Raw genomic sequence first — 144,179 nt, 5'->3', positions numbered from 1 at the left:
TTTGTGCAATTCTCGTAGGTCAATAATTAGTCGGTACACTGGCAGTACACTAGGGTCAGATCGTTTAAGGATAGGAATGACAGGCGAGTTACATACATTCGAGTCTGTCTCTACCACTACTCCTTGTGCAATAAGTTCGTCAACTAATTTCAATAAGGCTGTTTCGGCGTCAGGTGGTAACTTGTATTGTCTAATACGTGGAAGTACTACTCCTGCTTTGAGTGTGACATGGTGTGGCGTTATGTCCATGTAACCTACGTCAGTCGGTCCTTGTGCCCATAGGGTCTGTGGCACATTCTTGAGTCTGTGGTCAAAATCAGTCAGTACATAATGTCCTTTAAAATCACGTAAGAACAGGCGTACTCCTTCTGGAGAGCAGCAGATAACTGCTCCTAGGTCTTTTAATGTCTTCATACCAAGTAAGTTTTCTGGACATGACTTAGTAAGTAGCAAGTCAGTGGTACGTGACAGTGGACCAACCCCTAGAGAAACTGGTTTAGATACTTCATCAACAATAGGTTTTCCTGAAAATCCCAGGGATACATTCTGTGAGCCCGAGAGAGGTGCCCCTGGAACCTCGTCATGGCTGATGGTAGTTCTGCTCGCCCCTGTGTCAATCAGAAATTTTCGGTCTTGTCCTAATACACGACTATGTACATAAGGACCCTCTTGATCTACAGGTACCTCAATAAGGGGCAAGCCAACTTCCCTCTCGAGGCTGTTTCATGAGAACTGTTGATACTCAGGATAGTCTGACTGTGTGTACTGATACATTTGTGGTGTGGCATTAACAGGCGGTGGTGGAGGAAAATTCGCTACTGTTTGTTGCGTGTTCTGTTGCGTGCTATTCTGTCTAGGAGTGTACTGTCGTTCTTTTGTCTTGCCTTTAGCTATATTGTGTTTCAGAATAGTGCAGTCCTTTACAAAGTGACCTGGTTGTTTGCAGTAATTACAGTTCCCTTTGACAGGTGTCGTGTTATGTTTGTTTGAATTCGCCGGTACCGTTTGGGCAACCAGCACTTTCATTTTTGTCTCTTTCATGCGTCTCTTTTCATGATCCTGCTCTTCTCTAATCCTGTTCTGGCGATACTGTAACATCTGTAACATTTGTGAAGGGCTGTTTGCTTGCCAAGTACTCTCAACTTTCAGTACTCTATTCTTGATCTGGGGCAAGGAATTCTCAACTAATTTGCTCACAAAAAGATGTGGAAATGACTCGCTCCCAGGCTTAAGGCCACTATTAATAGTAAAACATTTCTGAAATCTAGAATAGAAATCACTTGTGTCCTCTTCCTGTTTCTGTCTTCCTTTTTAGTGATCAATAATCTCGGCAAAACTTGTATCAGGAATTCAGGTAGTTCTCTAGCTCTTTCCCCAAGACCAACTCCAGGGAGCCTGCCTTTTTCTTCTGTTTCCAATGCATCCCAACTTAACTTTTTCTCGCCTACTTCCCAGTCTTTTTCCTTAAGCTTTTCATAAATCCCTGCAGGTAACAGTACTTTTAATAACTTCAGAATGTCAGCGTACGTATAATCTCCTATGCGGAGGATGTCTTTTAATTCTCGGTGAAACCCCCCTGGGTCTTTATCATGACAAGGCAACATCTTTTTCATTTCCAGAATCTCTAATTTCGTTAAGGGGGTGTAAACATAAACCCGTTGTAACTCATTGGCCGCATTCTTGATGGGATGAACCTCTCGCAGGGGGTTCTGTCTGTCTATGTGTATGTTATGTCTACCGTGGTGTGAGACTGGAGGCATGCATGTAGTCAGAGAATCTATGTACTTATGTCGTTGATCCAGAATAACATTAATTAATTCGGTACCTAAACCTGTCCATCTGTCTAGTAAAATGCCGTCTAGTAATTTATGCAAGTGACCAGGATCAGAATATTGACTCTCATACAACGTTATCAAGTGTTGGACCATGTAAATACCAGCCAAATGCTGTTCGTTCGGTGGAAGGCTTAAGAAAGTCTGAGCCACTATATCACTGCTGTATATATTGGAATTGGACACCCACTGGGTGGCTGAACGGGCCAACTCTATTTCGTGTTGTGTGGGAGGTCGCTCGCTCCCTATCCATTGTTTCAGTGCTTTTTCAGTAGCCTGGAATAGAGCTTCAAGGGAATACCTTTCTTTTATAGCTGGCCCTTGTTTACGGTAATCAAGGCACTTGGGTCTGTCAAACTGTCGCGCTTTTCCTACATAATTAATCTTGCCTTTCGGATCCTGACGATCCTCTACCTCTTCCGCTGATGACTCGCCCTTCTCGTCAGACTTTTTTCTGTGTCTTTCTATTGTTTCCTTTCGTATTTTCTTGTACATGGCATCTATCTGTCCCTGTTTATCATGTCTACCGGCATCTATGTGCTCGCTCCATTCTATCAAACCTTGTTTTACATCTCCGTCTCCTTCGTCTTGTTCCCTGATCAGGCAGTTAATAATAAAACGTAGGATATGGTTCTTAACCCCTACCTTTCTTTGTGCCATGGCTTGTGCTATACTATCTGGTCCCTCCCCCGTTCTAATGAAACGGTACATTTTATCTAGGTGTTCTTTCATGTCTGGTAATGTCTCTAGATATGCAACGGCTTGTCTTAGCCTACGTGAAATCACGACCATTGAACCTTTTCCTGATTGATGATTGATTGATGATTGATAGACTGTGCGTGTTCCTGGCTGAGAGAGATTGAATCCTTGGAAACAAGTCCCGGCTGATTGAGACGCCGCCCGCCGGCTTAATATTGCCTTCCGCTATCAGACGTTCTACTCTGATAAAGCTACTTACCAAGCCTTTTGAAAACAATACAGTCAGCTTGTGAGTCTTTCCCCCCCGAGCTTGTACCGCGCGGCGGACAGCATATCGTCAAGAATCATACTTGGCCAACCACAGAAACCACTATTCCTTTGCGAATTACCGACACCACGGCATACTCCTTGCCACGTGCAGAACCATTGTTCCCAGTCCCCGTCCTGAAGAGAACCTCTAATAGCCCGGTTCGAAACGCGACGACACTTCCACCCTGTGGTTACTCCAAAGGGTGCATCTAGGAAAAGAAATTGTCCACCATTTGGGATCCTAGGTGTGCAACCCAATACAAATATTGAACCACAGCTCTGTCAGGCAGGCAGGCGTCCCATTCCATCTGCTTCCGCCTGTCCCTTGGTTTCACATTTACAAGGACTGGCTTTGCCCTAGCTTTTCGCACGAACTTTTTCATTGTATATAACATGCAATTGATTTGTGAATATTGAATTATTTCACTGTTTTTGGTGTGTCAGTTTTCATTTGTTCTTATTCGTTGTGCTTTATTCATTTTGTAAATATTGTATATTTGTATTTTTGTATATGTGTAGATATTGTACTCATGAATTCACTGTCGTGACAGTCTTTGGTTTGCCCTTGTGTTCTTGAAATTTTGAAAAAACAGATAAAAAGAAAATAAATTTGTTTTAGTACATAAGACTGTGGCTTCGTAGTACATATTGACTGCGTTGCTGTTACTAATGATATGAATTTTCCCTAACCAGCCATCTTGTTCTGTTTATTTTGTTGTTGAGATCCGGGCTGGGTTAATGTAGGATCCAAAACCTTTTCTGTTCTACAGTTACATCTACAGTAGGCACCCCTCCCACTGCCCCGTGACCTACGTCATCTTTTACTAGCTGCTGCTGAAGTTGCTGGAGCTGATCTGCTGGTGGGGGTGGAGGGAAACCTGCATTAACGTAGTCCGGTGCGGACTCATCTAAATACGAGGAAATGAACGCCTCTGATGCTGTCGGCTTTACTCTACGTTCTCTATATGGTACAGGTGGTGGCGTTCGCGACCTACTGGGTCTCTCTGAGGTGGTCACTCTAGCTAGTTCTTCAGCCAGGACCGGATAAATACCAGTAATGACGGCATTTCTTTCTCTATCAGTCTGTTCTGTTTTGACCCGTTCCCCCTCCTCCCGTAGTTCTTTTTCTTTGGCTTTTTCCCCTGCTTGTCTAGTTTTATCTGCTTTATTCAATTCTTTCTCTGTTCTCCTATGTGACTCTTTGCGCCACAATTCAATGGCATCCTTCTGAGAGGGTCTTGACTTCTTTTTCCATAGCGCCTCCTCTACTCTCATAATGCATTCAGGATCCCATGTTCCCGAAATTGGCCATCTATACTTTTCCTCCAGGTCCTTTGTATAGTCTACCCTTAAATCTAAAAACAAAATGGTGTCTAATCCATGCTTATTATACATATAATGACCAGGTGTGTCTCTAGGCGGGATGTTAACTGACTCTTCTAGTATACCTTTTCTGGTCCCTATCTGACGCAACTTTGAAAACAGTGGCATGTTTGAAACCAATATTCACAAAAATAGACTGAAACAATCAACAATCATTCACACACAAACAAATATTAAACACTAAAACAGTTACAACCTAAACTGATACAGAGAGCTAAACATGTATTTGAAAAACTTTATGCACTGAAATACAGTACAGCCATTCCGGTCTCAGAAATGAGACACGTCTTTACCCTGCCCACGTTTACCATGGACCCGTCTTGACCGTGAACATGTGAATGGACACGTCTTGACCGTGCTCATATAAATGAGACACGTCTTTACCGTTTTCACGAATAATGTGAACCCGTCTTTACCGTGCCCACGTTTTACCGTGGACCCGTCTTGAAACTTTATGCATTCCCCATAGTGGTACTCACCGGGAAGCAGAATCTTGAAACTTGAAGGCCTCGGATTTCTACGCATGCGCCTCGGAACAGGTGGACCTCTGGAGACCTCGGACCTTGCTCTCTCACGGGTTGGGCTCTGGTTGAGACGATCCGCGTTCCTCACCGCCCCGTATGGATGCCTGGTCGCAGTCCGTCCTCCTCCTGGGCCTGAGGGAGTAGCGGGAAGTCCCGCTGCGTGTACACTTCGAAGTCCGTCACGGCTGTAGAAGGGGGCAAAGCTGGACCTACAACTCCGGCGCATGGGGAAAGGGATAGTCCCTGTTCGGGCGCCAGATTAATGTGGTAAATAAAATATTACCCTGGCATAATTTCTAGGCATTAACAATTAGCATGTATCAAATGAGAGGCAGAGAGTCCGTGGTGTCCAAGTTAAAAGGGCTTTATTCCAATAACTCGAGTTAAGGGAGAATCTGTTCCATCACCACTGAGGTTCAGGAAGGGTCTTCTAACATTTAATAACAATGAACAACATATATACATTTTACTCCTTGTACATAGGGAGGAGCGCTTCAGGCAGAGCAAGACAGAAAATGAGATAAGAGCATGTAGGCGTGCATGAGGGTGTACACTTTATGAGTCATAGGAAGGTGATAGGTAGGTGTCATAGGTGGGTGGTACACAGAGGAGGTGTTTGCATGACAGGTTGGAACTTTGCCCTACTTGTGCACGCAATTTGGTCATGACGTGCAATTGACGTGCAACTGGGAGGAGAGCTGACTTTCAGTCTAGTAAAGAGATCTTTAGTGTCAAGGCGACCAGCACGTCTGGTACTAACTGATATCTTAAGTCAGGGGATGTATTATCTGAAGCAAAGGTTGCTCATCTCTAAAAAGACAGAAAGGGCATATATTTCTTCGTTCATTACATGGGGCTGTGAGCTTTCTGCAGATGCAAGCACTGTGATTTACTTTAATGGAGACAGAGAGGCTAGGCCCTATCTTCCGCGGACGGGTTCTGTTTACCTTTTTCACCGGGCATGCAGATAACTGTTAAGCAAAATATACTGCCTTGGCAGCCCTTGCTGGGCTTCTCTCGGCTGAGCTAGAAGCATGCGAGGTCAGAGATACGTAACTGCAGCCTTCAGTGTGTCAGGAGTCATGAAAAACCCTTAATTCAGAAAGTGGTTCATTACGATATTTATTTAAAAGTGCACAATGCAAAATACATGGGCCTTCATGTTAGCTTAACTTTTGGGAAACTTGATGACAGGCACCTTAATGCAGGACGTGATTGCAGAGGCCTTGTGATTCAGGCCACTAAGAGAAATATGCATGGGTGCCATGCACATACATGTAACATAGGGTACACGCAGGGGGCATCTTGGTTAGGCAAAATTTCATTTTCCTCACTTTGAGTTTTGTTTTCCCACTGAAGTCCCTCTATCTACATGTACAAACAATTTGAACTTTATAGTACACCGTTCATCGGTCCTACAGAATGCACACAAAATATACCTTTGTTTTTGGTTTGTGCTATGCCACACCGATGATTTTCTAAAACACTACAAAGGCATGCACGAGTCGTTGTAGTTTTATTTCTTGATATGCCAAACATAAGAGACGTGGTATAAATTATTTTATAGTTTTTTTTTCTTTCATCACAGTAGAAACCTCTACTCCGTTTTCCTTCAATTTTGCTTCACATTATCCAAAAGAAGACGTCAACGTTGTCATGGAAACTTTAAAATACGGAAATGTGGCAACCATGACCCTGTTGCAGTTGACATCTGTTATGTTATGTTTAGGTCTCTTTTATAGCGGAAGGCTACCCCGGGGGGTGTCCCGGCGCTTTGGCAAAGAGAACTGTAGCGAAGAACACAACACAGGGGCTCATGGAGGTCTAAAGAGAAAATCATACTGAAAAGAGCCAGGTTTTCAGCTCCTTTCTGAAAGAGAGGAGGCTGTTTGACTTTCTTAAGGAGACAGGTAGCTCATTCCAGCAGCGCGGGACCAAGTGTCTGAAGGAACGCCCTCCGATCCGGGCAAGTTTAACCGCGGGACCCCACGGCTTTGGCCAACAGGGCCGACCGTAGAGTCCTCCTCGGGACATAAAAAGCCAGGCGCTTCCCCATATACTTGGGACCAATCGAATGGAGGGCCTTAAAAGCCAAGGTCAAAACCTTAAAGGTGATTCTTTTAGCAATAGGCAACCAATGCAGTCTCTTTAGTAATTCCGAGGCTTTTGCCCTGCGTGAGAGACCAAAAATGGCTCTTGCAGCCGAGTTCTGCACAATCTGCAAGCGGGCCAACAGATATTTAGGCAGCCCGAGATACAGGGCATTCGCGTAGTCTAGTCGCGAGCCAATTAGAGACTGCGCGATGATTTTTTTGTGTTGCAGAGACAGCAAAGGAAGAAATTTCCGGAGCATTTTCAAAATGCCAAAGCATTTCCCGGACAGACCGATGATTTGGGGTCCGAAAGAGAGGCCGTCATCATATTGCACACCAAGGTTTTTGGCCTTCACAGAGGCTGCATCCGGCGGAAACATGTCCTGGGGCCACCAGGTCTTCCAGCTGGGATCCGGGGGACATCCGAAAAAAAGCAACTCCGACTTGTCGGAGTTGCACTTCAGACTGTGCCACCGAAACCAGTCGAAGACCGCACCCAGGCATTCCCTGATCAGACCACCATCAAAAGCCTCTCCCTTCTTAGATGTAAAAAGGAGCTGGGTGTCATCAGCATAGGATATGATCCGGGCACCAAAGGACTCGGCTACCACCGCCAGAGGGGCCATATAGATATTGAAAAGGGTGGGGCTCAGGATAGACCCCTGAGGGACCCCCACCTCTAGCGGCGACATTTCCACGGAGAACGGTGGTGCCCAGACCACTTGTCGACGGCCGGTCAAGAAGGATTTAAACCAGTTCCACACCGTCCCACGAACGCCGATCTCCCAGAGTCTAGAAAGGAGACCGTCATGGGGGACGGTGTCAAACGCCGCCGACAAGTCCAGCATAACCAAAATGGCCTTCCCCCCCCGGATCAAGCGTCTCTCTGATGGCATCGGTGATCTCGAGCAAAGCTGTCTCCGTGCTATAATTAGCACGGAAGCCCGATTGAGAATCATGTAAGATGTTATTGCTCTCTTTAAAGTTGGAAATAGAGAGCTGTACATGTTTCTCGATCACCTTTGCCAGAGCAGGGAGAAGGGAGATCGGCCTGTAGTTAGCGTGGACAAGAGGATCCAAAGTGGGACTTTTTGAGTAGTGGCAAGATCAGAGCATGTTTCCAGGCCGAAGGAACTTCGCCCGTAATCAGGGAGAGATTGAGCAGCGGATTAAGCAAGCTGTTAATTGCAGGCGCTACTTTTCCTAGACATTTCGCTGGGCAAGGATCCAACGGCGAGCCAGATTGAAGCCGGGAGAGAAGGTCCAGGGAGGAAGTGACGGATAGGGAAGGGAAGTCCGAAAGGACTGTACTCCTCTCATCAGATGGCGAGTGGAGAATGGCCTGTTGACTAGCAGATAAATCGGGGCCGGCGCCAGGAAAGGTGTCCTGAATGGACTTAATTTTATTTATAAAAAAGTCCCCAAGCTGACTGATCCAGACTTCGGAATGAGAGTGGGAGGGCAAACTCGAGGAGGAGGAAATGAACTCCTTTACTATCCTAAAGAGTTCTTTGCTCCTATTTTCCGCCTCGTCGATTCTGCGCTCCAAGTAAACTTTTTTTCCCTCGGAGATATACTTATGATAGCTCCTAATCGCATCCCGATTGACATCTGCGTGACAAACTACAAGGCCAGCAATTTGACAGGCAAGGCTATAAGTAGGACCTCGGGTTACGTGAACTGCGTTTAGCTTAAGCTCATGCTTAACAGTTTGGTGACTTACTTTGGTGTCAATAGAAAATGTAGAAATAGTTGATGCTTATCTAGTTTCGAAATTTTGAGTGTGAAAGTGAATGACAGTCTGGCCTGCGTGGCAGGATCAATCACAAATGAAGCATTTTTCACAGGTCACATTTGGCAACGTGGAAAATAACCACATATAAAGCTCTAGGTTTTATCTGCTATTGTCTTGGAGACGGGTTCACAAAGCCCCAAAAATTAAAAATTCTGAGATTTGTGCCTGTACGATTATTACCATATTTGAAGCAACTCTGGCTGTTATGAAATTTGCAAGGATCCCAGGATATTTCAGCAAGATCTGCAACAGTTGTAGATTGCTTGAACTAGTCGAATGCCTAAAATGTACGCGCACAGATTTTCTGCCAGGTGGGACAATAAGTAGTGTAAATCTACCTCAAATATGCAATTGTACATTTCACTTTTTTGTTTCTTCACATTGAAAATGTTTTTCCCAATGGAAAACCTTATTTCACTACAACTTATTAAAGATGATGGAGAACTTTCCTTATTCCCATTCTTGAAAATCACTTATTGCAGGAGTGCATTTGTGTGCATTTTAGGATGTGAACTGCTTGAATAGGGCGCCCTTTTGCTTCTGGGAGATTACCAACATTTACAGCTAAGCTTACTGTAGAGGTGAATCCCTTCGGTAATGATGATAGAGTAGACAAAAGTATATTTTAAAGGAGGTTTATTGAGACACGATGTAGATGAGACCCCATCCAGTCAGAAAGCCAGCTTAACTGCCACACAAGCAATTCAACCCAGTGCCTGGCAACGCACTCCACATTCTAGAACAAGAGGAATGTAAGCCTCAGACGCATTCAGGATGCCACACTTACCTATAAAAGCACAAAAACTAGGCCATACAGGAACACTGTGAATGCAGATAATGTTCATTTTTTATTTTATTTTTATTATTTTTGTAAAGCAGATCTATAGGAGGCATAAATATTATACATACATATAAAAAGTTATTATCATATCCACAGAATACTGATCATATGCAAATACATAATAATTTTACATAAATAAAGAAATAGTCCTTTATACTTTCAATAAAGTTCACCAGTGGGACATTCAGCAACCATCAACATTCATATCGTCAATTCTAAGGCATAGTTTTTCCAACCAATATATACATTCCTTTTATTATTGCATCTTGTGGATGTATATTTCATTAGTACTACAAACCCCAATGCCTGGTTCATTTCAATAAAGAGCTACAGTGATGGATTTAAATAATTACCCTATGTTGTTATCAATATTTTTAGTAAATTGCCAAGTGGCATTGAATCGTTTTAGCATATGCCTCCTCGAACTTCTTTGTTCGGCACATCTTACTTTACCATTCCAAATATGTTGGAACTCTATCGGTCTCCCAATTTTGCAAAATCAATGATCGAGCAACTAAAGGACATATTGTGATAAATACTTCAACCCCATAACCTAATGCTCTATCTTGCCTCTGTCAAGATAATCCAAACAGTGCCACCCGGCCTCAGGTTCGATCCGTCTATGCACTCTGCTACTTAGGGCTTCAAACACATGTTCCTAGAACCCAGCTATCTTTGGAGCAGATAAAAAAAGTATGCAGCCAGTCTTCTATCCATAGTTGATTACAGTGAAAGCAACAATCATCTATTTCGGGATACATTTTCTGGAGAGCTTTGGGGGTGGCCATCCACCATGCCAGGAAAGAGATTCTCTTCAAATTGGCTGCTCTTAATACCTTATATCCTAATTCTGAGATCGCCTGCCACTCGGCCTCTGAAAAGGAACAGCGTGATCTTTTCTAACCAGATGGCTCTCTCCCTGGCCCCGTAATAACCTGTACCAATTACCTATGCCCCTCATTTTAGTTCTAAATAATGCTTTTATTATTTGTGAGAAGTCGCTATTTAAGTTCCCACAGCATCTTTTTAGAAAATGTGCAATCTGAACGTGCGCAAAATACAGATGCTTGCAGCAATCTCTGCGCCTAGATTGGAGTTGCTGCCAGGTTATAATTCCCCCTGTAACCAGAAAATGTCCCAATTCTTTAAATCCATTTGAAATCCAATGCCTTACATGGCAATGTGGTATGTGAAGGCCCAGTACTTTACATTCAGGCAGCTGCAAGTTCCTGTATCCTGCAGCTTTATCCTGTATACTCTTGACATCTATAAATCGTACCATCCTATCCTGAAGAGCAGCTTCATAATATGTGAAGTAAAGCTAATCCCCCTGACTGACATTTAATTGCAGCACCAGATCACCTACTCGGACCTTAGAGAGAAAAAAATCAGTAAAGGTAGAATGGACATTTTTATCAACGCAACCCGCCCTATTAACGTAAGGGGGAGAAGAGTTCATCTATTCAGTAAATCCTTGATCTTTTTCTTCATTGTTTCATAATTCAATCTATATAATTCTGTGTATTGATTAGTAACTTGTATGCCTAAATAACAAATAGGTGCATGATTCAAAGCCTGCTGCTGAAACTTCCCAGAAGAAAGTTAAGAGGAGTATAAAATAACAGCCGTTCAGTTTTGGAGTGATTGATTTTGTAACCCCCAATTTCCAGGAACTGCTTAAATTCTGTCAGTGCTGCTTCAATATTTTGACCTTCTGGCCATAGATAAAGTACTATGTTGTCTGCAAACAATTAAATCTAAGACATGCAAACAAAAACGGGTTTATAGTGATGCGGTGTGCGATGGCGCCAGCTCGTGTGTACGTGCATGTGCGGCAATTGTCAGATGGAGACGGTGCCACAGGCAGGGGGAAAACCCTGAACCCCAAAGGTAGACACAATGTCTCTGAACAATAGATACAGGTGGCCTGTGCACACATAATTTAAGTGTGTAGAGCGAATGCTGCGTGTCAAAAGTACAGATATACAAATACACAACAATCACAGTAATACAATGTTGCATTTGTAAATTTTTTGATGCAGATCAGATGCCAAGCCAACACGTGTTTCGTCAGGGTATTGGACCCACAACTTCTTCAGGGCTAAAGGATGTACAGTGGCATTGTGTGAAACACTGTTACATACTGCATACAAAACTGTAAATCATGGGCGAACACTGTGACTCAAGTTCAACCATACACCCGAGGTGACATATCCAAGAAAAACATTTGACATCATGGAAAAAAGCAAAAGTAACATCTGTGGATCGTAGAAGGACCCGTGGGGTGTCAATGTGTTCAAATAATGATTAACCAATAAACAGCCAATGCAACGCGAATACATACTAAATTAATAGACTGCCGTATGTAGAACAATAGTCGAAGATTCTTAATACATGACCAATCGTTATAGTAGTATACATAGTGTCCCTGGGTATACGAGCGAATCAAGTGGATCAGCATTAAATATAGTGACAAATGATAGCAAGACAGAAGATAGTCTATGAGCAGAAGGAAAGTAGAAGGAAAGACGAGAAGGTGTATCAAAGCGTGTCTACATGTGCTGAGGAGAAAGGCTCGCTGATCAAAGGGAACAAATATGTTCTTACCTATTGGACAGATGGGCTGAGTGGAGATCTATCTGTAATTACAGAAGCCTATAAAACCCCAGTAAGTGATCAACCCAGCTAAAAATAAAATGTAAATGTCCTAATATAGGGGTGAGTACGTAAGAGTTGGGAGGTTCACCTCTCCGCCAGTTGTACTTCCATCCCGGCTGCAGTGGGTAAATATCTCCAGAGAATGGACATCAATACGAGGGGTGGTAAGTACCACCAACAGGTATACTGAAGACAAAGGTGGGAACCATACGAATCGGAACAGAACAGAAGTGCCGGTGCCATGTAATGCATCCGACTAAGAATAAAATGATATGGTAGTAGGGAAGCGTATGTCTTTAATTGGGGGTTAGGGATCCAATATTAATACAGCCAAGGAGAGTCTAACCATAGATATTGTGATATGGTTACAGGTAATAACGGCAAAAATAGACAGGTGAATCCGGGTCAAGTATATGCGCAGGGAAGTACTGATCCCACATCAACTGGTGAGCTGGCTGCAGGTGCCGTGCTGTAAGGCGGGGTACATCAGCACAGCCCGGTTAAGCAGGGCGCCAGATAGGCACATAACGTCAACCGAACATCAGTGAATTAAGCTGTTGAACCTCACTGGCACCAGACTAATAAGTTAAAAGGGATGGAGACGTCAGTGATACAAAAAACATGTCTAAAAGTGAGTCCGTCTAAAAGACGATGAGTAGAAACGAACTCTGTCACAGAGGTGGATTCTTACCTTAGTATGCGTGCGACATGAGAGCAGCGAGTACGCTGAGAAATTCCTTGACCTGCGATGAAAACCAGAAGTGAGGTTTTCTCGCAGATACGCCTACTTGTAATGAAAATTAAAAGGCTGCACCGATAACTTGCTTTCCGGATGGCAACCCAGAAGTGAGTATACGTACTGCGTACGCATGGCGTGTAAGCAAAATACACGTTAGCCGAAACATAGAGGATGTACATGTTTATAAAGTAGCAACAGACTGATTCCAAAATATGTGAACATACGAAGAATCCACCTCTGTGACAGAGTTTGTTTCTATCCATCGTCTTTTAGACAGACTCGCTTCTAGACATGTTTTTTGTATCACTGATGTCTCCATCCCTTTGAACTTATTAGCCTCTTGTCAGTGATGTTCAACGGCTTAATTCACTGATGTTCGGTTGGGGTTATGTGCCTATCTGGCGCCCTGCTTAACCGGGCTGTGCTGAAGTACCCCGCCTTACAGCACAGTACCTGCAGCCAGCTCACCAGTTGATGTGGGATCAGTACTTCCCTGCGCATATGCTTGACCCAGATCCACCTGTCTATTTTTGCCATTGTTAACTGTAACCTTACCACACAATATCTATGGTTAGACTTTCCTTGGCTGTATTAATATTGGATCCCTAACCTCCATTTAAAGATGCGCGCTTCCCTACTACTATATCATTTTATCCTTATTCGGATGCATTACATGACACCGGCACTTCTGCTCTGTTCTGATTCGTTTCGCTCAGATCTTTGTCCTTAGTGCACCCTTTGGTGGTACTTACCACCCCTCGTATTGATGTCCATCCTCTGGAGATACTTACCCACTGCAGCCGGGATGGAAGTACAACTGGCGGAGAGGTGAGCTTTCCAACTCTTACGTACTCACCCCTATAGTAGGACATTAAAATTTTTTTTTTGCAGGGTTGATCACTTACTGGGGTTTTCTACACTTCTGTAAATACAGATAGATCTCCACTCAGCCCATCTGTCCAATAGGTAAGAACATACTTGTCCCTGTGATCAGTGAGCCTTACTCCTCAGCACATGTAGACATGCTTTGATACCCCTTTACCCCTTTCCTTCTACTTTCCTTCTGCTCATAGACTATCTTCTATCTTGCTATCATTTGTCACTATATTTAATGCTGATCCACTTAATTTGCTCATGTATCCAGGGTCACTATGTACACTACTATAACGATTGGTCATGCATTAAGACTCTTCGACTATTGTTCTACATACGGCGGTCTATTAATTTAGTATGTATTCGCGTTGCACTGACTGTTTATTGGTTAATCATTATTTGAACACATTGATACCTCACAGGTCCTTCAATGATCCACATATGTCATGTTTGCTTTTTTCCATGATGTCAAATGTTTTTCTTGGATATGTCATGTCGGGTGTATGGTTGCACTTGCGTCACAGTGTTCGCCCATGATTTACATTTTTGTATGCAGTATGTAACAGTGTTTGACACAATGCCATTGTACATCCTTTAGCCCTAAGGAAGTTGTGGGTCCAATACCCTGATGAAACACATGTTGGCTGGGCATCTGGTCTGCATTAAACAAAGAACAAACGCAACATTGGATTACTGTGATTGTTGTGTATTTGTATATCTGTTCTTTAGACACGCAGCACTATTCCAGCTAAATTGGAGTTTTAGAACCTTTTGCCTGTGGTTCTTGATATAGACAAGGGAGCCTAGAGGTAAACGGAGGTAGAAAGCCAAACTTCTCTAAGCCAAAAAAAGGAACATCCCAGTTGACCAGGTCAAATGCTTTTTCTGCATCCACCATCATTATAACTGCTGGGGTTTGGTTCACATTTAAAAAATCAAGGACTTGAACTAAAAAGCCTGTAATAGGCGGCATCAACCTGTTGGCCACAAATCTTGTCTGATCCCTGTGGATTATCTTCTGTGCTATTGAGGTCAGTCAATTGGCTCCGATTTTCAATTGCATTTTATAATCTGTATTAGGTAGGTTAATTGCCTGTATGAGGTAACGTCTCTTGGGTTCTTTCCCATCTTAACAAAACTAATGATTGCGGATTCCTTAACATTTGCAGAATCTCCTCATCGTCTTTAATAAAATTGAATAATTCAACTAAGAAGGGAATCAGTTCTTTAGAGAAAGTAGTATAAAATTTGAAAGGAAAGCCGTCGTTGCCACAGGTCTTACCCCTAAACATTGAGGCCAAAACATTTTGAATTTCTAGTGCTGTAATATCTATGATTAATTCTTCTGATTGTATTTTAGTCAGATTCAGGAATTTTATAGACTTGAAATACTTACCTATGGTCTCCTCTGAGGCTGTATTCTTTACTGCATATACATTATTATAATGCTGTAGGAACATTTTAGCTATCTTATCCTTTTCTCAAACTGATGTCCCTGTCTCTGGTTCAATTAGTTCCATAATCATTGCAGTGTCTTGCTTGACCCTAGTTGACCATGCTAAAAATGTTCCCATCATCTGACTTTCCTCATAGACCTGTGTTGGTAAAGCAGTGAGCTCTGTATTTCTCCTAAAGTAAAGAATTTCTTCAGCTCCTGTTTCGCTTTTACTAAGTTTTGTGCACCCTGCCGACTAATCCTATTCTGTAAACAAACATCCACAGAGGTTTGAAACTCTTTTATATGTTTTGCTTGAGAAGTTCTGGACTCTTCGCGCTTGACTATGAGAAGGTAGCTTTTTCAGCAGGACAAACCTCATCCTATATCTGGCTGGACTACAGAGTAGTTGGCCTGAACTTGTGACTTTCCTGCAGTCTAGTACCACCAGATGACTTTGAGTGGCACTTTGTTCTTTTAGGCGTTATACCTACCTAAACTTTAAAATTACATTTCTCTACGTTGTTTTGCTTCCATTCTATTTATTAAAAGTTACTAAATTTTTCTAAATTTTTGGGGGGTTTTCATGGGCTGGGTTTTCACTTTATTACTGTTTGTGTACTACATAAATACTTTACCCAGCACCTGACTGCATTAGTGAAAATCCACCAAAGGGTTAAGCACAGGTAAATATAGTGACCTTTGTGGTTCTCCTGACAAAAAATTATGGATGCTGCTTTAGTATTGTCACCCTTCTTTATCACTAACCCAATTTCATACAATAAGTGAAGAGAAAAATCTAAGTGTAAAGTCTACAGGAACAGGAAAAGTTCTTGAATTGTTGCAAGAGTGAGTATACTTAGAACACAACTTCATCCAAAGCTACAAAATAATGACATCTCATTTCAGTACAGCACCACAAAATAGATCCTATTTCTGCTATTTCTCTAAATGAAAAAGTCCTGCGGCAGGCCATTTAAATATGAAGGATAATCCAGCATTTTTTGTACTTGTAGAAATCTATGTCAATATAGGAAGGTTGATGCCCAGTCATGTCATCTCGAGGCTTGTTTATGATAACTTAAACGCACACAAAGGAATGACATCCCTTAAGGCTTCAACAATATGTGTATTTCTCTTGAAAAGTCCTTCCACCATTCAAGGGTTGCTTGTCTTCAATCTCTTTTCTGCTACAGATGACCACAGAGTGCTTAGATGGGCAGTCAACATTTCTCTTTGTTCAGGTGACATTAGTGGCTATGCCCTCGGCTATATTCTTTGTCCAGGGTCCGTATCATGAAGGGATGCGCTGGCTCAGCACAAAGCCATTCAGAACAACATTTCTAACACCAATCATAACATTATGGCACTACCCTTAAGTGCCTATATTGTGCTTTTAGGTTCAGGTGGTGGTCACAAGCATTCACACTAGCGCTCATGTTTGCTGACACTGACTTTTTTTTCATCATCAAACTTTGACCTAGAGCAGGAGAGAAAAAGGCAGTAAGAGGAGAATGAGAAAGGAAAGGCAGCAAAAAGTGACAAAGGGAAAAAGAAAGGATGTGTTGGAGCCCTTAAAAGTGAAATAAAGAGACAGGAAGTGTGGAATGGACAATGAACGACTGTGTGCGCATGCTTGTGAATGCATTGGGGTGTAAGTCAGTGTGCATGTAGATGGGTGAGTGTATGTATATGAATGTGTGTTTCCTGCTCAAATTACTGGCCGCCACAGAGTCTGAGGGTCTCTGATATGATCAAAATCTGAAGTGATTTAATATTGTCGCCAAGCTACCTTAAGGAAATTTTAACACCGTAGAAGCTTAGGGACTCGGGGCTTCATTCGCTAGGATTCATGGAAAAATTCAGAAATCAGTGCATCTATGATTTGAATATATTTCGATCATTAAAAACACAAGAGTAAACATGGGAATCTACGCCAATGAAAGATTTTTTAAATATGTTATCCTCTCCCATTTTTAATCCTGTGTATTTTTCACAGGCTGGACAATTTGAAGTCAGCAAACAGGAGAATTAAGAGCAAAAGGTCGAGGGAAAATCACGCCAAGGGAGCAAGGTCCAACAGTTTTCATATGTTTTCATTAGTGGCCTAACATGTAAATGATGATTTTTTTATTGTATGTCTGCACCCATGCGTGTTCTATGGTAGTACATTGTAGTGCAAGTTCCATTCTCATTAGGAGCTTTTGGCAAATATAATTGCATTGAATTTAAAGCTAATGTTGTGAGTAGCAGAAATCATTTTTCATACAGGCTCCCAATGACCAAGAATGTAATCGTCCTAGTTGCCCATTAGTAGTGGGAACAAATTATAACCCCTCATTGTGACAGTGACAACATATTTTAAAATCAATCGTAGTACTGTGGCTTAATGCAGTTTAACAATAGTAGACTCAAAATGCCCTATTCACAAACATTTTTTTGTTTCTTACTCTTGTTGTAGTCCTCCCATACCGGGGTAAATTAGGTGTACTGATGGATTATTTGTGGAATTTATTTGTGAGGCAAGAACTACAAGAGTATGTCACATCTGCCTATAGAAGAATCTTTGTAAATCTAGCCCAATAATTTTATATTAGGCATCTTCATTATAAAGAAAAAGTCGTTATCAGAACATCCTGCACTTCAGAGTTGGCAATCAAGTCTGGTAGTGTCATCATAAGTGATGTATTAATTGCATTTGAATTATGTGTGTGGGGAAATAGGCACAATGTAAAATGACTAAACTGTAAATCAATAAGTCATACAGACCAATTAACTTCCCTTTTATTGTCAGTATTTTAGTAACACTGCCAGCCTCTGTCTTTCATTTAATTCTCATACGACTTGCCATTCCCACTTGGGAATTTGATGCATAGATAGGATTTCCGTATTCTCAATTCATCCACTAGCATTCTTTAGTTTAACAAGGCACTTTTTATTAACCTTGTCAAATATTAGAAGAACAGTACCATAATTACAGTTTTTCAAATTATCTTTGTAAAGTAGACTTCTATTCCTGCTAAATTTGATCAGAGATTCAGGCTCTACAATTAGTAATTTGCCATAAACAGTGGTTGGGGCCGACTTGTCACATCCTTTGTGAAATATACTTTTAATTATAGTATTTTTCATCTAGGTTACTGACCCAGCAAGTGTATCTATGTGCTGTTTTCCACTAGGTTTGTCTCCAATATATCCTCTCCATACCCCCCAAACCCGAAGCTCTCCTCTGCCACCCAGAGTCACAGAATTACTTATTACAGTTTACTATCCGAACCCTCTCCTGCTGGCTACACTCTTACTTATAGCATGTTCTTCAATCGGTTGTTACAAATGCATTGTGCTATGCAGAGAGTGCAAACTTTAGTATAAATATTGAAAGGTACAAAACAATTGGACAAGGTATTATTTACACGGAATTCAGATGGGGGAAGATTTAAAAACATCCCAGAATGTGCAGAAGTATGCTGAGATATTCTGTCTTTGCTATAATTACCTAAAGGGGCAAACAATAAACATGTTCCAACAAACAGCTGATTTCTGCTCATCATTGTTCATTTAGAAAAATAGATGGGAAGACAATTTTTTTTAGTTTTTGCTATTTATACTGCATCCTTATATATGCTCCATGTCCTGCCTTTCACCTTGGCTGATGGCTATGGCAGCAGGTGTTACTGCAGCAGAAATCAACCTTGAGGATGTGTCATAATTTCCAAAGCTAATGTCTTTGGAACTAGGAAACCAAGGGTCATATTTGCAAGCCCCTATTGCAACAGGAACGTCACTTTGATCGATGTGCCTGAGACGATAGGGGCATCGCCTTATTCACAAGGAGGTGTTCAGCCACTTAACGTAGTTTAAAGACACCTTGTGAATAAGGCATCCTTTCATGCTATACTTAGCATTAAAGGGGTGGGCAATGGGTGTTGTGGTGGGCGTTCCGCCGCAACACTCATTGATTTTGACACTGGCCCATATTTACAAGGGTGGCAAAAATATTGGATAGCACCAACTTTAAGACCAGGAAAACTTGGTCTTAAACAGGCAAAACAAGGATAAATGTTTTATTTGTCTTCATTTTTCCTGTTTGTATGTGTGCAACACACATTAAAACAGTAAAACACCATGTTTGATTGTTTATATGCAGGAAGGGACACCTTCCTGCACATAAACAATAATTTTAAAATTGATGAGTGTAACTTTAGTGACAAATCGCCATTTATGATTGTTTATGTGAAGGATGGGACACCTTTGCCTAAAAAACAAAAATAAATGTGTCCTTGTTTAATGTAACAGGTGCTTATGTAAAGTCCTTCAATACCATTGGGTCGAGTCCTCGCTATATAAAACTGCAAACAAAAAAAGCACCCATGCCATTTCCTTATTACTGTTGACATCACAGGTCACCTATAAGGCAAATAGAGGAGGGTTTTTATATATGAATTACAGGCTTCCATGTATTAGAATGTTATTATGAACAAACATGTTTCACTGCTTTTGAAGAGTCTCTGTTATTTATTAGTTGTGCCGTAATATAATGCCATATTTACCCTTTTCCATCCCTAGTTCCCCTTTGCGCTTATTTCTTTTTTATACCAGTTTGTATGACTCTTATTGAAATTGGTTGCCTTGTTTGCCAAATATTACGTTGTCAAAGTATTGTCACATAAAATCTTTTTTTATCCTTTCTATATTATTTTTGTTTCAACTTTTATTATTTACTTTTTTAATAAAATATTTTTAACTTTTACCTATGACTAGCAGTAGACAGGCCAGACAGGGATCACAAAGTAGCCCTGGCAAACATTTTCAAACTAGTTCCGCCTCCCTCTTCGCCTCTCTCTCTGTGCTCTCCATCGCCTATATCAGTATGTCTGCTGGAATTAGCTGCTGAGCTGCTGAGGAGTCAGCAGCGGACAAAACCGGCCTCCATGTGTTTCAGAGCACCGGGGAAATGCCCAATGGAATAAATGGCAGTCTGGCCCTAGTCGTAGAGTTGCAAGTTCCCAACCGCATCTCTGCAATAATTGAATTCATTTTTATCAGATATAATAAATATTCTGCTCTTCCCTTGACAACAAGCACTTAGAGACGCTGGCCTTTAAGGAGAGCAGCCTCCTTGCTAACCCCTCGCTTTGCAGCATTTTTTTCTAACTCCGGCTATCTGCAAAGGTTTTGATGGCTTTGCTCACGGAAGAGAGTGTACTTTTTAAAAGCTGTTGTATTTTCTTTGAATGCAGGTGCCTTACTGTGCCTGCTTTCAGCGAAAGGTCATGTTTTTTGCTGTGAATTTATTTAAGACTCTCTCTTAGAGTAAAATCCTCTTTACCTTGCAGACTTTCTGCTTTTAAAAGGAACTGCTGTGGAGAGCGGTGAAAGAGAGCCCAGAGGCATTGAGGTTGACAACAATAGACCCATTGTAAAAGAATTTCAAGATATCATCGATACACAATTGAATGAAATATCTGCTAACCATATTAAAAGGACCTCTTTGCCATTAGATGACATCCTATATCCTAAATAAACAGAGGTAAATCAGCATGTTTTACTTAAAGTATAAGGCTATACTCGGATTTTAATCATGTGATCATATTGCACTATATTGGATTGTGTGATTATGCTGGCCAGCCAGTTTAAACTGTCTAGGTACATCATGTGACTGCTACACACACACCACAGTACACACAATAAACAGCATGCACTTAACAACATATGCAGAGAAACATAGAGTAAGAGTAAGTGTGGCATCACTGCATCTTGGTAACTATTACTATGGTAACTGATGCTATATGCCTCCCTGTGTGTTCTAGAGTGATGCTGCGACAGTTAGAGAGTGTGCTTGCTGTTGTGTAGATGTATTCTGCTTGCTCCCAATAAACCTGCTTATTCTACATACCGTGAAACAGTAAAGGTATCGGATCCTACATCTGACCAACCCGGATCTCAACAATAGGAAAAACAGAACAAGGTGGCTGGACAGGATTATTCGTGAAACAATTCCCCAGACACACAGTCAATATGTACCATGTGACCACTGGATTTAGTTTTCCAAACAAGTTTATTTTTTCTTTTTTACATTTATCAGCAATTTTTTGAAACACAAGCACAAACAAAACCACTGTCAATTCAAAAGGTTCATATATACAGTATCTACAAATGCACACATTTACAAATTTACAACAAAGAATCAAACAAAAGATTGGTTAGACACACCAAAAGACAATCACATATGTATAATAATTCAAATAAATTGCAATTATATACAGTGCAGAGATTAATCCATAAGCAAACAAACGGGAACCAGTCCTAGAGATTGAAAAAACCAAGTGACAGGCGGGGTTGAGATCAAAAACAAGCCTGCCTGTCAACGAAAGCCTGTGGTGTAATGTTAAATAGGGTTGCAAGGCTAGGATACAGAGTGGTGGTATAATTTACATCCTAGCGGCACCCTTTGTTGTAGCCACAGGGTGGTATTGTCGACGCGTTCCGAACCTAAGTATTCAAGGTTCTCTTCAGGACAGGGACTGGGAACAGATTCTGCACGCGGGCACAAAGATTGCCGTGGCGTAGGTATGTCGTGTTCACACCTGCAATAGGCGCAGAGCAGGACTTAAGGCGTGGTGTCAGGCTTCAGAAGCTTGTCCCTGGGAGAGAGTGAGCAACACGGACCTTACTGTGGCTTGATTACTTCATTCAGAAAACGGGCCAACTTTAACTGCCGGCCTGAACTGAGGCCAGTGACCGGCCGCTTCCCTCCCTGTGGTCTGCATAGCCAGACCTACACGCTCAAAAATAATGTGAGCCGCCCTGATACCTGCAAGCTTCTGAAGCCTGACACCACGCCTTAAGTCCTGCTCTGCGCCTATTGCAGGTGTGAACACGACATACCTACGCCACGGCAATCTTTGTGCCCGCGTGCAGAATCTGTTTCCCAGTCCCTGTCCTGAAGAGAACCTTGAATACTTAGGTTCGGAACGCGTCGACAATACCACCCTGTGGCTACAACAAAGGGTGCCGCTAGGATGTAAATCATACCACCACTCTGTATCCTAGCCTTGCAACCCTATTTAACATTACACCACAGGCTTTCGTTGACAGGCAGGCTTGTTTTTGATCTCAACCCCGCCTGTCACTTGGTTTTTTCAATCTCTAGGACTGGTTCCCGTTTGTTTGCTTATGGATTAATCTCTGCACTGTATATAATTGCAATTTATTTGAATTATTATACATATGTGATTGTCTTTTGGTGTGTCTAACCAATCTTTTGTTTGATTCTTTGTTGTAAATTTGTAAATGTGTGCATTTGTAGATACTGTATATATGAACCTTTTGAATTGACAGTGGTTTTGTTTGTGCTTGTGTTTCAAAAAATTGCTGATGAATGTAAAAAAGAAAAAATAAACTTGTTTGGAAAACTAAATCCAGTGGTCACATGGTACAGATTGACTGTGTGTCTGGGGAATTGTTTCACGAATAATCCTGTCCAGCCACCTTGTTCTGTTTTTCCTATTCTACATACCGGCGTGGAGTATCTCTACATTTTGGCGACTTCGGAAGGGATACAGACTCATCAAGGAACTTACAAAACTTTGATTTCTCTCTTACTCGCCCTCAAATTTTTTGGGGTAGATTAATGAGCAATCTATGAAGGAAGCAGAGTGAAAGATTGCTCATCCTTTTACATTTCTACATTTCAGCTCTAACGTGTCATTACGAGCAGCGGAAATTCCTGTTCATTGGAATTTTCAAAGAAAACAAATTTACTTGTGTGTACTTTTGGTAAGCTCTATTGAAGTGCCTGTTTACCTTGCCCTACGCCCACTTCAAAAAGAAAAAAACTCTTCCATAGATGAAGATCTACAAGTAATTACAAAGGAGTGGTGTTTCTACTTGGGAAAGGTAACTTGTTAACCGTTACCCACCAGGAGTGACCGTTAAGCAACTCCTTTTCGGCCGCATTTTTCGAGCCGCGGAGACACTGGACAGCATTCCACCTTCTTTCTTGTCATCCCATTCCAGGAGACGAGCTTCGGTGAATACATTATGGGGGACTTCGGGTTCTGCTTCCTTGGTTACGTATGCTAAAGGAGACAGGAAGGATTCTACACACTTCTATCAACACTGCACTCATCATCACGCTGGGTCACGCAATGTGACCGTACGTGGTGGCCATTGTGAAATCTCGCATCTTAGCAACACTGATCGGAGCACTTTAACAACACCGATCGGAGCAATCTACGTGTTCACCACAACTTATGAGAACTTCATTTTTTGGGCAACAGTGATTAGAACACTCTGTCTACATCAACAACAGTACCAGACACTGGTAACTTTCTTTAAAAATTGACTACTCAACAGTGATATGCACCCCAACTGTATGAGTGCATATTTTATCGGCATACTAATACTATAATCAGTTTAAAACAAGTTTTGATGATATGCACATCTATTAAAGCCTATTCATATAGTATTATATCATTAATACTATATATTTATAGTCACTTTTGCTTAATGCTGAGATTGCATATTATAAAAAGTGATTATTGATTACTGTTTTACTGTATTTAAACATGGCTACTCATGGTTATGGTTTGGTTTCTCCTGTTCCATTTCTTATTCGTCTTGGTGAACCTGTATTGAAGTGGTTAGACTGGAAAGCATATTTTCTTAATTATATTTCAGCTTTAGAAGAGGAGAGTAAGGACGAATTCTCCCCATCTAGGAAAAAGAAAATGCTATTACACAGTTTAGGACCAGAAGGGTCCAGAATTTACAATCAAATGGAAGCAAGATCTGGAGGGAGGTCCAATGCATTTTTGGAGGCTCCTGAAAATCTTGATGCACATTACCAACCCACAGTGTGTGTGGGAATTAGTAGATATTATTTCTTTCAAAGAAAACAACATAAGTCAGAATCTGTTGAAGATTATGTGTCATCTTTGAAAAAATTATCTTTTAATTATGATGTTGGCAATCTCCATGATAGTTTCATTAGAGACCAACTTGTCATTCACCCCAATAATGCTGCTATTCAAGAAAAACTATGGGTATGTGGAGATGCACCTTTGAATGAAATTATAGCTAATGTTAAAAAAGGAAAAATTTCAAAAAGGTGTGCACAAGTTGCACTGAAAAACAATAAAAAAGGTAATGTAGTTAGCAAAGTATCCAGTAATACAAATGAGGGAAAGAAATTTTACAAACACACTTATAAAAAAATCGACAAGAAAAGTATTCACTTTAAAATAAATTATCAGGATGAGAAACAACTAACATGTTACAGATGTGGGTACAAAGACCATAATGTGAATGAAAAATGGTGTACTGCATTAAAATCCAGATGCAGTTTTTGTGGTATTATGGGCCATTTCACAAAAGTTTGCAGAAGGAGAATTAGGAAAGGCAACAAGAAGGTAGTAGGATGCAATGAAGAACATATTCAAGATGGAAATTCCTCTAGTGATCATAGTATACTATGCATAAATGACATAAATGAAGCTGATAAAGTTGTATTGAATGTATGTTCCGCAGGAAAAAAGAAACCAATTTGTGAAGTAAATATAGGAGCCGTAAATTTACAAATAGTACCTGACACAGGCTCACCGTACACTATCATTCAGTATGGGAGAGTAAATTTGCAAAGGTCCTTGAGCAAACATTGAAGCCTCCTAACATCCAACCAGTAACCTTCACTGGTGAAAAGATTCCCATGGTAGGTTATGTGGACGTTCTCTTTGTGTTCAAGGACAGACGCGCTATGTGCAAGTCATATGTTGCAGAAAAAGGACCATCTGTACTAGGATGGATTTATCAGGGAGAACTAGAGATCCTTCTCAATCCCAAAATGAAGGACCAAGTTATACTTTTAGAAGAAACAGACAAAAGTATAGTGAATGACATTGTTAAACAATTACCTAATGTCTTTTCTGGAAAGGTAGGAAAACTGTGTGTTTTTGTACAAAAGATCATGCTCAAGGACAATGCTGTACCAGTCTGTCATAAAGCCAGAAACATACCCATTAGTAAAAGAGAAGGTATCATGGCTGAATTAGACATTTTAGAATAAAAAGGGATAATAGTGCCCATAGAAAGTGCAGAATGGCTCGCTCCCTTAGTCGTAGCGCGCAAATCTGATGGTCGGTTGCACCTATGCATTGATTTGAGAGATCTTAACAAAAACATCGTAATAGATAAATTCCCCTTACCCATCATTGATGAGTTACTAGCATGGACCAATTGAAATAAGTGGTTTTCAACCATTGATTTAACATCTGCATAACATCAAATCCAATTACATGACAGCGGCAGAGGCCTTAAAGCCTTTATAACTCCATTTGAATGTTACCGCTTCGTGCGAATGCATTTCGGCCTTGCTTCTGCTGCTGCTGTGTTCCAAAGGTTAATGCAAACATTATTTAAAGGGTTAAATGGCATAACCTACTTTCAAGACGATATATTAATTATTGGTCACAACAAGAATGAACATGATGAAAGATTAAAAACTGTTCTCCACATCTTTTTTGAAAAAGGATTAAATGCCCAACTAAAGAAGTGCAAATTTAGGATGAAGTCAGTTACATACCTCGGCCGTGAAGTAAGTGATGATTGAATCTCTCCAAGAAAGGGGTTAATTGAAGCAATCAGAAATGCTCCCGCTCCAAAGTCAAAACGATGATATAGATAATTTTTCGCCGTGGCTGAATTCTACTCCAAATTCGTACAGAATTTTGCATCCAAAACTTACAATTTAAGACAATAACTTAAGGTAAAACAAGAATTTCTCTGGAATGAGGAACTTGAAGATGACTTTATAAATATATAAAGTGATCTTATTTCTGCCTTCCCTCTACAAGCTTTAGACACTTTTGCACAAAGCATTATCACCATGGATGCGAGTAGCAAAGGCTTAAGAGCAGTACTATCACAAATCAATGACAGAGGTAAAGAAGTGACTATCAATTCAATTCAATTCAATTAGTCTTTATTAGATATATTCCAATCATAAAAGACACATATAAAATACATTTATATAAAACAAGTGTACGACACTTGGTAAAATACAATTGATATTATTAAAATCCAGTTCTGTTTAAGAAATAATGATAGATAACATTTTTACATTCATTGGGAAACACAATTTTATCCAAAGAGAACTACTTAAAAGCAATATACCCACAATACCCATCAGGGGAAACATCAATCATAATAATGTCCTCTTCATTATTGCAAGTTCGAGCCTAGGTTAGCAACCAAACTACTCCTTCTGAGAGCCCATGTCCAACTCAGGAATGTAGCCATAGTTATAACTACAGGTTCCCTTGTATCTGTCTTTAAATACGCAATGCTGTTTGCCATCATCTTGTGCCAATATTAAGACAGATCGGCTTTAGCCAGTTGTTACAGGGACCCTTGTATGCAGGGCACACAAAAAAAAGCATGGAGTATAGACTCTTCCTGAGAGGTGCAAACAGTGCATTTTGTATCTCCATCTCCCCATTTTGCCATAAAAGTTTTTAGGGGGAGGGTACCCACTCTAAATTGGTGGTACAGTTTCCTGTCACCAGGTCTCGTAATGACATCCCAATAGGCCTCCAAGCTATATTAATATTTATGATCTAAAAATAGGCGTGTCAGGGAAGCACCGTCCACTAGGTGGCCATGGACTTAAGACAGACCATGTCCCTATAAAGAGATTTAAAATCATTTTTTGATGGAAACTGATTCCCTTCTGGGTCCTCCCACAAGTGCCTGAGCCCCATGTCAAATAGTTTACCCTTTATTTTTCTCAGCCAAAGAATTTTTTAGGACATATCAGCTTCTCTGATATGCTTAACTGCTTTGGCATAGGGTACTAACTCAGGGGTTGTCCATAGCCGTCTCCAATACTCTAGGGGTCTAAAGCCCGCTGCCTCCTCGATTGAAGTACATCCCAGATCTAAAAATAGGGGTTTGAGGGGAAATGATTGGGGAAGGCTAGTCAGTGATCTCATAAACCTATTTTGGGCTAGGACTAAGGGGGCTAGATTTTCAAAGCCCCAGAGTTCTGTACCATAGATTATGGAGGCCCTTATCTTCCCATTATATATGGCTAATGCTGGACCTACCAGTTTAGTAAAAGACAACTGGTATTTTTTTAAAAGGGCCCCTGCTAATTGATTGTGCCTAAGGGCTAGTAAATCTATCTGAGGCTTCCAGTTCATCCTCTTACCCATCGTTACACCCAGGTACGTAAAGGTGTCAGTTTGCTCCAAAGGTGGACTATTCATTTCTACTCTACCTTTCACTATTTTATGTTTATGCAGCACCATGAACTTAGTCTTATCAACATTAACCACTAGCTCATGGTCGTTGCAAAATAGAGTGAATCTATCGAGGGCTCATTGCAGACCCGATTGTGTTTTAGATAAAATTAAAGTATTGTCTGCAAACTTTAAAAGTGGGACTCTCGTACCAGCAAGAGTAGGTGCATCAGTTGGATGTATGACATTACAACGCATGCTTTTACCATGCATGCCTCTACAACGCAGTTTTTACAACGCATGCTGTTACAATGCATAGCGCTTAGGGGTGCTGGATAGTGAATAGTTTAATTTACTATTCCAACTCCAGTCCCCGTGGATAGTAGGGAAGGTGTTGGATAGTAAGTTAAATCTATTCCCTATCCTAGAGCGCCCCCCAGCGCTATGCGTTGTAATGACATGCGTTGTAATAGTTGCGTCGTAAAGGCACTGCGTGGTAAAAGTTGCGTTGTAAAGGATGTTTCCCCATCAGTTGAGATAACATTATTGATAAACAGGGAAAAGAGGGTAGGGGCCAGAACACAGCCCTGCCTTACCCCCTTGGTCACAGGACACCGTTCTGTTAACTCACCCTGTTGACCCCACCAAACCTGGGCATAATTAGACTCATGAGGTTTAATAATAATATTCGAAATCGCAGGGGGCATCTCTGCTTCCTTAAGTGAGTCCCACAGGTTGAAGCGGGGCACCAAATCAAATGCCGAAGTGACTATCACTTTTGCTTCTCGATCACTATCTCCAACAGAAGAAAAACATTCAGTGATAGAGAAAGAAATGTTAGCCACCGTATGGTCAATGGAAACAGTTAGGCAGTTTGTGTGGGGCACTTAATTCATTGTCCGTACCAACCATAAACCATTACTTAAAGTATTAAATTCAGAAGGCATATTCAAGGCCACTAAAGGAATAGCAAAAATGAATTTGGAACTCTTGGATTTTACTTACGATATTGAATACCTACCTGGGAAAAGAAATCAGGTAGCGGACTACCTCAGTAGATCTCCCTTACCATATGAAACTTCTGAACAAACTGATTGGGATGACTTCAATGTAGCTGTGGTATATGACACTACTAATGCTATCACTAAGAAAGACAGGAACATTGAATATTCACAAGATGAGGTATTGTGTAAAGCAGCATCCTTCTTCACCCAAGGATGGTCCAGCAAAAACAAAAGTCAAGGAGAATTAAGAGCTATGTGGGAAATACAAAATGAACTATCTATTCACAATTCTGGTTATATTTGCAGAGGAGGGAGAATTGTTGTTCCCACAACATTATGATCCAAAGTATTAGAATTAAATCATGAAGGTCATCTTGGCATCCTGAAGTTAAAAGCCAGGAGCATAATGTCATATTGGTGGCCAGGTATGGACAGAAATATAGAAAAATGTGTTAAACAGTGGTCTATTTGTCAAGATGCTGATAAATCCCAACGGGTACTCAGACCCTTTCTTGGCTTTAGACTCCTTCCTGATCGACCTTGAGAAAGTCTTAGTATTGATTGGTTAGGTCCCATTGATGATGAGGAAGGACAACATAAGCAGATTCTGGTAGTCATTGATGATTACTCAAAGTGGCCAGAGATTGAGATCACTTAAAACTTTGACACAAAACAAGTCATTACATTTTCGGAGAGTGTGTTTTCGCGAGAAGGATTTCCTAAGAACATTCTAAGCAATAATGGTCCACAATTCTCATCTGAAAAATATATAACAGTTTTGGAAAGAAATGGTATTTGTGGAAAGAAAACTCCTGTGTATCATCCAGCAGGAAATGGTATTGTGGAAAGATTCAGCAGAGTTATAAAGGGTAGTGTACAAGCATCATTGAATGCTGGCAAAAATTGGGAAAAGGAACATTTAAGCACACTTTGGTCTTACAGGATCACATCTACAGGTACTGGATATAGTCCTTTCAGAATATTATGGGGCAGAGAACCCTTTACCAAAGACAATGTTACTTGGAAAACCATGAAGACATGTGGAAAATGGTAACCAGCTGTGGTCAGATCTAATTTAAGAAAAATGCATGAAACCTGCAAAACCCATTTTGACAAAACACACAACACACTTGACATTAACCTGAAGAAAGGTGATTGGGTCAAAGAAAAACTCCCTTCTGAAGTAAAAAGAGGACAGAGTAAATACTCCTCACCATTGCAAGTAGTCAAGTCATATTCAAAATCTGCCATGTTGAGTGATGGGAAAATTTGGTGTTACAACAGACTATCTAAGTGTGGTAATTTTAACAACAATAGAAGAGCAGAAAAACCTTCTTCCTCAATTAATTGGATGTGGGATGAAGTCACTGACACTACTGTTGCTAATCAAAAAAGTTCCCATTTTCAGTCTGTCAGAGTGATGATGTACAACCTTCCTGTAGTTCAGGGAAGATGACACATGTTGGTAGAGAGATAAAATTACCGATTAAATACAGAAGCTATGCTATGTAACTATTTCTTTAATTTTTTTTTAAAGGAAGGGGATAGACCTCCACTTACTATCCTATGTATCTTTTGCAAATTGATTTACTTGCATTCTGAATCTTGGTATTTCCATTTTATCATTCTTAATGTTTGATGAATATCTTTAGAAAAGTAATTGCCTATGTAAGTAATTGTTCTAGTTATTTTGGTTTGATTAAAGAGAGATGTGGCATAATTGCATCTTGGTAACTATTGCTATGGTAACTGATGCTGTATGCCTCTCTGTGTGTTCTAGAGTGATGCTTTGACCGTTAGAGAGTATGCTAGCTGTTGAGCAGATGTATTCTGCTTGCTCCCAATAAACTTACTTATTCTACATGCCGGCGTGGAGTATCTTTACAGTAAGGTTCTTTGACTCACCCCTTTTAGCCATTAACTTGTATTTTTCAGCTGCCTTTAGGCATTGGTTCAATGAGTTGTCCATCATGTGTAGTATCCTCCCCTGGCATTATGCGAATGTTTACATTTTTTGCTATGATAGTTTGTGGTGAAGCAGCCCTGTTATTTTGTTTTCTTTATTTTGTGAGTAACATGTTTTATTGTTAATTTCTTTGCAAGCCATTTCTTCAGTAGTGCCTGCTGCTTGTTCTGTTCTCCTGGTTACCAGCGCTATCTAGCGTCTGCTCGCACTCCCAGAGCCTTAAAATACCATTGCCTCTCCCTTTTCTACTGCTTCTACTGTCAGTTGTGGAGATGCTGTCTGGCCTCTTGTAGGAAAGTTGCCCTTTCTGCAGGGTCACTCTGGAATGTTTGCTATTTTGCTGATACCAGTTTTTGCTTGCTATAGAACTGTGTGCACTTTACTCCTGCTAAACAGTGGTAAAGTGCCTGTGCTCCCCCTTTCATCATGATGAAATGTGCATACTTATAATTAGCTTATTTAACTTAGCTATAAGTCCCTAGTATATGGTAAGTATTCTTTGGACTTGTAAGTTAAACATCACTAAAGGGCGGCAGCACCCCTTGTGCCACCTGCTGCTGCGAGTAACAGCGCAAACATGTCTGCAGTTTTTAAACACAAAATTCTATTTGTCAACAAGCCTCCTTTTAAATATTAATAAGCCACCTCTGGGTAGGGCTTATTGCCCACAAGGCAGCAAGTATGGTATTTAAATGTATGACATGCAAAAATGTAATATTACACTTGACTTTAAGGTGAAAAAGTCCTGAAAGATATTCTCACCATAGCAGGCATGGATGTTCCATAGGAAAGCAATAGGACCCAATGTAAACTTTAATAATGTTATTTCTGGCTAAGAAACTGATACAAATTTAATTCTTGGGCTTTTGCTGCAAGCCCAATTCACTGTTCTGGTTTGTAATAAATATTCTGGGGAAGTTACTTTTAGAAAGTTGCCTTTGCATGAACTCTCACTATCACCCAGTTGTTGAATAGCTCTTTTGATGAGGTGTGAACTTACTCCCATAGCTGAGACAAAGGCCTTGGGTGTTCTGGTCCTCTGGCGGGATGACCATCTAGGCCATAACCGAAAACTTGATTAACTTCAAAGAGGTCCACCTTTTCACAGGCAAATGTTAGCTCACACCTCAGTGGGGTCCTTCTTTGTTACCTGAGTCAGGCAGGCACCAATCACAGTGGGAGAGCTGCTGCCCCCCAGAAGTGACTTAGAGTGATCACAGAGTAGGGGTTGCTCATTCACCTGGCCATAACTCTGGAATGGGCACAGAAGCTCTGGACAATATGTTTTACCATCTTAGATTTAGGTATGGTGAGCACTGTGGGAATGCTTGCAGCAGAGCATTGCTAAGGTGGTTGTACTAATTCCCTAAAGCACAGGAAGGTGGGCTTATACCTGATTGGCATATTTAGCTTACCATTATGCCCCTAGTAAACTGGTATGCAATATGTCCAGGGTTGGTAAACTAAATGCTCCTAGTAGGCTTGCAGCACTCATTGTGCCTCCCACTTATTTTAGTCCTTTAAAGCATGTCTCAGGCCAGCCATTGCAGCCTGTAAGCAGTTTTAAACTGACAGTTCGACCTGGAAAAATAAACCTTTTGCCAGGCCTAAACCTTAATTTTAAATACATGTCACCCCTAGCGTAGGACCTAAACAGCCCATTGGGTATTGCAGTGTATTTAAAAAGTTGGTTATGTACTTTGAAGTTTTGCAGGTCCTTGTAGGGAAAAACTCTTTAAATTATTTTTCTCACTACTGCAAGACCTATCTCTCCCCCATTATAACATTGGGTTACCTTATTCCATTTAAAACATGTGAGTATTTAGGACAGTAAAGTTTGGTCTGTAAAGAATTGTAATTTAAAGCACTCTTTAAGGCTAGAGTCAGATTTTAAGTCACAGTTCTGAAAATTCCACTTTTTAAAAGTGGGCATTATCTTCTTCAAATCATTCGGTGCCTGCAGCCTGTTCCAGGGTCACATGACTAGGTGTAGTTGTCAGTTGGCTTTTGAGATTTGTGTATTTCTGCCACACAGCCACACAGTAGAAGAGCATGGTGTTGACAGGATGGGGGCAGAGATTTGCACAGTCCTACTTGCACTTCAAAGTCACTGCTTCAGCTAACACACAAATAGCTTAACAATAGGCTAGTGTGACTCCAGAAATCCTGAGACCAAGCAGATTGGAAATTCAAGACACGTCTGTGTGGGTGGGAGGACTACAGAAGTTTCTTGTACTTCAATGTGGGCACCAGGTATTAAAATCGGACCCTCAGACCTGCTTCTCAGTATACTCCTGGACCTGTGGATACTACAGAAAAAGGACTGTCCTTCTGAATGAGGTCTGCCCTGATGCTGGAGAAGGAACACTCCCTTCATCCATGGCTACCTGGGTGACTCCAAGGACCAGTTAGCTGTCCTCTTACTCTCAGCTACAGAGACACAACAAGCTCCCGAGGCCCCCCTGCAAGTGCCCAGCTGACCTGCTGTACTGGACCTGCCTGAAGCCTGCTGGCCTTTGCTTGTTGGAGTGATTTTATTGACCATTGATGTACCATCAGTTGAGCTCCTCTTAGAAGAAAAGTTGAAATCTGGACGTTTTTGACTCTTCACGACCATGAACGGACCTGTTGGTGCCAAGAGCGTACCATCTGCCAATGCAAATCTCTGGTAAACCCGAACACCAGGCTAAAGTGACTGCTAAGGATTACTGGCAACATGACATCTGCCCTCCGAACTACAGTGACCGCCAACACAAACCTCCAGCAATGACATATCTCCAATTCTACTGTTTGGATTTTTTTCATTTTGGTGTCAAATAATTTATTAAATTGTACTCTATTTTTCTAAATTGGTGTGGGATTTTTCTTGTGTTGTGTTTTCATTTTATTACTATTTGTGTGTTGCATAAATACTTAGCACATTGCCTTTGAGTTAAGCCTGACTGCTTTTGTAACAGTCTACCAGCGGGCTAAGTGTAGGTGAATTTAGCTTCTTTTGTGGTCCACCCTTATAGGGATTGTGTATGTTGCCTATGAAGGGCTTACACCCCTCTTAACCAACAACCCAATTCCAGATACATACTTTGACACCTGATATGACTCCTTCTTTAAATTCTCCTTAATTTCTAATGGGCTATTTTAAATGTTTCCAAATTTAAGTTTACCTCACCTCCTTTTTGCCACAATGGAGATGGACTTGATCAAAACTGATGACCTCAGCAAGGCTGAGCTGCAGAAGTTCTGCAAGGAGAGGGGCTGAATGTGGCAAAGGTGGACCTCCAGATAGCCCTTAGTGCCTCTGAGGAGGTCAAGAAGATACCGTCTACCCCTTATGAACCAGAGAATGACAACCCTGAGGAGCAGGAGGTGGACTTAGAAGCGGATGAGAAGGGGGATCTAGTCCTGTACACTGAGCTGCAACTCACTGACGAGGAGGTCAACTTACCTGCAAGTGAGCACCCCCCTGCCAAACCAAGGAGCAGTGTGTCCTCCCCAGGTCTGTGCCCTGAAGAGCTGATGAACAGGAAAGATAAGAGGGAGTTACAACTTCAGATGATTAAGCTTAAACTAAAGGAGAAGACGTTGGCTCATGAGAGGAGCTGGAGCTGAAAGCAAATCAAGTTTCAGGATCCTGCAGCAGTGGTGGCAGCAGTTCCGTGCCCTGTGGAGAGATGAGGATCCACATACCCCAAGACCTGGTGCTCAGTTATGTGGTTGGGGATGATATAGATACATGGTTTTCAGCATATGAGGTAGCCCTCAAAATACACATGGTTGAGAGGTGAATAGAGGATAAAGCTTGTGGAAACACATGCCCACAGTATGGAGGAACACCCTTTTCATGCTAGAGGTAGGGGATAAAATGAAGTATGCTGCCGGACTAATAAAAAGTCATGAGTTCGCCCTGGTATCATATGCCGACGATACACAAATAATTGTTTCTATAAGTGGATCTCCTAGCTCCACTGCTAGCAGCTTTCAAGACTGCATGAGCCATATTGGGAACTGGAAGTCAGACAATTGTCTAAAATTACGTTCTTCCAAAACAGAGATCCTACTTTTTGGCAACAATCCTAATTTTTGGACCAACTACTGGTGGCCGGCCCAGCTCGGACCATACCCACGCCTGTCTCAAAAGCAAAAAATCTGAGAGTAATCATGGACAATAAACTATCCTTTGAGGCTCAAATCAATTCCAGTACCTCCAACTGCTATTTTATACAAGCAATTCTGAGGAAGGTCCTACCCTCAATCCATTAGAACTTAGGAAAACAAGTATATCAGTCTTGGTATTATCAAGACTGGATTACTGCAATGCCCTTTTCACTAGCGCTACAAAATGTAGCATACAAAAACTGCAGATTGTACAAAATACCGCAGCCAGGGTTCTCCTAGGAATCTCTAAATCTGAGTCTGTAACTTCTGCCCTCCATCGCTGCATTGGCTGACGGTAGCAAAGCGGATTCAATTTAAATCCCTTTGCATTGCTTTTAACCCCTTCAATGCTGATGACGGCCCCCAGCCGTCATGTATCACAGGGCTCGTGTGCTGATGACCGCTGGGGGCCGTCATAAACCCGCCCACTCACGATTCTGCCGCACAGGCGCAGAATCGCTGCCGCGCCCAAGGGGTTAAAGCACTCAATCAAATGGGCCCAACATAATTAGCAAGCTATCTAAAACCATATGTTCCGGCTAGGCCGTTAAGATCAGCAGAACTCAGGAATCTGATTGTCCCCAGGATAATAAGGACTATGTGTGGTGGAAAGAGCTTTGCCTACACCACAGCAAAACTCTGGAACACCCTTCCAACCTCTCTAAAGAGAGAGACAAACTTGTTAAAATTCTGGAAGAGCCTAAAAACATGGCTTCTCAGAGCATAACAGTACTCTTCTAATCTGCATGCCAGCTTTATGTGTTTCAATTTGCGCCTAGACACCACAGGGTATTGCTGCGGTTTATAAATTATTCATTCATTCATGAAGGTTATTTTACTTGCCATGTTGGGGGTGACCCCTGAGAGGTACTGCCTCATGTTCAGGGGCAGTCACAAAACCCAAACCAGTTGGGGGTAGATTTCTTGGATTATCCCATCAAGGCACTGAGTGGTTGGATGAGAGGCAGCAAAGGTCATGATTTTACTTGGCATTAGAACTTGATTTTGAGGGAACACCTTCTGTGCCAACACCTTCCTGATAGTAAGCTCACTGGTCCCAGGAAGCCTACTAAGGAGGTAAACCTCTGTACAAGAGTGTATAAGAAGGTACCTGGAAGTAACCCCAAGAAGGGTGGTTCAGGTCCCCCAGCAGAGTGATGCAGAGGTTAAGAGAGACAAAGACAAGTCCTAAAACGAGATGGAACTACAGGGTTCCCAAGAAACAGAGAGTATGTTTCTGGTTGCCAGTGATCGAGGGTACCCCATTTTCTGCTCCGATGCTTAGATTGTTATGAATTAGGACACAAGTTGGGGGACTCTGTCAGTCTTAAGAATCCACCCACTGCTTGGAAATCTAAATGGTAGCTAATCTGGCCTTAGGGGTAAATAGTTCCCAGAGGAATGTGTTAAAACATACCCAAGGCTCCCTTAATTGGAAGGTAGTCTCAGAGGTTGAGTTGGTGATCCCTGAAGATGGAGATTGTCACTTCTACCAGGGCACAGTAAATGAGGTCTCTGTCAGTATTCTGAGGGATACCGATGCCAGCCAGACCATGGTAATGGGATGACTGGTTTTCCCAGAGCAGTACACCGGTGAGGTATGTAAGGTGAATCAGATCATGAGGCAGGTATTTTTCCACCCCATGGCCCAGGTTTCCATAAAATGGGGAGGGGGCATTGTAATGCGAAGGTTCCATGGGGAATGCTGTTTTGAACCTGTCAGTTGTTTTTCATTATGTGCCAAGCAGCTCCTTTTCATCCAGGTTCAAATAAATACTATTTGAAACGTACTAAGGTCTCCTGCATCCATGAGCCACCACATATTTTTTCGTGACGAGCGCGTGATGATCTGATGACATCGACCCTTTGTGCGAGTGTTGAGATTTCTTGGTAATACGATTATTCATAATTTTGAGGTTCTCTTCAAGTAAGACAGGGCCACAACAATCACAGTAGCACACAGATATTACTAGGGGTGTTTCTATCATCAGTGGTTGTGCTTTTGTGAGGCATTTTGGTTAAACTGGTGTGGCCAGTGTATAGGGAAGTAGGATCTACTTCTATGGTTATCCCCACTTTTTGCTTGATGTGATGCTGTTTTTGACTAGTATGACTGGGATCCTGATAATCAGGACCCCAGTATACCTGCTTTCTCCCTAAATTGGTTTGCTCAGTACTTAGGTACATCCCAGATTGGATTCTGGGGTAACCTTGTCAGACCCTAGAATATGGTACCCATGTATCTAGGGCATAGGTACCCCAGAGTTCTCCCATGGTCTGCAGCATGTATTTTGCCACCAATGAGAAACCACTCAAAAGGGAACTACAGGCCTGTAATTGCCACCTGTGTAAGTTGGTGCTTGAACCACATACTACAGATCTAGGTTTACTATATCTTAAGGTCACAACACTTAAAACCTATAAGTCACCCCTATAGCAGGCCTTTGTAATCCTGAAGGCAGGGTGCTTGTTTCTAAGTGAGAGGGTGCCCCTGCATGAGCAAGACACCCCTGCAGCCTATGGAGTCCATTCTTCCGGATTATCAGTGAAGCAGCCATATACTATTTAGAGGGGCACTGCGTAATTACGCGATGACCATCTCAAATTGGTTGCAACAAATCTTATCCTGTTTGGTATCAAACATGTTGGAATCATACCTCCCACACCGTAAACAGTGTGGAAGGTATGATTCCAAGCACTGGAAGATCCCTCAGTTAGGCTCTCAGTGTTCCTGGTGCCAACCTTCTAGTCCCAGACAGCAGACAATGGTTGCTGTCGACCAGAGACACATTTCTGCCCTCCTGCTGCTGAGCCATGCTCGAGCAGAGGAAGATGGAACAATAGGCATCCGGTCACAGGAATGTGGGATCACCTGCTAGACAGTATTTAGTGTGTCGGACGGGAGGGTGAGATTGCCAGTGCCTGAAAGTCTGCATGAGGGGCACATTTGGTATCTCTGTGCATAGTCCAGTTCAAACCAGTTCTGGGAGCCGAATGCTCCTGCTCTGGCATAAAACTGGACAAAGGACATAGGAGTAACCTCCCTCCTGTACAGACCCTCCCCTGGAAAGCTCTCCTGAATCTGCTCAACCCTTTCCCTAGGGTACATATGAGCTTACCTGGGTGTAGGTCCCTAGATTTGTCGTGGGATAAGATTCAGATCAGACACCCCTGCACTTATACCGTCTGGGCAACCTGGACTTCGTTTGGGTCAGACTTCATCTCCCTTCTAGTCTGCTGCATCGTCTGTGCCTGTGCATCATACAGGAACCTCCAAGGCCTGTGAAGCATCAAAGACACCTGAATTAATCTCCCTTGGAGTGGAGGAGTCACTCCCCTGCATTCGCAGGCACCACAAATAAGTCGACCGGTCTGCAGATCCTGAGCTTCTCCGGCCTCCGTGGGCTCAGCACCACAGGTGGTGGTTATCCACAGCTCCAAGGCTTGCTCTGCCCTGTCACCAAGTTTGAGGCCAGTTGTCCTTGTGGGGGTTGCAATAACCTAATCCTGTGTACCATGTCCAACTTGCATTTGCAATGCCTTTTTTGCTTCTTTGCAAGAATATCTTCAGGCTTCTAGTAGCCCCAACCTTCCAAGTCACCTGGTCACTCCTGAGTGACATAGACACTGTCCCCTATGCTTTCAGGTACTCCTCTTCAAGAATCCATGATTGCATGCCAATGTACACCTTCTCCTCTTCCAGCAGCAGTACTTTCCTGAAGTCCTCCATTGGGTTCAACGGTGGTTTCCAACACCACTTCACATGAATGCACCTGGCTTCCCTGGTGTGGTTAAACATTGGTACTAGGGTATCCATGGGTGGGGTGGCTCTCCAGTCTTCCGTCTTCCATGGGGTTTCTTCAGGGTTTACTGGGAAGGGTCCTTAATCTTTAAAAATCAAACCGAGACCTGCACATAGACTTGAATAAAGCACGCAGTTGTGTTCCTACACTGCACACGCTCTCCGTGGGGTCCCTATCTACTAACCTTAGGTGGTTGTGAAGGTCCCCAGCAATTCTACGTTCTCTCGACATCGTCCTGACTCAAGTCATGGTTCTTAGAACACATTTCTGCCATCCTGCTGCTGAGCCACGCTCGGGCAGGGGAAGGCAGAGCAATAGGTATCCTGTCACAGGGAGGTGTGACCACCTCCCAGACAGGATTTAGCATATTGGGGCTGGGTGGGAGCAATTGCCAGAGACACATAGCCGATCTGCAGGGCACTCTTTGTGCCCTCCATGCATAGTCCAGGTCAAACCAGTTCAGGGAGCCACTGGCTCCCGCTCTGGCGTGAAACTGGACAAAGGACAGAGGAGTATCCTCCCCTTCTCCATTCTCTCCTTTGGAATGTACCCCTGAATCATCCCAACCCTTTCCTTAGGGTATTTAAGGGCTTACCTGTAGGTGGGTCCCTAGATACGTCATGGGACAAGATTTATTTCAGGCACCACTTCTTCTTCAATTGTCTGGCCACTCTGGACTTCACCGGCTTCGCTCTGGGCATCTGGGCATTGTATGCGTGAACAAACGCCTTTTGTGTGGAGACCTGGTTGAATAGCTTACTGGCTGCCTCCTCGGTCCACCACGGGTCCTAATCCCGATTGTGTGGAGGGAGGCAATTTCAGGCAACTGCAGGTTGGAGGTCTAGTTCTACCCCACCCCACCTGATAAAAACACATGCAGAGCGGAGCACGCAGCAGACGCGTGTGAGGTAGCTTTCTGTGGCGCTTATGTTATGCTTTGTGATCACACTGCCCGCACTAGCCGTTGATGCCCGTGTTTTCAGCCATCTGTCCTTAATTCCTACTACTTGCCTTCAATGTAACATTAGTTTCCCCCTGCCATTATTCAGTAAAATTACCGGAGGGTTATCAGAGCGGGCGTGTGCTATGAGTGATAGTACACAGGGAGTAAAAGGGCTTTTTCTTAACGCCTGGTCACTAGTTAAACACAGTATCGAAAGGTGACCGCTCAGCCCTCCACAGGGCTTGGTCGCCCCACTCACTGCTGCCGCTCCTGCCTGCCTTTGCCGCCTCCTGCCTGCAGATTCCGTCGCTCGCTGCCCGCTGCTCCTGGGATTTCCCGCTGCTCCTGGGAATTTCCCGCTGCTTCTTGGAATTTCCCGCCGCTGCCTCCCTGCGGCCCCGCCCCCTGTGATTCCATTCGCCGCCCCGCTCCCGCCACCCAGCTGCTCCTCCCTCCCGGCTCCTTACTTAAGGGGACCACAGAGTGTGACCGCTCAGCCCTCCACAGGGCTTGGTCGCCCCACTCACTGCTGCCGCTCCTGCCTGCCTTTGCCGCCTCCTGCCTGCAGATTCCTTTGCTCGCTGCCCGCTGCTCCTGGGATTTCCCGCTGCTCCTGGGAATTTCCCGCTGCTTCTTGGAATTTCCCGCCGCTGCCTCCCTGCGGCCCGCCCCCCTGTGATTCCATTCGCCGCCCCGCTCCCGCCACCCAGCTGCTCCTCCCTCCCGGCTCCTTACTTATGACGCCCCCAGAGCGACCGCGCAGCGGACGCGCGCAGCGGACGCGCGCAGCGGGAGCGCCGATTGAGCGCCGAAGGTGCGCCAAAGGTAAGCCCGTCTGCGCCCGTCCGCGCCTGGCCCGCGCCCAGCGCCAGGACCCCTGGCCCTCCCCGCCGATGCAAGACGACCCGACTGACCTACGACGCCGCCACTCTCAACGCACTCAATGCCGGCCGGACCCATGCCTGCTGCTGAGCCACCCCGAGACGCACCCACGGACCCTTCACCTGCTGCACCTGCAAGTTCACCTGCCTCCGAACCTGCCCCGCACCCGCCAAGATAAACACCAGCAGCAACCACCTCAAGTGCATCCTGATCAACACCCGCTCCGTCCACAGACACGCCGTGGAACTCTGGAACCTCCTCGACGCAACATCACCGGACGTCGCCTTCCTCACAGAAACCTGGATGAACGCCTCCTCTGCACCCGACATCGCCATCGCCATCCCGGACGGGTACAAGATCATCAGGAGGGACCGCATCAACCAGACCGGAGGTGGCATCGCCATCGTCCACAGGAACACCATCCGCATCACGACCGACGCCAACGACTCCTTCGCCGCAGCCGAACATCTCCAGATTCACACCGACCCTGAGACGACCCTCAGAGGCACCCTCGTCTACAGACCCCCGGGACCACGCACACAATTCAGCGAAGACATCACAGACTTCATCAGCCCGCACGCCCTCCCCTCCACTGACTACATCCTCCTCGGGGACCTCAACTTCCACCTGGAGAACAACAAGGACCGCAACACCACCGCCCTGCTGGAAAACCTCGCCAACCTCGGACTCAAGCAACTGGTCAACACCCCCACCCACTACGCCGGCCACACGCTTGATCCCGTCTTCTCTTCCAGCAAGTACATCACCTTCAGCCACGCCACCGGACTCCACTGGACCGACCACAGCTGCGTCCACTTCAGCTTCAAAAGATCCACGACCCACCACCACCCGCAACAGGTACCTCACAGGAATTGGAGCAAGATCATCGCAGACCAGCTAACCACCTCCCTCAGCCAGAGCCCACCCGCCAACACAACGGACCCCAACGAAGCAGCCCGCAACTTCACACAGTGGCTGACCGCCTGCGCCAACGACCTCGCGCCACTAAAGAACCCTCCCAGCAGACCCAGAAGCAAGAAGGCATCCTGGTTCACCGATGACTTCAAGGACTCCAAGAAGACCTGCCGCACCCTCGAGAAAGCCTGGCTCCTCGACCGGACCACCGACAACATGACCGCCCTCAAACACGCTACCCGCAAGCACCACCAGCTCATCCGCACCACCAAGAAGAAATCCCTGAAGGAACGACTGGACAACAACGCCCACGACAGCAAAAAGCTCTTCACTATCGTCAAGGAGCTCTCCAACCCCAGCACCGGCACCAACGACATCACTCCGTCACAAGACCTCTGCGACTCCCTCGCCTCGTTCTTCCACCGCAAGATCGCCGACATCCACAACAGCTTCGGCGCCCCACCCACGCACCCAACCGTCGAACCAACCCCCCCCACCGCCACCCTTCGCACCTGGACCACGGTGACCACCGAAGACACAGCCCGCACGATGAACACCATCCACTCCGGATCACCGACCGACCCCTGCCCACACCACGTCTTCAACAAGGCTGACTTCACCCTCGCACCCCAACTCCGGAACATCATCAACGCCTCCTTCAACACCGCCACCTTCCCGGAGAGCTGGAAGCACGCCGAGATCAGCGCCCTCCTGAAGAAACCTACAGCGGACCCCACCGATCTCAAAAACTTCCGCCCCATCTCGCTCCTCCCTTTTCCTGCTAAAGTCATCGAGAAGATCGTCAACAGACAGCTGACCGCCTTCCTCGAGACGAACGGATCCCTCGACCCCTCGCAGTCCGTCTTCAGAGCCAACCACAGCACCGAGACCGCCCTCATCGCAGCCACCGACGACATCCGGACCCTGCTCGACAAGGGGGAAACAGTGGCCCTCATCCTCCTGGACCTCTCCGCTGCGTTCGACATGGTCTGCCACCGCACCCTAGTCCAGCGCCTCAGCAACATCGGTATCCAAGAGAAGGCACTGGAGTGGATCATCTCGTTCCTCGCCGGAAGAACACAAAGAGTCCACCTCCCCCCGTTTCGCTCCGAGGCCACCGAAGTGATCTGCGGCGTCCCGCAAGGATCTTCACTCAGCCCCACCCTCTTCAACATCTACATGAAACCTCTTGCAGCCATCGCATGCCAGCACAACCTCAACATCATCTCTTACGCCGACGACACCCAGCTGATCCTCTCCCTCACCAGAGACCCCGACACCGCCAGAACCTGCCTACACGAAGGGATGAAAGACGTCGCCGAGTGGATGAAGGACCGCCGCCTGAAACTGAACTCGGACAAGATGGAAGTCCTCATCCTGGGATCTTCGCCCTCCGCCTGGGACGACTCCTGGTGGCCCCCAGCCCTGGGCACCGCACCCAAGCCAACCGACTACGCACGCAACCTGGGCTTCATCCTGGACCCCTCCCTCTCGATGACCAGACAAGTCAACGCCGTCTCCTCATCGTGCTTCAACACCCTGCGTATGCTTCGCAAGATCTTCCGCTGGATCCCGACCGAGACCAGGAAGACTGTCACCCAGGCACTCGTCACCAGCCGACTGGACTACGGAAACGCCCTCTACGCTGGAACCACAGCCAAGCTACAGAAAAGACTCCAGCGCATCCAGAACGCCTCCGCCCGACTCATCCTGGATGTCCCCCGACGCAGCCACATCTCCAGCCACCTGAGGAACCTGCACTGGCTCCCCGTCGACAAGAGGATCACGTTCCGGCTCCTCACCCACGCACACAAGTCTCTCCACGACCTGGGCCCCAAGTACCTCAACGACCGCCTGACCTTCTACACGCCCGCCAGCTACGGTCCACCAGCCTCGCCCTCGCAGCCGTACCACGCATCCGAAGAGCCACCGCCGGAGGAAGATCCTTCTCTTACCTGGCTGCCGAGACTTGGAACTCCCTCCCCATTCACCTTCGGCTGACCCAGGACCATCTCGCCTTCAGGAAACAACTCAAGACCTGGCTGTTCGAGCAGTAGCATACCCCTCCCGCCAAGCGCCTTGAGACCCTCCCGGGTGAGTAGTGCGCTATACAAATGGCATGATTGATTGATTGATTGATTGAATGTGCCACCCTGATAGAGGGCCTGGGAGTGAAAGTGGCATTTATCACCGAAGCCTGGACGGATGCAGCCTCAGGACCAGACATGATAAAGGCCTCGCCCCCAGGTTTTCTCTGCCATACAGTGAATAGGCAGGTTAAGAAAGGAGGGGGGCTGGCAGTTATATATCACAACTCCATTAATGCCACATTAAAAACGGTTACAAGCGGGGGGTGCGAAGCTTTGGCCTTCGCCCTCTCTCTTTCACATCAGATGAATTTTAGAGGGGTCCTGGTATATAGACCTCCGGGCCCTAGGAAGCCGTTTATCGCTTTAGTCAGTAACCTTATGGAGGAAGGCATAAGTGACAGATTGTTTACCATAATGGGTGATTTTAATTTTCACCTGGAGGCTACTTCAGACTCGGACACCATGGAGCTGTTAGAACTTATGAAGGGGTTGGACCTAATGCAGTTAGTTGCAGGGGGCTACCCATACTGCTGGGCATACGTTGGATGCGATTTTCTCAAACTACGCACATATGTCGGTCTTAGAGGTGCGACCAGTAGCAGACCACGCAGCAATACTATTCATGATCGCCTACCCTGATAGTCAGATGCATGACAAGCTCTTAACAAAGCCTAGATACATGTGGGCGTGGAACAGTATTGAAGGTAAAGACTTGTCAGATCTCCTGTAGCCTAATTTCCCCTCTTTAATCAGTGATGTGGAAGAGGCCACAACTAGATTTAATGCCTGGGTCATTAAGGCTTGTGATAAGCTTGCTCCAAAAAAATCCATATACCCTAGAAGGGCCCACACCTCTGCCCCACGGTATACTCCTAAATTAAAAACCCAGAAAGGCATCTGTAAGCATTATGAGCGGGAGTGGACGAAGGAGTATAAGGTGGAGGACAAAATTAAGTATAAACAAAGCATTCAGGTTTATAAGCAATTATTGTTTACAGCTAAACAAGATTTTTTTGCTGACCAAATCAAACTAGCTGAAAATTCAGCTAAAGAATTATTTAAAATTGTTTGAAAATTGGCAAATCCACAAGCACCACAAGTGGCAGAGAGACAGGAACTATGTAACAAGATCGCAATTTTTTTCCTGGACAAAGTTGAGGAAATCTTCTCCTCTTTTAATATAGCCAATAGCAGCTCTCCACTAAAACCCTGCGTTGACAAGAAGATTGCCCCTCAAACTCAGAACTCTGATAGAATTCCCCGTTAACCAATACTGATACTGTCAAACTTCTGCAAAAAATGAAGTCAGGATCCCCTTACGACCCCTGTCCGATTAAAATAGCCAAACTGGCCCATTTACTTTTGTTGCAGCTCTTACCCCTCTTTTTAATTCAATAATTGAAGGAGGTAGGATCCCTATTAGCTGGAAAACAGCCTCTTTGATTCCTCTCTTAAAAAAACCTAACCTTGATCATAAAGATGTCCATAATTTTAGACCTATTTCCCGCCTCCCCTCTCCCGCTAAAATGCTGGAAAAATGGATTAACAGTCATTTGAGTAGGTACCTTCAAGATGCTGAACTACTTGACTGTACCCAATATGGCTTCCGCGAGGGCCACAGCACTGAAACTGCCCTCCTGAAGTCCACTGATGAGATCAGGAAAACTTTGGATCAGGGGGCAGAGCGGCGATGATTATGGTGGACCTCTCCGCAGCGTTTGACACGGTCCACCATGATATTTTGATGGACCAATTGTCAGCCTGCGGAGTAGAGAAGGCTGCCTCCGACCGTCAGCAAATAGTGGCATAAGGCGATTTTTGCTCCCCTCCTTTACAACTGCCATGTGGGGTACCACAGGGGTCATCGTTAAGTCCTACCCTATTTAATGTCTACGTATCGTCGCTGGCTCCATTGATTAGATCTTTTGGTTTCCATCTTACCTCCAACGCAGACGATAGGCAGATAGTGGTATCACTTCTACCAGGATCAGAAAGGGATATAAGCCACAGGCTACACGACTGTATGGAGGCAGTCGGTTGCTGGATGACCAGTAATTGCCTTAAATTAAATTCAGGCAAGACTGAAGTTACCCTATTTGGGAATGATCTCAACCTGTGGACCCCTGAATGCTGGCCTGACTCTTTGGGGCCCCTCCTAAGCAAGTGAGAAACTTGGGAGTGTACTTAGATGATAAACTGGACATGAAAAGGCAAGTCAACACCATTGTATCATCTACCATGTTTACTCTCAGGACTACTAAGAAAATCCTTCCTTTTCTGCCTAAGGAGAGTCGGCAGACGGTGGTGACGGCATTGATTATGTCACGTCTGGACTATTCCAACAGCTTCTTTCTAAACATGCAAGAGAGTCGGCTTCATAGACTCCAGAGGCTACAGAACACCGCTGCTAGGCTGCTTTCTGGCATACCAAAATTTGCCCCGATTTCTAATGAAATCCGCAGACTTCGTTGGTTGCCAGTAAGGTAACAAGTGCAATTTAAATCTCTATGTCTAGTTTTTAAATCACTTCATAATCAAGGACCACGCTACCTGCAGGAACAATTTCAAAGGTACACCCCTTCTAGACCGCTACGTTCATCGGCTCAAAAACTGGTTAAAGTCCCACCTGTAAAAAGAGTTTGCTGGGGTGGGAAAAGTTTTGTGGTAGGTGCTGCAAAGGTGTGGAACCACCTTCCCTTTTTTCTGAGGAACCGCATCGATTTGCTGTTGTTCAGGAAAATGATTAAGACCTGGCTGTTCTAGTCTCCTCCTCAGTCTCTCCCCTCATCAGGACAGCTGTGGAGCGGCAGCGGATACGCGCAGCGGGCGTGCCAGTGGCGCGCAGCGGGAGTGCCGGTGGCACGCCAAAGGCAAGCCCGTCTGTGCCCGACCGTGCCAGACTGGGCCCTGGGCCCAGAACTCCTGCCTCTTTTCCCTCCGCCCCCCTCCAATACTCTAGGGACAAACTTTTTCAAATCAGGAAAGCTCTAACTCCACTTTGTAAACATTGCATCTCTATGGAGAAAATTCAACAGAAGTGTTCTCACTGCCCATATGAACTGCCTTTAATGGCAAGAACCCATTCGATGGCTGGGAACCAGCTCAACATGGCTCTGCTTAACTGCAGATCCATGCCAAAACACGCCATAGAAATCTCTATTTTACTGCAAGATACAGCAATGATGTGCTATTCCTCATGGAAACTTGGTTAGTACCAAGATCAGATCCAGGTGTTGTCCAAGTGCTTCCCCCTGGCTACTTGATTCAGCGTGTAGATAGAACAGGCAGCAAGGGGGGAGGGATTGCTATTATCTATAAAGATCATTTAGTTTGCCGCCTTCTGGGCAGTCCTCTCTCAGACTGTGAAAACGCCCATTTCTCCATTGAACTCACCCACCTAATCACTTTTGTTGGCATTCTTCTATATCGCCCTCAGGAGCAAAAGGACAATTCTGTAGCTCGTTACTTGAATCTGTTGTAAATTTAGCCAGCACATCATCCAATTGAATCTTTAGGGAAACTTCAACCTCCATTTCGATGAACCTCAGGACACAGCAGCCAACGACCTTGCCCATGACCTTGAAGCCTACCAGATACTTCTAAAGATTCATCAAGCCACCCATACTAAAGGGCACCTCCTTGACCCGATCTTTTCAAGTATAGTAGGGAAGGAGCCTGTTCCCCTCCCCTGGTCGGACCACTTCCTAGTACCTTTTTCATGGTATCCATCCTCCCCATGCCCGTATGTGTTAACATCTCGCACTCAAGCCCGCCAATAGCCCAAATTGATTGTAGAGGAATGGGTTCAGGAATTGCAATCTACCATACCTTTACATCATCCTGACCTCTCAATAGCTAGCGGAGAGTTCCACTCAAGGATCGAGAATTCATTAGACGTAGTACTACCTAGGATACAAAAAGCTGGATCCAATAAATCACCCTGATTTACTCCTGACCTCTGCAAATTAAAACAGCAGTGCAAAAGATTAGAAAGAGTATGGAGGAAAGATTTTGCAATCAAACAAAAATCTGATTATAGGGCATCTATCATCTCCTATAAAGCAGCACTCAAAACAACCCTGGCGGCCTATTATGAAGAAAAAATGTCATTTTATTTATTTATTTATTTTTTGCTATTTTTAAAGCGCGCAATTACCCATACAGGTGTCTCGGCGCTGGTGATCAGAAAACTCCTTACTCGTTGAGGGTAGTTAGACAGAGGAGAAAAGCCATGTCTTAAGGCTCTTTCGGAATTTAATGAGGGTGGGGGCAGTTTTGATATGCAATGGGAGGGTGTTCCATAATTTAGCCGTGGCTGTAGTGAAGCACCTGTCTCCCCAAGTTGCTTTTTTTGTCCGAGGGACAGACAACATACAGGTTGTAGAGGATCGAAGAGTTCTGCTATGCTCCAATGGATGAAGAGCTATTTTTAGGAACTTAGGCCCTGGGTAATTAAGGGTCTTGTAGGCTATACAAAGAGCCTTGAATTTTTATTCGGTTCCTGATTGGGAGCCAGTGGAGCTCCTTGATGCGATGAGATACTGATGTAAATTTGGGGATAGAGAGTAAGATTCTTGCAGCCGCGTTTTGAACGGTCTGGAATTTGTTGAGGACTCCTTCTTGCGCATTAAGAAGCAGAGAGTTACAATAGTCCGTTTTTGAAAACACCAGAGTACTGATAAGTGTTTTGCCGGCTGACTGTGGTAGATATGGCAGAAGTTTCTTGATTTTTTTGAGTGTATAGAATGCAGTGGATACGACGGCATTGGCGTGGTGGTGGAAAGTCAGTTTGTTATCGAAGGTGACTCCCAGGTTGCGAACCTTTGTCACCGGTTGGGGGGGGGATCCCAGCTCCGGTGGCCACCATTGTGGGGACCATGCTGGTTTCAAGCTCCCGAATGTCATCACCTCTGTTTTATCAGAGTTGAGCTTGAGGCAGTTTGATGACATCCAGGAGCTTATTGCCTTCATACCCTCCTGGAAATTGGCTGCAACGCTAGCTCCGTTATTGTACACCGATAGCACTAATTGCGTGTCATCGGCGTATGTAGTCAATGCAATGCCATAGGATTTTATCACCCTCGCCAAGTCCGATACATAGATATTAAAAAGCGTCGGACTTAGCGAGGAGCCTTGTGGAACGCCACAGGGGAGAGAGAAGGTCTGGGAGGTGAAATTACCCATTTTGACAGTCTGTGGCCGATTGGCAAGGAACGAAGCAATCAGATCTTTAGCTGTTCCTCCTATTCCCAGGGCTGCGACACGGTCGATCAAGGTGATATGATCGACCGTGTCAAATGCAGCGGAGAGATCTAGTAGTATCAAGACAGCTGATCCTCCCTTGTCCATGGTTGTTCTGATTTCGTCCGCAGCTTTCAGTAGTGCCGTCTCTGTCCCGTGTCCCTGCCTAAAACCGAACTGTGTGTCGTCTAGCAAGTTGTTGTCATTGATGTATTTTGACAGCTGCAGATTCATGGATTTTTCAAAAATCTTTGCTGGAAATGGGAGACAAGCGATAGGTCTATAGCTTGCTGGAAGAAGAGGGTCTAGCGTGGGTTTTTTCAGCAATGGCTTTATGATCGCTTCTTTCCAGACTGAAGGGTATATTCCCGTTATGAACATGGCATTGCAAATGGTGGATAATGAAGGGGAGATTGCTTCCGGTATGCGGTTAAGAATAGAAGGGGGACAAGGGTCGAGGGGGGAGCCGGATTTGGTACTGGCTACTAGACGTTGAATATGATCTTTATCTACGGGATTGAAAGATAATAATGTTGGTGAAGTGCTGGTATGGGGAGGACTCGCAGATTGTGGGGGGGTAGATCGCGAAAAAGTCTGGAAGATGGAACTAACTTTTTCCTCGAAGAAGCTGGCTAAGGCATCGGTCAGTGATTGAGAGGCTTCTAAGGGCGGCGTTGGGGGGTTGGATAAGGTGTTAACTACCCTGAATAGTTCTCCTGACGAGTTTTTTGCCTGATTAATCTGAGTAATAAAGTAGTGACTTTTCTCAGTAGTTATCGCTCTTTTGTATATAGCGAGTGCATTTTTGTAGTTGGATTTGTCTGCCGGGCTGTAATTGCGACGCCATTGTCTTTCGAGGTTCCTGCAGTATTGTTTCTGCATGCGTAGGGCCTCCGTGAACCATGGGGCTGAAGGAGTTGTTCTGTTTCGGTGTGATGATTTAGGTGGGGCTAGTTTGTTACAGATAAATTAAAGAGTAGGCTGGGCACACCGTTTTTTAACAGTACACAATGATATTCAGTATTTACTATATTTATCACATGCGTGCTGCTTAGGTAGGCACAATGTCCATAATGTGCTTAATCAGTAAACAAAAATACTACAAGCGAAACCGCTTGTCCTAATGCGCACAGTTGCTTTACCTGCTGGGTTGCTGCTGTTAGAATAATCTATCCTACTAAACAGACATTGCTTGACAATACGTTATTCAATCAACATTTGCAAAGCAAAAAATCTTTTCGAAAAAACTTTGCTATTCAATACTTTATACATTAGACGAAAGAATTCACATGTTATACACCAATTGTATACATCATTGGGTTACATTATCACTTTCTCAGTTGTTACATGAAATAAATATACATTTCTTTGTAGTGCCCTATGCATTTCGGGCCCTTGGCCCTTCTTCGGGGGCAAAATCTGCAAAAAATCAAAAACAGTTGCATCGTATTTGATTTTGTTCAATTTCTGTGAGGGATTAACAGTCATATAAGCTAGTACAAACTTTATTCCTAAATGCCATAACTTTTATTCATGCCAGATTGTCAGTCCGAGTGTTGACTGTGACAGAGTGAAAGGTCGGAAAAGATAATACTACGAGAGACTAAACAGAAACCAAGAAGAGTGAAGTGAAAAAGTGAAAAAACGAAAAAACGAATCAAATGAAGTGCCTATACTCAAAACGCCTAGTGGCGGTCAATGGTGCAACCAATGCTTTTAAACCCAGAGGTGAAGAACGATCTCGAGGTGCGGGGTCACTGACCTTGTAATACTGAGTTTCTACATTGGGTTGTTACAAGGAACATTCTTCAATGTCCTGCTCAGATGCTAAAAAAATACAGGGTAGAATGTTTCAGAACATTGCATCTGACCTAATACACAACGCTAGGCGACAAACAATGGAGAGTCCTACCTCGCCGGATTGCTGGAAAATCGTCACGTGGTGATCGATGGATAGAAGATTCAGTCGAGGGAGTTCTTAACTCTAAGAATACAAAACGAACGGGGCTGTTTAGTACTATTAAACGAACCCATGCGGAAGAGCAAACAAGGCTCTTGCGGTTTGTAGAGAGAGAAATTTACCTTACGCGGATTCAAGGTCCGCTGTAACACTTCCCAGGTGAGTTCCGGCTTGCCTCTGGAGTGCGGGATACCGCGCATGCGTATAGTGGACTTAAAAGAATAGTTCTAAAAAACGGACTATGTTGGTGTGTGTCACGGTAGGTTGCGAAATGATGGCGGCCATTATTAAAAGACTGAAGTGCTATGAGTATTGGTGACGAAAAGGCTTCAAGAGTGATGAGAATAGAAAAGGATCAATGTGTGTATAGAGAAATAACTACCCGATATATGGCATTGTTATTCCAGATAAAGAATATTATATTAATGTTGGACATGTTTTTACATAGCACATTCATACAAATATACAAATAATTAGTTAATGAACAGAGTACTGAACTCTAGGATTGCACACAAGCGCCTAGTGGGGCATTATCACAAATAACACCCTAGATCTGCTCTATCATTGATCCCTTTGGGATCCTGTGTATCTAGTCTTTTTATCCAAAATGTTTCTCGTTGGAGTAATTTTTTGGTGATGTCCTTCCCAGGAGTGGATTTGACTACTTCGAGGACCTGGAACTTGAGCTGTGCTATCGTGTGTCTATTTGTGGTCCAATGTGTTGCCAGACTGCTGTTAGGGTTGTTGTTACGAATAGTGCTTTTATGCTCTGATATCCGTGTCTTGATTTTGCGTTCAGTCTTGCCTACGTATAAGAGGCCACATGGGCATTTTATGGCATAGATAAGATGAGTAGAATTACAGTCTGCGTTGTGTTTGGTTTTGAAGGTTTCTCCGGTATGAGGATGTTTGATGTTATCACTCACTATGACGTTGTTACACTGAACACAGTTCTGGCATTTTCTGGTGCCACGGTACACTTCTTGAGTGCTCACTGTCGGTGCTTTCAACATCTCTTTTACGTTTCTGGACCTTTTATAGGCGAAAATCGGTCTGTCTTTAAACAATCCTTGGAAATCATTTTCATTGCTGAGGAGATCCCAGTGTTGAGTGATACTCTTTTTGATTTCTCTTGAACTAGTCGAATATTTAGAAACAAATACTTGACGACTCGTCTCGGTTTTCGTTTTGGATGTAAGCAGTGACACCCGATCTTTTTCTGCTACTTTCAGTTTGGTATTGTCTAAAAGAGCCTGTGGGTATTTCTTCTCCAAATATTTGTCAGAGATAATTACAATGTTGCGTTCAAGTGTGTCAGTTTCTGTGCATATCCTTTTTGCTCTCAACATCTGTGAGTATGGTAAGTTCACAATCAGGTTTTTTGGATGGAAACTATTAAACATTAACGCTGTATTTTTGTCTGTGGCTTTGTGGTATATCTCAGTTCGAATTTCATAGTCTTCCAGTTTCACTAGTACATCCAGAAAAGGAATTTCTTTGGGCTCTATTGTGCTGGTGAACTGAAGGTGTTCATCAAATGTATTTAGTTGGATTATTTTCTGTTCGAGCTTTTCCCTGGTATTCTGCCATATGAGGAAGATGTCGTCTATATATCGACAGTACATAATTACGTTGTCATGCCATTCAGGATCAGTCAATAGGTGCTCTTCCTCGAATTTCGCCATGTAAGTATTGGCGTAGGCCGGTGCTCCCGAAAATCCCATAGATGTCCCTTTGTTCTGTAAAAAGAACTCATTTTTGTATTTAAAATATCCATGGTGGAGACAAAAGTGTAGTAATTCAAGTAGGAATACCTTATCAGCTCTTATTGTTTCTTGTTTTAAAAGGGCCCATTCAACAGCTTCAATTCCCCCTCTGTGGGGAATGGATGTATATAAGGCTTTTACATCAAGAGTGCATAATAAAAGTCCTTCCTTGAACTGGACTGTAGTCAATTTTTGTAGGAAATGTGTTGTATCTTTGGTGTATGAGTACCAGGTTTGTACAAATGGTTGCAAAAAATGGTCGAGGTACTTTCCCAGGGGTTCGAAGATCGTTCCACATCCTGCTGCTATTGGGCGAAAAGGAGGTTTCTGAAGGTCTTTATGGAGCTTGGGTAGCATGTATATGTTAGGTTGTTTAGGGTGCTGTACTGTGAGAAATTGTCTTGTCTTCATGGAAATCCATTTCATGTTCTCTGCCTGGTCTAACAGTTGATTCAGAGTCTTTATCAAATCATCGGTGGGATCTTTATCCAATTTAAGATAGATTTCTGTATCATTTATGTGAGCTTGCACGCTCACTTCATAGAATTGTTGATCCATAACCACAATAGCGCCGCCTTTATCAGCTCTCTCAATATGAATATAAGGATTTTCAGCCAGTTCTTTCAGTGCTTGTTTTTCATGTATAGAAAAGTTTGTGGTTCTCTTTTTCGAGGTGTTAATTTTCTTGATGTCATTCAATACTAACTTCTCAAATGCATCCAGGATCTTATGTGACGTTGGGGCCTCGACCATTTTTTGCAACCATTTGTACAAACCTGGTACTCATACACCAAAGATACAACACATTTCCTACAAAAATTGACTACAGTCCAGTTCAAGGAAGGACTTTTATTATGCACTCTTGATGTAAAAGCCTTATATACATCCATTCCCCACAGAGGGGGAATTGAAGCTGTTGAATGGGCCCTTTTAAAACAAGAAACAATAAGAGCTGATAAGGTATTCCTACTTGAATTACTACACTTTTGTCTCCACCATGGATATTTTAAATACAAAAATGAGTTCTTTTTACAGAACAAAGGGACATCTATGGGATTTTCGGGAGCACCGGCCTACGCCAATACTTACATGGCGAAATTCGAGGAAGAGCACCTATTGACTGATCCTGAATGGCATGACAACGTAATTATGTACTGTCGATATATAGACGACATCTTCCTCATATGGCAGAATACCAGGGAAAAGCTCGAACAGAAAATAATCCAACTAAATACATTTGATGAACACCTTCAGTTCACCAGCACAATAGAGCCCAAAGAAATTCCTTTTCTGGATGTACTAGTGAAACTGGAAGACTATGAAATTCGAACTGAGATATACCACAAAGCCACAGACAAAAATACAGCGTTAATGTTTAATAGTTTCCATCCAAAAAACCTGATTGTGAACTTACCATACTCACAGATGTTGAGAGCAAAAAGGATATGCACAGAAACTGACACACTTGAACGCAACATTGTAATTATCTCTGACAAATATTTGGAGAAGAAATACCCACAGGCTCTTTTAGACAATACCAAACTGAAAGTAGCAGAAAAAGATCGGGTGTCACTGCTTACATCCAAAACGAAAACCGAGACGAGTCGTCAAGTATTTGTTTCTAAATATTCGACTAGTTCAAGAGAAATCAAAAAGAGTATCACTCAACACTGGGATCTCCTCAGCAATGAAAATGATTTCCAAGGGTTGTTTAAAGACAGACCGATTTTCGCCTATAAAAGGTCCAGAAACCTAAAAGAGATGTTGAAAGCACCGACAGTGAGCACTCAAGAAGTGTACCGTGGCACCAGAAAATGCCAGAACTGTGTTCAGTGTAACAACGTCATAGTGAGTGATAACATCAAACATCCTCATACCGGAGAAACCTTCAAAACCAAACACAACGCAGACTGTAATTCTACTCATCTTATCTATGCCATAAAATGCCCATGTGGCCTCTTATACGTAGGCAAGACTGAACGCAAAATCAAGACACGGATATCAGAGCATAAAAGCACTATTCGTAACAACAACCCTAACAGCAGTCTGGCAACACATTGGACCACAAATAGACACACGATAGCACAGCTCAAGTTCCAGGTCCTCGAAGTAGTCAAATCCACTCCTGGGAAGGACATCACCAAAAAATTACTCCAACGAGAAACATTTTGGATAAAAAGACTAGATACACAGGATCCCAAAGGGATCAATGATAGAGCAGATCTAGGGTGTTATTTGTGATAATGCCCCACTAGGCGCTTGTGTGCAATCCTAGAGTTCAGTACTCTGTTCATTAACTAATTATTTGTATATTTGTATGAATGTGCTATGTAAAAACATGTCCAACATTAATATAATATTCTTTATCTGGAATAACAATGCCATATATCGGGTAGTTATTTCTCTATACACACATTGATCCTTTTCTATTCTCATCACTCTTGAAGCCTTTTCGTCACCAATACTCATAGCACTTCAGTCTTTTAATAATGGCCGCCATCATTTCGCAACCTACCGTGACACACACCAACATAGTCCGTTTTTTAGAACTATTCTTTTAAGTCCACTATACGCATGCGCGGTATCCCGCACTCCAGAGGCAAGCCGGAACTCACCTGGGAAGTGTTACAGCGGACCTTGAATCCGCGTAAGGTAAATTTCTCTCTCTACAAACCGCAAGAGCCTTGTTTGCTCTTCCGCATGGGTTCGTTTAATAGTACTAAACAGCCCCGTTCGTTTTGTATTCTTAGAGTTAAGAACTCCCTCGACTGAATCTTCTATCCATCGATCACCACGTGACGATTTTCCAGCAATCCGGCGAGGTAGGACTCTCCATTGTTTGTCGCCTAGCGTTGTGTATTAGGTCAGATGCAATGTTCTGAAACATTCTACCCTGTATTTTTTTAGCATCTGAGCAGGACATTGAAGAATGTTCCTTGTAACAACCCAATGTAGAAACTCAGTATTACAAGGTCAGTGACCCCGCACCTCGAGATCGTTCTTCACCTCTGGGTTTAAAAGCATTGGTTGCACCATTGACCGCCACTAGGCGTTTTGAGTATAGGCACTTCATTTGATTCGTTTTTTCGTTTTTTCACTTTTTCACTTCACTCTTCTTGGTTTCTGTTTAGTCTCTCGTAGTATTATCTTTTCCGACCTTTCACTCTGTCACAGTCAACACTCGGACTGACAATCTGGCATGAATAAAAGTTATGGCATTTAGGAATAAAGTTTGTACTAGCTTATATGACTGTTAATCCCTCACAGAAATTGAACAAAATCAAATACGATGCAACTGTTTTTGATTTTTTGCAGATTTTGCCCCCGAAGAAGGGCCAAGGGCCCGAAATGCATAGGGCACTACAAAGAAATGTATATTTATTTCATGTAACAACTGAGAAAGTGATAATGTAACCCAATGATGTATACAATTGGTGTATAACATGTGAATTCTTTCGTCTAATGTATAAAGTATTGAATAGCAAAGTTTTTTCGAAAAGATTTTTTGCTTTGCAAATGTTGATTGAATAACGTATTGTCAAGCAATGTCTGTTTAGTAGGATAGATTATTCTAACAGCAGCAACCCAGCAGGTAAAGCAACTGTGCGCATTAGGACAAGCGGTTTCGCTTGTAGTATTTTTGCTAGTTTGTTACAGGCCATGTCCAGGTTGGTCAGATAGTTTGAAGAAGCTTTGGTGGGGTCATGCTCAGTGGGGATAAATTTATCCTGTATCATTTCTGCTAATTGTGATATATCAATATTTTTCCAGTCTCTGTATGTTGAGCGAGCTGGTGCGACAGAGTTCGATTTAGTAGCAGTTGTTTGCACTGTGAAGCAAATAGCTGAATGGTCTGTCCAGATCAGAGGGATTATCTGGGTGATGTTTACAAGAGGACTGTTTGTAAATATTCCGTCTAATGTGTGACCAGCCTGGTGAGTCGGAGAATTAATGATTTGTGTTAGGCCAGCAGCTTCAAGGTCTGAGATAAGTTGCGTGGTGTCGTGGTTATTTGCAATCTCAAGGTGAAAATTAAAGTCACCTAGTAGCGTAAAATGAGGGCCATCAACGACTACTTCCATTAAATTACCTATGTTAGATAAAAACTTTGCTCTTGAGCCTGGAGGGCGATAGATCAGCATTCCCTTGAAGGATGATTTTGCTGATAAGCCTAAAGTGAATGTAAGGGATTCATATTCTGAACATATATGTGGTTTAGTCGAGAGTTTGAAGTGGCTTTTATAAATGATGGCGATGCCGCCACCTCTTTTTATTGGTCTGTCAAGTCTGCAAACATTGTAACTGATGGGAGTGGCTTCTGCAAAATCGGGTCCTGAGGCCTCATCGCCCCATGTTTCGGTAATGAACAGTAGGTCAAGTTTATATGCATCGATCAGGTCAGCTATTTCTGTTTTGTGTTTAGGGAGAGATCTAGCGTTTATTAGTGCTGCTTGTATAGAAGGTGTGTTATTTATTGATGGTTTACCGGAACATTTGATGCAAGTTGGACATAACAGTGGGCCTACGATATAATTGGAGTGTATTAAATGAGGGAGTGTATGCGGTTGATCCGCTAAGTGTCTCAGTTGTCGTAAATCGTCGGCGGAATAGGTTAATCTCACCGTGAGTGAAGGAGGCCATGAGTCTGGAATTGCCGGGGGGGTGGCCGTTGGCCCGTCCTCGGCGCGGACGAGCGCAGACGAGCTTGCCTTATGCGCGCCTTCGGCGCGCATTCGTCGCGCCCGCTGCGCTCGTCCGCTGCGCTTCCGGTTACAGCACATTTTTATGTCTAAGAGGCTGTCATAGGGTGTGGGCGTGGTCACGTGATTGGGCGTGTCCGCTGCTGTGAGGCGGCGTTGCCCTAGCAACAGGATTCCGTGTCAGCCCTGGATCGGCTGAACGGTCTGCCACGAGTGCGCTGGATTTGAGGTGGAAATTAGCAGTCTTTTAAAAGCAATACACAGCAAATACAGAGAGTACAATTTTAAAAATGTGAGCGTGCTAACTCCCGGCTTCCGCCTCAGGAGTGGAGTTCTTTGAACGCGCGATCTCAGTCAGCGCGCGCTCAAATAGAGCTAGTGGGCGTGTCACGTGAATGGTCACGTGATTGGGCGTGTCCGCTGCCTTGAGGCGGCGTTGCCCTAGCAACAGGATTCCGTGTCAGCCCTGGATCGGCTGAACGGTCTGCCATGAGTGCGCTGGATTTGAGGTGGAAATTAGCAGTCTTTTAAAAGCAATACACAGCAAATACAGAGAGTACAATTTTAAAAATGTGAGCGTGCTAACTCCCGGCTTCCGCCTCAGGAGTGGAGTTCTTTGAAAGCGCGATCTCAGTCAGCGCGCGCTCAAATAGAGCTAGTGGGCGTGTCACGTGAATGGTCACGTGATTGGGCGTGTCCGCTGCTGTGAGGCGGCGTTGCCCTAGCAACAGGATTCCGTGTCAGCCCTGGATCGGCTGAACGGTCTGCCACGAGTGCGCTGGATTTGAGGTGGAAATTAGCAGTCTTTTAAAAGCAATACACAGCAAATACAGAGAGTACAATTTTAAAAATGTGAGCGTGCTAACTCCCGGCTTCCGCCTCAGGAGAGGAGTTCTTTGAACGCGCGATCTCAGTCAGCGCGCGCTCAAATAGAGCTAGTGGGCGTGTCACGTGAATGGTCACGTGATTGGGCGTGTCCGCTGCTGTGAGGCGGCGTTGCCCTAGCAACAGGATTCCGTGTCAGCCCTGGATCGGCTGAACGGTCTGCCACGAGTGCGCTGGATTTGAGGTGGAAATTAGCAGTCTTTTAAAAGCAATACACAGCAAATACAGAGAGTACAATTTTAAAAATGTGAGCGTGCTAACTCCCGGCTTCCGCCTCAGGAGTGGAGTTCTTTGAACGCGCGATCTCAGTCAGCGCGCGCTCAAATAGAGCTAGTGGGCGTGTCACGTGAATGGTCACGTGATTGGGCGTGTCCGCTGCTGTGAGGCGGCGTTGCCCTAGCAACAGGATTCCGTGTCAGCCCTGGATCGGCTGAACGGTCTGCCACGAGTGCGCTGGATTTGAGGTGGAAATTAGCAGTCTTTTAAAAGCAATACACAGCAAATACAGAGAGTACAATTTTAAAAATGTGAGCGTGCTAACTCCCGGCTTCCGCCTCAGGAGTGGAGTTCTTTGAACGCGCGATCTCAGTCAGCGCGCGCTCAAATAGAGCTAGTGGGCGTGTCACGTGAATGGTCACGTGATTGGGCGTGTCCGCTGCTGTGAGGCGGCGTTGCCCTAGCAACAGGATTCCGTGTCAGCCCTGGATCGGCTGAACGGTCTGCCACGAGTGCGCTGGATTTGAGGTGGAAATTAGCAGTCTTTTAAAAGCAATACACAGCAAATACAGAGAGTACAATTTTAAAAATGTGAGCGTGCTAACTCCCGGCTTCCGCCTCAGGAGAGGAGTTCGTTCATCCTCCTCCAACTCACCTAAAGAAATATTATGGATCGTAAAAAAACTTATGAAAGTCCCAGACCCCCCTTTGGCCCCTGATTCTTCAAGCCACCGTTGTGAGGAGTTAGCAGGTTTCTTCTCCACCAAAATTCAAAATATACTGAATCTTCTTCCACCGGTTAATAATGAGCATCTAGTAGAATTTCAGAATAAGGCCCCCTACATTGAGTCCTTTGCTTCACTCACTGAGGAACTTCTTCCATCTATCCTTAATACGATCAAGAGTGGCTCCCCGCTTGATCCCGCCCCTTTCAGTATTCTGAAATCTGCAATTCCTATCATCATCTCTCCCATTGTTAACCTAGTCAATGCCTCTTTAGCATCAGGTGTAGTCCCCCAGGACTGGAATATTGCTATGGTGAAAGCATTACTAAAAAACCCCACCTAGAACCAGTGGAGTTGGCTAATTATCGTCCCATCTTCATACTTCTTGGTATTAGTAAGGATGCGGATAAATATGTGAACCACCTACTTTCTGCACACCTCGAAACCTTCAAAATGCTCCATTTCTCCCAGACGGCCTTTCCGAGTGATTAAACTGCACTATTTGCAGTGGTGGAAGAGTCTAGAAAGATTCTTGACGCCAAAGGGTCCGTAGCCATCATCCTCCTGGACCTAAGTGCAGCCTTCGATACGGTGAACCATCACACCCTGGTACCCTGGCTCAAAAAACTGGGAGTGACGGGCATGGACCTACCCTGGCTGGAATCATTCCTGGAAGGAAGATACTTCCAGGTGTTTAAAGTCAATACCCATTCACGACCACTGCCACTCCAGTGTGGGGTTCCTCAGGGCTCAATCCTGATTCCCCCCACTCTTTAACGTATATATGTCCCCACTGGCTGAGATAGTGGCACCCTTCGAAATCCAACTGGTCAGCTATACGGATGATACCCAGCTCATCGTGGCACTGAACCAGGCAGAGCAGACTCCCATGAACCTGAGCTCCTGTCTTAAAGAAGTCGCTAGCTCGATGAGTTTATCCCATCTCAATCTCAATGGTGACAAGACGGAGCTCATGGTGTTGGGCAACCAAGTAAATTTCAACCCACATACTCTGTGGCCGTCCTGTATGGGGCCCGCACCAATTCCAAAAAAGGAAATAAAGAGCCTGGGCTTTTGGCTCGACCACAAGCCCACTTTTAGAGCCCAGGCCAGAAAAACTGCTGCCATCTGCTTTGGTCTGCTCCAGTCAACACGCAAAATATTGCCTCTTCTACCTGGTAGTTCTAAAAAGCTCCTAATTCAGGCGCCTATTCTATCGAGGCTGGACTATGGAAATGCCCTTTATTTAGGTGCACCTACCTCAGTCATCCACAAATTACAGGTGATCCAGAACTCAGCAGCAAGACTCCTTACAGGTACAAATAATCAAATAATCATTGCTCAGCTAAGCCAGCCCTAAAAACACTCCACTGGCTCCCGATACAAGAGCTCTTTACATTGCACATAAAAACTTTCAGGGTAAAGAGTCCTCCCATTATCAATAATCTTATCAAACCCTACAAAGCTACCAGGAGTCTCCGGTCTAATGAACTGCATCTGGCCGATGTTCCGAGAATTAGGAAGGCCTGCACAGGAGGCCACCTTTTCTCCTATGCTTCTAGGCTCTGGAACACCCTGCTGCTCCCCATCCATTAGGAAGGCAACCATCTATCATTTCACAGACACTTGAAGGCATGGTTTTTCCCTTAATTTCATCTGCTCCTCACTGGGTGTCTGCAGCGCTGGAATGCCTCCGAGTACCCATGCGCTATATAAAAACATACTCATTCATTCATTCAAGGCTGCAACCGGGAAGACTCCTGCTGCTCCTGATCTCCTTGCCCTGCTCGTCTGCTGCAATGTACATGCCTGAGCACCATACAAGAACATTCCAAGGCCGATGAGCATCCAATCACCTGAAGGAATCTCCCTTGAAGTGAAGGTGTACATCTGCAGGTAGCACAACTAAGCTGACCAGTCTGCTGATCCTGGGCTATCTCGGACTCCGAAAAGCTCAGCAACACAGGAGGTAGCTCTTCACGTCTCTCGAGGCCTGACCTGCCCTCTCACCAAGTTTGAGGTCAGTATCCCTCGTCAGAGCCGTAGGAACCACACCTATGTGCACCCCATCGACTTGCAGTTACAAAGGCTTGTTGGCTTCTTTCCACCAATATCTTCAGGCTGCAACTAGCTTAAACCTCAAGCATCTCCAGTGACCAAGATCTTTATACTCATCGCAGCGCTTGCATCGTGGGCCTGCATCTTTGGTGAGCTGCTCGAGATCCTCCCAAGACTCCAGTGTCTCTAGACTGTGGGTCCTCTTGAGGGTCATCTGTGTATTCTTTGGACTACCCGGATTGCTGAGGGCCTGCCCTGACTCGCCTACTTGTGGTCAGTCACCTGGAGATTGCTGGCACTGGCACTGCACCTTCTACACTACCTATGTTGTTTGCAGTTGCCAAGGCTTGTTGGTGCTCCTGAGGGACACCGACCCCTAAAATTTTGGCATCCAACGTGGGGCAGCTCGTGAATGACTCCTGGTTTTCCACAGCATTGCTGGTCCTCACAGCTGCAGCCCTAAGGTCACTTTCATCTCTCCTACAGCACCCAACATTGGTAGGCATTTGTCTTCCTTGCCCCCTGGTCTCTTCCAAGTAGCATAGACTCTGTCCCCTCTGTTTTCCGGTACTTTACAACTTGAATCCACCATTGGGTTCCACCGTACACTTACTCCTTCTCCAGCAGTGGCATCTTCCTGGAGTCCTCCATTGGGTTTGACGGCGGTTTCTGATTTCACATCACACCTATGCACCTGGTTCCCAGGGGCAGTTATCCTGGTACCTAAGGTATCCACGGGTGAGGTGACTCTCCAAAATTCTGTCTTCCACAGGGTCTGTTCAGGTTTCACTGGGAAGGGTCTTTCTTCTTTAAAATTCCATCCGCGACTTACCCATTGACTTGCGCGGATCCCTCGGTCTTGTTCCCACTCTGCACACAGCCTCTGTGGGGCTCCTGGTTACTTACCTTGGGTGGTTCCTTAGGTCCCTGACACTTCTACGTATTCTGGGTGTAGACTTGACTAGAGTCGTGGTTTGATAACCACAATTTTATTTATTTGTTGTCCTCATTTCACCAAAGGCAGTGCAAATAAATGTACTCAAGCCCCATTTCATCCTGGGCGCCCAGGGCTGATGTTCTTGCATTCACCGGGAGCCGCCCCGGCCAGCCCCTTTTTTACGAGGCATGGTGTAGTCATGGGACTTTACGGGGCCTTAGACTAGCCTAATTTCTCTTCCCCATTCCAGCAAAGGATCCCAAACCGTGCTATTTACATTTTGCGCCCTACCAGATTCTAAACGTGCAATACTCAGTACCGCCCATAGCCAACTTTCATAAAGAGGAGAGCTTGCGTCCTTCCACAATTTGCAGATCTCTCTACGAGCGATTAAAATGAGACTAAGAAATAGAGCCACTTGTGCCCCCCCTTAACAAACCAAGAAGATCCGTGTCCAACCAAACAAAAGTGTAGCTAAATTCAAACTCAATTTAACTTTAAAAATACTCTCCAGAGCCTTCTCCACAGTGATCCAAAAAGGACCCAAAATAGGGCAGTCATAGAAAACATGGATGTCATCTGCTTCAACTAGTCCACATCTAGGACACGAAGGGGACGGGCTTACGAACTTCGCAATCTTTTTTGGCGTATAGTATAGCCTATTGATGGTAAACAAAAAGATTTTTCTACAAAGAGGCTGATCTAACATACTTATACAAAATATGGAGAGATGTTTCGTAAAGAACAGCCGATGCATCTTCGAGCCTAGAGGAGTTCCAGATTAGATACATTGGGGGGGGCCTGTATTTCGTCCTCCTCTAGCATTTTTCTATACCAGATCCCACTTCCCCCTTCCTGGGGCTGTGAGATTGGAGAGCAAACTCGATTTCCCAGTTCCCGCCGATGTTCTCTCTCTCGGCATCATACCAAGAGCAAACTTTGATATATCTAAATCTGGAGAGGGAGTCCCCTATCTTCGATCTCAAAACCTCCTAAGGGAGAACCCCCTCTGATGTTACTAAGTCAGACCATATTGTTATCCCTGCTCTCCTAATGGGAAGACATAACGACATACCTGGAGAGTCCCAAATTGGGGCGAAGTCTGAATAACACTCTATGCCCCATCTCCCCTTAACTCCGGTCCATACTGAGAGTACTTGTTTTAATACCTTTAGGCGTACCTTTTTGTAGAATTTTAGCGCACCAAACTTATACAAAAAAACAGGCCCGCCCCCTTCATGATCCACCATTATGTTCAATAACCGCCCCCAGTTGGAATCATCAGGGCTTGTGAGGAGGCTTTGGATGTTTTTCAGCTGAAAGGAGAAAGCGTACCAAAGGACATCCGGAAGTGCTAGCCCTCCTTTTGACAATTTTCTTTTTAACTTTTTCCAGGATGACCTAGAATTTTTATTTACCTAAATGAAACTACCTATTTACCCCTGAATTTTGCCTAGAATTTTATAAAGAAAGGTCAGAGATATCTTATTGAACAGGTATGTTAACTTGGGCAAAATTACCATTTTGACCAAATTGACACGGCCATATATTGTCAACTGGAAGTTCTGCCATCTCAAAAGAAGGTGATCAATATCTTTGGCCACCTTCTTTATGTTGGTCTGTGCTATACTATTAAGGTCCAGTTTTATTATTATACCCAGATACTTAAAGTGACTGCTTCGAACTCCCTCCCAATTATCAACCCCCCAACACATTATTTCAGTTTTAGAATTATTGATCATGTAACCAGAATATTGGCCAAAATCAGTCATTACCTCTTCCACTCTAGGGAAGACCTCAGCTGGATTACTGGTATAGATCAGCAAATCATCGGCGTATAATGCCAGATTACAACTATAGTTTCCAACTCTAAAGGGTGTGACCCAGTCATCCAGCCGTAACGCCTGTGCCAAAGGCGCGATATAGTGATCGAACAGGAGGGGGGAGATGGAGCTCCCCTGCCTAGTTCCCCTCTTTATATTAAAGCGCGGTGTCAGAAGACCATTTAATAGTATTGCAGCTGAGGCGCCCTCATAACATCTCCTCAATGTTTGGATAAAGGTTGCGCCGAAGCCCATAGTGCTCAGTACATCCCAAAGAAAGCCCCAATTGACACGGTCGAAAACTTTCGCAGCGTCATATGCAGCCACTGCCAAGGGTTCCGACCGTGCCTCCGCTAGGTCTATACTACAAATCAATTGCAGAGTCAGGTCATGAATATATCTTCCAGGCACAAAGCCTTTCTGATCGGAGTTGATGAGTTGTGGAGCCAGCTTAGCCAATCGCCCTGCCAAAACACTAGTAAAGATCTTATAATCTGCGCTTAGCAGGGAGATGGGCCTGAAAGAGTCTGCCTTGAGAGGGTCTTTCCCTGGTTTTAATATAAGTACAATTGTTGACTCCTTCCACGAGTTGGGGGCTCTACCTTCCGGGTTCTGAACGTAATTAAACAATTCACAGAGCCTTGGTACCAACACATCCTGAAACACTTTGTACACCTCCCGGGGAGAGCATCAGGCGCGGCCGCTTTATTGTTCTTTATATTTTTGATGTAAGATCTAATTTCTTCCTCCGTGAAGGAACTACTAAGGATCTCTCCGCCTTCATCTGTTAACCTGGGTAGCGCCTTGCTCTCCAACCACCGTAAGGTATTGATAGAGCATGGCGATGACTCCTCCTCGTCATAAAGTTTAGAAAACAGGGAAAGCAAATGTTTTTCCATATCCTCCTGATGGCATGATATAGTTCCCTGATCGTCAATAATTAGGCCATTTATGTTGTTCCTTACCCAATCTGCTCTAATCTTACTGGCCAAAATTGCCCCAGCTTTTTCTCCATATTCATAATTCTCCATAGCATGTACAGCCCATTGTGCCTTGACTTTTAGGTCTAGCAAGCCACGATATTCCAAGCGGAGATGTTCTCATTCAGCTAAGACCTGTGGCAAGCTATCTGTGCGGGCACTCTGTCTTTTAACTCTAAAGAGGAGATTTTATCTTCCAGGTTTTTAAATTTCATTCCCTCCTCCCTGTTGCTTGAGCTGGTCAGGCTATGGATCTGACCTCGGACATGGGCCTTATAAACATCCCAAACATACTCTGGTGGTGCAGAACTGATATTATCTGAGAAGTAATTATTGGTAGATATACTGACTGTAGTGACTATGTCCTGATTATGCAGTACAGCCCTTTTTAGAGTCCATCTAGATGTTACGTTGCGTCTTGCCTTCCCAATCAAAAGTGTGAACATAATGGGAGCATGGTCTGATATGATGCTAGGGAGTGTTTTTATATCAACCAGAGCCTCTAAACCCAACCTATCCACCAGGACATAGTCTAGTCTTGATGCATGCCCGTGTTTTTTACTGAAATAAGTGAAGCCGGGTACCGCCACCTCTTAATCTTCCAAGCATCAATAAGACCTAGCTCATGCATCATATTGACCAAGGCTCGACGGGAGCGTGGGGCAGCCACATGTTGACTATGATTAGATCGATCCCGTCGAGGATCGAGAAAAACATTGAAATCCCCCACTATAACTACAGGGGATGAAACCTCCACCACATTGGACTGGACTCTGAGAAGACAGGTAGGGTCATCAATATTTGGCCCATAATAGGAAACAATTGTCTGTTCATTTCCACTAAAATCAACCTGCGCCAAAACCCATCTACCTGACTGATCTGTTAAAATTGACTTTATCAACCCCCTGATCCTGGCCTTAATCAAAATTGCAACACCCTTATTTGGCCCCGTCTGTCCAGAACAACAAAATGAACCTATCCATCTAAGTTTCCCAAAGATCTCTTTGCTCTCAGTGTGGCTTAAGTGAGTTTCTTGGAGAAGGATAACTTTGGCCAAAGATTGTTCCAAAAAACTCAATATCAGTCTCCTTCTCCGGGGACACCGAAGCCCGTTCACATTCCAGGAGATAAATGGTATCTTGTTACAAGCCATTCGTGCCCTCCATCTCCCACTCCTTAACCGACCGCCCAAACGCCCATCTACTCTGTAAGAAGCTTTTGTAAATTAAGGTGAGATGAGGACTTATTTTTGTTTCCTTTTTTCCCTTGCTACCCCACCCTTGCACCCCTTCACACCCCCGCCCCCCCGGTGATCCACCCCTGTTAAAGATCAATTTAAAATGGTCAGGCTATTTCAGAAGATGTTTCCTAAGTAAAATTTGCCCGGCGTAAACGCCTCTAATACCATACGAAGTTATCCAATAAAGAGGCAGGCGCTGGAGACAGGAAGACAGGAAACAAGTTTATTCCGACGGATCAGAACACATCAGATCAGACAGCAAGGTATCGTCTCGAGGTGCTCTCTCAACTTCTCTGAGAGCTGGTCTTTTATACACTGGTTTTAGTCATGTGAACGTCCTTTATTACAACAGGGACATTGTAGAGCATGAGAATGACATCCCCGGCACCCCCCCCCCCCATTCCGGCCCGTTCCAACACATGACAACAGTAGAGGCTCTTTCCCCCTCATGTGGTCGGGAGGGGGCTATCATGCAGCTGAGTGTTCTGCCGATCCCTTTGGAATGTGCGCCTGATCGAATCTCGGGGATGGGGAGGTCGTGATCAATAGTGGCCTCTTTCAGGAGAGGCGAGTGCATACAGTAATGGGCAATAAACTGTATCCTCGGGCTAAAGGATGACCAGCGGTGCGTGCTGACGTTTAGGCTCAGAGGAAGGGGTCATCAAAGGAGGGGTATTCACGGAGGGACAGGAGGTGTTGGTCAGGCGCGGGGTGCGATTCTCTGGGACAGAATCATGGGAGGGGAGGGCTCATGACTTGTGCATGAGAGAGCGGGGGCAGTCAGGGTGCATGGGGGACGCTTGCAGGGTCAGGGAAGTGCGCTGATGAGCGGTCGTGAACAGGGAGACCATGGTACCTAAAATGGCTGTCGTGTATGCTCGTACGTGGGTCTGCAAGATGGCGTAGATGATGTTCAATACACGAACTAAAATTTCACAGTCCTCCCTTTAACATGTCTCGCCAGCTTTTCAGTTCGGATCGATTCCCATGAGACCACGCACCTCTACCTCGTATAGGGGACTCATGTGCTCGGGTTTAAAGTTCAAAGTCTTTGGGCACATACAGTTGGAAATGAGTGCACATAAAGGTGGTAAACATTGAATAGCTAAGCAACACCCACACAGTATCATGATCGGTATCAATAAAAAGGTGAGTAATTTCCATCCCCAGTTCTTCAAAGTGTCCCAGAACCAGCCTCCAAGCGACCATCCTTCCTGTTCCTGGTGAACCTCCGAGGACAGTCTGTGGAGGTGTTCGATTGCTTTATAGACTGAAGGTGAGTTATCTGGCACGTAGGTGCAACAGCTGGAGCCGATGATACGGCATGCACCTCCACGGTCGGCCAGGACCACATCTAGAACAAGACGGTTTTGAAGAGCCACCAGGCGGACTGCCTGAAGCTCAGCCGTGTTGTTGGCGAGGACGCCAGCGGTGATGTTAATGGTTGTCTCCAATGCCTGAGTCAGGTGTCGGATTGCGCGGCTATTGGCCATTGGTCCCCACAGAGGAACAAGTCCCTTTGCTGCATCCAGGAACTGTGCTCCGGTGGAGTCGGCTTGTTCAACATCTTCAGCGCGCTTTTGCCGGTGGTGGTTGGCTGGAGCCACATATGTGGGAGGAAGAATGAAGGCGATGTAGCACGTACCCTTCCAGCCTTTTGGGAGCCACGTGTAAGCTTTGGTGCCACAAACAAAGTACATATTCGGGGAAGCAACAAAGGAAGGGGGGTCAGCTGAAACCAATGTTTTGGTGATGCGACAAGAACTGTGACCCACCAGCTGCGTTCCTTGTCCTTCGAGGCATACGAGTCCTGTGACATTGATGACGGACAGGGCCGCAGTCAGGGTGGCAGCCGTTTGTTTCCGTAGGTGGGAGAAGGTGGATCTGGCTGGATTGTGGAGCACTTGCATTTCGACTCTTTCCTTGGCTGGGATGTTCGTAAGGAAGGTTGAACCTGAAATTGCGGGACAAAAGGGCTTTCCGGTTTTGTTCGGCCAGAACCCGTAGTAGAAGTGTGATACTGTCTGACCGGAAGCGGCGTTGTCCTTGTGGCTTTCTTGCATGAGGATCAACCAGGCGAGGCAAGAGCCGTGAACTGAGAAAGGTGAAGGAATAAAGGGGATGGAGTGTCCGGTAGCATGTGGGAGCAACCCACAGATCCAGCAGTTTGTGGCATTTGCAGCAAGGTTGTGCTGGTGCAACAGTTGTACAAAGGAATTGTTCCAGAATTCCCTACGCCTTTCTCGAAGCTGAGGTGAAAGGGTGATCAGGTGGTGCTCTTTCACGGTGGTCGGCTGGACAGTGGTCGGCAACATTTGGTGAGCGGGCGTGCTTTCCTCCAGGATCCAGAAGGAAGTCATGAGGAGGAGGCAGAACAGGGAGATAATGAAGAAAGCCATTGTCTTTGATTTGTGCAAATTGTCAGTTTTTGGATTCCTATAGTGGGTATTTCCTGTTGCTTTCGATGTCTTCTTATCTGGCGCTTCCATCATCTTCTTATCGGGCGCTTCCATCATCTTCATCTTCAAGGTGCTCGGTAGTGGGCAGAACCACAGACTTAGTTTAGCTTCTCTCCAGGTAACCCTTGGTTGCTTTGGGTCACCGTTCTGAGATTTTCAACTTAGTCAGTGGCCTACTTAGCCGAAGCTCCCTCCTTTCGACGTAGGAAATACCCTTCTCGAGATGGCACAGTGGGATCAGAGTGCTTTGCAAGTTCAAGTGCCTCAGTATCAGGATAACAGTTCAGTGATGGTCGGTCTTTGTTCAGGAGCTCTTCTTGGGTGCTGACGTTGTCTGTCGTGGCCAGGTTTGAGGAAATCTTCTTGCAGTGGTGCGCATGTAGCCAATTCTTTTTCCCCTCCACTCGAAGAGCCGTCCGAGTGGTGATCAGTACTTGCCAGGGGGCCGTCCACCGGGGTTCCAGACTCTTCGCTCGTTGAAAGTTCCGGATCAAGATATAGTCACCCGGTTGGATATTGTGACCGGGACCCCTGGAAGTATCGGGAATGGCCTGCTGCACCTGTTGATGAATGACAGACAACATTTTAGTTAACTTGTACAAATAATCTGACAGCAGGACGTCGGGACGTCATGAATGGAGGTTGGTTTGGGGGCAGTCCAGAGGTTCATAGGCCGTCCAAACACAACTTCCTAGGGGGTCAAGTGATGCTTAGTGGGGGTGGAGCGCATCGATAGTAATGCCAGTGGAAGGGCATCTGGCCACTTAAGCCCTGTGGTGGCCACTACTTTTGACAGTTTCAGTTTCAGTGTAGCGTTGTGTCGCTCAACCAGGCCAGCGGATTGGGGGTGGAAGACCGCATGGAACCTTTGTTTGACCCCCAACCCCTTCAGGATAAGTTGGATAACTTCGGCTACGAAGTGGGGGCCATTGTCGCTCCATAAAATTCGACAAAGGCCGTAGCGAGGGAAAAACTCTTTCAGTAGTACTTTGGCAGTAGTCATGGCAGTGTTATCACGGGTCGGATAGGCTTCCACCCATTTGCTGAAGGCACATACAATGACTAATACGTACTTCAAGCCTTGGCACCTCTCTAATTGGATGTAATCCATCTGGAGGACCTCAAAGGGGTGGTCGGGATCCCAAACCCTCCCCGGGGTACTACAGTTCCTTTCCCGGGGTTGTGTTGTAAGCAGATAAGGCACTGTTGGACCAGGCGTTTGGCTGAGTCGGGGATCTTGCCGTTATGCCAGACTTTGGAAATGAGTTCGATCATGGGGGCAGAACCTATGTGAGCAGGGGAATGTGCCATTGTCAGTATGGGGATCAAGTATGCATCAGGCAGCAACCATTTGTTTGTGTCCTTTGTCCGCCAGCAGCCTTCATCGTCCCTTAGACCCACCCGTGCCCACTCAGTCAGTTCGTGTGGTGTGCTTGTCAATTGGATATCCCTGATCGTTTCCCTAACGTCGGTCCATTTTTCTGCTTGCGACCTGGTCACATACATGCGTGTCGTGGCCCTATTCTCAGCTGTGGTTCGGGCAGTGATGTCGGCTAGTGCGTTTCCCTGTCCAACTAAATCTGTCACCTTCTTGTGTGCCTGACATTTGATCACTGCTAATCGTGTGGGGAGAAGGACTGCTTCAATCAGGGCGGAGACTAAATCTCCGTGAAGGATGGGTGTACCATGGGACGTCAGGAATCCCCTTTCCCTCCACAGGAGCCCAAAATGATGAACTACCCCGAAGGCGTACTGGCTGTCCGTGTAAATGTTTGCCGTGGTTCCTTCTGCTATGATACATGCTCGTGTGAGGGCAATTAGTTCTGCTGCCTGTGCGGATCGTTGTGTGATGCAAGCTGTTTCAACTATTGTTCGAGCAGTCGTTACCGCATAGGCAGCAGAAGTGGTGCCGTCTGGGGGTTTGATGCAAGAGCCGTCTACCCATAGTTCTCCGTCAGGATCTGTGAAAGCAATGTCTCGGAGGTCAATTCTACTCCTAGTCTGCTCGTCCGTGAGGGTCACACAGTCGTGTATAGGGGGCACATCGGGGTCATTTTCGGGCAAGGGTAACAGTGTAGCAGGATTCAATGTCGTGCATCTCTTCAGGGTGATGTGGGGCGCAAGTAAAGTCAATTCGTATCCTGTCAGTCGTGCACTAGTCAGGTGTTGAGTCTTTGTCTGGTTCAAAAGCGTGTCAACTGCATGGGGTACTAATACTGTGAGAGAGTTCGAAAGTACAATTCCCTCACTCTGTCGGATAGAGACAGCAGCAGCGGCTACTGCTCGAAGGCAGGCTGGTAGAGCTCTGGCGACTGGATCGAGAGTGGCAGAGAAGTAGGCACAAGGGCGCTGCTTGGCGCCGATGGGCTGAGTTAGAACAGACAATGCGCATCCCTCCCTTTCGTGAGTGTAGAGGGAGAAGGGCTTGGAGTAATCTGGTGTTCCTAGAACGGGTGCCGAGCAAAGGGCATCTCGCAACTCCTTAAAGGATGCTTGGCATTCGGGAGTCCACGGGAGTGGAAACGGAACATCTTTGGCCAACAGGGAAAGTAGGGGTTTTATAATGAGACTGAAATTTGGTAGCCATTGTCGGCAGAAAGAAGTGAGGCCTACTAATGAACGGACTTGCTTCTGTGTTTTTGGGATAGGGGTGTCTAGGATGGTTTGGATTCGGTCGGGTGTAAGTTTTCTCCCTTCTTTGGACAGGAGATGACCTAGGTATGTTACTTGGGACTGACAGAACTGCAGTTTCTTTTTGGAGACTTTGTGGCCATTCTCCTGTGGAAAAGTAAATTTTGTCATGTTCTGTGTCCCTACGCCTCATCCATCATATGTTATGTGTGCATGACCAATATGCATATGTTATTCCCCATGTCTGATTAATGACGCAATTATAGTTGTGTCCACCTCTAGTATGCCAGTTCCAGTCCTCGTGAATACTACGAATATCAGGCCTATGTAAAGCTACGTTGCCACGTTTCTCAGTGTGCACGTTATTCCATTATAAAGTCCCCGTTGCTAGGCCTCAAAAGGGCCTGGACAGCAGATTCAGCTCCAGTCTCCTGAAGCCTCGCTGAGGAGCGATACAGCCCCCACCTGTATCCTCGACCTTTCACTTACTTCCTGCCTCGCAGTGCCCGGTGCAGCTTGGCTCTGCCTCTGAGTCTGCCAAAAGTATGTTATAGTTCCAGTTATCAGTTCAGTCCTCCTTCTCTGCATTCCTAAGCTACTGAACTGCATCAATAGTTTCCGTCATTGTCTAGCCTTCTCGTCTCCACGTTAGAGAAAATACTGTATTTAATGGTCATTTAATATTCTTCATCACGCACTACATGTAGAATAATGCATGGTCCAGTCTCAGAATCGAGTTAGCCTTTCCCCTCCTGACTTCTAGTTTATATCAACATGTTCCCTAAACATCAGATACTAGATAGAGTTTAGGTACATGTCGCTCCGACCCTCCAGACTTTAGTCTCTGCTCCTAGCACAGAGTTCATAGCCCCCAGCTTCTCCTAGTAACACGTCATTGCCAGTTTGCGCGCACCACCAGGTTAGAGGTCCCGGCTCCTTAGGTAGCCCCCCCCAATGTTTCCGCCCCATTCATGACATATTCTGTTACGTCTGCACCACATGTCTATGTATACGCCCAGTTACACCTACTTTTACTCTTATCTTTCGCGACTGCTACGCGTCACGCCTTCTGCTCCACCCACTGCTACGCCTACTGCAATGTAATGCTATGTGTTTGCGTTTTGTATATAAGCTCATGTATTGTTATTAAAAGGTAGCGCGCTCATCCCAGACCCAGCCCCAGCAGCTGCTGGGCCCTGTCATCCTATTCCTATGCAGGTTGTCCTGTTCCTGTCCTTATGCTGTATTAAACCTGCAAAACTCCTACTACCTCGAATCTTGACTCTTATTTATTGAGCTATCTGTTATGATATATGTCTAGTCAAAAATAGGGTATTATTTATTTATTTACCACATAATGGCGCCCGAATAGGGACTTGCCCTTTCCCCACGCGTCGGTGAAGCCACGCCGACCCCCTGACCCTCTGCAGTCGTGACGGAACTCTTCTGCGCAGTGGCAGATATTTCTGCTCAAGTATCCCTCAGGCCCACGGAGGAGACGGAGGAGGCGGTCCAGCATCCAAACGAGACGGTGGAGGAACGCGGCGAGTCCCGACCAGAGCCCAAGCCAAGAGTCCAAGGTCCGAGGTATCCGGAGGCCCACCCGTAACTGAAGTCCGAAGTTCGTCGTCCGTCGTCGTAGCAGTCCAGTCCAGTCCAAGGCCTTCCGTTCTTGCTGCCCGGTGAGTACCATTACTGGGGTAGTATCTAGACAGGGTCAATCTAAATTGACTCTGGTCCGTGGGTAGGTGGTACCCAGGCCCACAAACGAAGTATTCACCTAGGTGGATACGGGTCTTGATGCGTCCCTTTGTGGGACCGGTATGTTCCGTACTGTTTCAGCAGTGCATCCAGTAACTCTAGTCTGTTCCGTTCTCGAGAAAATTCTTGTGTATTCTGTTCTCAGTATTCCAGGTAATATTCTGTCCGAACTGTTATGTTATGATGTTGTTCAATGTATTTCCAATGTCGTGGTATGCCTGAATTGTTTTCCCAATTGTTATTGTTCCTCGTCTATTGTATTGTGTTCCGATTCAAGTTTACAATGTCTCTCTTTTCGAGATTACGTCAGTTAAAAACTAGAAAGGGTTTGTTAGAAGAAGCAGTTCCTGTTCCGCCTAGGGACAGTCCAGGTCACTTCATGTATCAGAAACATGGCATAAGCGCCATATTGTATCTAGATTTATGGGAAGATTATACCAAACAGTTAGAAGAAAAGTATAGATGGCCCGTATCGGGTACATGGGATGCCGAATGCATCATGCGAGTAGAAGAAGCATTATGGAAAAAGAAAGCCAGACAGTCACAGAAAGATGCCATCGAGTTATGGCGCAAAGAAGCTCATAAAAGAACCGAAAAAGAAATCAGAAGGACAGAACTAAGTAGAGAATCCCAAGAACGAGCCCAAGAAAGAGAATTAATCGAGATAGGTGAACGAGTCAAAGCCGAACAGTCAGACAGACAGAGGCATGCCCTCATTAAGGGTATGTATCCTCTTCTTGCTGAGGGCTTGCCAAAAGCGACCCCAGAGGCATCCAGTAATTTCCCGCCACCGTTAGTTCCGACCAAGCTACGTCACAAACCGACCGCAGCTGATATTTTTATTTCGTCCTATCTGGACGACACAGTCCCCGAATATGCAAACCCTGTTCACGCTCCGCCCGTCCCTGTAAATCAGGTAATTCCTGCTCCTCCAGGCACCGGGGTGCCCTTAACAGCCCCCCCGGGTCAGCCCGCCATACAAGTCCAGCCCACGTTACAATTACCGACCCTGCCAGGACGAAAAGCATCAGTTGATGATTCTAGTTTAGGGGCCGCAGGGGGAGGTCTTCCTCAAACCCCGCCGCCATACAAGCGTTTATCAGCACTCGAATTACATGCTCAAGCATCACAGCGTACTCCTAAAAGTAATAAGTCTGTTGCAGAAATCAGGCAAACCCTTGGCGAATGTGTCTATGACCCAGTTCCAGGCGAATTTAATATGGTTTTATATTCCGTACGCATAAGGAGGGTGACCGAGTATCTAGTCACCCTGCCGAATATGAAAGAAGATCTAGACAGAATATATCGTTTCATCCGTACAGGGGATGATCCAGAAAGTATTAGTGATGCCATGTCTCAAAGGAAAGCCGAGATTCAGCGCATGATATTAAAGTTCTTAATTAATTGTCTAATAAGAGAACAAGATTACCCGTCTAAAGATCCAGCCGAAATGAAAATCCTGACAAAGTGGAGTGATAATATAGCCGAAGGAAAGCACAATACCATTAGTGCCATGGAAAGTATGTACAAGAAAATCCGTAGAGAAATAATAAAGATACACGAACAGCGTAAAGCCGCACAAGTAAGCGAGAAAGAAAGTACCTCTGATCCTGAAGAGTAGGACGACGAGAATACTGCCAGAATAGCGTATGTAGGAAAACCTAGATTTCCAGATCGCCATTTACGTCTAGAACCCAAGTCTACTTTCCATCATTCAGCACCAGAACAAGGTTCCCTAGAACAAGTATTCCAAGCTACCGATCACTTTCTGAAATCACGAATCGGTTATAGTGAATTAAGTACTATGCATGAACAAGAACTAGTCCGATCAGCAGTCCGATGGATTACTGATTCTACCACTTTTCCAGACGAAATAGTGGCACAAATGTTTCTGAAATTGCCCCCAGCCGAGCAGCGACTGGTGGGTATGTATATGATTCAGCACCTCATTACTTTGTATGAGGGTCAGCACTCTGATCCAGGTCCGTTACATGATATCCTGAACGAGTTACTCCAGTACAGATGGAGAGGTCTAGGTACCGATTTAATTAGTGTCATTCTAGAACAGCGCCACAAATATAGAACATTCTTGAACCCGCATTTTGTTCATGTCTCACCCCCAGAAAGTAAAACATTCTACATAGACAGACAGAATCCGTTACGAGAAGTCCACCCAGTTAAAGGAACGGGTGGCGAAATGCAGCGAGTGTTTGTATACACTCCAATCACAAAGATGGAACTCCTTGAAATGAAGAAATTAATTCCCTGTCATGACAAAGATCCAGCAGGGTTCCATAGAGAATTAAAAGACATGCTCCGTATGGGAGAATACACTTACCCAGATATCATTAAAATGTTAAAGGTCCTGTTGCCCGCAGGGGTGTATGAAAAGCTAAAGGAAAAAGAATGGGAGGTGGGAGAGAAAAAGATCGATTGGACAGTTCTAGAAACTGAAGACAAGGCACGAGTACCAGGTACCGGTCTTGGAGATAAATGTAAAGAATTACCAGAATTATTAATTCAAGTTTTACCCAGATTATTAACAACGAGAAAAGAAGACTGGGATGCAATCTCAGCCTGTAAACAGAAACAAGATGAAGATATTAGTGATTTTTATTCGAGATTTGAAAAATGTTTCAGTATCAACAGTGGTCTCAAGACAAGTAGTGAGTCATACCCTCACCTTTTCGTTACTAAATTAGTCGAGAATTCAAGTCCACCAATTAAAAACCGAGTTTTGAAAGTCGAAAGCACCTGGCAAGCTAATACTCCGTCCCAGATGCTCCAGATGCTCCAGTATCACCAGAATAGAATCAGGGAAGAGCAAGAACACGAAAGAAAACGTATGAAAGACACGAAAATGAAAGTGCTAGTTGCACAATCTGTTCCCCAAGACAGTCAGAAGAGGGGTCCGAATCAAGCCAGTCATCCTGCAGCTCCCGTTAAAGGGAACTGCAATTATTGTAAACAGCCAGGTCATTTTATAAATGAGTGTGCAGTCCTGAAACATAACATAGCTACTGGTAAAACTAAAGAAAGACCACGTCCGCCTAGACAAGAACAAGTTTCACAGACTTCTCAGTCACAGAATGCACCACAGACAGTTACAGCACCGCAGCCTATCGCTGCAACACAGCATGTTACATCGCAGATGTACCAGTATGCACAGTCTGAGTATCCAGAGTACCAGCCATATTCATGAAACAGCCTAGAGAGGGAGGTAGGCTTGCCTCTCATCGAGATACCTGTAGATCAGGAAGGTCCCTATGTTCACAGTCAAGTATTAGGGAAAGACAGAAAGTTTTTGATTGATACAGGGGCAAGTAGGACCACAATTAGTCATGCCGAAGTTCCAGGGGCTCCGCTCTCAGGCTCAAGAAATGTTTCCCTTGGATTTTCAGGAAAGCCTATCGTTAATGAGATATCAAAGCCAGTTACTCTAGAAGTAGGTCCATTGTCCCGCACTACTGACCTGTTACTTACTAAGTCATGTCCAGAAAATCTATTAGGCATTAAAACACTGAAAGAGTTAGGTGCAGTTATATGTTGTTCCCCAGAGGGAATACGTCTGTTCCTACGTGACTTTAAGGGTCACTATGTATTACGAGATTTTGATTCCAGACTGTCTAATGTTCCGCAGCATTTATGGGCGCAAGGTCCAACTGATGTAGGTTACATGCAAATCACACCCTATCGTGTGACTCTCAAACCAGGTGTAGTGTTACCACGAATCAGGCAGTATAGATTGCCACCCGAGGCTGTAGCAGCCTTATCCAAAATTATTGACGAGCTCATCGCTCAAGGAGTAGTTGTAGAAACTGACTCCAATGTATGTAATTCTCCGATCATTCCAGTCATGAAACGTACTGATCCTAATGCACCCCCAGTATATCGATTAGTGATTGATTTACGAGAGCTTAATAAATGTATTATTCCGCAGTACCCAGTTGTCCCAGACATCTCTTCCCTATTAACAGCCATTGATTCCGAAGCCACGTTCTTTACAGTAATCGACCTCAAGAATGCATTTTTTAGTGTTCCAATTCATCCAGACAGCCAGTTTCTTTTCGGATTTTGTTTAAATGGAAGGAGCTATATGTTTACACGCGCTCCTCAAGGTTTCACAGAAAGCCCTAGTATTTACAGTCAAGCACTTAAGAGACAACTAGACAACATTCACATGCCAACTGACACTGCCCTGCTCCAGTATGTCGATGATCTCCTGATCACAGCCCGTTCTGAACGTGACTGCGAGCGAGCGTCACTCACGGTTTTGTATTTCCTAGCCGAGATGGGGCACAAGGTGTCACCTTCGAAGCTTCAATTCTGTGTCCAGCAAGTGGTATACTTAGGACACTTGCTGTCCAAGAGGGGTAGGCAGTTGACACCAGACCGTATCCAGTTAATAGCGAGTCTTCCCCAGCCCAGAACCCAGAAGGAGGTACGTGCCTTTATCGGCCTTACTTCTTATTGTAGACAATGGATTCCCCAGTATGCATTTCTAGCCAAGCCACTGATACAGTTAACGACACAGGAGGCAGCCGTATCGACTGTTCTCCCTTGGACATCTGAACATACACTTAGTTTCAACGAGTTAAAGAAAGCCCTATGCCAAGCTCCAGTTCTAGCTACACCGAACTACAGTAAGCTTTTTACACTTTTCGTTACTGAACGCGAAGGTACAGCATTATCTGTTCTCACACAAGATCAAGCAGGACAATACAAGCCCTGTGCTTATTTTTCGAGCACACTAGATCCAGTCGCCCAGGCGTTGCCCGCGTGCCTCAAGTCAGTTGCAGCCACAGCACTAGCTATTAGACAAAGTGATTCCATAGTTTTAGGACACTCCTTGACAGTACAAGTCCCACATTCAGTAGAAGTTCTTTTAAACCGAACACAAACTCAGCATTTGACAATTGCACGTTTAACAGGTTATGAATTGACACTGTTCCAGCCACACATAGTAATTAGACGCTGCAACGTCCTGAACCCTGCTACACTGTTACCATCAGTTAGTTCAAATCCTGACCCACATGACTGTGTGGAAGTAGTCAACATTACGACAAAGCCAAGACAAGACCTGACAGACATTCCGTTACCAGATCCTGACCTGACACTTTATGTGGATGGTTCATGTATGAGAACTAGTACAGGAGAACTAGTCGCCGCGTATGCAGTGACTACTGACACCGAAGTTATTGAAACACACCGTATTGACACCCTGTCCGCTCAAGCAGCAGAGCTAGTTGCTCTGACACAAGCCTGCATACACGCCAAGAACCTGAAAGTTAATGTTTACACAGATTCACGTTACGCATTTGGAGTCGTACACGACTTCGGAGTGCTCTGGCAGGAGAGAGGTTTCATGACTTCTCATGGAACCAAGATTCAGCATGGTTTCCTCATTCAAGCTCTGTTAGATGCCATACATTTACCGACATCCATTGCTATCATGAAATGCAAAGCACATACGAAAGTTACTGACATTATTTCTCAAGGTAACGATCTAGCAGATCGCACAGCCAAGCTCACAGCACAGACTCCAGACATTCCAGTTAACCTGACACATACTCCAGATCCGATTACATGTATGACAGTTAAGGACCCTACACAAGATGTCATAGATATCCAGTTACATGCTACTCCCGATGAAATCAAGAAATGGTCCGAACAAGGAGGGGTCCAGACAGATCAAGGATGGTTAACGAAGGGTAGAGCCACATGGTTTCTCCCCGACTCTATGGTTCAAGTCATTATTAATACCGCACATAGTCCAGCACATTTAGGAGAAAAAGCTATGTTAGACAGTATCCAGAACATTTGGTTCAACAAGCATTTACGAGCTGCAGCCAAGCAGAAAGTCCGTACCTGTATGATATGTTGTCAGTTTAATCCAGGTAAAAGTGTCCCGGTGGAACAAGGTGGTTTCCAGCCTCCTGACCACCCTTTTGAAGTCCTCCAGATGGATTATATTCAGATGGAGCGATGTCGAGGTTTCAAGTATGTCCTTGTAGTTGTATGCGCTCTGTCCAGATGGACAGAAGCATATCCAGTCCCAGATTATACAGCCGCGACCACTGCCAAGCAGTTGGTTCGTGAATTCTTCCCTCGATATGGACTCCCTAGAGTCGTATATTCTGATAACGGTCAGCCATTCTCATCTGAACTCATGAAGCACGTTTCCCTGTTATTAGGGTACCAGTGGAAGTTTCATTGTGTACGCCATCCCGAAGCAGCCGGTCTAGTCGAGAGACATAATCAGACTCTGAAAATTCGAATTGCAAAGATATGTAAAGATAAGGGTGTGGACTGGTTAGTAGCCCTGCCAGTTGCTTTATTTTATATGCGCATGGTCGCACATTCCAGATCAGGTCTGTCCCCGTATGAGGTCGTATTCGGCCGCCCCCCTAACATGTGGGGTACTCCTAGACCCCGAAGTATTACTGATGTTTCATGTAATATGCTGACAGATTACCTAGCTTCCTTGATGTCTGCCCTCAACTCATGTCGTTCACAGGTTGCTGCCGTATTTCCAGACAATACCGAGGTGGCACCGCATGAAATCGTTCCAGGTTCCATGGTGATGGTCCGTAACTTTGACAGATCAAGTCCGCTGGAGCCTCGATGGAAAGAGCCCCGTCAGGTCCTCCTCACCACCCGTACAGCCGTGAAGTTGGAAGGCCGAAAAGGATGGATACACCTTTCTCACGTTAAACTTTTTAAAGGACTGAAACCCGTCTTTAAGAACATTTCCCAGGATTTTAAGGACTGCCAAAATATTGCTCTTAAGGACTGTCCCGCAAATGACATTGATACAACCCCTTCCTTGGTAGAGAAAACTCCGCAGCAGGAGTATAAGCAAAAACTACGGTCTAGTAAAATAAGTCAGTCAGTTTGATTGTATAAGTCCTCCCCTAGGTGAAACGGTTAGACTGTTTCTGACATGTATAAAATAGACCCCCATAGTGAGAGAGTTAGCAAGAACTCAATCAAATGTATCGTTTTTCTAAGTTTCATATTATTCATCAGCATTATGATTTCCTGCACCAGTTATGCCTTTTTTCTATATTTCCCAGTTCTTCATGTAAATAAGTCTGCTAATGCTACAGCAGAACACACGTTTAGTGATCTGCCTCCTCACGAATATTCATACCGCCTCGCTATGCGTAACAACTCATTTATCCGCATGTTACATTATTCACACCAGACCAGCAATGCCACTAATTGTTGGGTGTGTGGTCGACTCCCCCCTTTCCAGACACCGAAGGGAGTTCTGCCACTTTTTTCTTATCCATTCTCACATAATGGTTCGTGTGGAGCCTGGTCCATGTTAACGTCATCCTCAACAGATATGTCTTTTCTTAACAGCACATGTTTCCCAGACAAGCAAGGTCTCCCCCACAGAACAGGTTTAGATCTAGAAAATGAAGTGTATAATTTAGGTAATTATTCGTCGAATTTTATGGTCCTGAATGTTCAGTCTGATACTACTCCAGACTTATCCGCTATTTCAGTACTACCAGTCAAAGGCGAATTATGTGTCCGAAATAAGGGTTCCGTACACGTAGGACATAGCGATTGTACTACTGTTGTCCAGTATAGTGACAGTGGGAAATCTATTTTTAAAGCTTCACGTCATTCTTATTTTGTTTGTGGTCAGACCGCATATGTTCGTCTGCCCCTCGATTGGGAGGGAACCTGTTACATTGCCTTCCTACTGCCACCTGTTTTTCTAGCCCCACCTGACTACCATAGGAATTCCTTCCTAGTACATACTAGACACAAGAGAAATCTCCCGATTGTCGATTATACTGAAACTGCTGCAGAGCAATTCATTGATATTGATAAAGGTGTGTTCCCTTATTTAGGTACAGTTGTAAATAGTAAGCTAATTCGTAGATTAACAAAAACCCTTGAAGCTGTAGTAGATGAGACTGCCTCTGCTCTAGGTAACTTAACCGAAGAGCAATCCTTTATGAGAATTGTCGTTTTACAGAATCGTCTCGTCCTTGACGTCATACTGGCCGATAGGGGCGGGGCCTGTAGAGTCATCGGATCTAGTTGCTGCATTTTCATTCCAAATAACGCGCCGTCTGTTTATTCAGCTATAACCAGACTCCATAAAATTGCCCATCTGTTACACCAAAATCCAGGCACCTGGACATGGTCCGGTTGGTTCTGGAATATAATTTCCGCATGGGGATGGAAAGTCCTGTCCTTCCTAGGTATTGCAGTAGCGATCATATTCAGCTGCTGCCTCTGTATACAATGTGGCCCTGCGATTTGCGGCATTTGTGCTACCTCTTGTATTCCTAGTCCCAAGCCCCGTTCTAAATCTCGTTCCAAGATAATTCGAGACGAGCAAATGATACTATATGAAATGATAGATGGTATCATGAATATTGATGTTTCCTGATGGAAACGTAGTGACAAGGAGGGAATGTGGAAAAGTAAATTTTGTCATGTTCTGTGTCCCTACGCCTCATCCATCATATGTTATGTGTGCATGACCAATATGCATATGTTATTCCCCATGTCTGATTAATGACGCAATTATAGTTGTGTCCACCTCTAGTATGCCAGTTCCAGTCCTCGTGAATACTACGAATATCAGGCCTATGTAAAGCTACGTTGCCACGTTTCTCAGTGTGCACGTTATTCCATTATAAAGTCCCCGTTGCTAGGCCTCAAAAGGGCCTGGACAGCAGATTCAGCTCCAGTCTCCTGAAGCCTCGCTGAGGAGCGATACAGCCCCCACCTGTATCCTCGACCTTTCACTTACTTCCTGCCTCGCAGTGCCCGGTGCAGCTTGGCTCTGCCTCTGAGTCTGCCAAAAGTATGTTATAGTTCCAGTTATCAGTTCAGTCCTCCTTCTCTGCATTCCTAAGCTACTGAACTGCATCAATAGTTTCCGTCATTGTCTAGCCTTCTCGTCTCCACGTTAGAGAAAATACTGTATTTAATGGTCATTTAATATTCTTCATCACGCACTACATGTAGAATAATGCATGGTCCAGTCTCAGAATCGAGTTAGCCTTTCCCCTCCTGACTTCTAGTTTATATCAACATGTTCCCTAAACATCAGATACTAGATAGAGTTTAGGTACATGTCGCTCCGACCCTCCAGACTTTAGTCTCTGCTCCTAGCACAGAGTTCATAGCCCCCAGCTTCTCCTAGTAACACGTCATTGCCAGTTTGCGCGCACCACCAGGTTAGAGGTCCCGGCTCCTTAGGTAGCCCCCCCCAATGTTTCCGCCCCATTCATGACATATTCTGTTACGTCTGCACCACATGTCTATGTATACGCCCAGTTACACCTACTTTTACTCTTATCTTTCGCGACTGCTACGCGTCACGCCTTCTGCTCCACCCACTGCTACGCCTACTGCAATGTAATGCTATGTGTTTGCGTTTTGTATATAAGCTCATGTATTGTTATTAAAAGGTAGCGCGCTCATCCCAGACCCAGCCCCAGCAGCTGCTGGGCCCTGTCATCCTATTCCTATGCAGGTTGTCCTGTTCCTGTCCTTATGCTGTATTAAACCTGCAAAACTCCTACTACCTCGAATCTTGACTCTTATTTATTGAGCTATCTGTTATGATATATGTCTAGTCAAAAATAGGGTATTATTTATTTATTTACCACACTCCGCGAGAAAGTGCAAGAGTTGGATGGTGGCTGTGATTGCAAGTGGAGTGGTGTCGGCCGCCAAAAGGATATCATCGACATATTGGATCAACACCACTACATCTGGTAGCTGGATGGCGTCCAGCTGCCTTTTTAGGGCCTGGCTGTAAATGCTGGGACTTTCAGTGTAGCCCTGGGGAGCTCTACAAAATCGGTATGAACGTTTTTTTAAAGTGAAGCCGAAGAGATAACGGCTGTCTGGATGGATGGGGATAGAGAAAAATGCATTCTTGAGATCAATAACGGTGAAGGTGGTGGCAGTGGACGGGATGAGAGTCAGGATGGTGGCGATGTCTGAGACTACGGGGTACTGTGGCACCACCACTTTGTTGACTTCTCGCAGGTCGATGATGAAGCGGTACGCTTTCTCATCCCCCTCACCTTGCTTCTTAACAATAGGTAGGATAGGACTATTGCAGACATTGCTAACCACTTCCTCTACCACTCCTGCATCTACCAAGGACTGAATAATCGCTACCAATGCCTTCTCGCCTTCGGGCGATATTCGGTACTGTGGGAGTTTCGGGAGTATCGCATCTGGTCGAACAGTTATGTGTACAGGATCGATCATCATTCGTCCTACATCCGAGTCGTTTCTGGCCCATAGGTACGGGGGTAGGGTATCGAGCAAGGATAGGTCAGCATGTGTTACGGAGCACATATGCCGTGCGGGGTAGGGTCTGGACATGCTCGGGTTATCGTACAGAATGACTCGGACTCCATCTGGGGAACACCTAATAGAAGCTCGGAAATGTTTCAGTAAGTCAATACCCATAATGGCGTCAGGGGAGTTGGAGGAGAGCAGAAACGTCGTGTCAGTGGGATTGTTTCCTAGGTCAAAGGAAATAGGTACAGACAGGGGGTTAGTGGAGGGCGTCCCATCGAAACCTATCGAGGTAATGTGTGAGCCAGACAAGGGTGCCCTTGGAATCAGTCGTTTTGATAATACACTACGTGTCGCTCCGGTGTCTACCAAAAATGGAGACTTTGTACCCAGGACCTTAGCAGTGACATAAGGACCTTGCTGGTCTACACAGAGCTCGACTGGATCCCTCCCTTGCCCCTGGTAGTCCTATGCAGAGTCGTGATCATTGTAGCCATCGGACTGTTGGCACTGATTCTGTCGGGGGCGGTCAAATGTGTTTGGTCTACCAGATCGGTCATTGGTGGTGTCGTGGGTCTGTCCTCGTCCCTGCCCTCCAGTTTTGGGGCCATTTGCCATGTCCCTCGTCTCTTTATTTTTAATCAGTTCCCGAAGGGCTGGGCATTGAGACTTCCAATGTCCAAATTCTTTACAAAATGCACATTGGTTCTCATCAAGGTCGGTTCGTGGAGCGCCAGGGGCGGGGTTGCGGTCTCTAGGGGTTGAATTCCTAGGGGCATTTGACTGGTAGTTCCCCCTATACCGTTCCCTCCCTGTGGTCACTCCCTGTAGTTGTGCAATCATTACTCGTTCCTTTAGGTCCTTTTTCTTTTTCTCAGTTGCCCTTTCGTTCTCATTCTTTTGGTGTTCGTAATACTGAGCCATCTGAAGGATAGCTGCAGGTTTAGAGCATCCCCAACTACTTTCGCTAGTCTGTAACTTTTGGGAGACCTCTTGCGATAGCCCCTTTACATAGTTCTGCACGAATAGGTGTTGTCCGGTTGCGGTGGTCATGTCTTGGCCACTGTAGTCGGAGAACACTGTTTCAAATCGTGAGAAGTATTCTGATACATCCTCCTGAGGTTTCTGGCGGCAGGCCGTGACTATCGACCAGTCTACCTTCTTTTGTGGGATCAACGTTTTTAGCTTCTGCACTATTTTGTCGGGGAGTTCCAGTATGTCTTTTACAGGTTTCTTTCCGGGCTCTCGCTGCCTATCTAGTTCATCGAGTTTTGTCCAGGTTTGTCCGAACAGATCTGTGTGGTCGGTTCTCCGAATTTGCTTCCACACATCAGCCGGCAGACACAACCCGAAAAACAAATCCATGTCCGCTAGAGTCATTATGGTTGAGCCCAAGGCTGTGCCTAATTCGATATAGAATGCTGTAGGGTTTTTTCTTAAATCGGGCAGGGTTTGTCTAAAAGTTAAAATATCTTGCCGATCCCATGGTTGGTAGACCCAGTTGTACACAACCCTCCCTTTGGCATCTGCATGGTTGATATCATCGTTTGTTCCCTGACCTCTTGGGGGAACCCAATAGGGGGCGGCTTCTCTGATAGGCATCATAGTGTTGGCTGCTCCTAATGAGGGCTCAATCGTCTCATGGACTGTGAGCTTGACTTCTGGTTTCTGTTCCGCGAGGTGGCGGAAGACCTCAAGCGTTTGCATGAAGAGGTCCGTCATATCGCTTTCAGCCCCATCTCCGACATCAACCTTTCTATATAGAGCCGTCAATTTAGCAGGACCTTTAGTCTGGTACCTATCCTCATATGCGTTCAGAGTGTGGTAGCTGAACCGTAAAATAAAATGCCGTCTGTGACTACCGGCATGTGAGTTGTGCATATTCATCGTATATTCTTCACTCTCCTTCCGTTCTACCAGGGTTTTTGCTATCTGGTCGATTCCATCCCGCTCATCTTTGCTCAACCTATTTGGTCTGGCTGTTAACTGTTTGCCAGTCTCAAGTTCATCTGGTGTTGTTACCAATGTGGCTGGTGCGAAGGCCGTAAGAGTCGGGGCACTAGCGCTAGGGTTACCCTCGACTGCACTCTGGACTGGTGAGTGTTGTGCTAGAGGTTGGCAGGGAGCATAAGGAGGAGGCATGTAGATCATTGGAGGACCGAGCAGTAACTCGTCATTTGCCCGTTGTTTAGAGGGCACCTCCGGGTAGAGCGTAGGGGTGGTCCTGACAGGGCATTGACCTGTCAGTCCTGATTCTTGCGTTTGTTTAACTTCCTCCCTTCTTCTTATTTCTTCATCTAGTTCTTTTGCGGCCAGATGGGCTGCTTTTCGTAATTCTTTCACTGTTTTTGCTTCCCCCTTTTCCTGCGATGCTCTGCTTCTTTGCGCCACATGCCGATACTATCGAGCATAGTGGGCGTTGCCTTATTTATTTTTACAGCTGCTTCTAGTGTTTTTATTTTATTTTCATCAAAAGAACCTATCAGTGGCCACTGGTTTTCAGGATCCTTTTTTGTATATTTATGCCATAACTTACTATAAGCTATAGCGACTTGTCCTTGCTTAGTAAACATGTCCTTATTAGGGGTGCCCTCCAGTGGAGCTGGATGGTTCATCTCTAATAAGCGGTCCGGGTTGACCCAACTATGAACCAATGGGGAGAAGATAGGCATGACGGATTACCATGGGGGGGCAAAAGCCTGCACTACCTATCTTTTCACTATTTGCAAAGACTGGACAGAATATTCTATTCTACACTATTTGCAAACAGAGAATACCTCCCGAAAGACCCAATTCCAAACAGTCAATGTTTGGTCAAACAATCAATCAATGAGGAACATAATAGGTACGACGTGTTAAAGGTTTGCGTTACCTACCCTTCACTCTCTGCAAAGGGAGAGAGAATATTCCTATTCTTCCCCGTTTGCAGGCAGAGAAGATCCCTAAGAGAACCAACTTCGAACAATTCAATGCTCGATTCAATCAATCAATCAATGGGGAGAAAAAAAGAATAGGCACGACGTGTTAAAGTTTTGCGTTGCCTACCCTCCACTATCTGCAAAGACTAAACAGAGTATGGCGATTCTGTGTTTGTTTGCAAATAGAGAATTTCTCAGAAGCGGTCAATAAGTAATACTAGTATTTTCAAACAATCAATCAATCAAATTCGCAATTTTGTCGTGTGTCACGACCTTACCCGGACCGCATGGACAGTTTCTCGTCTTCCGCTTCCAGCGCCCGATCGTCCTCTACTCTCTGTTGCTATCGCGGCACTCCTGGTGGTTCCCAGTCAGGACCGTAGATCACTCGGGAGAGGTCTGCTCGGAATCAGTGAAGTTCAGATGATCGGCTGTCAGACGAGGGTCTATTGGACAGGAGCTCTTCCGATCGTTGCAGTCGTTCACTCTGTCGTCGGGACCTCTCCCACTGGATCCACGTGTCGCTGATGGGCCCCACGTTGGGCGCCAATTGTTAAAGATCAATTTAAAATGGTCAGGCTATTTCAGAAGATGTTTCCTTAGTAAAATTTGCCCGGCGTAAACGCCTCTAATACCATACGAAGTTATCCAATAAAGAGGCAGGCGCTGGAGACAGGAAGACAGGAAACAAGTTTATTCCGACGGATCAGAACACATCAGATCAGACAGCAAGGTATCGTCTCGAGGTGCTCTCTCAACTTCTCAGAGAGCTGGTCTTTTATACACTGGTTTTAGACATGTGAATGTCCTTTATTACAACAGGGACATTGTAGAGCATGAGAATGACATCCCCGCCCCCCCCCCATTCCGGCCCGTTCCAACACATGACAACAGTAGAGGCTCTTTCCCCCTCATGTGGTCGGGAGGGGGCTATCATGCAGCTGAGTGTTCTGCCGATCCCTTTGGAATGTGCGCCTGATCGAATCTCGGGGATGGGGAGGTCGTGATCAATAGTGGCCTCTTTCAGGAGAGGCGAGTGCATACAGTAATGGGCAATAAACTGTATCCTCGGGCTAAAGGATGACCAGCGGTCCGTGCTGACGTTTAGGCTCAGAGGAAGGGGTCCTCAAAGGAGGGGTATTCACGGAGGGACAGGAGGTGTTGGTCAGGCGCGGGGTGCGATTCTCTGGGACAGAATCATGGGAGGGGAGGGCTCATGACTTGTGCATGAGAGAGCGGGGGCAGTCAGGGTGCATGGGGGACGCTTGCAGGGTCAGGGAAGTGCGCTGATGAGGGGTCGTGAACAGGGAGACCATGGTACCTAAAATGGCTGTCGTGTATGCTCGTACGTGGGTCTGCAAGATGGCGTAGATGATGTTCAATACACGAACTAAAATTTCGCACCCCTCCTCCCTGGGGAACCCTCCCTTTCTTCTTGAGCATACACTCTTAGACGGGTGTCTCCCCCCCCTCCTCTGTGTATGGTCAAGTGTGATGCATATTTGTACAACGCTAGATTTGCCTTTGAGCAGTGATAGCTACAACCTCACGAGTAAACATATGATCTAACTATGTGAAAGAAACAAAATATTTCAGGAAACCAATCCTGCTTTTCCATTAAACAACTACAAAACCAAACTCTACCGCCCAACTAGTTGGACCGCCTCTCCACCGCCCCCCTTAGTACCTGTCCTAATCTTTTCAATGAGATAATCTGCCTCTTCAATCTGACGTATGTTGTACATGTGGTTGTTCCACGTTATGCGGCGTGATGAAGGAAATTTCATCTGGGCTCGGGCCCCTACCGAATTGAATGTTGCAAGTCTCTTGCCCATCTCCCATTGTTTTGTGGCAGTTATATGGGAGATATCCGAACGGATTGTAAAGGAAAACGAACTGGAAAAGGAGGTTGACTTTATAGAGCCTGTTTTTAAGGCCATTGACAAAATTCTTTCTTTGGTAGAATATGTCAGGAATTTCACCAAAATCTTACTTGGGCGCTCCTTCCCAGGGTTCCGCCTATATGTGTCCCAATGGGCTCTCTGGATATCGGCTAGTAAATCTAACTCGACATCAGAGGAATCCTTCAGGATTGTTGTTTTAAGTAATGCAACCACAAATGCCTTAATGTCGCCTCCTACAACATCCTCGGGGACATTCAAAAATTTTAAATTATTCTTCCTAGAGTGGTTTTCAAGCCTCTCAATGTCATCTTTCATCTCCTGATTCTGCTGCACCAGCTTATCCATAGCAACTTAGAGCTTCCTTAATCTTAGGTAGCTCCACTTCTAGGGTGTCAGTCCTTAGCGAAACCTCCTCAACTTTCCTTGCCAATGCCTCACAAGATGCCTGAATGGCAATCTGATTGGTCTCTGATATTGTAAATCTCTTCCCATGTCCTCCTTTAATCCCAACAGAATGTCCGCCAAGGTACCCGGGGTAGACATTGTCGGTGAAATAGAGCCTGTATGCACGTCCTCATCGGTTAACTGGGGGCATCTTCTTTTTTAGGGCCATTTGCATCATCCTTCAGATCCTCCGGGTCCACCTGGTCCGTATCTTGTATTTCCAAGGCTGAAAAGCTGTTTGAAAGTTCTATCATTGGATGGACCATATCTTGCACTGGAGATGAAGAAGACTGAGGTAGTTGGTCAGACTGGAGGGGTATGGAGATACCACCCGCAGGAGCCATGATCAATGTAGTATTACCAACACCCACCCCTATGCTGGTTATGGTTCTATTTGTGATCCTCTTTTTCGCTCTATCTGTGGTAGATAGGGAAAGAACTTTATAAAAAGTCTTCAGTGAAGGTGTAACTTTTGGTACAACCGATACAGCGCCCTTTGCCTTTTTTCTACCTCTCCCTTTCCCCGAAAGGGTGTCGGTACCACTATAATTTCCCTTTCCTTTTCGAGAGGTAGCTTTGATTTGAATTACTGGTGGGGAAACAGATGGTTTCTGAGGTGCAGGCGCTATGCTCGCCGCACGATTACGTAATGTATAGCGGCTCGGTTTACTCAGATATGCACTAGGGTGTAGGCTAACAGCGTTATTGCCACTTTCCTCCATGCAGGGCTCCTACCCCCACTCCTTACTGCCAATACCCAGTGTAGTATAAAATAAGGCCGGTGTAGAGACCACCCCACTGTCCAAGTATTTCCCGCAATTTGCACGTTCCCTGCTTCCCCCTGCGGGATTATCCTCCCCCAAGCGCTTAGAAATGTTTTGCACACCAGCCGGGGGATCCTTACTACCCCCCCAACAACAGAAATAACTTACAGCTACTGGCGTCTTGCTGGGGATCTTATCGGGGATCTTACCAGGGGTCACCCTTACCACACTGACATCGGGATATGTCAGCAGTATCGTCCGTCCTCCAAGCCCCTGGGACAATCTTCGCGGATCTCGCCGCCACTCCCTGGCTGCTCCAAGCTCCCGGAACCACGCCGGTTTTAACAGCTCGCCGACCATCCGCGTTGCTATCTCGAATTCCAATTACCGAATATCGTGTTGGTTTTGAACCATGTAAAGAAGGAGAAGAGCCAACTTTTCACCGGAAAGAAACAGCGAAAACGAGAGGTAAACCTAGAGGCGATATCGCCACTGCAGCTTCTGCATACCGCTAGCTAGCGGAGTTTGCGCGCCATACACGGGGGGAGGAGCTCCGTCACGGCCGTCAGTTTCCAACCCCCTTGATATCCACTAACTTAGTTAGTATTTGGTTTGGTCTCCCCCCCGGTGACCACTGTGTATTACATGCTACTTCCCTGTTTCAATTAAAAAGTATTGTGTGCATTTCCAGCTAGGAGATACCTGTTTGTGTTAGTGAGTGTTATATAATAAATACATCTTTTTATAAATACACTGTGTGGTTCTTTTTCACTTAATCTATATCAATAAGATTATGTGCTGGTAAAAGCTGCTTTACACTCCTCCTGGATTAGGCCTGAAGGCTGCTCTCCGCAGCTACCACTTAGAGAGCTTTCTAAGGTTGTCTAAGACCACTAAAATCACCATAAGGGGATGTCTGGATTGGTGCAGGGTGCCCACTTACCTAAGTGTATACCACATACCAAGACAGCTCCTCACAGTGCTGAAAAACAGTTTTCAGTAATTGAAAAAGAGCTCTTGGCTTGCTGATGTCATGAAATTTCGAAATTATGTTGGGGTAAACATTTTGTGATTCATATGGATCACAGACAATTTGTTCCCATTTTGAGTGTGAAGAATGTCAGAAGATTTACTAAGCATATTGCACGGCTTTTGAAGAAGCTTTTACAAAATAAATTTGTACCTGATTATATCCCAGGCAGGAAAAATTAACATGCAGATTATCTTTCACACTCATCTGAATTTGTGGAAGAGAATAAAGAATTGGGATGCGAGCAAGATATGGAGGATTGTATAGTGCTATCTGTGGATTTACCGCAATTGGTTGCCTTTAAGAGGCAGGATTGGTGCAAGGCGCTAAAAGAAGATGCTACATTAGGTTTGGTCATGAAGTATGTAGAGACAGGTAGGCCAAAGGAGAGGAATCTTGATCTCAAAACATCTGTCAAAAGTTGCTTTGAAATTATCAGATGAAGATGGCCTGTTATTATGAGAGGACGTGTTTGTTCCCTCTATTACCTTAAAGAATCATATCATAGTTAGAGCTCATGACGGTCATTTGGGTACCACCATGACAAAGAGGCATGTGAGATTGACATTTTGGTGGCATGCTATGGATAGGGAGGTTGATCACATGGTTTAGCAGTGTGTTATATGTAAAAGCTGTGGCACGTCCATGAAAATAAGAACTCCCCCATTGTGTCCAATTGAATTACCCACTGCTCCAGGGGAAAAAGTTGGAATAGATATTGTGAGGCCATTCCATTCTTTGCCCAGCACGTCACGTTTTGCTTTCATAATAATGATAGCAAAGGACCTTAAGTGAAATTTGTAAGTAAAGTGACAACAAAAGTGGTTGTTGAATTATTGGAGGAAGTTTTCTGAAAGAAGGTTTTTCTGCCACATTAGTTTCAGACAACTGTCTTGAGTTTGTCTCTGGTGAATTAGAACTTTTCCTGAAAACAAGCAACATTAAACATCCCAGAAGTTCCTTATAGTCTTGGAGGAGTGTATTCAGTGGGCTATTGCAAACAGATGTGTTATGGTGTTTGCAGTGAAGAGTATGCTTTGATTTTATCGCACTACTCCCCATGTGTCAACTGGGGTTTCACCTTTTGAAGAGCCACAACTTGCTTCTGTCCAGCATGGATAAACAAGTGGGTTAAAGTGAGTCAGGATAAATGGCCAGATGAGAGCATTAGATCTAGAGTGGAAAAAAATACAACAGGAGCAGAAGAATTATTTAGATGCAATAAACAAAATCAAGGTTCTAGAGTTTAAAGTGGGAGAGACGGTTCAGGCGTTTAAGTCAGTACATTTAACAATGGGTAGAACCAAATTTGGTGTTTAATTTAAAGTTGTGGATGTAAAAGGAAAGTGTGTGCAAGCAGATGGCTGGACAGTGACAGAACAGTAGAAGTGTGGTAAAAGTGAGTAATGGAGGAGAGAAACTAGATAGGAATGGGAGTTATTAATTTGGTCCTGACGTGAATTCCTTGAAGCCCAGGTCTGGTGATGAAACACATAACCAGAGATGAGGTGAGTCAAAATGGGACCAGAGGTTGACAGTGAGATGCAGTGGCAGGGTGAGGAAACTACCTCTTCATTTTAAAGAGGAAGCTTTTATAGCTTTTATTGTGAGTGTATTGACTTTCAGTTTTAAGTGTATCAAAATGGTATTGGTGTTTAAATCTTGCTTTGGTGTATATGTATTGTTTTCTTATAGATGTATATATTTTTCTAACAGGTGTATATAGAATTGTTTGGTTATAATCCTGTGTTCCAACTATTATTTATTTTTAATAATATGACTAGCAAATCTTTGGGCTATACTAATTTTTGCAAAAGGGAAAAGCCATGTAGTATCTATGTATGTTATGTTTGGTGCTCATTGAACAGGCTTGTGGAACCTTTGCACTGTCATGCGAAGGTTCCACATGAAATGCAGTTTTGAATCTGTGTCAGTTGGTTTTCCCTTGTATGCCACCAGCGGCTAGTTTTCATCCAGGATCAAACAAAGATTACTTGAAGCTTACCTTTGGTCACCTGCGTCCTTGAGCCACCACATCAACGACTGTCAATAACAACCAGCAAAGCAAGATCTGCACTTCATGGGGCAGCATCGAAAGCTCGCAGTGACAGCCAATGCAAATCTCCAGCAACGACCATCAACGGCACCCGATAAGATCATCTTGCTACAGCGACAACCATATGCAACGTCCAGGCTTCTCTTCACAGTATACTGATGACAATCCACAACGCTCTTCCAGCTCCCTGTGGTTACATTTTTAGCAGGACTGACCATGGCCCTGTATCTGGCCTGCACTCCACCACGGTCAACCGGAATTTTTTACTTTCACCTGGTCTCACATGACAGGAAAACCACGAGTTGCGCTTTGTGCTTTTAGGTGCTACACGTAAATTGAATATTTAAAATTGCAAATCTTTGGTTCCACTGATTAGATTTTTGTCATCTTTCTATCAAATAATTGAATACATTTTACCTGTTTCTGGCATTCCAGCCGTCTACAGCCCGGCTTGCTTGAATCCAATGGCAAGTTCGGGCTGGACTGTTCCCATGATCTTTTGACTGGGTGTGAGTGTTTGATTGATTCAGATGCTCCGTCCATCACCACCCCCTTTTGTACCGCTTTTGGCCACCATAAGTGTGGCAGGGTATACTCAGACGTGAGTCCCTTGCTCACTTTGACACTGGATTCAAGCAAGCCTGGCTGAAGACGGCTGGAATGCCAGAAACCGGTCCTCTGAAGCTTGTTTCCGGTCTAGGGAAGACATGGCTTGGCAGTTCGGGCTGGACTGTTCCCATGAGGCACAGGGTCAGACTGATTTGTATATAGCCATGTCTGAACTGGGGTGGCAGAGTGGGCTAAAGAACGGTGATGGATTAAACCCAGATCTTTTGACTGGGTGTGAGTGTTTGATTGATTCAGATGCTCCGTCCATCACCACCCCCTTTTGTACCGCTTTTGGCCACCATAAGTGTGGCAGGGTATGCTCAGACGTGAGTCCCTTGCTCACTTTGCCACTGGATTCAAGCAAGCCGGGATGAAGACGGCTGGAATGCCAGAAACCGGTCCTCGGAAGCTTGTTTCTGGTCCAGTGAATACATGGCTTGGCAGTTCGGCTGGACTGTTCCCATGAGGCACAGGGTCAGACTGATTTGCATATAGCCATGTCTGAACTGGGGTGGCAGAGTGGGCTAAAGAACGGTCATGGATTAAACCCAGATCTTTTGACTGGGTGTGAGTGTTTGATTGATTCAGATGCTCCGTCCATCACCACCCCCTTTTGTACCGCTTTTGGCCGCCATAAGTGTGGCAGGGTATGCTCAGACATGAGTCCCTTGCTCACTTTGCCACTGAATTCAAGCAAGCCAGGCTGAAGACGGCTGGAATGCCAGAAACCGGTCCTCGGAAGCTTGTTTCCGGTCCAGGGAAGACATGGCTTGGCAGTTCGGGCTGGACTGTTCCCATGAGGCACAGGGTCAGACTGATTTGCATATAGCCATGTCTGAACTGGGGTGGCAGAGTGGGCTAAAGAACGGTGATGGATAAAACCCAGATCTTTTGACTGGGTGTGAGTGTTTGATTGATTCAGATGCTCCGTCCATCACCACCCCCTTTTGTACCGCTTTTGGCCGCCATAAGTGTGGCAGGGTATGCTCAGACATGAGTCCCTTGCTCACTTTGCCACTGAATTCAAGCAAGCCAGGCTGAAGACGGCTGGAATGCCAGAAACCGGTCCTCGGAAGCTTGTTTCCGGTCCAGGGAAGACATGGCTTGGCAGTTCGGGCTGGACTGTTCCCATGAGGCACAGGGTCAGACTGATTTGCATATAGCCATGTCTGAACTGGGGTGGCAGAGTGGGCTAAAGAACGGTGATGGATAAAACCCAGATCTTTTGACTGGGTGTGAGTGTTTGATTGATTCAGATGCTCCGTCCATCACCACCCCCTTTTGTACCGCTTTTGGCCGCCATAAGTGTGGCAGGGTATGCTCAGACGTGTGTCCCTTGCTCACTTTGCCACTGGATTCAAGCAAGCCTGGCTGAAGACGGCTGGAATGCCAGAAACCGGTCCTCTGAAGCTTGTTTCCGGTCTAGGGAAGACATGGCTTGGCAGTTCGGGCTGGACTGTTCCCATGAGGCACAGGGTCAGACTGATTTGTATATAGCCATGTCTGAACTGGGGTGGCAGAGTGGGCTAAAGAACGGTGATGGATTAAACCCAGATCTTTTGACTGGGTGTGAGTGTTTGATTGATTCAGATGCTCCGTCCATCACCACCCCCTTTTGTACCGCTTTTGGCCACCATAAGTGTGGCAGGGTATGCTCAGACGTGAGTCCCTTGCTCACTTTGCCACTGGATTCAAGCAAGCCGGGATGAAGACGGCTGGAATGCCAGAAACCGGTCCTCGGAAGCTTGTTTCTGGTCCAGTGAATACATGGCTTGGCAGTTCGGCTGGACTGTTCCCATGAGGCACAGGGTCAGACTGATTTGCATATAGCCATGTCTGAACTGGGGTGGCAGAGTGGGCTAAAGAACGGTCATGGATTAAACCCAGATCTTTTGACTGGGTGTGAGTGTTTGATTGATTCAGATGCTCCGTCCATCACCACCCCCTTTTGTACCGCTTTTGGCCGCCATAAGTGTGGCAGGGTATGCTCAGACATGAGTCCCTTGCTCACTTTGCCACTGAATTCAAGCAAGCCAGGCTGAAGACGGCTGGAATGCCAGAAACCGGTCCTCGGAAGCTTGTTTCCGGTCCAGGGAAGACATGGCTTGGCAGTTCGGGCTGGACTGTTCCCATGAGGCACAGGGTCAGACTGATTTGCATATAGCCATGTCTGAACTGGGGTGGCAGAGTGGGCTAAAGAACGGTGATGGATAAAACCCAGATCTTTTGACTGGGTGTGAGTGTTTGATTGATTCAGATGCTCCGTCCATCACCACCCCCTTTTGTACCGCTTTTGGCCGCCATAAGTGTGGCAGGGTATGCTCAGACGTGTGTCCCTTGCTCACTTTGCCACTGGATTCAAGCAAGCCGGGATGAAGACGGCTGGAATGCCAGAAACCGGTCCTCGGAAGCTTGTTTCCGGTCCAGTGAATACATGGCTTGGCAGTTCGGCTGGACTGTTCCCATGAGGCACAGGGTCAGACTGATTTGCATATAGCCATGTCTGAACTGGGGTGGCAGAGTGGGCTAAAGAACGGTGATGGATTAAACCCAGATCTTTTGACTGGGTGTGAGTGTTTGATTGATTCAGATGCTCCGTCCATCACCACCCCCTTTTGTACCGCTTTTGGCCGCCATAAGTGTGGCAGGGTATGCTCAGACATGAGTCCCTTGCTCACTTTGCCACTGAATTCAAGCAAGCCAGGCTGAAGACGGCTGGAATGCCAGAAACCGGTCCTCGGAAGCTTGTTTCCGGTCCAGGGAAGACATGGCTTGGCAGTTCGGGCTGGACTGTTCCCATGAGGCACAGGGTCAGACTGATTTGCATATAGCCATGTCTGAACTGGGGTGGCAGAGTGGGCTAAAGAACGGTGATGGATAAAACCCAGATCTTTTGACTGGGTGTGAGTGTTTGATTGATTCAGATGCTCCGTCCATCACCACCCCCTTTTGTACCGTCAGGCATAAATGTGGCACAATTGTACCCTTCTCAGAATACACTTTGGACTTGTGGAAGAAAAGAAGTGGACTGGACATGCTGCCAGTGACCTAAGAAGAGCCTGGAAGACTGGATCAGCTCTCCCTCTTGTACCCAGTAGATAGCAGTGGCTTTTGGGTTTTAAGGGATGCCGCCTGTTCTAGATATAGGACACAACATGTTACAAGAGGCCTTTTTTTCACAACTTCCCAGCTCACTAGTTCGAACAGGATCGGACCTGAATCCTGCTGTTGGCCTCTGTCGGAGTGAGTCTTAAACCCCTAGGTGCTGTCCTGAAAGTCTTTGACCCTTGGCTGGTGTCACGGTATACTCCTCCTAACTTTTCCTGAAACCTGACACTTAAAAACCTTTTGGCTCCAAAAATCTCCAGAGGAACAGAACCAAACTGCCAAACTGATTCGATGAAGGTACATTGCCACTGGCACAAAAAGTTAGGTTTGTCCCATTCAAAGCTTTTCCACTGCAGTGAATACGATTCAGTGGAACCTCATGGAGAAGGAATTCTGCCTTGCTGAGCCTGCTTTGGCTACTGCCTGCAGCCTTGCCCTATTGAAGAATCAGATCTTAAAAAACGTGACTAAGGTCCTCATTTAAAACGTAGTGGGCGCCCCATTCTCCGCCAGGGTGATGGAGTAAATTACTCTGTCGCCCTACTGGTGATGCTGCCTGCCAGATTCGAAATGTCCACTGACCCAGTGAACATTTTGAGCATTGACAGGACCCCGCCGTCATGGCTGTTCCTGTAAATGCATTGGAAGTTTGGCAGATGGCTCCGTCAATATGACAGAGCCCTATGTCAATCTTACTTTTTCTTTTCAAAATGAAATCACATAGCTGGACTTTCATTTTCAAAATAAAAAAAAGAATACCTCTCTCACCATAGGAGTTTACTCCCATGGTGAGAGGGGCATTGTGCACTGTTCCATGCCCCTTAACACCAGGTTTTTCATGGCGTCGATGGTCATTGAAAAATGGCAGTATGCCATGCCATCTAAGTTAGGTTCGCGGACATATAGCGAAACCTGCAATCATGACAGAAATGAATTAATCTCCACTGTCTTAAAACGATGGCCTGCCCTAATTTTAATTGGGTCAGGGCACCACAATGTTGACTGGGAGGGAACTCACTTGCCATTGCGATGGAGTTCCCTCTCTGCCAAGATTTAAATGAGTCCTCAATTCTAAAGGTAGACATCTTCAGAGGGCAAAGGTGGCAAAAGTATCCTTATTTTTCCTCCTTGGAGCCTCCCCTTCGTAGGTCAACAACTTCTCCTTTGCCCTCTTGAGGATTATTAGATTCCATTTCAGAGACTAAAGAGCAATTTAGACCATGGAGAACTGTCTTTACACATTAAGGGTGATGGTTTAAATACTCCCTCACCCTGATGGAGTACCAATCCTTTGAGTCTAGAGATATCCTCCGCTCCAGTGGGCATCTCTGTGTTAAAAGTTTGACAGGTGGCTTTGCCAACATGACGGTACTGTCCATCAAACTGTATACAATCTGTGCTCCATCGTGTTCAGCCTTAACGTGTGTCTAGATACCAGTCAAGTGCTGCAGCAACAAGTGATAGACAGAATGCTGAATGAATCAAACATTCACCAGCAGTCAAGAGATCTGGGTTAAATCCATTGTTCTTGTGCTCACCAAGCCACCTGAGTTTGAACCCAACCATATTCAAATCAGTCTTGACCCTGTTCCTCATGGGAACTGTCCAACCCAAACTGCCAAGCTGGGTCCTTCCTGGACCGGAAACAAGCATCCTAGGACGGGTTTTGGGGTAACATCCCTCATCAGCCAGGCTAGCTCTAATCCAGTGGCACAGTGAGCAAGGGACCCACACTGGGCATACCCATTCCACATAGGGCGAAAAGTGCTGCGGCAACAAGTGATGAACGTAATGCTCAATGAATCAAACATTCATCATCAGTCAAGAGATTTGGGTAAATCCATCATTCTTTTGCTCACTCTGCCACCCCAGTTTGGACCCAGCTATATGCAAATGGGTCTTGACCCTGTTCCTCATGGGAACAGTCTAGCCCGAACTGCCAAGCCAGATCCTCCCTGTACTGAATACAAGCATCCTATGGCTGGTTTCGGTGTAACACCCCTCATCAGCCAGGCTAGTTTGAATACAGTGGCACAGCGAGCAAGAGACCCACGTCTGGGCATACCCATCCCTCTTAGGGCGAAACGTGCTGCGGCTACAAGTGATGGATGGAATGCTGATTACATCAAACATTCACCACCAGTCAGAGATCTGGGTTAAATCCACTGTTCTTTTGCTCAGTAGACCACCCAAGTTGGGACCCAGCCATAGGCAAATTAGTCTTGACCATGTTCCTCATGGGAACAGTTCAGTCTGAACTGCCAAGTCAGGTCCTTCCTGGAACGGAAACAAACATCCTAGGACCGGTTTGGACATTGAGCTGACTAGGCTATAGATTCCTAACATTTACCCCCAGATGCATCAAGCATACATTTTGCGATTCCTTATTTGCGAAAAATAAGGAATCGCAAATAAGGAATCGCAAAATGCAATGCATCAAGAAATTGCAAAAAAAATTGCGATTTCTTAAAATTCCTTAATTGCGACTCGCAAATTGCGACTCGCAATTAAGGAGTAACTCCCCATTCATTCCTATGGGCCTAAAGGCCCATAGGAATTAATAGGAAGGCAATCTCAATTTGCGAATCGCAAATAGCGATTCGGAAATTGAGATTGCGAATTCAAGGGTCCAGGGGTGTCCAAAGGACACCCTGTTGCACCCCTGAAATTGATCTGTGCACATATGTTGCACACACACATGCCCTTAGGGCATGTGTGTGCGCAACATGAAATTTTGAAAAATGCACTTTAGTGCATTTTTCAACGTTTTTGCAAATTACCATGAAGTTGTACTTCATGGTAATTTGCGTGCCCTATCAGCGAAATCGCTATTTTTTAAACTTTAGTGCATTGCATTTAAGGAATCTCAATTTGAGATTCCTTAAATGCAAGTAATCGCAATTTAGCGAATTCTCAATTTGCGATTTTTGCATTTGGGATGATGCATCCCAAATGCAAAAATACCGGTCGCAAAGGGGCAGATTCTGACAATCCGCCCCTTTGCGAGCGGATTTTTGTTTGATGCATCTGGGCCTTACAGCCTGATTCATCAAAGACCCGTTTTGCGAGTCTTTAATAGCGATTCATAAGGAATCGCTATTAAGGACTTGTAAAACGGGATTCATGTAGGAATTGTAAAAAATATTGCGATTCCTACATGTTCCTTATTTGTTATTAGCAAATTGCTAATCGCAAATAAGGAATAACTCCCCATGCATTCCTATGGGCCTACAGGCCCACAGGAATGAATGGGGAGTTATTCCTTATTTGCGATTAGCAATTAGCTAATCAGAAATAAGGATGCGATTTCAAGGGTGCAGGGGTGTCCAAAGGACACCCTGTAGCACCCCTGAAATGTAATCTACATTGGTGTTGCGCACACACATGTCCAAAGGACATGTGTGTGTGTAACATGCAACTTAGAAAAATGCATTTAAATGCATTTTTCTAAGTTTTTGCTATTTACCACGAGGTCTGACCTCTCGGTAAATAGCGGCCCAAAATTGCAATTTCGCAATTTTAAAATGATTCATGAATTGCATTTAAGGAATCTCAAATAGAGATTCCTTAAATGCAAATCTTCGCAAATGTGTGAATTCTCTAATAGCGAATTTTGCATTTGGGATGATGAATCCCAAATGCAAAAATTGCACTCGCAAAAGGCGAGATTCTGAGAATCTTGCCCTTTGCGAGTGCAATTTAGCTTGATGAATCAGGCTGTTAGTGCCCAGTTATTTTACTTCTTAGCTTAGCTACTTTGCCTTACTGGGGAGGACGTATGACGTGCCCTGGTTTTGAAGTGCTCAGTGTCGGTTTTGGAGACGAGAGGTCGACGAGCTGACAGCTGGGCTCAGCAGTGCACTCACACTGTATCGATTTTTGTGTAACCCTTTACCTTGTTTGTCCTTCCTCTTGGCAGGTTCAAAGGACGGTATTTGAGGTAGTACACTGAAGACAGAGGACTGCCTGCTACTGGTTCAGGTGGTGGGTGCAGGATGTGGCAGACCTTTTCAGTGTCACGCTGCATATTCAATTCCTGACTCGACTGAGCACAGCCAGCGGCCTGTGCCTCGATTAGAGGCAGTGAGACAGCAGCTCACAGACAGCTCGTGGACACTGCGAAATCTGTGTGATCATCCATTGGTGGGTGGTAAGACAGAGAGCGCACCCGAATATAGGGGGTCATAGTGGAATAATAGTGGAATGACAGCTCAGAACCTTCCAGGACCATTGGGCATGTAAAACACTACATTTGGCTGTGGATGCCTGTTGTAGCATCACTTACAACTTGTTAACATCCTAATTTCGATTGATAGATAAGCCTATGATGGGTGGCAGAACAGGAAGTATACCTGAAGCCAGGGATACTCGTGTTCGGCCCTAGACTGGTGTTTACTTGATTGAGCACTAACATTCATAAACGTGTTAAACGGCAAGCACAGATATATTTAAGTACATTGTGCAACAAACATGTAAAAATATGATAAAGTGTCTTCGAAATACAAAAACGATTGTTTTGCTAGCCTATGGACATTTTTTACCTTAATACATTAGATTTTATCACTGCACTGAGTGGCATTTATTATAAATGATAGTTGTAATATACAAACTTAAATACACATTTATGTTGTTCATCTTTTCACTGACAACAATGCCATTAGGGAACCAAGAGCAAGTCAGTTGTCATTTACAACCTTTGTGTGGAATAAGTTATAATATATGGGACTACACTATATCAATCAAATCAAACACACATTCTGAACTGATGTATTTAAAGGTGCTTTCATATTAACTTCAATATCTTTATTCGGCAAATTAATCACCATAAAAGAATACATATGCAATATACATTTCCAATTTCTCCAGAAAAATTATTAAAATACAAATAAAAGAAAAAGTGCACCACTGTCACTAGTTTGCTACCAGCGGATACAGCATCAGACCGTAGGTCCCCCCGAATGCAATTTGAGTAAACGGGAGAGGGTCATCCACGCACTACCCAAGAATTTTGCCACCCCGCAAATCATGATGGAGGATGAAGAGTCCGTAGAAAGTACACGTAGTGCCTGGCTATGGCACCTCAACCCCAGTTCCCTGCAAACAGGTTTCAACCAAAATTTCCGCGCCCCTTTGTAAGCTGGGCAGGCGAAAAATAGATGGGCCACCGACTCCTTTGGTGCTACCACAGCCAGGGCATGAACGCAGGGGGGCACCAGAGTTTGACCACCTCGCCGTGAAATCATGCACCGGAAGCGTCCCGTATCGCAGTTTTAGATATAGCGCTCGATCTAAAGGTTTGGTTATCAGGTCGAGGAAGGGCTCCAATTTTCTCACACATTTAAATAACAAAAATTGGTCCGTGAGTGAGCCCCCATCCGTAACCCTCAGCGCATTACTCTGTACCCAGTCCCAATATAGCTTTTTGATCACTTCCTTGGGTGGCGGCAGTTGTGACTCCCATGCATCCCTTAGCCCCAGGTTAAGAGCCAGGTCTTTCAATATATTATAAGGAAGAAAAAGTGAGCAAGGTGAAATAAATCAATTGCCTAGGATGCCACAATTTGTTCAAGATGGGCAGCTGGTATTGTTCCCTGCTATTCTGGCTTCACTTTGTGCAATTCTGCAACAACTGGGAATTGCTTTCCATCTCCCATTTTCCCCCAAAAAGTTAATGCTTGTCTTTAATTCTTGGTGCACGAGGTTAGACTAATTTTAGGCTCAAGGATCCAAGGAAACCTCGAGCAGAGCATCTTTCTCCAGCTCGGCTAGAGCTGTCAGTGGTTCACTCATAGTGCTTAATGTGGGCAGGTGGTTTCCGATACTCAGCACTGGCACTTAATTGGTTTCTGGTGCTCGGCACTGGCACTTAACATCAACACCGCACTTAGCACAGTCGGTCACATGGTGGCGCTTCTCATATAATTTAAAGATTAGGAGAACAACTGTTGTTTATGAATACAATTGACATAAAAAATTGCTAATACCTATCTCCCCAGCCATTCATTTTGCTTTGGGGACCTGGAATAATCTGAACTGTCACGCTTGCAGGTGAGAGAGATGGTTAGTAGTTGTTTTGGCAGCGATGCCAGGGGGATGGGTGGTGCAAGCTGCAGTGGCATCCTGGCCAGGGCCCTGGCACTCATTATTTTACAAGTTAAACCCTGCTCACTCCCCTGTTTAGCATAATGGCTAAGGGACAAAGGCACAGAAGGATATGCTTTGAAGATGATTAAACTATGATCACCACAGTATGGAAATCCTTGTTTTAATGTCCACTACTTTCAAACTATGCTACATGTTAGTGAGGGGACTAAGAGACTGGGGATTCTATCCCCAATCGGTAAAATCAAATAATTTTTGGTTTAAGGTACTGGTTTCTTATCAACTGCATACTGCCAGTGTTTGCTTTGATTACAATTCTTCCTAGCTCTGTTAAACAAGCATTCACAATGCAATGGTCTCGGCATTATTAACCCCTTTCATGCTCATGACGAGCTGAGCTCGTCATGAGTTGCGCCGCTCGCATGCTCATGACGAGCTCAGCTCGTCATGTAACGCGGCTTTTTAAAAAAAGCCGCACAGCGCGAAAAAAGCCGCCGCACGTATGCGGTTAAAGGTAGAGCTATTGGCATTGCTCATGAAATTTTTTTTTTTTTAAATCATAAATAAATGCAATAGTCATTTACATTGTCAATAGGTTAATCGTTAAATAAATGGCATTGTCATTTACAATTAATCACTCGCAAATGCATGACCTATTGCATTTACACCCACACAGAGCCACACACACAAAGCCGCCCACACACACACATAGAGCCACCCACACACACATACAGAGCCACAGACACACACATAGAGTCACACACACACAGAGCCACACACAGAGCCACACACACATAGCCACACACACATTGCCACACACACAGAGCCACACACACAAAGCCACACACAGAGCCCCACACAGAGCCCCACACAGAGCACCACACAGACCCCCCAACACACACACACAGAGCCCCACACACACACACACAGAGCCACACACACACACAGACACAGAGCCACACACACACAGAGCCACACACACAGAGCCACACACACAGAGCCACACAAACACACCCAGAGCCACACACACACACAGGAGGGCAAGCACAGCGAGGGGGCAGGAAAGCAAGCACAGCCAGGGGGCAGGGGAGCAAGCACAGCCAGGGGGCAGGGGAGCAAGCACAGCCAGGGGGCAGGGGAGCAAGCACAGCCAGGGGGCAGGGGAGCAAGCACAGCCAGGGGGCAGGGAAGCAAGCACAGCGAGGGGGCAGGGGAGCAAGCACAGCCACGGGGCAGGGGAGCAAGCACAGCGAGGGGGCAGGGGAGCAAGCACAGCAAGGGGGCAGGGAAGCAAGCACAGCCAGGGGGCAGTGAAGCAAGCCCAGCTAGGGGGCAGGGAAGCAAGCCCAGCCAGGGGGCAGGGAAGCAAGCACAGCCACGGGGCAGGGAAGCAAGCACAGCCAGGGGGCAGGGGAACCAGGGGGCAGGGGAGCAAGCACAGCCAGGAGGCAGGGGAGCAAGCACAGCCAGGGGGCAGGGGAGCAAGCACAGCGAGGGGGCAGGGGAAGCAAGCACAGAGAGGGGGCAGGGGAAGCAAGCACAGCCAGGAGGCAGGGAAGCAAGCACAGACAGGGGGCAGGGAAGCAAGCTCAGCCAGGGGGCAGGGAAGCAAGCACAGCCAGGGGGCAGGGAAGCAAGCACAGCCAGGGGGCAGGGAAGCAAGCACAGCGAGGGGGCAGGGGAACCAGGGGGCAGGGGAGCAAGCACAGCCAGGGGGCAGGGGAGCAAGCACAGCGAGGGGGCAGGGGAAGCAAGCACAGCCAGGGGGAAGGGGAAGGAAGCACAGCCAGGGGGCAGGGGAAGCAAGCACAGCCAGGGGGCAGGGAAGCAAGCACAGCCAGGGGGCAGGGAAGCAAGCACAGTCAGGGGGCAGGGAAGCAAGCACAGCCAGGGGGCAGGGGAGCAAGCACAGCCAGGGGGCAGGAGAAGCAAGCACAGAGAGGGGGAAGGGAAAGCAAGCACAGCCAGGGGAAGCAAGCACAGCCAGGGGGGCAGGGAAGCAAGCACAGCCAGGGAGCAGGGAAGCAAGCACAGCCAGGGAGCAGGGAAGCAAGCACAGCCAGGGGGCAGTGAAGCAAGGACAGCCAGGGGGCAGGGAAGCAAGCACAGCGAGGGGGCAGGGGAACCAGGGGGCAGGGGAGCAAGCACAGCCAGGGGGCAGGGGAGCAAGCACAGCCAGGGGGCAGGGAAGCAAGCACAGCCAGGGGGCAGGGGAGCAAGCACAGCCAGGGGGCAGGGGAGCAAGCACAGCGAGGGGGCAGGGGAGCAAGCACAGCAAGGGGGCAGGGAAGCAAGCACAGCCAGGGGGCAGTGAAGCAAGCCCAGCCAGGGGGCAGGGAAGCAAGCCCAGCCAGGGGGCAGGGAAGCAAGCACAGCCAGGGGGCAGGGAAGCAAGCACAGCCAGGGGGCAGGGGAACCAGGGGGCAGGGGAGCAAGCACAGCCAGGCAGGAGGCAGGGGAGCAAGCACAGCCAGGGGGCAGGGGAGAAAGCACAGCGAGGGGGCAGGGGAAGCAAGCACAGAGAGGGGGCAGGGGAAGCAAGCACAGTCAGGAGGCAGGGAAGCAAACACAGACAGGGGGCAGGGAAGCACGCTCAGCCAGGGGGCAGGGAAGCAAGCACAGCCAGGGGGCAGGGAAGCAAGCACAGCCAGGGGGCAGGGAAGCAAGCACAGCAAAGGGGGCAGTGAAGCAAGGACAGCCAGGGGGCAGGGAAGCAAGCACAGCCAGGGGGCAGGGAAGCAAGCACAGCCAGGGGGCAGGGGAGCAAGCACAGCCAGGGGGCAGGGGAGCAAGCACAGCCAGGGGGCAGGGGAGCAAGCACAGCCAGGGGGCAGGGGAGCAAGCACAGCTGCACTGGTACTGGAGGGGCTCCGTGTCAGTACTGGAGTACAACCTTTGAGGCCTGCACTGGTGCTGGAGGGGCTCCATGTCAGAGCTGGAGTACAACCTCTGAGGCCTGCACTTTTGCAGGAGCCGCTTCGTGTCAGAGCTGGAGTACAACCACTGAGGCCTGTGCTGGTACTGGAGGGGCTCCATGTCAGAGCTGAAGTACAACCTCTGAGCCCTGCACTGGTGCTGGGGGAGGGGCTGGTGTCGTAGCTGTTGTATAACCTCCCTGAATCCCGAGATATAGCCATATGTGGTTAATCTGCAGGTTTCTTTTTGTAGCACCCCTGCTATGCCCACAGTATTTTGCAAGGGGGGCCTGGACTACCACAGATCACTAAAGCCTGCTAACAGTCCCGGTGTGCTGCCCTCTGCCCGCTGAACTACGGGCCGATGACAGGCCTCACTGCCACTCAAGCGCTGTAGGCCACGGGCACCAGGCCTCACAGTAGTTTGCAAGTTGGACCTGGACTACCACAGATCACTAAAGCCTGCTCACAGTCCCGGTGTGCTGCCCTCTGCCCGCTGAACTACGGGCCGATGACAGGCCTCACTGCCACTCAAGCGCAGCAGGCCACGGGCACCAGGCCTCACAATATTTTTGAAGGGGGGGCCTGGACTACCACAGATCACTAAAGGCTGCTCACAGTCCCGGTGTGCTGCCCTCTGCCCGCTGAACTACAGGCCGATGACAGGCCTCACTGCCACTCAAGCGCAGTAGGCCACGGGCAACAGGCCTCAGCAGACGCTCTGTACAAGTACCGCCAAGGGCATCCCCACGCCCGCCACTGCTGCGGTGAAAGCGCTAGGCTCACATGCCCCCACTGCAACCAGGGCCAGAGGCTGAGCTCTATTCTGCAGTTTCCGTTCCCGCCTCACGCTTCCAGCCGCAGCAGGCCCCTGTACGCTTGGTCCAAAAGGGGGGTGAGACTCGCAGGAGCAGACAGCCCCCACCTCCCTCCCGCAAGCAGAGTCACGCCATCCGCCGATACGTGGACCGAGACAACCACGGCCAGCAGCGCACGGCCCGCTACTCCTCACCTCTACCGCTCCAGGGAGGCGGCAATTTCACCGGGCAGGGCACCACTGTTCTTCTCTAGCTGCCGGGCCGATCCAGATGGCCCCGTGCTTCCACCACCACAACGTTTTGTCCCGGTGCCCAAAGCCCTCCGGTGACAGCAGCGCCGCAGTTCACTCGCCCGCTCTCGGCCGTGCAGAGAGACACCGCCTTGCCACTCTCGGGGACACAAAATGGTGGGCACTCTATGGCCTTCCCAACCTCCTCAACCCGTACCTGCCATCAACTACTGTGGCCCGGAGCTCCGATCGCAGGGCAGCACACCAGCGATGACTCAGCTACAACACTCTCCCGTAGGCGCCTCAAAGTTACAGCAGCTCCGCAAGGTCACCACCGCAGGGAGCCCTCTCAAGGTCCGCCGGGCCGCAGCAAGGCCGGGGCCGGGCAGACCGAATCACGGAAAAAGCCACCAGGAAAGCAAACAAGAAAAATGCAAAAATGGCGGCCGCAACTCCGAAAATTTCGGATTCGGGGGCGTGTTTTGGCGTTGTGAGTGACGGATGACGTCACAGGTGGAAAGAACACCAAAAACACGCCCCCAAATCCGAAAGAGACGGGGCTTGTTTGGAGTGACGCCTGTCTCCTCCAATGGCTGGCCTCCGTTTAGGAAGCCAGCCAATGGAGGAGAGAGGAGGCGGGTTCAAGCCCCCATACTCCAAATCATTAAATCTCCGACCGGAGACTGCGCAAGCGCAGCCTTTAGGTCCTCGACCTAAAAAAGAAAGGAGGGAAATATGTTCAATAAGTGATTGCCCTAGAACACAATTATCAAAAGGGGAGGCCAGGATATAAATAGAAACCAGGTGTTCTGGTTGGAGAGTTTTCATCTTGCCCATTACACAATACCTGGGTTGTGAGTGGTTTGGTTTCGATAGTGATGCTTTAAAACTTCAATCACCAAATAAAATGCCACAGTGTTGCCGAACTTACCCAGACCTTTTATACCGAGTTCATAGATCACAAATGTTGGCAATGTGATAAAGTCAGGACTTAAATGTTAAATTGCCTGGTGTCTAGCAGTAGAGATTCATTGTTTGTGTCTGCCCACCCCAGTAAATTGCACTCTTTTTGGGGGGGGCGGGGCTCTCTGTCAAGAAATTATTTAACACTTTCTACTTTTACTGAGGAGCCTGCTTCTAAGAGCCCCTAATGTTTATAGATAAGAGACTAAAGGCATATGTATTTTGTGACTCCCTAAAATTCTATTTCATTCCTATTCAATAATCAATGGCCAAATGTAATAATATACGGTTGCAAAATATTGGTCACAATTTGCAACCAGTATTTTTGCAACCAGTAATATTTTTTGTGCACCAACTAATTTACTTGTAGGCTGGTTCTTAACATTCTGAATCATAGTGGATCGGAATCCAACCTACTTTATGAATTTTAATGTGGTAGGCCACATATTCCAACTCCCTACGATTCACTGCAATGGCAGGAATGATGGCTGCAGGGGCAAGTAGGGACTGCTCTTACATGAAGATTTTTTTTTTAATTCAACTTATTTTTCTTTAAGGAAAGCACAATGTGTTAAAAAAAACATACAGAGTTTCACAAACATTTATAGGAGTAATCAGTGATCCCGTAGACCACCGCTTACTCCTTAAAACCTCCTCACATTTGTAAATTACCTTTTGTATGCTCAGTAAAACATTGTTTTATGACCGAAGTTAAATTGCTGAACATTAATACATAGCAGAAGGAATGAGTATTTGGAAGGGATGCCCTAAACAGGTTCTTCTGAATATTGAATCAGTATGGATTATGTAACCCATTTAATGATTTAGAAAACAAGGAGAAGTACAATAATAGGATAAGCATGTCAAATCTAAAGTTTGTGGGAATTCTAGAATAGATAGAACAGGGGTCCTACCCAATTGAAGTAGTTCAGACATTGCTCAGATACTACATTTTTCCATAAATCAATGAAGATCATTCCATCTGTCATGCTGACACCGTGCCTTTTTCACCAGGAAAGAATGGCTCACATCCACAGCGACCATGGTAAACGTTGGTGATTTCCAGATAAAAGAAGGAATCCTAGTGAAAGCAATGTAGTAAAAAATAATTTGGATAGTTAATGAATATGATCTTAGAATCTACCCAGATGTGTCTTTTGAATCCTGCAAACGATATTGGAAGTTTAACGCACATTGTTCTCCTATTTCATTCAGCTAGAGCCCAGGTGAAGCTAGCACAACTAGCAAAGCTAAAGGTGTTAGCAGGGAGATGCCTCATGTTTCAGTGATCTGCACTCTGCACAAAAATATCTCGGATGAAAAAGAAGATGAAATATTGGATGAAACAATTAAAATCTAAGAAAGCAAGAATCAAGATTGGTGGAGACTGGAAAGTGGGGGTGAGTGTGACCTGGTTTGATCGGGAGCAGGTGGCAAAACTCCACAGAGGTGCGATTCCAGTGTGCCTGCCCTCTAGGGCCACGGGCTGGTTAGACACTGGGAGAAGGGAGAGGAGTATTGTGTTGTCGGAAAAGGGAAGAGGGAGTTTGTAAGAAAGGGAACGTGAGGAGGTTCAAAGCCAGGGTGAAAAACTGAAATTTGGTTTTCTAGGGAAGCCAGAAAAGCAAGTGAAATCTGTATTTTATATGCTATGTTCCTGCTATGGCTCTGGTATGAACGCACACTATTAAAAACCCAGGGCATATGACAGAATGAAATATCTCTGTAAAAGTGTATGGTTTGATTAATAACAGGAAAAAGAAAGCAACCTCAAATGGGTTGAGAAGTAAGTTCAAATCCCTCAATAGGTTTGAACCAGGAATCACACATTAATAAATTAGATGAGTGTGAACAAAACTGGTGGGTGTTTGGGTAATTTCACTACTCTGCAGCTTCTACTGCGCACAGAGGTATTTTTATTATTTTCCCCCAAGACTTCCATGAGCGTGTTATGAAAAAAGTATTTGATGATCAAGCTCTGTGTATGGCAATGGGCTTTCAATTAACTGAATGGCTCTTTGTTATTGTCTCCTATTGTGGTCCAAAAGAGGATGATCCACAGTCACTTTGTTCTTTGATAATTGAACAGCCATCATTTCTGGGTTTATTAATTAATAGCTGTAGTTTGCATTTTTTACAGTCAATCATGTTACATAGATCATAGGATGCAAGTCAACAAATGATACTGAAACAGCTAAAGCAGTTGAGGTATTTAAAAAAGATATAGATGTTGGCAGACCTCGGATACTGCAAAATCCCAACCTCAGACAATACACCTAGCTTTTCAAAACATCTGCAGACTAGACATTATTTTAAATGTACAAGTCCCTGAAGATGAAAACTACAAATCACAACCCATTTTTCAGGGCACTTAACTGTAAGTCTGCTCTTAAAACTTAAAAACTCCAGTAACATTCCACACAGATGGCGATCCAATAAAGTACGCTTGACTGATCAATAATTTTTAGTTCAAAAACCGATTACTCTATTTAATAAAGAAAATGAAGGTTCAGAAGCTCCTGAAAATGTCTGGGATGATTGTAATACCACCATAAGAGGGGAAATCATTTAATCAATTATTCAAAAGCATAAAACTAGAAAGGAACAGTTAAGTTTACTTCAAAACAGGTTTCCTGAAGCAGAATACGTGCTAAATGTAGATAATAATCAAACGTTTCAAATTCAAATTCAAATTCAAGAGGCTTTTTTTCGAGTAATTCTCATAAAAGCACATTACATACATAAATGTAAAACATCATAAATTAGACGCCTCCAAAAAATCAGTTACAATGCATAAAATATCATTAAAAAAGAGATTTACAGATAACAAAAGTTTCCATAGTTGGTCAAATATGTGCAAATACAACAATCCCTATATGGGTAGTCTCTCGGCTATAGCTGTCTGCCTGATGACCCATGCCCACCCCAAATATTTGGCTGGTGCTATAGCTAATGGCAAGTAGGAGCTGGTACAAATAATTCTCAGTGCTACTGAACTACTAGAGGTGCCTAAATTCTTGCAGGCAGGTGTTAGCCAGATTCGCCTTGGAACGACATAGGCCCTACAAGAGAATAGAAAGTGCCCAATGGTTTCTTTTGTGGTTCCACACACAGGGCAGGTGGCGTTAGATGATCCCCTCCACCTGTCAGTTAGGGACCTAAGAGGAAGGGCTCCTATCCTCGTCTGAAAGAGAAGTTTCCTGTCCCCTGGCTTGGTTAGGTTGTCCCAATACAGTTCTAAGGCAGGGAGTGATTTAGCTTCCAAATATCGACCTGCCATAGATTCCGCATCGTTTTTTCTCCAATCCCGCTTAGCCACATAGTCCCAATAAAGCTCCTTAATTGTTTTTTTACTGGGAAAAGCGGCTCCTGGCGGATTATCCCAAAGGTATTGGAGGCCAAGCACACACAACAGGGTGCGAAGATCTTTTAGCCATTTTATCCTGTGGAACACATCAGCTTCAATCATTGCTAGAAAGCCCTCGGCATAATGTTTGAGCTCTGGAGTAGTCCAGAGCTGCCTCCAACATAAGATCGGGCGAAGCCTTGCCAGATCTCCTAGGGCCTTTCTACCCAAATCATATATGAGGGGCAGCAAGGGGGTACTTCTGGGAAGACCCGTAATTGTCCTAAAAAACTTGTTTTCGGACTTCTGCATAAAGAGGAGCTTCCCGAATCCCCACAGCTCTGCCCCATATAATGCTGATCCAAGGGGTTTTGCCTCATATACCTTTAGAGCTGGCGCTATTGGTTTGGACTTTGATTTTCTATGCTCAGCCCCAAGGGCTCCCGCTAATTGCCTGTGCCTTAATATCGCAAGATCAATATGCTGCGACCATCTTAGGTCATCAGATACATAAATACCAAGATAAGTAAAGGCTCTAACTACCTCTAGCGGACGTTTGTTCATAAACACCTTAGACCGAAAACTACGATGAGGGTTAAAAGTCATTATTTGTTTTGTGCTACATTGACTTCTAAACCATGCTCCCCACAAAATTCATCGAAGATATAGAGGGCGCGTTGTAGGCCACTCGGGGTCTTTGATAAAATCAGGGTGTCATCTGCGAACATTAAAATCCGTACCTTAATACCCGCCAACGAGGGTGCATCTACATTAACAGATAACATTCTTGCTACTACCCCGTTAATAAATAAGGAAAAAAGCAAGGGGGCCATTGCACACCCTTGCCGAACACCCCGTTCAACCGGGAAGTCATCAGTGATCTACCCCTTCCTACCCCACTGGATTTTTGTGAAATTCGCCTCGTGCAACCTCATGACCAAGGTTAGTAGTTCCTCAGGTAGTCCCAGGCTCCTCAATACCAACCACAGCTTAGTCATGGGGACCAGGTCGAAGGCAGCCCACAGATCAACAAAAGCTGCATATAGGCTGCCCTCCCCTAGCACCACCGTACGCCACCGTAGCAAAGTAAAGCGGAACACCTGATCCACTGTACTTGTGGCCTTCCGGAACCCGGCTTGATAGGGGGATAATGCGTTATGCTCATCAACCCAGTCCATAAGCTTGTTAACCACCATCCTCCCCACCACCTTTTGGATGGTAGCTATCAAGCTTATGGGTCTGTAATTACCCGGCAACCCCCGGTCTCCTTTATTGTATATTGGGATGATAATTGCACCCTTCCAGGAAGACGGTACTAATGCACCCTGAGCAACAGCATTAGACAGAAGAAAAATATATTTGCCCCAGCGTTCCCTATCATTAATAAAAAGGTCCGCCGGTACCCCGGCCAGGCCTGGTGCTCTGCCCCTAAACACTTTACTGAGTGCCATTAACACCTCTCTATGGCAGAAAAAATTTACTATGGGAAACACAGCCTTGAACCCATCCATCTCCCTGCTAAGTATAGATTCGGCATATTGTGGCTTGAAATAATTGACCCAATCCTCCTCCGGGACATTATTATCAGGACAGTCAGGTTCACCTCCTCTTTCCCATTTAACAATGCTCCAGAAAAGCCTGGAATCTTTGGTGCTACATGCTTCCTGTAGCTCATCCCACAACTTTTTTGCAGTGGCTATACTGTCTTTGTAGTTCTTTCTGGCACTACAAATAGTAATCTGTTCCCTGGTTTTAATAGCAGTGCCCAGAGCAAGCCTAGCGTCCCTACACTGGTCATTATACCACTTTACAGGCCTGATTGGTGCCCTATTGGTTTTCCTAACTGGTTTCTGAAAGTGGGATTTAATAGCAGAAAAAAGGTTATCATGGACAACTGTAGCTTCACTTGACCCAGGCGTGACTGTAGTAACCTGCTCCAGTGTTTTTATCGCACCATCTACCTCTGTGTTAATGCTATCCATGGACTGTTGGTTAGCCAATACACAAGGCCATTTCAGCCGACCCATATCGTTAGTAGGAACAGGGATGGGGAGACCTTCCCACTCTACGTTTGGCTTCCCATTCAGGGCTGACCACCATTTGTGCGCTACACACAAGGGATCATGGTCGCTTTCGAGCCTATGCTTGACTTCCATGTCACAGACTTGCTTCCATAACTTCAGGCTACACAGTACATAATCTATCCTACTCTTACTTCGCCCATTGTCAAAAGTGCAAGTCCCCCCCTGTCACTCTTTGTTCTCCCATTCAAAGCCCTAAGGCCCCTTTTAAGACAAATCGCATTTAGGCAAATAACGTCCTCAGACCACCGCTTAATAGGCTCTAAGTCTAGTTTCGGGACCCCCCAATGCCTATCCTCCTCCGCCCCAACAAAGTCGTCACAAATGTCCAGGGGTTCAAACATGCGGTTAAAATCGCTTGCTATTATAATGTTATTATCGAGGGAGTGGGTTTCAAGTAAGGAGGTTAGAGCCACTAATACTTCTGACTTCCCTCCATTATTACCCCTAGCATATACATTATATATGTCAAGACGCCCCAATGTGCCCATATCCAGTTTTATAAGTTGGATATCCTTACTACCTGATTCTACCAGCTTGATAGGGAGAGACAGACTTTGCCTCACCCAAATGGTCAAACCTCCCTTTGGGCGACCCTTTTGACCTTTGCTTGCAGGAACCGAATAGTTCAGATACCCCTGGAGAAAAGAAGGTTCACACATCCAGGTTTCTTGAAAAATACACACATCAAAACCGTTAATGAAGTTTACCCAATCATGTGACTCATGTCTGAATCGCAAGCCAGCTATATTCCAGGATACTAGACTCCCCCCCCCTTCCCTAGCATTATTTACTAATTCCCCAGCAGAGCCTACCAAGGGTACAGCTATATCATTAGAGCTACCATCGACAACTACTGGATTAAGGTCACCCTTTATCATGGACACTTGGTTAAAAGGGTGGTCCAGGCGGGGGTTAGATTCATACTCCAGATTACAGCCAACTTGGTTGAGACCAAGTCAGTCGCATTCGTTAAGCCCTGATAGGACATTGAATCTATTTCTAACTTCAACACCACCTCTGTTCCATAAATAAACTATATGCCGTGGTCCAGTTGATGGCATATGGGGTGTATACCACCTCCCTTGTCCTACCATAGGGCAAATTTGATTGTTAAAATTCCTTGATATGGGAATCCTAGGTGTGAATGGTTCATGGGTACCCGGTCTATAAAAGAACCCTAACCCCCTCGATAGTGAGTGTTGCTCTATCTCCCAGAGGATCCTAGCAGTACAGTTTGGGTTATTAAAATTTATGACTATACAGTCACCTTCTCTGGACTTCCTTGAGCGACCCACCCATGCTACTCTACGTGCCATGAGTATATTGCGTCCAACCCCTTGGCCATCCTCCAAGTTCTTTGAGAACCAATATTTAACCTTGGACTTTAGTTGGTAGTAATCCTCAGTTAACTCAGCACGAAGGGGGGGAACATTAACCATAACTACCACCAAAGGCGCACTTTCAGGTGGTAAGTCTAGTGTGGAATGTTTTCCCATAGCTAAGTCCAGTTTTACAGGGGGCAAATAGCCAAATGCTGGTCTCGAAGTTTCAGCACGCACCTCCTGATATGAGTGTGGAGCCCCTTGCTTGCCGTTATTAGTCTCGCAGGATATAACTGAACCCCCTAAGTCAATCGGTCTTGTATCGTTGAGCGAAGCTAGTTTCTTCCCATTCTGAGGTGGAGATTTACACATAGTGGGTAGTTGTGCACCTCTAGTGTCTACCTGTTTATGGTTGACAGTAGAATCTATCCCCTTCCTCTTTTCGCTAGCTAAAGATTGTAACATTTTGGAATTATCATTAGCTACAGTCTCCAGCTTGTCCAAGCTAACAGTAACCAATCGAAGTCGCTCAATTACCGGGAGTAGTAGGGATCTAATCAAGTGTTCAACCTGACCCACCAGAGATCCGTCCCCTGTACAGCAGATGGAGTTTTTGCCATGGGATTAAACTGCAGTGGGTTATCGGTCTCGGTATAAACCCCCGTATCCGTGGGCTTAGTCCCCTTTTTCATTATCTTAGGAATCTTGGCTCTTTTCTTTTTGCCCCCCCTCCTCTTCTTTTCCTTTTCACTGTCACTCGTTTACATGTTGGCGATGATTCGTCTATATCACGAATAGGGGTACATAAGGGCGTAGAGGAACTTTGGCAATTTTCATCTAGGTCAGCACTAACAGTCAGCAGGTCTATTGAATTATTTTCCTCAAGTATATTTACAAGAGAGTCCAGTTCAATACTTGACTCGGGCAGACCCAAATCACTTAAACGCTGACTAATACGATTCTCTGGTGAAATACAATTCTGGATCGGTCCCAGAGAAGAGCGTTTAGAAAATATCTCAGTTGATAGTCTCTTCTCAACGGCACTTAACTTGTGGTCCAGTGCTACAGACACCCGCGTAATGTAATTGTCCAGAGTTCCCTTTAAACTTCCAGTATTGGATTCCCCTCCAACCTTTCCCCCCTTGGCCAACTGGGCCGCCATAACACCTGATGATTAGGATCTAACAATAGACAGTGCACAAACCGAAAACAACCCCTTGGAAGACAATATTTAAATATAATAAAAGAATAAAATAGAAACCAAGGGGGAAGGCCCAGCCCAGTCTCGACCTGCCTCGGACGGCCTCAGACGGCCCGCCCTTTGCCCGGGCTTAGCCCAGCGAGTCCAGCGCGCGTCCCGCGACGCGGGTAAATCCTCGCAGTTTTAAAGCGTCTCTGGGCGCAATTAGAGGCGTGGAGTTGTTGAGGGCACCTGGGAATTGCAGTTCCAAGCCTCTCCCTCTCGGCTGCTGCGCCTGATGTCCAGTGGCGCCAGCAGCGGGGAGAAGCAAAAACAGGGCAGAAGCGGCAAGTGGGAACAGACGTGGACAGACAGCAACGCACACCAGGTGTCAGTTAGAGCAACCCGCTCTGCCGGTAAATCCCCGCAGTTTTAAAGCGCCTCCGGGCGCAATTAGAGGCGTGGAGTTGTTGAGGGCATCTGGGGATTGCAGTTCCAAGCCTCTCCCTCTCGGCTGCTGCGCCCGATGTCCAGTGGCGCCAGCAGCGGGGAGAAGCGAAAACAGGGCAGAAGCGGCAAGCGGGAACAGACGTGGACAGACAGCAACGCACACCCGGTGTCAGTTAGAGCAACCCACGTTTCAAAAACAGGAAGAGGCTAAGAATAATTATAGGTTCCTATGTAGAGAGAGAATTCTGGAACTCAGACCATTGGTTAATTGATATATGAGGAAGGTGAATACAGTAGAAAAGCAGCAACATGTACAATTTAGCCTGCCAAGGTTTTAAATTAGATCAACTTAATGGAAAGGTTAGATGTTGACCTAGGATAGACCTTATAATATTAAAGAGCACTCATAGGTAAGGTCATCAGGGTTTACTGGTTTATCAGCAGTGTCACTATATTCTACAAATGGCAGTAAATCTGCTGTAAAGTGCAGTTTTTCTTTCCCTATAAAGTCCAGCAAGGTTTTAACTGGGGTGAAACATTTGTGTCAAGTTTGAATACTCAGGTCCCGAGAGCCTACATGTATACCTTAGGGGTCATCCAGAAATATCGTTTTTCCACTGGCTCATCTCAGGATCACATTCTAGGCCTGTTTCATCCTACTGGCACACGTTAATTGCTCTGCACCCTAGCAGAGGAAACAAAGGCTACCCCACATGAAAGGCACAACTAACAATGCTTCCCTCAGCTCCTGAGGAGAAAGGGACAGGCAAGATGATCTGCATCTGTTAACTAGGTGTCAAACTAAACCTCCTTAAAGCCACTGAGGACCAGTTGGTGAGACAATTTGGGACTCCATTGCCCCCTCAGATGTCCTGCAAGGTGACCAGGAGGCAACAAGGTCTGTGGAGGGCACAGCAGAGGATAAGGCTGGCGCATGGAAAGGAAACAGAAAAACCAGATCCCTGCAGAGCCTGCGCCTTTTTAGGCCAGAAGGCTTGCTGGAAATATGTCTGGAGCTCTCCACCAGTAGTAATAAGAGCCCAAGGCTGTCAAAATTGACCCGATAGGGCAGAGTTATGAAAACCTAAAGATTTTAACCTTTCACCCACTCATGGAAAAACGGAGCCCGTGTGTCTCCACCGTTACTTTCAAAATTACACCTGGGGTGGGTCAGTGTCTGGGGGTCAGTGCAGTGGTAATTTTAGGGAGAAAGGTGTGCATGGTACCCCCCTCCCTAGACACATACTGGGATCAGCAACTCCCCCATTCACAGAGTAAATGCCTTTCTGAAAGGTGCCTGTGACCTCATTACAATTTCTCTAAGACAAAGGTACCACGACCCCATCCCAAGGACCTGAGGGTTGTTGCCTACAGCTTTTCTACCACCATGCAGGGAGCAAACAGGGCAGCACAGAGCAATAGGGAAACAGAGGAGTGTGCCCCAGGTAGGACTGGACACCCCCTTAAAAGAAAATATTTGAAAAAAGTAAACATGTGGTAAGAGGCTACTCGCCAGAAATAAAAAGTGACAGGAGCTACTGATACAATATTCACATCTGCATGGAGGGAGCGATCCACAATGCCCTGCTGGGCATAAAGTTCCCCATTTTGTGGCGACCCCAGGGGAGCAGGAGCACCATCTCTGCACATTTTTACATGCTGTTAGGACTACAGGGAGCACAGCGGTTTCCCCAGAACTGATTTGGAAAAGTACCACTACGCAGGAAGGAACTTTTGTTTTTCACCCTGAGAGTGCAGTGATCTTTAGAGGTTGATTCTATGACTGCATTTTATGTGGTCCAAAGGTATGCATACAACACTCAAACATGTGCTATGTTGATTTTACATGATTTATTAACAATATATGAAAGTGATTTATTTTTATTAAAATTGAAATGCTTTATTTGAAATAATGATTGTATTTAAACATGGTTATTGATATCATTGATATTTAACATGTGGTTATTGGTCTTTTATTGTGATGACCCCCCTCGTCAAAGCCAAATAGGCTTGCCTTATGTATTGATGTGATTTCATTTAACAAAGCCAATAGGACTGCCTTATTTGAAGTGATAGCCCCTTGTATTAGGATTTTCTACCTGGTGTATGTGGGAGGGATACTGTGATGTTGGGGTCATCATACCCTGGGGTTAAAAGGGAGCTCAGAATGTCACTATGATATTTCTATCTGCCTGATATATATATACCTGTAAATTGATGCATAATATTTAGGGGCTCATTAGGATGGCAGTCGGAAAATCACCACTACCGCCATGGAAGTGGAAAACAACCGCCTGCCGGGACCATGGAAAAACCGGCGGTCAAATTAGGATCATCCGCCAAAAAGGACCGACCGCGGTGGAACTGGTCCAAGAAAAAAACCCCATAGTGGGCAGTGAAGTCCAAAATCCAGCGGTCAGAAACGCAGCAGAAAAACAACAACCTGCCGCAAGCATAGCGGAGACATCGCACGGGAAATTAGGATATCCCCGATGGTCCCGCGGTACGTTCCGCTGTTTCCGACCACTGCGGTCGCACACTGGAATCATTGGTAGAACCAATGGAAGAGCTGCAGCATAGCCACCTCTGTGGATGATCCATGGAAAACATGGCGGATAATGCAAAAACACCACAATAAGGCCACACATTGCACAAATCAAAGTAGCTGTGCCCCCAAATACACAAAATCACATCCCAATGACACAAACACATGCCAAAACGAAAAGTACAATTCCCAGGACAACACACACATAACACACCTGACAGGAATACCCCATTTGGACACACCCACATAGCTGAGTATAAAACCAGCCCCTTCCCTGAGCACAATCCTTTGCAACACTCCAGAAGAGAAGGGCATTCACCAGATCTGAGAGGAGAGGCAAAAGAACATAGCAAACACACATCACCACCACCACCATCACACCAGCACCATCAACCCCACAGCACATAACGCACCACACACACCACCACCACACCCACCACTCACATCCCTGCACCCACAAACACTTTGCACACCACACACTATGTCCACACGTAAAATGTCCAAATTCACAGAGAGTGAGTTGACAGTCATGGTAAATGAGATAGTCAGAGTGGAACCAAAACTGTTTGGTAGCCTGCTCCAACAGACACCATTAGCCACAAGGACACAGAGGTGGGAAAGGATAGTCCAAAGGGTCAATGCAATAGGGACCACCCGCAATTCAAAACGGAGATAATGAAGCGGTGGTATGAACTGAAGAGGGTTGTCAAAGAGAGGAGAAGCAAGAACCGGGAGCTGGCTGACAGGACTGGCGGTGACCCTCCCATTCCACCAAAACCATTGACACCATGGGAGGAGAAGGTGCTTGCCATACTGCATCCAGAGAGTCTCACAGGAGTAGCCGGGGGAGTGGAGGCTGGTAAGTACAAACAAATGACTAACACCACACTGATATGTACTGTCTTGCACAACTACCAAGCTACACAACCCAGGACAAATCACATTCATCTGCACCACACACTCACAAACACATGTCTCACAGGACCAACATTCACACACTCCCATTCACCCCAAACATAGCTACCAACATCACCATGGGGGCATGTGTACAAGCAGCCAGCTCTATAACTCACACCAGGCACCCTTGTCCCACAGCAGCAGTAAGATGGAGCCCTCCCCACACCCCACCCAGAATCATGTGTCATCCATTACTCTACCCTCAACAAACTAACAGGTAGGTAGCCATCTTGCCTGGGAGGGTGTCTGTGGGTGGGAGGCCTGTACTACTACTCCCACCATGCCCCCTGGCCCACACCCCAGCAGGATGGAGCACTCCACCCACCCCACCCAGAAGCACTTGGAAGCCATGGCATTACACCAAACAAACTTACAGGTAGGTAGCCATCTTCAGAATGAGGGTGTTTGTGGGTGGGAGGCCTGTACCACTACTCTCACCATGCACCCTGCCCCATGCCTCAGCAAGATGGACCCCTCTGCCACCCCACCCAGAAGCATGTGTCAGCCATTTCACTACCCTCAACAAACTAACAGGTATGTAGCCATCTTACGTGGGAGGGTGTCTGTGGGTGGGAGGCATGCACTACTACTCCCACCATGCCACCAGGCCCACACCCCAGCAAGATGGTGCCCTCCCCCACCCCACCCAGAAGCAGCTGGAAGCCATTGCAGTACATCAAACAAACTTATAGGTAGGTAGACATCTTCACAGTGAGAGTGTTTATGGGGGGAGGCCTGTACCACTACTCTCACCATGCACCCTGCCCTACACCTCAGCAATATGGAGCTCTCCCCCACCCTACCCAGAAGCAGCTGGAAGCCATTACACAACCCACTTCAAACTAACAGGTAGGTAGCCATCTTGCCATGGAGGGCTATATGTGGGAGGGAGGCCTGCACTACTACTCCTACCATGCCCCCTGGCCCATAGCCTAGCAAGGTGGACCCCTCCACCTACCCCACCCAGAAGCAGCTGGAAGCCATTGCAGTACATCAAACAAACGTACAGGTAGGTAGCGATCTTCACAGTGAGGGTGTCTGTGGATGGGAGGCTGCACTACTACTCCCACCATGTATACTTGTCCCCCCAGTACAGCAAGATGGAGCACTCCATACCACACAGATGTGGTATATTATGGACCACCTCAAGCAAATTACATAGTAGGTAGACATATTATTCTGTCTCATGACACCACTGAGCAGAATGTAATCCTCCCTCCACGCACACACAGATGTACCACACTAAAAAGCCAAATGTGAACACATAACACGTAAGTAGCCAGTACGTGCAGCCACACATGTGTCGCAAATGAAATGGTGCCATATGGCAACACCAGCCCTCTTGTTGCACAGATATGCTCACTGACCCCACCTTGCCACGCACAGTGTGCACACAGGTAAGCAAAGGGAACTGTCACAGCTACCAAAGTGTGATACAACAATGCACATGTACAAGAAAGACAGGGCACAATCATGCACAGTACTCACTGATCAGTGCATTGCCATAGGGCACAACAAACAAGGGCCATTTCAAATTTGAGAAGGCATGTGTGGGGTTACAAATCAAGTTATGCACATGACAGGACAAAGGTATGCAGCAGAATACAATGGTCAGTACATAGCCAGATGTGACGTCTGCCAGGTCAGACAAATCAACAAGGAGTCAACAATAAAAACATGTTGTGCTGGTCCCTACATGGCAACAGGTCCCCGTGAACATGATTTTTGCACGAGTTGCATGGTATGCAGTGATACCTCACACCATGGACAAGTAATGCATGTACCACTGCATCATGTCAGGAGGCACAGTAGTGCACATAGCAAGCAATGTGATGATCAGTCAATTGTGTACTGTACTAACAGTGGATGACACACAGCTAACACAAAGCTTGCGGAGTGCATTACAATTACCATTTCCCATCTAATCCACAGGTGACCAAGAACTTACTGCAGAGGACAACGTCAGCAACCTACAGAGCCAGTCTCCCCCCCCCCCGGTACATGGACTCTCGGATGTAGACACCCTGGATTCTCAGGACGATGAGGTCGAGGCCGGCCCATCTGGGGTGCCTGGGAGCAACAGGTCTCATGACCCCATCCTCACCACCACCACATCTGCTGCAACACCAACTGCACAGCAGACCCCTGCTGTTACGGCCTATGTGCCCCCCACTACCACCACCACCAGTGCCACCTGCAACACCCTCCCTGTCCCAGAGGATGACCACCCCACACCACCAACTGAGGATGGCAGGGAGAGTGTGCGGGGACCCATAGTGGTGAGGCAACAGGTCCATGGCAGCAGGGTAGGTGGGAGGGCCAGGGTCACCCCAGATACCAGGAGGCTGGGACCTCATACCTGGAACACATCACCAGAGTCCTTGGGGCATACGTACATGCCCAGGGACAAAGTGGCTGGTCGGAAGACCTGTTACGTGAGCTCATCCTGCTGATGAGATCCATCAACGCCGGCATTGGACAAATGGTGGACCTCATGGGCCAGCAAGTGGTGTTACTGAGGGACAGGCCTGTGCAACAACCAACACTTCCACCTCCCTCTGGAGGGCCGCAGGATGACAGTTCACCATCCTCCCCTGCAGCCACAGAGAGGGGTGAGTCCTCAGATGCCACTGGTACCACAGCAGGGCCCACTCATGCCAAGCGACCAAAGGGCCGTCCTAAGAAGAGCCTGGGAGTATCTGGAGGCAAAGCACCTGCCAAACGCCAGTCGCATAGCCAGCCCTGATGGCACCCCTCTTCACCACTGCATTGACTGTTTGGACTGTCCTTCACCACACTGCCTTGTGAATGGCATCTGACTGTTGGACTGGGTCACCACATCATTGTGATAACTACTATTTCATTTAGCATGACTGTCAACTCACTGCTCCAACACCACCTCAATGTAAATGTGCACCCCCTCACATGTCAACCTTGTAAATAAAATACCTTACACACATTGTTTGTGTCAGCTCTGTCTTTAGTGCAGGACGTAGAGTCTCCAACATGTCCATAATGTACCAGGAGTATGTTCTCTATGTAGACAAGGATAAGTTTAAGGCACCTAGGGAAACACAACAGAACAGAACAACAATCACTGGTGTGAGTGTGGCATCACAGACATTACACAACACCTACCATCTACATAAGCCAACATGCAGACGTCACAATGGGCAACAAATGTCAACATACACGTCCCGTATACGTTCATAAATGACATGTCCCAGTAACATAGCCATCCACTGCTGAGGTTACAACTGGCTGCTGTTACAATGAGTTTACAACTGGCTGTTGTTACAATTCGCACGTACCCCTCCACGACAAAAGCAATATCACAAGACAATGGGTATGTTGTACATTGTCACCCACCTTCAAGTGAAGAAGCTGGTAATGAGCTGTTGACGCATGTCACCACCTTCCTCCTCTCCACTGTCCTCATCACTGGACTCTGGTTGGTGTGCAGGTGGGGCCTTGGGTCCTAATCATCATCCAGGAGATGGGGAATCTCCTTGTGAATGACCAGGTTATGGAGCATGCAGCATGCCACTATGATCTGACACACCTTCCTGGGCAAGTATGCCAGTGCACCTCCGTTTTGTCCAGGCAGCGGAAATGTGACTTCAGCAGACCAAAAGTAGGCTCCACCACACGACGTGTCCTCCCATGGGCCTCATTGTAGCAGACTTCAGCCGGGGTCCTGGGCTCAGCAGCCATGGATGGTTGGGATATGCAGAGTCACCTAGGTATGACAAATAGACATTGCTATGTTGCACAGGCAGAGGGCATCAGGTCACACACCCAGCATGCCATACGACTAGCCATACTCACCCACAATACATGCACAATCGGGAAGCAGGTTAGACATCAACCGGGACAAAATGCTGTTACTCAGGATGTGGGAGTCATGTGCTGAGTCAGGGAATCTGGCACACACATGCAAGATGATCATATCTGCCAGGCACACCACTTGCACATTAATGGAGTGGTAATATTTTCTATTCCTGAATATGTGCTCACTTGTCTGTGGTGGCACAAGACCGACATGTGTGCAATCAATGGCACCAACAATATGGGGGATTTGCCCAAGTGGATAGAAGTCTCCCTTCACAGCTGGCAATTCAGCACCCCTTGAGAAAATGGATAAATCTGTCCTTGTAGATCATCAGACAGAACATCATGCAGCACCATGCTGAACATCGGTTGAGACATACTACCAGCTCTGGCCACTGTCTCCTGGAATGATCCTGTTGCAAACAAATGGAGGGCTGCCATCACTTTATAAGTTTGGATGAAATCAGTTGGATATGTCCAGTGAGGCTGCAGGTGGGGCTCCAACATATCACAAAGGGTTTTCAGGGTGGCTCTATCAAGACGGAATTTGCGGATGATCATAGCATCCTCCATGTCCTCCAGCACTGTCAGGTGACGAAGCAGATTTGTCCTCCTCCTAGTTGAGATGAAAGTGGACACATGTCAATGCAATCCATCATGAGATGTGCACAGCATATCAGGTTCTGGATGACACAGCGAAAACAAAGACCAACTCAACACTTGAGTGATACACCACCTTACATGTGTGTACGTTTGAGCTACACAAAGGGCACACCGCTCTAATTACAGTACACAAGTACCTCAAACACTACATAGGTCAATGTGAATGCACAATGTGATATGGCCACATTTCACATGTGCATGCCTGGGAGCATGGTATCCAGCCAATGTGTAACAAATCAAAAACACTGGCTCATACTTAGCTGCTGTACCTGTCACACCTCAATGCATCATTTCAACCTGGCACACATCCACAACACAATGACCACAGTTGGCACTGAACTGACAATTGTGTGTATGAGCAGACAGAAGAGGCCATGCAAGTAATCACATCATACAGTGAGACGAGCATTACCGTGATTATCACTGCCCCTTAACACATTGACATGTGTACAAATTGTAGAGTCCACTACAACACTGTCCTGCCTCATCGACCATATAATTCATAAGTGACATGGAGGGAGTACAGGCCAATCTACGACACACATACAAAAACATGGCATGTGTAGCCACCAGTGGAGTCAATGGGACATTGGCATTGTGTGGACGATAATGTGGCCTTGACTATGAGGCCACTGTGCACTGTAGAAGTGTGCCGGATGACCATTGCCATTGTATGGCCCCCAAATCGTGGTAGCTACCGCCTGTCCCCGGCGGTGTTTCGCCGGCAACCCCCAATCACATAGGTGCAGTAGTCATTAGTAGGGAGACATGCCCAAATGGTGGTTGGCATGCATCGCCACACATATTGCGGTACCTCATGTCATTGTATGGCCCCCAAATCACGGTAGCTACCTCCTGTGCCCTGCGGTGTGTCACCAGCACCCTCCAATCACACAGGTGCGGTAGTCATTGGCATGGAGACATGCCCAAATGGCGGTTGGCCTGCTCCGCCACACATATCACGGGGCCTCATGCCATTGTATGGCCCCCAAATCATGGTAGCTACCGCCTGCCCCCGGCGGTGTATCACCGCCATGGAGCATGCCCTAGAGTCAATGGGAACGAAGATTGCGGTGGCATGATGCAAATTTGAAAATTGCGGTAGGCGGTTATTGGATGATTTTGAATGAGGCAGATCTGGACCACCTATTGCTGCAGCTTGGCACCTTTGAAACGACCCAAGGGGGCTACATATGTGTTAGAGGGAGCCTCACATTTCCACAGCTCACAGAGCCTGCTGCCAGAGACCTCTGATCTGCACACGCTGCCTCCAGGGACTGCTGCCTGAGACCCCTCATCTGCTGCTGCTGGCAGGGACTACTGCCTGAGACCCCTCATCTGCTGCTGCCTCCAGGGACTGCTGCCTGAGACCCCTGACCACCCAATCCCACCACAGTTGTTCCATGCCCACAGTGATGGCAAGTACTGAGAAGATCCATGCCAGTCCATTCACTAACGAGGAGCTGGAGGTGCTGGTGGATGAGGTGCTCACACAGTACCCAGGGCTGTATGGTGTCCCAAATGTCATGGTAAGTCATGAATACCGGAGGTGTAGGGCAGGGTGGGCACACATGTAGTTGTACTGACGCAGTTTATGCCTGAGGGTGTGGGGTTGTATCATGCACTGCATAACATGCAGTCTCCGGGGGGAACGTAAGGTCCCAATTTGACAGGTTGGTCTGCCTGCTGTTGTGGGTATAAGTGTACTGAGTTGCGATGTCAGCCATACAGTGACGCAGTATGTTGGTCATGCAGGAGCCAGGACAGTGATTGTTTTTCAGAATGGCTGTGTGTGCCCCTGTAGTCCATCTCATCGTGAGCCCAGTTGGTCTGCACAGTGCCCGCCCACAAAGACAGGGACACATCACTTCACTGACTGTGTTATTCCTAATTTTGTTTGCATTGCACTCCAGCTATGCACCATCTCAGCCCATTAGATTGCACATGGCCGGACTTGTGTTGAGTTATTGCTATTTGTGATCTCATGTCCCTCAGTGCCATACACATGACATACTCATCGGATCACATGGCAGGGGCATTGAGTGCTGCACAGTCTTGCACACAGTGAGTCCACCCCCAGACACAGATTGGTATGTGTTGCTCAACCATGCTGAGGACTGGAGATGTGTGCAGGCTACATAAGGGTTTCAGTGTTGGCATCCTGCATGTGTGTGAGATGTGCAGGGACTGTGTGCCCCCTCACAACTGCCTGCAATCACATCAGCTTATCTCATGCAGAGTGCCCATGTGAGATGTACTCTAGTCTCTGATGGACATATCGTAGAATCTGTGACGAGCTTGTCTTGCTACTATACTGATAGATGTTGGTACATGACACTGGGTCACTGATCATTTCCCCCTCTTGTCTCCCATGCCTGCAGCTCAAGGTACACCAGTGTAAGGCTGTGTGGAGGGCCATTGCAGCAAAGGTTCTAGCTCTGGGGGTATCTAACCAACGGCGCACCCTCTGCCACAAGAGGTGGGACGACATCAGCCGGCTGGCAAAGAACGTGGCAGAGATGACCTTGGGGCTGCTTCCCCGCACTGGGCATTTGGCACGGCGCAGCATGACACCACTGATGGGCCGCATCTTGGCGGTGACTCAGCCTGAGCTAGATGCACGTCTGAAGGAGCGTCAGCAGCAAGGTAGGGGTGAGTATTTCGGCAGGGTGACTTTGGCTGCGAGCGGCTGCATGTGTACAGGGCCTGTGCCAGCGTTGGCCTATGTGATGTTGGTGTAGTGATGCAGTGTCATGTAAGTGGCTGCTGGGCAGGGTGCCAGTGTCATGCATTTGGCCAAAATGTTCCCACAAAGGTAATTCTCCATGCTGTGCATTCCCATTGCAGTCTAAGTTGTGCTCTTCAGGTTTCTTCAGCATTGGGGTAGTCTGGGGAATCACATTGGGAGGGTACAGCAGTTTCCCCAATATGAGTGTGACTTCATCAATGCGTCCATTGCATGCACCCAGAATGTTGAGGCCTAGACATCTGACAACAATGTGCACCAGTCTTTGGGCCCCAGAGTATAACATGGCGATTGGTATGGGCTCTTTGCCATTGTGGACTGTCATGTTGTAATCGATGTCTGTGTTGTCCCCTCCTGTTCCATCCAGGTCTGTCAGTGGCAAAAAGTGGTGTGCCCCCATCATGTCCCTAGGTGTGCGCAGAGCTAGTTGTGTGTCTGGTAGACTACAGCCACAGGCAGGGTGTTGTTCTGTGTGGCCATGACATGGGTCCATCATGACAGATGATCAGGGTTACATACACTGTTGGGGTTCAAGTAGTGACTTGCCGCATTGTGATTGCAGGTTGTAGTGAGCAACATGTCGATTTGGTCCTCTTTTGTACTGCATTGATTGCATTGTTTTGCTCTGATGCTGCCACAAACCTGACCCTGCTTCTCTCTCTCAGACAGATTCACCAGTGGTCACGGAGGAACAGGAGCCGGACACCAGTGGGGGTGAGACTACCAATACAGCTGCACAGGAGCCCAGTGACACAGATGTCACCAACGCCTCAGAGGGGGACCGGAGTCTGCAGGAGGAATCCCAGCCTGAGACGCAAAGTACCACATCACCTGATGCCAGAGGTGATGCATCCATGTTGGCGGGCACAGGGAATGGAGACTCTGCATCATCTTCAACCACACAGCGGCCAGTGCCCACCCTCCCAGCCACTTCCTCTGGTGCTGCTTGTGTCCGGGTCAGTAAGATGGGATGAGTTTCCTTCACACCTGGCACCGCTGCCCCTGCCCCTGTCCCCCCTGCTGCCCTCAGCGCTGAGTCTCTTGAGCTTTTGCCCCAGCTTTGTGTGGGCCAAACAGCTCTGCTCAATGCCTTCATTGACTGTGACACAAAAATTAGCCCAGGTGGTAGCTTACATGGAGGGCATACATTCCGATGTGGGTAAGCTGCATCGTACTGTCCAGGCTTTGTCCTCCACAGTGACATCTGCCCTTCAACAGGCACATACTCCCATTCCTGCTCCAGGGCCTTTGTCCACCCCCAGTGATACAGCACACGAAGCACACAGCAGAAACAACCCAAGTGGCCCCGCCCGCAGACACCTGCCCCACAGAAGAGCAAAGCCACCCCAGAATGCAAAGCCAAAAGCCCGTCAGGCAAAACTAAGGCCCAAAAAGCTAAGAAGCAGACCTCAGGTTCACATGCCTCAGAGGCATCCCCAGCTAAGGACTCTCCTGTCCCTAAAGCATCTCGCAAAGAGAGGCATGCAGTTTCTGTGCCCACTGAGGAGGTGGTGCATGGCAAGGGTACACCTAAGAAGGGATCCAAGGCAGATTCATCCACCACCCCAACTCCCATTCCAAGCCCAGTGAAGCAGGGGAAGGAGGGCACTGTAGGGGGTACACCTGGCAAACAGGAGAAGGAGGGTCGGAGGTGAAGCCAGACGAAGCGTTCCGCTCATTCCAGCACATCCCCAGAGGGAGTGCCAGTGTCTGCACCTGATGCAGCTTATTTGGTGTGTGTGCCTTTTGTGCCCACACCACTTCCCATTAATCCAAGTACAGGGAAGCCATTTTGAATCCCCAAGAAGTGGAAAGGCACCCCATAAACATCTCCCACCCACACTATCTCAGGTCTGCATGACTCCACCTCCACGTGCCACTATACCACCTGGTGCAAGCAGCCCTCCGACTTGCGAAGCCACTGATAGCTCTACCTCACCTGGGCCGCTCTATCCCCAGTCAAGTGCTCCTGCTGTCCCTGAAACACAGCCAGCTCCCAGTCTGCCTGACAGCCAAGTCTGAGTGGTTGTCCCCCTCACACCTGTCTCTCACACAGGTGGGCCTGTACTGCACATTGTTACCCCCTGACTGTGTTGCTTTCCATGGAATGGTACAGTCGCACACAGTCCCTGTGCAGATTCTCATGGACTCACTCTGCACCTTGTCATGCCCACTGGGCTTCCTGTTTTGCCCTTGCCTGTGCAGATTCTCATGTACTCGCTCTACACTTTGCCATGCCCACTGACCTTCCTGTTTTGCCCTTACCTGTGCAGATTCTCATGTACTCGCCCTGCACTTTGCCCTGGAAACTGGCCTTATTGCTCCTTGCTGTGTTGGACTCTTCCCTGTGCAGCCCCTCGTGTACTCGCCCTGCACTTTGCCCTGGACACTGGCCTTGTTGCTCTTTGCTGTGTTGGACTCTTCCCTGTGCAGCCTCTCATGTACTCACCCTGCACTTTGCCTGGGATACAGGCCTTATTGCTCGTTGCTGTGTTGGACTCTTCCCTGTGCAGCCTCATATGTACTCGCCCTGCATATTGCCCTGGACACTGGCCTTGTTGCTCTTTGCTGTGTTGGACTCTTCCCTGTGCAGCCTCCCATGTACTCGCTCTACACTTTGCCCTGGACACTGGCCGTGTAGCTCTTTGCTATTTTGGACTCTTCCCTGTGCAGCCTCTCATGTACTTGCCCTGCACTTTGCCCTGGACACTGGCCTTGTTGCTCCTTGCTGTGTTGGACTCTTCCCTGTGCAGCCCCTCATGTACTCGCCCTGCACTTTGCCCTGGACACTGGCCTTGTTGCTCTTTGCTGTGTTGGACTCTTTCCTGTGCAGCCTCTCATGTACTTGCTATGCACTTTGCCCTGCCCACTGGCCTTCCTGTTTTGAGTTTGCCTATGCAGATTCACATGGATATGCTGTGCACCCTGAACTGGCCACTGGGCTTCCTGTTTTGAGCTTGCATGTGCAGATTCTCATGGATATACTGTGCACCCTGAACTGGCCACTGGCCTTCCTGTTTTGAGCTTGCCTGTGCAGATTCTCATGGATATGCTGTGCACCCTGAACTGGCCACTGACCTTCCTGTTTTGAGCTTGCCTGTGCAGATACTGGTGGATTTGCTATGCATCTTGTGTGTTGCTCTTCTCTACTGTTGGTGCCTATCTGTGCAATATGTGAATAAAGTCAGTCACTCCTGTAGTCTGTTCTGTCTGTGTCCTTACTGAAAAAAGTTATTTTGGTGTGTGCATATGGTTGACCATGCCCCATGCTCTGTGTGCCACTTCAACATTGACAATGTCTTTGCTCGCCTACTCTTTTTTTCACAGGGGTGACAGGGACTTCATTCTTCCTGACACTCTTACTTGGGATGTCTACAATGACAATTTAGCCTGCACTGCAGTAGTAATTTTCATGCATTTCCAGTGTTGGATATTGTCTTCACATGTCAGGTTGGGAGACACTGCCAGCACAGAGTGTGATTCTGTCCACAGATTTGCAGGCAGGCTCGGCAATGTCATGATGTATGTGTGTTGTACCTTTATTTGTGCCCAGCAGTGTATGTGTGTGTTCATCTTGTGATGGCCAGTCTTCTTGGTCCCATGGCCTACCTTATATGTGTGCTGTTGGGTAGTCAAGAAGTGTGCAGTGTGAAGGGTATGACTTTGTAGGGAGTGTTGATGTGTGTGTGCCTCTGTATTGTCAACAACACACATGTGTTCGGCAGGATTTGGGTACCTGTTGTTTGGATTGTTAAGCCCTGTGGATGTAGTTGCATGCACATGTGTGAGTTGTGTGTTGTGCACTGTGCAGTGTGTTGGTGTGGCCATGAAGATCGGTCTGACTCCTACTTGTTGTTATTGTCACTTGTGAGTATGCAGAGTGTGACTGGCACATCAGTGTGGTGTATGGTTGTTCATCCATGTGTCTCTTTTCTGTTTGTGTAGACTGTTCAGGCCTGCTGCTCCACACTGGCATTGTGGTTGTGTTCTCTCATGCATTGCTGTCACATGGTGCCTTTTTGCCTCCAGTATGGCATGTTGTGTGTGGTGTGAAGCCATCCCCCATCTGTACTTAACATGCCCACTCATTGTGGGTCTGAACTCCCTCTGCTTGTGTATGGTGCATTCCCGCCATTTCCACTACTGACGTGCAGTACACTTCACTTAGATGTCAGCTGTCCCCTTGCTTTCTATGTGTGTGTGCCTCCTCATCACTTCATTTGTGGCACTGTGCTTCGTGATGCAGTTCTTTGGCCAGGAGCTATGTGCCACTCAGAATATTTGCCCAGTTGTTTATTTGGTATGTCCATGTGCTGTTTGGAAAGCATGGCTGCTCATCTGCTGTTCAGATGTGTGTGCTGTCCAGTCCTCTGGTCAAGATGATTCCACCTTTGTATCCCAGATTTGTTCATCTGTTGTTATTGTGTTGGATGTATGTGGGTTGGCTGTGGTATTGCTTCACTTCCTGGGTGTGCTGTTGTGTGTATTGTGGGTTGTTGTTGTGTCACTGATGTCTGTGTGTGACTGTTAAGCTTGGTATGCACACACTGCTTGTTGTGCGTGCAGTGCTGCGTGTATGTTGCATTGTCATTGCCTGGTGCGCATCCCTTGATGTCCGCAGTGTTTCCTCTGTTCTTTTGCCTGTGCATCTGTTGTTTGTTTGATGTGGCTGTGTTGTTCTGTGATGGTGCACTTCTTGTGTGTGTTGTGGTATGTTGTCTGTGCATTGTTCCTGAGTGGTTAGGTTGTGCACTCCTGTTGTGTGCGTACTCCCATTGCCTTTCCACAGTTTGACTGCACAGAGCATGTGTGTTTCTGTTGTGGTTTTGTGTGTGTTTATGTTTGGTTCTGTGTTTGTCTGTGGTTTTTATGCAGATATTTGTTCTGGCATACCTGTGTGTGATGTAGGTGGCTACACCTAGGTTGTGTGTTTGTTTGTGGGTGTATGGACTGGCAAGTATTGCCAGCCTTCAGTGTGTTTGGCACTGGTGTTGTGTGCTGCAGGTGTGAGGGGCAGGGCTGGACAGGAAACCAAAACTAGCCCTAGCAAAGAGCTCGCCCCCCCCCCCCTGGGAGCGGCCGAGCTTTTTGCCAGGGCCGGTTTTGGCCGATTTTGTTACAGGGGCCGATTTTGCAGCTATACTGCAAAAACGGCCCTGTAACAAAATCGGCCCCCAGGGGCCCCAAATCAGCCCCCACCCTAGCAGCCCACCGGGGAAATGCCCAGTGCCCGCTACGGCCAGTCGGCCCTGGTGAGGGAGGTATGTGTGTGCATTCCTCCTGGCGTTTGGCAGTCATGGATTGTGTCAATGGGCCCTGTGTGTTGTGCTGCTGGTGGACTCCTCTGAGGTGGTTGTGTACACGAGTGTCTGTTCCCAGTTTGACTTCTGGGCCATCCTTTCAACCTTGTGCCTATACATGGTTTGTGTTGCACTGTGATGTCTGTGGTTTGACTTCACTGACTGTACCAGCCATGTGTGGTTTGATGGTCTGGGGGGTGTTGTGTGTTCCTTGTCTTGCATGTGATGTACACATGCTTGTTGTGTGTCTCCATGGCCTTCCATATATGTGCATCCAACTTTGGCTTTCCTATTTGTTGTGCTCCATTGCTATTGGCATTTGGGGTGTGTATGTGTCTGTGTGTCAGTCTGTGGTATCTATGTGTGACTATGCTGGCTGTGTGTCCATTTCTATTTTTGTTCCTTGTATGTGTTCATTTGGTGCTTGTACTCAGTTTTGTTTCCATGTGGTGGTGGTGTTGTGGTGTGTGTACTTCACTGTCCCTGTGCTACTGTGCTGTGTGTTGTGTGTTCCTGTCAATTCATAACTCAATCAATCAGTAAACTTGTAAAGCGCACTACTTACCCGTGTGGGTCTCAAGGCACTGAGGGGAGGGGAGCTGCAACTGCTCGAAGAGCCAGGTCTTGAGGAGCCTTCTGTTCTGCCTGGTTTCTCAGATTAGATAGGACCAGCTCATCAGAGCATTACTAACTCAGCCAGAACGTTACCCTCTCCCCCTCCCTAGGACCTATTCACAACAGGTAACAACATATATCTACCACCTAAGGACAGGGAATTCCTAAGATACATACCATATACCTCCTATAATATCAGCAATCGGCGGCCTCGCGGTCCCATACGAACCCAGACCTCTCTACCCAGACGGCAGTATCAGAATCGGCGGCCTCGCGGTCCCACACGAACCCAGACCTCTCTACCCAGACGGCAGTATCAGAATCGGCAGCCTCGCGGTCCCATACGAACCCAGACCTCTCTACCCAGACGGCAGTATCAGAATCGGCGGCCTCGCGGTCCTATACGAACCCAGACCTCTCTACCCAGACGGCAGTATCAGAATCGGCGGCCTCGCGGTCCCATACGAACCCAGACCTCTCTACCCAGACGGCAGTATCATAATCGGTGGCCTCGCGGTCCCATACGAACCCAGACCTCTCTACCCAGACGGCAGTATCAGAATCGGCGGCCTCGCGGTCCCATACGAACCCAGACCTCTCTACCCAGACGGCAGTATCAGAATCGGCGGCCTCGCGGTCCCATACGAACCCAGACCTCTCTACCCAGACGGCAGTATCAGAATCGGCGGCCTCGCGGTCCCATACGAACCCAGACCTCTCTACCCAGACGGCAGTATCAGAATCGGCGGCCTCGCGGTCCCATACGAACCCAGACCTCTCTACCCAGACGGCAGTATCAGAATCGGCGGCCTCGCGGTCCCATACGAACCCAGACCTCTCTACCCAGACGGCAGTATCAGAATCGGCGGCCTCGCGGTCCCATACGAACCCAGACCTCTCTACCCAGACGGCAGTATCAGAATCGGCGGCCTCGCGGTCCCATACGAATCCAGACCTCTCTACCCAGACGGCAGTATCAGAATCGGCGGCCTCGCGGTCCCATACGAACCCAGACCTCTCTACCCAGACGGCAGTATCAGAATCGGCGGCCTCGCGGTCCCATACGAACCCAGACCTCTCTACCCAGTGGCAGTTTATCCTATGATTACCATTACATAAAGGGATCAGTCTCACTATTCATCAGGGTTATAGAACTACAGTATTCCCGATCACACAACGGTTGCCAATTTGGATAATGTACAACTTATTCTCTAATTCAAGGGGCTCCTCTCTCCCTTATTCAGTTACCACTTACCTGATCAGGGTTAGCATCTGTTCACATAGCAGCATCTGACTAGAAGAATAGGTTACCCTCTCATACAAGAACACGCAGCACATGGCGGTTCACTAAGAACTGGGGTACTTTATTTCTCATTACAATAAACAATCATATATCACCACACTACAACACATAACCTGCAAAGAGAAGTGAAAGATTAGGTTGTACACTCTAATAAGAAAGGGTCGACATCACCTTATTAATATGAAGTCTGCACTCAGCAGTCATCTAGGTTCCCTTCTTGTCTGTGCCTTGGCTCGTCTTGAAGTCACACCTCCGCAATCACGGGTACACGGCTGCACCGCTATGCGCTGTTCCCTTCACCCTTCTCCAAGTCACTGGAACCTTCCTTTCATCGGCTACTCTCTTTTCCCTGGCTGTTCTGCTAAGAGAGTATCTGTTTCTCGATTCTTCTCCGCCCTTGGAATGGCGCCTGTCTTCCCTGGAATAAGTAATAGCTTTACTGCTAACGGCTAGATGCCGCCTACGGACTAACTCCACAACTGTCTCGGGCTTTCACTAATATAGAAGCGTGTTTCTTCATGGGAAATTCCAGCCAGTAACCTGCCGCCCACCAAATTCTTGTACCTCCCCGTACCAAGGACACGTTCCCAGCCGGCCGGCCTGATGTTGTGTCTTCGGCATGAAGAAAAATACAATCCTTCGACAAGGGCCGGCCTGAACCGGTTCTCTCCAAGCGATCAACACCTCATAACTAAAACATTACACTTGACCTAGAAGCATCCCAAGCTGCCGGAGCAGAAAGAAAGATGGAGTCTCTCCCGTTTGAGGCCTACCAGGCCCGAATTCAGCATAACTCCATGGAAAGTATAATAATACCCTAACTAAAGGACGGATTATCCCTAATACTAACGAATCTATCCCCTAGCCTATGTGTATAAGCCCTAATCTAAGGAGGAGAATACAGAATTATATCAAAGTGCCTTGTAAATAGGCTCTATTCACTACTCTACCCCTTGCACTGGAATGATAAGAGACTGAAGTCACCATCAATCACCTTTCCTCAAAAGAGGGCCGGGAAAATCGAGCAGAACACCTTCTGAAGGGGAGCAGGTCTTGGGTCCACCGCAGATGGGTGGGGAGGGTGTTCCAGGTCTTGGCGGTGAGGAAGGAGAAGGCTCTGCCGCCGACGGTCGTTCGTTGGATGCATGGGATGGCAGCGAGGTGAGGCTGGTGGAGCGGAGTTGGCAGACGAGGGTGTAGAAGTTGAGTCTGTTGTTCAGGTAGGCTGGTCCGGTGTTGTGGAGTGCTTTGAGTGCATGGGTGAGGAGCTTGAAGGTGATCCTCTTGTTGACGGGGAGCCAGTGCAGGCCTCTTAGGTGGGAGGTGATGTGGCTGCTCCGCGGGATGTTGAGGATCAGGCAGGCGTAGGCGTTTTGGATGAATTGCAGCCATCGTATGTGTTTGGTCGGGATTCCTGCGTAGAGTGCATTTCCGTAGTCCAGCCTGCTGCTGACGAGGGCTTGGGTCACCGTTCTTCTTGTTTCGGTCGGGATCCACTTGTAGATCCTGCGAAACATGCGGAGGGTGTTGTAGCAGGAGGAGGAGACGGCGTTAACCTGCTTCGACATGGAGAGGGAGGAGTCAAGGATGAATCCTAGGTTGCGTGTGTGGTCCGTGGATGTTGGTGCTGTTCCCAGTGTGGTCAGCAACCAGGAGTCGTCCCAGGCAGAGGGGGTGGGGCCGAGAATGAGGACCTCTGTCTTGTCTGAGTTCAGTTTTAGGCGGCTGCTCCTCATCCACTCGGCGACGGCCTTCATTCCCTCGTGGAGGTTGGTTTTGGTGGTGTGCGGGTCCTTGGTGAGGGAGAGGATGAGTTGGGTGTCGTCTGCGTAGGAGATGATGTTTAGGTCGTGCTGGTGGGTCACTTGTGCGAGGGGGGCCATGTAGACGTTGAACAGGGTCAGGCTGAGGGATGAACCCTGGGGTACGCCGCAGATGATGTCGGTGGCTTCGGAACGGAAGGGTGGGAGGTGGACTCACTGGGTTCTGCCGGAGAGAAAGGACGTGGTCCAGTACAGGGCCTTCTCCTGGATTCCGGCTTCATGGAGGTTCGGCTCGGCTCTAATTTCTAATTTCTAATTTAAAACATTTATAAAGCGCAGCGTGCACCGTACGGTTTCTTGGCGCTAGTATGGGAGTCGGCAACAGAGGCAAAGTCAACCTGTCGAGAAAAAAGGAAGATTACACGGGGAAGGCCTGTTTGAAAAGAAACGTTTTAAGATCTTTCCGAAAAGAGAGATAGTGGGTGGCAAAGCGAAGGTGATCAGGAAGGGAGTTCCAAAATGTAGGGGCTAAGGTAGAAAAGTTGGTTCTGCCCCATTTTTTCTGTTTGAAACGTGGGATTTGGAGGAGAGATTTGGAGGAAGAGCGGAGCTCTCTGGTGGGAACATATTCTTTTATTAGCGAGGAAATAAAGGCAGGGGCAGTGCCTTGGCGGGCCTGGAAGACCATGCAGCCGGTCTTAAAGAGGGAGCGTTCCTTGACGGGAAGCCAATGAAGCTCCCTAAGGAGCGGTGTAGAGTGATGATATCGCGGGAGACCAAAAACCAGCCGCGCCGCCTGGTTCTGGACCATCTGGAGCCTCCGCATGCTGTATGCCGGAATGCCGTTGTAAAGGGCATTGGCATAATCCAGCCGCGATATCACCAGTGCGGCCATGATCTGCTTGAGTGCCTGAGGGGAAAAAAAACGGGAGACAGTGCGGATGGTGCGGAGAGTGAGGAAGCAGGAGGAAACTACAGAGCTGATTTGTGAATGAAGGGTGAGCTGGTTGTTCACTTTAAAACCCAGTGTTTTGACCGAAGTTGAGGGGGTGGGGGGGGGACCAAGAGTGGGGGGCCAAAAGAGAGAATTCCAGGGACTGGAAGAACCACCGGTGAGAACCAACTCGGTTTTGTCCGGGTTCAATTTGAGATGGTTGTGGTTCATCCAATCCCTGATAAATGTCATAGAAGACTGGAAGTTAGAAACAGAGAGGGAAGAAGAGGACAGATCAAAGATGAGCTGGAGGTCATCGGCGTAATTGTACACGGTGACCTCCAGCTGCTGAAGAGCAAAAATAAGAGGAGAGATGTACAGATTGAAGAGTAGAGGGGAAAGAGAGGAACCCTGGGGAACACCACAGGTGACAGGGAGTGAAGTGGTCGTGAGGTCTCCTAGCCGAACCGCCTGGGTGCGGTCCCTCAGGAAGGAGGACAGCCAGATCAGGGCTGAACCCTCAATTCCAGCCGCCTTGACACGGGACAATAGGATGGTGTGGTCAACCGTGTCAAAGGCGGCAGAGAGATCGAGGAGTACCAGCACCTGATGTTTGTTATTATCCATACCCTTCCTGAGGTTGTCCAGGACCGCAACCACAACTGATTCTGTCGAGTGCCTGGGGCGAAAGCCAGCCTGGCGGGGAGCCAATCCCCCATTAGCCTCTACGTGGGTGCTGAAAACTGCGGTGACATGGCGTTCCAGCACCTTGCCCAAATAGGGCAGCAGGGAAATGGGGCGATAATTGGATGAGATGGACGGGTCGGTGCCAGGCTTTTTTAGGATGGGCACTATGGTGGCTGATTTGAGCGCAGGGGTCACTACTCCCTGCGCAAGGGAGTGGTTGAGAAAAGTAATAGGGGGCTCAGGGCAAGAAGAATAAATTTGTTGCAGGATTCGTGCCGGACAGATGTCTGCGGGAGAGCCCGACTTTACTTTGGGGAGCATCTCCCGGAATCCTGCCTCGGTGAGGGGGGAAATAGAGGTGAGAAGACATTGGACAATAGGAGGGGAGGGATCCACAAATGCGGGCGAGGGAGGGGGGATGTTGGCTTTGATGGTATCGATCTTCTCTAAGAAGTAAGCATTGAGTTGATCACATAGTGACTGAGATGGAGGGTTCTGGGGTGAAGCTCTGTCGGAATAAGCCAGGTCATTGACTATGCCAAATATTTCCTTAGGTTTGTTCTCGGCTGACATTATTTTGGTGGAGAAGTAAGACATTTTTGCGGAGAGAATTGCGGTTTTATATTCGGCCAGAGCAGTGAGGTAGGGAGCTTTTAATGAGGGGTGATAACTTCTTCTCCACTGCCTCTCTGCCTGTCGGGTGGCTAGTTTTAACTTTTTTAGGTGGTCGTTAAACCACCTGTTGGAATCCTTAGGTCGCCGGATGGAGATGCGACGCAGGGGAGCCACTGAGTCACAACCTCCAGTCAGCCAGGTATTAATGGCATTGGCTTGGGAGTCGGATGAGAGATCAGAGAGGATGGGAGTGGAGTTTCGAAGTAGAGAAAACAAAGAGGGGAGATCGACTCTGTTCCAATTCCGCGCCCAGGTATTTTTGGCGCGTGGGGCTTTGGATACAGGTTTGGACGAGATGGAAAAAGCAATAAGGGCATGGTCAGACCAGGGACAGGGAGATATTGTCACCGAGGAGACTGGAAGATTAAGGGACCAAACCTGGTCCAGTATGTGACCGTGCGAATGAGTGGGGATGGTAATGTGCGGGACCAAGTTCAGAGAAGAAAGAGATTCAGTGAACTGTTTCGAAGCAGTGCACTCCGAGGGATCCGAGGGCCAGTAATTAAAATCCCCTAACACCAAAACTGAGGCGTAGTTGATCACCAAATTCGCCAGTAGGTCTTGAAATGCCGGTAAGAACAGAGACGAAGACTGGGGTGGACAATACATTAGGAGTAAGGTGATAGGGGGGGAGAAGGAGAGGGAGCGGGCTACAAGAAATTCAGTAGGGGGGATAGGGGGAAAGGGAAGGGTTTGAAAATTCAATTCGGATCGGGCGATTAGTGCCACACCACCACCAACCCTGCCCGCCGAGCGATCTGCGCGCAAGGCGACGTAGGAAGGGGGGAGGGTAGCCAAGAGGACAGGGAGGGAAGAATCACAGTACCAGGTTTCGGTCAAGAGCAGTAAGTCAGGCTTCTTGGTGTCAAGCAAGACAAACAGCTTGTGATGGTGCTTGACCGCTGACCTGGTGTTGAGTAGGAAAACAGATAGCGACGGAGCCGGGGAAGGGGGGTCAGGTAGGGGAGAGGTCAACGGGGAGGGCATCAGTGTAGAGGTAGGAGAGGGGGCAAGCCCTAAAGAGGCGATGCGCCTGCGAACGGTTTCTGAAAGAGGCCAGTGGCCTTGGAGGCTAGTAAGGTCCTCAAGGGAGTATGATGTAAATTTGACATGAGGTCGTGCCCCTAGCCCCGTCCGGCCGCGGACGGGCGCAGACGGGCTTGCCTTAGGCGCGCCTTCGGCGCGCAAACGGCGCGCCCGCTGCGCACGTCCGCTGCGCGTTCTGGGGTTGCACATTTTTGTAGGCGAACTTTAGGGCGGGAGGGGGCGTGGCCTGAAGGTGGGCGTGGCCAGCCGTCGAGTGAACGCGAGAGAGGGGGTCACGTGAGCGTTCAATCCGCTACACGGCGCCCTGGGGATACAGATAGCAGCAGTAGTGAGGGTAAGTTTTAAAACACAAGTAAATAGTGACACAATCTTAAAATAACACACTCCCGGCTGTTTTGCCTCAAGAGACTCCAATTATCCGAGCGCTAGCACCTCAGCGCTTAAATAGGGCGGGAGGGGGGCGTGGCCTGAAGGTGGGCGTGGCCAGCCGTCGAGTGAACGCGAGAGAGGGGGTCACGTGAGCGTTCAATCCGCTACACGGCACCCTGGGGATACAGATAGCAGCAGTAGTGAGGGTAAGTTTTAAAACACAAGTAAATAGTGACACAATCTTAAAATAACACACTCCCGGCTGTTTTGCCTCAGGAGACTCCAATTATCCGAGCGCTAGCACCTCAGCGCTTAAATAGGGCGGGAGGGGGGCGTGGCCTGAAGGTGGGCGTGGCCAGCCGTCGAGTGAACGCGAGAGAGGGGGTCACGTGAGCGTTCAATCCGCTACACGGCGCCCTGGGGATACAGATAGCAGCAGTAGTGAGGGTAAGTTTTAAAACACAAGTAAATAGTGACACAATCTTAAAATAACACACTCCCGGCTGTTTTGCCTCAGGAGACTCCAATTATCCGAGCGCTAGCACCTCAGCGCTTAAATAGGGCGGGAGGGGGGCGTGGCCTGAAGGTGGGCGTGGCCAGCCGTCGAGTGAACGCGAGAGAGGGGGTCACGTGAGCGTTCAATCCGCTACACGGCGCCCTGGGGATACAGATAGCAGCAGTAGTGAGGGTAAGTTTTAAAACACAAGTAAATAGTGACACAATCTTAAAATAACACACTCCCGGCTGTTTTGCCTCAGGAGACTCCAATTATCCGAGCGCTAGCACCTCAGCGCTTAAATAGGGCGGGAGGGGGGCGTGGCCTGAAGGTGGGCGTGGCCAGCCGTCGAGTGAACGCGAGAGAGGGGGTCACGTGAGCGTTCAATCCGCTACACGGCGCCCTGGGGATACAGATAGCAGCAGTAGTGAGGGTACGTTTTAAAACACAAGTAAATAGTGACACAATCTTAAAATAACACACTCCCGGCTGTTTTGCCTCAGGAGGCTCAGCTCGGCTTCCTGTGCAGCCACTCCTGCTGTGCCCGTCTCCCTTGTTGTTTGTTGTGTGCTGCAAGGTGTGGTTTAACCTGGCTTGCTGTTGTGCATGGGAGTGCACAGGATGGGCACATGGCATGTGACTTCCTGGGGTGTGCTGATGTGTGGTGGGAGGAGGTGTGGCCCTGGGGTCTTTGTGCCCTGCCCATGATTTGGACTGGCCCTGCCTTCTGCATTGTGCGCATGTATTCCCTTGTGTTCTCCGCTGCGGTGATGTGAACCGGACATTGCTGCAAGATCGCAGTAGATGTGTGTCCAGGATGCAGAGGGGTGACTTGGTGGCAGGTGGGTCATGTGTGGGTGCCCTTGTGGATGTGTTCCTGTCCCCAGCAGGGTGTCTGATGTGAATTTGGACCCTGTGTCAGCCCGTGTGTTGTGTGTTGTGTTTGTGTAATTGCGTACCTGCGGCGGCATCCGTGGCGGTCCATGAATTGCTGGTGATGTAGCAGGTACAGCACCAGAAAAATGTGTAGAGCTGGGTCCATGGCGGTGTTGACCAGGTGGTGTTGACCGGGACTCTGGTTTCGTGCTCCGCTGTTGAGATTCCGCCGTCTCTGGTTGGGCGGTGTCTCCGCTGCTGTGCGTCTGCTTGTTTGGGCCATCCTAATTTGTGGAGCGGGGCGGGCGTCATGCCGCACAGCGGTGAGTCTCCATTGGCTACCACCACCGCGGCGGCGGGCACACTTTGATGGCGGTGCACGTCGCACCGTGGCGGACAGGAATTAGTCTATGTTTGGCCATACTAATATGGTGGACGGGAGTACCGCTGCTCGTGGGCGAAAAAGAGCATTTTTCTGCACCGCCGGCACCACCGGTGGTGCCACCGCCCGACATCCTAATGGACCCCTTAGTGTGGTGTGTGTAATAAATGTATGTTTCCTTTTCTAAAGAAAAAGCATGGACTGGACAACCATTTGTTGAGTATTATAATTCCATGGAAGTGAGCAGCGATTACTAGCCCACAACACTTCCCTTAATAGGCCTTGGACTGCTCTGCTTCACTACCTTAAGCAATTAAAGTCTGCAATGGGGTGTTTGTTTCCCTGTAAGGTTGAATTGTGACCTATTTCTTGTGCAGGCCTCACATCCTGGCTAAGTAACAACCCAATTTCTTACAAAAACCATTCAATTTCATGAGCTGTTTTTTTTTGTTTAAAGTACTCAAAAATTGTAATTTCCCATTCTAGCTCAAAAGGTTATTCCCAGCTCTCTATATTAATTAAACTGCATTGGCCATTGTTAACATACCAATCAAATATTAAAGGATGACAGGCAGCACAATGAAGGGCTATTTTATGGACCAATAAACATATGAAACAATGATGGGAGTTTTCCCAAGAAATAAACTTTATGCCGATTGCCTTGCTACGTTTCTCTCACCAGAATATTTGAATACAACACTAGCTCTTGCTACAATCAAAGAAAACACAGCACTGTTCTGGTCGGGAATAAAGTAAATACTGCTAAAACAGAAGTTTTACTTTTTAACACAGGCCCATACATATTTCTAAATTGGCTTCAGCACGAATATAATAAAAAATATCATAAGATATTTAGGTATTAATGTTTACAAAAGGTATAACCATATCAATTGATTAAACTGTAGCCATTTATTAGGGACTGTTAAAATCTCTCCTGGAAACATGAAAGTCCCTTCAACTTTAGATAACAGATATTTATTGATAAATGAGAATATGCCTTCCCTTTTGTATTTTATTTTTCTACCTCCGCATGTGATCACCTTTTCAAAACGATAGAGGATTCCTCGGGGGAAACAAAAACCCGAGAATCAGCCATAAAACTTTGAGTTGGATTTAGAGCTTGGCAGACAGATTACTCTGTTGCAAACGCAACAGAGTATCCTGCATTCAAAACCCTCAGTCTGGCCATCTCATTTAGAGACGTGCAGTCCTTAAATATTCTGTTAGTTAGTCCCGTTGGAACTGATACGTCGACAGAATACTTCCTCCAACTGTCCAATGAACTAGGGGCTAAGGGCCAGATGTAGGTAAAAGCAGCTTAGCGAGTCCTTAATAGCGATTTTTAGGGAATCGCTATTAAAGACTCGCAAAATGCCATGTAGGCAGTAATCGCAATATTTTTTGCGATTCCTTAATATTCCTTAATTGTGAATTGCATATTGTGATTCACAATCAAAAAATACCTCCCCATTCATTCCTCTGGGCCTAGAGGACCATAGGAAACGATGGGAATTGCCCAATAGGTACTCACAAATTGTGTGTGCAATTTCAAGGGTGCAAGGGTTCTAAAGGGACACCCTGTTGCACCCCTGAAATGTGCATGTGTGCACATGTGGTGCATATACATGCCCTAAAGGCATGAATGTGTGCCACGAGGCACTTTAAAAAAAGCTAAAAAGTGTTTTTTTAAAGGAAATTGCAAATTACCACCAACTTAAGTTGGTGGTAATTTGCGATTCCTTAAGGGAATATCGCAATTTGCGATGCCTACTAGCATAGCATTTAGGGAATCGCAAATTGCGATTCTCTAAATGCTTACGCAATATAAGGAATCACAATTTTTGTGATTCCTTCGTTTGTGAGCAGGTATTTGCCTTTCTACATTGCACACAGCTGAATTGCGATCGCAAACGCCGAAATTTGCAGACTAACAGCGTTTGCAATCGCAATTTGGCTTGCTACATCTGGCCCTAAAAGAGGAAGAATACTACACAGCCCACTGCATTTAGGTTGTATGGTGTACTATTTTTCCTTTCTAGAAAATCATAATAATGACCCCGGCACCCTGGGGGAACACCCTCAGGGTGTGTTGGGGGTCATTCTTTTTTGATTTTTAGATAAACTGTTTCTGAAAAACAAAGTAATTGAAAACGTTTGATGCATGGCCATGTAAAGCAATGACACCTGTCCACGACATGTTGTGTACTTTGAAAAGAACTGTCTTGAAGAGCCAGATGTCATCGCAAAATTTGCGAGACAGTAGTCCGGTAGGATGGCAGAGGTAATGATCTTCGCAAACCTGAGGGTCTGTACTTCATATACCAAACCTTGAATCATATTGTTTAGCTTTCATAAGAAGAACGTGGTCTGGCTTTTCCATAGCGCAAAGTTCCGCTCTTATTGTGCAGCATCAAACATATGGTACATTAAATAGTGCAACAATGCAATCCATTTTTTAAACTTATTGTTGAAAGGAAAAATGTTCAAGTGTCACATAAACCTCATATAGTTTACAAATTAAATCTAGTCAGTTACTGAACAATAACTCTCTTTCAAGCTCATTGTGAGAAATTAGATTGTTGGCCACAGCGAAGGACCACTGCAAAGTCCTGGAACAGCCTCCCCCGCCACCTATTTGATTGATTGTAAGTCACACTTTGTTTCTTAGGTAAAAGTGCAAACATTAATTGGAGGCTTGTATTTTGATATTGACTCTATATTGGGTATATTTGACTGAATTGTGGCAGACATGAATTAAAAGTGCTAACCATTATCCATATGTTGCATTAAATTTAAGGTTAGGACATTGTTATTGGTAGCATAAATAATTTTGTTTCTATAAGTACTGTGGTTGCCATATAGTAAAAAGCAGTCTTTATTAGCCCTGGGAAAACCTTTAATTACGCTGGAGTAATGAGAGTAATAATTACAGTTATTACACATTACTCTTGTGATGCAAAATTACAGAAATGATACGATTATGCCAGTTTGAGTAATTAACAGCAATTTTGGGCAAAAGTCCTTCAGCAGTAGCACAGGAACAACAAACTAAGAGCGAGCAATCCGCTGCTGGCTACTGCTATTTGTGTTCTGTAGCATTAGTGTTATTTTCTTAGAACAAAAGGCATTCTCAATCCCAGGGTGCATTTTGCAAAACAAAAATAGTGCTAAATTTTGAATTATGGTTCTCATGTAGTTATGCATAATTAGGAGTGCATTTGCAGTAATTACAAGTAGTTATGCTGCAGAGAATGTCAGCAGTTAGCCCAAGCTTTGGTATGCCAGCAAGTTGGCCCATTGCTAGTTTAGGAACATTTGGTGTAATATTCTTACCATTGCTCATTGTAGCTCCTCTAAATCTGTATTGGGGCAAGGTTGTCTCGAGTCGTGATGCTTGACCTGGGGCTCGCTCATTGCCGTTGCTGGGCATGAACCTGCTCTGACTTTGGGGGATTTTGTGCATGGCGGGGCTGCAATTAAACACCATTCTTCTCATGCCTGACCCGAAAATGGACAATGGAATCTTGAATCTTGATGTTTTGGCCTGGAGTTCGCCCATCGCCTGTGCTTTGCTTGAACCTGCTTGCTTGCTTGAACCTGCTCTGACTTTGGGAGTTTTTGTGCGGAGCAGGGCAGCAATTACCGGCGCTCCACCGCCATTCTTCTAATGCCTGACCCTAAAATGGCACGGGTGCGGGACACACGATGGGAAGACTGAAGTCTGCTCAAGGACCCAGCAAAGGAATACCAATAGCAAGAAAATGGAATAACAATAAAACAAAAAAACAATACAAAAATCCAAATCCAGCCTAAAAGAGTACAGAAAGTCCTCAAGCAGGCCCTCTTTCCTGGATCCTTACTTCACTGGCCACGGAAATAGAAAAAGGATCCACG

Source organism: Lissotriton helveticus, chromosome 8 (genome assembly GCF_964261635.1).
Source record: "Lissotriton helveticus chromosome 8, aLisHel1.1, whole genome shotgun sequence".
In the NCBI taxonomy this organism is placed as follows: domain Eukaryota; kingdom Metazoa; phylum Chordata; class Amphibia; order Caudata; family Salamandridae; genus Lissotriton; species Lissotriton helveticus.
This window is presented reverse-complemented; position numbering follows the sequence as displayed.